This window comes from Schistocerca piceifrons, chromosome 3 (genome assembly GCF_021461385.2).
Source record: "Schistocerca piceifrons isolate TAMUIC-IGC-003096 chromosome 3, iqSchPice1.1, whole genome shotgun sequence".
NCBI classification, from domain to species: domain Eukaryota; kingdom Metazoa; phylum Arthropoda; class Insecta; order Orthoptera; family Acrididae; genus Schistocerca; species Schistocerca piceifrons.
Genome location: NC_060140.1, coordinates 548,493,299 through 548,637,477, shown reverse-complemented (window position 1 = coordinate 548,637,477; position 144,179 = coordinate 548,493,299).

The following is a 144,179-nucleotide window of genomic DNA, read 5'->3' as shown; positions in this document are numbered from 1 at the left end:
CCTACTTTTAGTCTGTTAATGTCACTAAGCAATGTTCCATATAAAAAGTGTATTTTTTAACAAACAATAAACTTTCTAAGCGTTATTAGACTCTGTCATTTCATCACCATTGACACGCAAGTCGCCGAAGTGGCGTAAACTAAAAAAAGACTTGCAATGCGGCGGCCGAACCCCGAGGGGGATATTCCGGCCAATAAATGCCATACGATCATTTCATTTCACGAGCTCCTGACTACCAATCTATTCTGTGAAAGCCGCACATCAATAGCACTTTCCATTTCCGCAATATTGTCGAGGCACGTTTTACGCGATTCACCCTGTATTGTCATTTATCACGTATTTTTCTACTACGACTTGGTGTGGATTTTCTTTGTGCTCGGGATTGTATAATAATTTTTGGATAGATTATCTGATGATACAATAAATAAGTTCTCGGCGACCTATCAGCATTGTTCATTATCTTTATAGATATACAGGGCCAAATTAAGACATGCAATTAAATATTCCAATTAAAGTTCTCCCCCAAACGAGAGGCAAACGCAACCTTGCAACATACTCGAGGTGCGTTACGCCCGGGACGCGTTTGTAAGGTTATTCTGTTATTGTCGTTCTTCGAAGAACACATTATTACGTACCCTGTGAGCTGCGTTTTCCTGTTGTACTCTGCGGAGGCTGATGGATTCACCGCTGAAGCAAGACACGGTACTTGGCTGTCGTCATGCGCAGATACACTCACCAGTTGTTCAAACTGTATGTATAAAAATTGCATACAAAAGAGCAGAAGTGGAAGAAAACAGAAGAGGAACAACAATATATTACCCAGACGGGCAATAAATACAGGAATTCCGATTCCACCTGTGGAATCTTCACGGTTTAGTGTGTACGGCCAACCGTGATTCATTAATTACGAGCACACGCTACAGATGTAAACTGCAAGAGCGCGGATGCCGCATTCCAGCCTGTGAGAAGGTCTCTCACGTGTGCGCCTTTGAGGATGTGAAGTGTTTAATATCGCGCCAGCCGCGAGCGTACAGCAGTACACAGACTTAAGTGCTTGTTGCAAATACTGCGAAACCGACGCACCACGTGTTTATAGCTGGCTGACGGCGTGGCATGCTCAACGCCGTTGAGGTACCACCTCCATCGCAGTGCCCGAATGTTTGCCTTCCTTGCAAATATAAAGATTGCATTACCGAGATGCTGAAAATGGGTATTTATTTAAGTAATTACGTCACTGACTGTTCCTGAAAAATATAGCTGCTTTATAGAGTGCAGGAAGAAGTGCTGACCACGATGAATACTCAGTATTTTTGTTTCATCTTCTAATGTGAAGTAAAAGTAAATACTACTATAGTTTCTCTTCTATTCCAGCAGCTCTGCCATACTGTCAAAACACTGCTGAGAGTGCTTTATGGTGTACTGGAAACTACGAAGAGATTGATTCCGGTTTTATCTGGGAATTGAGAGTTTTCTCTTTTTGGCAAATTTTAATCAAGGTTTAATGCTATTGATTCCGTTGTAGTGATATAGCGTACAGGAATTGGAAGTTAACATGAGGAACTGTGGAGTCTTTCCGACATTAGCTGCATTAGGTGTGAAGATTGGTGACATGTGAAAACTTGTGTCTGACCGGGACGCGAACCCTGATTTCCCGCTAGTCACCTTAACGACTTCGTATATCCGAGTACGCTTCCAGCACCGACTCAAACTTTCAGATGTCATAGTGTCTACGACCCCATGTCAGAAATATTCAGCAACTGTGAAAAAATTTCATAAATTAGTACACCTGCAAGATCGTCACTAGCGTCTGTTTCTTGTGTTTAAAAAATGGGAGTTGGTTAAAAAAAATTGTACTGGAAATTTTACGGTATTCCGCATCACGAGCCCTAGTAAAGGCACCAAGGAAGAGGAGATAAGGGGGAGAGGGTGGATGAACCAGGCTATTCATTTAAGTAATCAAAGTTGCCCAAAATGGCTTTATGCCTTAAATTAGTAGCCTGGTTCATCCGCCGATTCCCCCTTACTTTCTCATCCTTGGTGCCTTTACAAATGCCATTCGCTCTTTTAAATGTTTTTAAAATTTTTCTGAAATTTTTTGAAAGAATTTAAAGAAATTTTAACTATTTTTAAGACTTTTCAATTCTAAATGCTGTGTCTACAAATGGACCACAACAGGTTCTAGGTTTTTATCCTTATTTCTGTCAATTATTCACTTGACAGTTGCAACTTTTATTAGTACGTTTATTTTGTACACCAGCGCCCAACCATTTCCTTGAAGTTTATCGAACGCTACCCGTGCTTCCGCGCTTACGCCGCTCCCATTCCGCTTTTGACATTCACCCATGTTAATATACAGTCAGTCCCTGTATGGCAGGCGCAGGGTTCAGGCCCGACGCGGTTCCGAGATACTGTTTACATTTTGTTTCTTCCCCTCCTTCTTCTCCTACCTCCTCCCCCTCCCCCTCTTCCCCGTGCGTTTTATAATCTATTCTCTCTTCCCATTTATTCAAATGTTCCAGTTTCATGTCATGCTTTTCTATTTTTTTTTTGTCTGTAACTATCCCTTTCTGCGAAATTTCCCAAGTTTAAAGAAAGCGTTAGGAACGGAAACTAAAAGTAGCCTGCCTACTTAATCTAAGTATTCGGTCTTCTGGACGCTTTTTGTCAGTGTCATATCGTCTCTGAGTAAAACTGTTTGCGGTATCCTTCTTTTTATTATTGTTTGCACCTGATGCTGGACATTAAAATCGCGAAACCGGTCGTGCCCCTAATAAAGGATTTACGAGCATGCAAAAGTTTGGCTGCGGATACTCATCCAGTAATCTTTCGATTCTATAAACTTTCTCAGGAGTGTTCGCGGTAAGAACGTCGCCTTCTTTCCAGGTATTGCCATTTGTATTCACTGGTGATGTCCGTAATACTCGTTAATTGAACCTGGTGGCGATAAATGTAACAGACTCTGAATTCCTTCTATGTCCTTTAATTCGACCTATTGGAGATCCCAAACACCCTAGCAATACTTAAGTGTGCCTCGCTAAAATATTCACGTACGATCTCTTTTATACAGAGTGGACATTAATGAAATCGATAAATTGCAAGGACGGACCCCTGACTGCAAATGGAAGAATAAAAGTCCTATAAACATGTACTCATAAATATACAGGATGCGTACAACGACAAGAAGTCGTCACGGAACACGGTCACAGCAGATGTTGAAAGCGGCGTCCATGGGATGCAACACTCGCGTGGAAACGACGCATCATGAATTTCCGCACTCTTTCGTACGTTACGACGTCTCTCCGAACAGCGTCACAGGCGTCGTGAACACACTGTTGAAGGGCCTGCACATCAGGAATTGGTGCAGCACACACAATGCTTTCCTGAAGCCCCCATAAGCAAATATTTAGGGGGTTTAAGTCCGATGATCTACCAGTCCATGCTACAGAGCCTGCGCGTCTTGTCCAGCGTCCGGAAAAGATGTTGTTTAGGTGTCGGCGAACTGTAATACGGAAGTGGGGTGGTGCTCCGTAATGCAGAAATACATAACCATCTCAAGCAACCCAGAGAATTCCGCAGGAAGTCCACGTACGTTCCTCCGTCGAGGCGTTGTGGAATAATAACCGGTGCAAGTGTTTTCAACGCAACAAATGTTCAGGAGAGTGAGTTCTTTCCCTCTTTAGATTGTTTTCATGTTACATGACGAGCGATAGTTTTCACGCTATTACTAATTTCATTAGTTGACGTAGGTGATTATTCAGGTTGCTCACCTGCACATATGTTGACGTCGTAATGCCATACACAGTGTTCCTGTATATTCCTTGATATCCAAGTTCTCAATTAACCATCTAATCACAAAGGTTCTAACTGACATTTTACACATTAGGTCGTATACCCCGACACATGTGCTCTGGTGGTTTTTCTGTCGTATGTCATACTATCTTTCTCTTCCCTTGTTTAAGGCCTACATGAAATGTAGAGGCAAACGCCCTTCGTTTTTCTGAGTGTAATTAGCGTATAAATCGCGGTACTTTTCTTTTATGCTTATTCCATAACTTATGATTTAATATATCACCTAGCCATACGATGTTAATGGCAGACTTATCGCTTTCGTGATAATGTGGTTTTATCTTTTCCACATTTAATACTTGCCGCTTAGTGGGAATTCGTTACGGTAGATTACATTAGAAAGGTTTTATTAAATTGGTTACATCTTACGAGTTGTAATCGATAAATTGCACTGATGTAGTTATTTTCCTTTTATTAGTTATTAGTAATAAATTTTGATACAGCTAGTTAAGGGGTTGACCTCCTGTACGTGATGTAAGTCTTACTAGTATATGACAGTATGTAATAAAACGTTTTATGTTCAGTCTGAATTCCTCAGTATACAACTACATTATTTTACCCCAGTTGTTTTACGGGCATTGGATTAGCATTACAACGTGACATGAAAAACTGACTTACGATTAGCAGATTTCTTTTTTTATGTTCATGTGACGTATATACTTTTCTCACTAGTTTAAGTTAATATGGTCTGCACTGTTCTCTTATTTTATTCCTTAATTTGTCTGTAACTTCCCTTACTGGTTGATATTGCTCTTTTCATGTTATTACATATTGTCGTGTAGATGAAGCTGTAATTAGATGAATGACGAACGCTAGCTTCACTTTAACGAAGGTTTATTCTGCACTTACACATACAAGAGCGCGGAGCGAACTCGCTCCGGCCAGAACGCATACAGAATACACTCCTGGAAATTGAAATAAGAACACCGTGAATTCATTGTCCCAGGAAGGGGAAACTTTATTGACACATTCCTGGGGTCAGATACATCACATGATCACACTGACAGAACCACAGGCACATAGACACAGGCAACAGAGCATGCACAATGTCGGCACTAGTACAGTGTATATCCACCTTTCGCAGCAATGCAGGCTGCTATTCTCCCATGGAGACGATCGTAGAGATGCTGGATGTAGTCCTGTGGAACGGCTTGCCATGCCATTTCCACCTGGCGTCTCAGTTGGACCAGCGTTCGTGCTGGACGTGCAGACCGCGTGAGACGACGCTTCATCCAGTCCCAAACATGCTCAATGGGGGACAGATCCGGAGATCTTGCTGGCCAGGGTAGTTGACTTACACCTTCTAGAGGACGTTGGGTGGCACGGGATACATGCGGACGTGCATTGTCCTGTTGGAACAGCAAGTTCCCTTGCCGGTCTAGGAATGGTAGAACGATGGGTTCGATGACGGTTTGGATGTACCGTGCACTATTCAGTGTCCCCTCGACGATCACCAGTGGTGTACGGCCAGTGTAGGAGATCGCTCCCCACACCATGATGCCGGGTCTTGGCCCTGTGTGCCTCGGTCGTATGCAGTCCTGATTGTGGCGCTCACCTGCACGGCGCCAAACACGCATACGACCATCATTGGCACCAAGGCAGAAGCGACTCTCATCGCTGAAGACGACACGTCTCCATTCGTCCCTCCATTCACGCCTGTCGCGACACCACTGGAGGCGGGCTGCACGATGTTGGGGCGTGAGCGGAAGACGGCCTAACGGTGTGTGGGACCGTAGCCCAGCTTCATGGAGACGGTTGCGAATGGTCCTCGCCGATACCCCAGGTGCAACAGTGTCCTTAATTTGCTGGGAAGTGGCGGTGCGGTCCCCTACGGCACTGCGTAGGATCCTACGGTCTTGGCGTGCGTCCGTGCGTCGCTGCGGTCCGGTCCCAGGTCGACGGGCACGTGCACCTTCCGCCGACCACTGGCGACAACATCGATGTACTGTGGAGACCTCACGCCCCACGTGTTGAGCAATTCGGCGGTACGTCCACCCGGCCTCCCGCATGCCCACTATACGCCCTCGCTCAAAGTCCGTCAACTGCACATACGGTTCACGTCCACGCTGTCGCGGCATGCTACCAGTGTGAAAGACTGCGATGGAGCTCCGTATGCCACGGCAAACTGGCTGACACTGACGGCGGCGGTGCACAAATGCTGCGCAGCTAGCGCCATTCGACGGCCAACACCGCGGTTCCTGGTGTGTCCGCTGTGCCGTGCGTGTGATCATTGCTTGTACAGCCCTCTCGCAGTGTCCGGAGCAAGTATGGTGGGTCTGACACACCGGTGTCAATGTGTTCTTTTTTCCATTTCCAGGAGTGTATATACAGCTACAGAACATTCCAGTACAATGATGCTTGACATTTGTGGATACTTCTATAATGTACTCGAACCGAATATACAAATTAAAATTGTACAGTGCAGGTGAGTGTTGAACTCGCGACCCTCATGCAATAGTTTAGTATCATAACCACTAATAACCACTACACCACGGGACTATTCACCTTCTGCTGCGACAATAATACCACTGTATATAGGACTTGCACCACCCCCCCCCCCCCTCCCCCATTTTTTGTGGTTATCCATCTGATATTGGTACTATTGTTGTCTGTACACAGGGCCTGGAGACGGCGTAGTAAAACGCTGAAACTCGTTGCCCAATAAAATAAGGTTGAAAACTGACGGCTGAAAGGTGTTTAATTTGACACTCCCACTTATGGTGGCACGTAAATTGTCTGTGTCGGCCACTACAGGTACTGACTTCATCTGTAAGGCTGTGCTACTTCCTCAGTGGAGTCAGAAAAAACTTTATTTTGAGTTTGCACGCCAGAAAGTCTTTACGTTTTGTGATCGTGCAGTGAATGGTAGGCCAGGACATCGAAACCATGTTACCATTTCGTTTTGTACCAATATCCAGACTTACGATCTTGAACATTTACCACCTGAACAGAGGTAACACATTGTGGATGTATGTGAAGAATTTTGGGATGTGGTCACTGACGTATTAGGCGAAATTAAAGGAGTAGATTGTAAAATTGAATTAACAGATAATATTCCTGTAAGTCATCCCACTTACAGCTTTGCCCCATTTAGGTTGAGATGGTTAAAGGCCGCTATAAGTCAAGTGTTACGTGAAGCTGTTATTAGACCATGGGAATCCCTGTACTCCTGTGATTTATTGGTAGTGCCTAGGCGGCAGGGCTGGGGGACACAGGTTGTTGACTATTGGACTCTAGCTCTTTTGTCTCGTTCAGAGGAATATAGATTGTCGTTTTTCCCTCGCGAGTGGAACTGGAAAGGAAATGACCGTACGGTGGCCTGCAAAATATCTATGTACATTACTGGCCATTAAAATTGCTACACCAAGGAGAAATGCAGATGATAAACGGGTATTCATTGGACAAATATATTATACTAGAACTGACATGTGATTACATTTTCACGCAATTTGAGTGCACAGATCCTGAGAAATCGGTACCCAGAACAACCACCTCTGGCCGTAATAACGGCCTTGATAAGCCTGGGCATTGAGTCAAACAGAGCTTGGATGGCGTGCCCATGCAGCTTCAACACGATACCACAGTTCATTAAGAGTAGTGACTGGCGTATTGTGACGAGCCAGTTGCTCGGCCACCATTGACCAGACGTTTTCAGTTGGTGAGAGATCTGGAGAATGTGCTGGCCTGGGCAGCAGTCGAACATTTTCTGTATCCAGAAAGGCCCGTACAGGACCTGCAACATGCGGCGCGCATTATCCTGCTGAAATGTAGGGTTTCACAGGGATCGAATGAAGGGTAGAGCCACGGGTCGTAACACATCTGAAATGTAACTTCCACTGTTCAAAGTGCCGTCAAGGCGAACAAGAGGTGACCGAGACGTGTAACCAATGGCACCCCACACCATCACGCCGGGTGATACGCCAGTATGGCGATGACGAACACACGATTCCAATGTGCGTTCACCGCGATGTCGCCAAACACGGATGCGACCATCATGATGCTGTAAACAGAACGTGGATTCATCTGAAAAAATGACGTTTTGCCATTCGTGCACCCAAGTGCGTCGTTGAGTACACCATCGATGGCGCTCCTGTCTGTGATGCAGCGTCAAGAGTAACCGCACCATGGTCTCCGAGCTGATAGTCCATGCTGCTGCAAACGTCGTCGAACTATTCGTGCAGATGGTTGTTGTCTTACAAACGTCCCTATCTGTTGACTCAGGGATCGAGACGTGGCTGCACGATCCGTTATAGCCATGCGGATAAGATGCCTGTCATCTCGACTGCTAGTGATACGAGGCCGTTGGGATCCAGCATAGCGTTCTGTATTACCCTCCTGAACCCACCGGTTCCATATTCTGTTAACAGTCATTGGATCTCGACCAACGCGACCAGCAGTGTCGCGATACGATAAACCGCAATCGCGATAGGTTACAATCCGACCTTTATCAAAGTCGGAAACGTGATGGTACCCATTTCTCCTCCTTACACGAGGCATCACAACAACGTTTCACCAGGCAACGCCGGTCAACTGCTGTTTGTGTATGAGAAATCGGTTGGAAACTTTCCTCATGTCTGCACTTTGTAGGTGTCGCCACCGGCGCCAACCTTCTGTGAATGCTCTGAAAAGCTAATCATTTGCATATCACAGCATCTTCTTCCTGTCGGTTAAGTTTCGCGTCTGTTGCACGTCATCTTCGTGGTGTAGTAATTTTAATGGCAAGTAGTGTAATAGAGCGCCATTTGGGTTGTCTACACGGGCAGACGTGCTGTTTGCTCTATTGGATAGCGTGTTTTCTGACCAAACTTTGAGTGTTTATATAGTTACCAGACTCTGCTCTGCAGAATCGATGGATAAGTTTTGTCACTGATAGGAGATAATCGATAGTGCAGTTTTATCTCTGATAAAGATTGTCTCTGCTGATGATGAGTAAATTCCACGGCGCCCACTTTACACAGTATTTATGTCGCTCTCCGAGGTCCGAATCGTCAGTCGCCAGGAGAACCTCCGAAGATGTCCAGCGCAGCTCCGGATGAAACGCCAGGAATCAAAAAGTTTCTTCGACCACAACCATACATCCCTGAAGACTCATCAGCAACTCTGACATCTGGTTGTGAAAGTCCTGACCACTGTATTGTGCAACTGTCAGCAACCCTCAGACTGAAATAACTTTTTTTTTTTCTTTTTGCAAATAAGACTCAAAGATGACTCCTTATTGGCATCTATTTCAAACTTTGATAAATCAGCTCAGAAAATTAAAATATATATCTGGTCAGAGACATTCACAGGTCCGAGGCTAGAGACTAACCTAGCCGAGCCTTTCGTAGCTATCTTTCCTGAGTCGTTTGCATGGTTTCCACAGTCGTGTCGTTTCATTGGAGACGGTTGATTACCTTCCCCATTCTTGTTCAGCCCGATCTCGTTCTCCACGTCGGCGTTGACGGGAAGTAAATCCCTATCGTTCCTTGCTTGCTCACTTCTTTACACGTCACTACACCACTCTCCAGAGCAGAGACACCTGTCCTGGCGTGGGCGACATTCCCGCCCGCCGATGCCGCAGCCCGCGCCGTCTGCTCTCAGTCCGCCAGATTTATGCAGATCGTGGGCGAGTCCAGCGGGCTCATAAACATGCAGATGTGCCGTTATTAAGTCTGCGAGCAACGACCTCCCGATTGGTGGGGGAAAAGGAGGAAGGAGGGAGGAAATTTTCGCGGAGGGTATTTTCGGTATGGAAAAAAAGTTAAACGACGTTAAATGTGTGTAAAGAATAAGCAAGAAAAGTGGTCGTCATTAACTGGAGCCAGATGCGAGCGCAGTCGACGGCATAAGAAGGACGACTTACAAGTCCTGACTAAATCAGTGGCATTCCAGAAAGCTTCGCCATTAAACGCGGGTACAGAAAGCGCTGTTGTTTTGATTTCGGCATGTTTTCAGAATGAATGTCAGTTCTCAACGTTACTAACGAACTGCCAGCAATTATATATAAGCCGGCCGAAGTGGCCGTGTGGTTAAAGGCGCTGCAGTCTGGAACCGCAAGACCGCTACGGTCGCAGGTTCGAATCCTGCCTCGGGCATGGATGTTTGTAATGTCCTTAGGTTAGTTAGGTTTAACTAGTTCTAAGTTCTAGGGGACTAATGACCTCAGCAGTTGAGTCCCATAGTGCTCAGAGCCATTTGAACCAACCAATTATATATAAAGCGGACTTGATTTTATTACTTTGAGGAGTGCTGATCCAGAACAAAAGGTGTGATACTACCACAAGTCGTCCTCTAATTGATCACAGTCATATAGGCTCGAACGTTTAATATGTCTAAGAGCACTGATTGCATCTGAGAACGAAATCCCAACAGATTGTTATTACGCAGATATTAATTTGAAGGAAAATTTTGCGTGTCTTCCAGTTGCTATAAGTATTTATATTTGGGATGCTCTACACTCATAAATTACTAATTTATACTTTCGTTCGAATGAAATTCATTGAAAAGTTATTCGCGAAATATTCATCAGTTTAATATTCATTCTATCACTTTCTCCCTGCAAACACTGTCCATACTTACTCCAAATCCGGCCAATGTGGCCGAGCGGTTCTAGGCGCTTCAGTCTGGAACCGCGCGACCGCTCCGGTCGCCGGTTCGAATCCTGCCTCGGTCATGGATGTGTGTGCTGTCCTTAGGTTAGTTAGGTTCACGTAGTTCTAAGTTCTAGGGGACTGGTCACCTCAGATGTTAAGTCCCATAGTGCTCAGAGCCATTTGAACCTTACTCCAAAACATAAGATAACAGCGAGAAGATCGAAATACTAAATCGATTTTCGAAACTTTTTCACTGCGTGTGATCGTACTACGGTTCATCATTTTGAGAAGTCGCACTAACACCAAAACGACAGATATCGAGATCGTGGCGTAGAAAATCAACTAAAAATCGCTCAAAGGAGAGAAAGCAAATTTACCTGAGTGGATACCCATAATATTATACAGAGAGTATGCAAAAGCAATTGCTGTTTTTCTTGCAGCAGTGTACTGCATGAAGCTGGAAGAATGAAGATTGTGTGTGATTGGAATAATGCACAGGTCATTCGCATTTTCAAGACTGGTAGTCAAACAGTTGCATCCAACTGCAAGCCTATATCACTTACGTCAGTATCGTGAGGAATTTCGGAATTAGAAGAACAAGAAATTCTGACATCCAGATCTTTCACTTCGTGTATGAGACGCAGAATGCACTAGCCAGAAGCGCCCTGTTGGGTGCCGGATTCCTTGACTTTCGGAGTCCGACACCGTGCCGCATTGTCACATAATAGGCAAAATACGAGCGTATGGTACATTAGACTATCTTTGTGATCGGAATGGAAGTGTACCTAGCAATAAGAACACAGCCTGTAGTTCTTACTGGTGAGAAATATTAAAAAAAATGGTTCAAATGGTTCTGAGCACGATGGGACTTAACATCTGAGGTCCTCAGTCCCCTAGAACTTAGAACTACTTGAACCTAACTAACCTAAGGACATCACACAAATCCATGCCCGAGACAGGATTCGAACCTGCGACCGTATCAGTCGCACGGTTCCGGACTGAAGAGCCTAGAGACGGTCGGCCACCGCGGCCGGCTGAGAAATATTGTTACGGGGAAGTACCTTTGTGCGTACCCTAAAGGAGGGGACTGGCAGCTGACCTTAAACATAAACAAATGAAACGAACTGCCCATAGCAGGAAAGTCCCGTGACTGTCTACTACACAACTGACGAACAGTCACTGGAAATTATGTACGACTACATGAACTGCATTCGCAATTGGAGACGTGGACAAACATCAACTGAATAATGGAATGACGAATGAAAATGTGTGGTGTCGCCTTACCATTAGGCCATCCGAGCACGTGTTACGGCCAGACCAAAATTTGTAAAAATGGTAAATTTCTATTGGACCAAACTGCTGAGGTCATCGGTCCCTAGGCTTACACACTACTTAATCTAACTTAAACTAACTTACGCTAAGGACAGCACATACACTCGTGCCCGAGGGTTGAGTCGAACCTCCGACGGGGGAAGCCGCACGAACCGTGGCAAGGCGCCTTAGACAGCACAGACCAAAATTTCTACAAGTATTCAACCATTATGGCGTAGTCGCCGCAGTACCTGCATCGTATTTCTGAATACCACAGGCACTGTGGTATCGTGTACGTATTTTAGGAGTATGTCGACGGGGCGATCATTAGCCCGTAGACTCCAAGAAGCTGGTGATAGGAAATGCAGACGTCACACTGAGATTCTTTGGAAGAACCCTCAAGAAGTCCACCCATGAAGGAGCTGTCGCACAAAACTCTCATTAGACAATTAATGGAGTATTCTTCCTCAGCGCGGGATTGTTACCAGCTACGACTGATGAAGGCGAAGATCCAATTAATAGCAACACATTTCCTCGCGGGTATGCTTAGGAAGTACGAAATCCTTACACAGGGTATGGTATACACCACTTCTAACAAACAACGAACAACGCGCTCCAGTACGCGGCCGCCAAATACATCGCTGGCCGCACTTCTCTGGGCGGCCCGCTGCTTCCATCGCTGGCCGTCTTCACACGCACGCTCCCCTACGTGGCCGAGAAATACTTCGCTGGCCGCACTTCTCCGGGCGGCTCGCGGCTACCATCGCTGGCCGCCTTCGCGCGCGCGCGTTTGTCAGCACACAGCAATTGGCTACGCCAGGAAATATTGCGATTGTTTTTCCCTGGAAAACAGCGACCCCAGCCGACGGCTCCATTAACTAGCAAGCCTTATATAAACCCGGCCGCCGCCGCAAACGACAAATGGCTCTGAGCACTATGGGACTTAACATCTGTGTTCATCAGTCCCCTAGAACTTAGAACTAATTAAACCTAACTAACCTAAGGACATCACACACATCCATGCCCGAGGCAGGATTCGAGCCTGCGACCGTAGCAATCGCGCGGTTCCGGAGTGAGCGCCTAGAACCACTAGACCACCACGGCCGGCAATTCGCAAACGACAGTTCTCATCGGGAAGTGCAGTACACCGTGTGCCAGCTGCTTGTGGATGACTCGCCGCACCACTCGAGGTTACCTGGCTGCTCGGCGGAAATCTAGCGACTTCACTTGGAGAGACTGAACTTCACTGGACTTGGGAATAATTACGGAAAGTGCACCCCACTATGCACATTTGGACATTGGTATAACCAAACTTTAATTATGCATTACTTCTGAGTGTGAGCCTGGTTAGACGTTTGGCTAACGTAATTGTTAAAAAGTGATTTGTGATTTAATAAACCAGACTGACGAGGTTTTGTGTTATTCCTGGTTATAACACAGATGTTCATCCAAATCCAGTGGCGAGTGGGGGAGGGAGAGGGGGGGTTGTCGGGGGCACTACAAGAGAGGTGTTGAGCATGACAGTATGGTTTACTGTTAGCATTTCGAGAGCGTACTTTCGTAGAAAAATTAATCAATATTTGTATCTCGCAAGATATCGTAAAGTTAAAATTAGAGATTCAATCTCACACTTGTTCTTACCAACTATATTTGTCCTCGCGCACCTTTTGGCTCCGGAACAAGAAATGGGGAAGTAACAATGGTATGCGTGTACTGAAGCGGGGACCTAGAAACGACGGAGAGGCTTCGTCCCCGCCGCAGCCCTCAGTGGTTTACAACCCCACAACAAGCTACAGCAATCCACTCACCCCACCGTCGCCCCACATCAAACCCAGGGTTATTGTGCGGCTCGGCCCCTACTGCACCCCCCTGGGAACTTCTCATACCAGACGAGTGTAACCCCAAATGCTTGCTTGGTAATTATGGTTTACGTGAATGTGGAGACAGTAAGTGACAATGGTACATGAGGTACTCTCTGCCACATAACGTATGTGGTTTGCCGAGTGCAGATCCAGATGAAGATGTAGACAGTTCTCGAGTTCACGGCTACAAAATTCTGTTCACAATATCGTTTGAACATGTCCTGAAACCATCTTTGTTGCGAATACAATCACTTAAATAAGAGGGAAAAGTAAATTTCTGAGCCACAAGAACTGCAGAGCACGAAGAATGTGGCATCTTCTATCGATGAAGTACGCCAACAGCTATTTTCGCTATCCGGGTGTGAACATAAGATACAGTGTTCTACGACTGGTATCTTCAGTAGTGTCTGAGTTGCTCGCGATATGTAGCTGCAGCCATGTACTATTCCTGAGAGGCAAACCAGTATACGCAGCGCGTCCTTTATCATACCAGACACATAATATTTTTAAGATGGAGAGTATTTTTTGCTACTGCTCTGGTATTTCTTTCCTTTTTTATATTGTCATAAAGGGCACCACATTTCGTCACCGCTCTGGAAGAGGACAGGGTGTCGCTGACGAAGTAATTGACAACGAGCGAGTGAAGATACTGAAATGGCTACTCGAGGCAAAGCTAAAGGGGGCACAGACTGAGAATCGAATATGGACACTAGGTTCACGTGCCCAGGGCTATATCATCAGGTCTACTTGGACCACGCCTAAGACGCTGACTCAGAACTTTAACTCATCACGCTCTTCCTTCCTTTCAGATTACGTGAAATACTTAAAAGGTCATCTACACTGTCCAGTCACATTAATGTGACCATCTGTCAAAAGCCTGATTTATCACCTTTTGCAGTACGGGGATGAAAAGCCATGCCGGATCCAATGCCATGGACAGCTGCGTTAGCTTTCTCGGTGGAGGATCCAACGCGCCGACATCCGGCTAGAGGTTGTCCCACAGATTCTCGACTGGGTTTGCGGCCAGGGAGTTTAGTGGCCAGCGGACTACGATAAACTGATCCTGGTGCTCTTCGATCCACGCACGTACACTGCAAGTTGGGTCTCGTCGCATTGTCCTGGTAGTAAATGCCATCGTGCGGAGTAAAAATAAATTATGTTGACTCTGTCCATATGCATATATGAATGCTTGTGTTGATCCACTGTGCTTTCAGAATGGCGAGATCACACAGGGAGTAAATAGCTGGTCTGATACCAGGGACGTTGGACAGTGACAGAGGGCAGATATCTGCTTTTCTGAGCAACAGATGACCAGTTGGTAACGGAACTAACCTATCCCCCCTCCAAACGTGTGGTGAACGCGCCTTCCAACAAGCGGGCGCTATTCTAGTGTCAGGGACAAAGTATTCGGGCAGAGTAGTTTGAGTTCAGTTTGCAATCAATTATCTTAGTTCTTTGGAGAGATTATGCGAAGTTTTTATGAACCATGTACTTCCTAAATTTTTCTTGGGGAAATTAATGAGTTAAACGTAATTTTTGAGTATTGCTTTGTGTAGTTAGAATAAGCAAAAAAACATGCTATCTTGTGGTTATAATATGATGCACAACTCTGTTTGCAATTTATTTCCATGTGTTTGCTATTCGCGCGCTGCACTCTAGCAGCGGTATTTTCCTGGTTCTTGGGGCGAGTTTTTATGATAGATAGCTTTAATTCTGGCTATCAATCGACCACGTGCCTCTCACTTTAAGCTTATTGATCCGTGTCTATGCGTGAATGACGGATCTCTAACCATTAAGTGCAACGAAAACTCACATGCATGTACAATTTTTATTTGTTTCGCGGATTCTGAATTTATAAAAGGTAGTTTCAATTGACAGAAATGGGGGAAAGAAATACAGTAGAAGAAGAATGGGTAGCTTTGAGGGACGAAGTAGTGAAGGCAGCAGAGGATCAAGTAGGTAAAAAGACGAGAGCTACTAGAAATCCTTGGGTAACAGAAGATATATTGAATTTAATTGATGAAAGGAGAAAATATAAAAATGCAGTACATGAAGCAGGCAAAAAGGAATATAAACGTCTCAAAAATGAGATCGACAGGAAGTGCAAAATGGCTAAGCAGGGATGGCTAGAGGACAAATGTAAGGATGTAGAGGCTTATCTCACTAGGGGTAAGATAGATACTGCCTACAGGAAAATTAAAGAGACCTTTGGAGAAAGGAGAACCACTTGCATGAACATCAAGAGCTCAGATGGAAACCCAGTTCTAAGCAAAGAAGGGAAAGCAGAAAGGTGGAAGGAGGTGGTAGGAGTATATAGAAGGTCTACACAGGGGCGATGTACTTGAGGACAATATTATGGAAATGGAAGAGGATATAGATGAATATGAAATGAGAGATACGATACTGCGTGAAGAGTTTGACAGAGCACTGAAAGACCTGAGTCAAATCATGGCCCCCGGAGTAGACAACATTCCATTGGAACTACTGACGTCCTTGGGAGAGCCATTCCTGACAAAACTCTACCATCTGGTGAGCACGATGTATGAAACAGGAGAAATACCCTCAGACTTCAAGAAGAATATAATAATTCCAGTCCCAAAGAAAGTAGGTGTTGACAGATGTGAAAATTACCGAACTATCAATTTAATAAGTCACAGATGCAAAATACTAACGCGAATTCTTTACAGAAGAATGGAAAAACTAGTAGAAGCCGACCTCGGGGAAGATCAGTTTGGATTCCGTAGAAATGTTGGAACACGTGAGGCAATACTGACCCTACGACTCATCTTAGAAGCTAGATTAAGGAAAGGCAAACCCACGTTTCTAGCATTTGTAGACTTAGAGAAAGCTTTTGACAATGTTGACTGGAATACTCTCTTTCAAATTCTGAAGGTGACAGGGGTAAAACACAGGGAGCGAAAGGCTATTTACAATTTGTACAGAAACCAGAAGGCAGTTACAAGAATCGAGGGGCATGAAAGGGAAGCACTGGTTGGGAAGGGAGTGAGACAGGGCTGTAACCTATCACCGATGTTATTCAATCTGTATATTGAGCAAGCAGTAAAGGAAACAAAAGAAAAGTTCGGAGTAGGTATTAAAAATCCATGGAGAAGAAATAAAAACTTTGAGGTTCGCCGATGACGTTGTAATTCTATCAGAGACAGCAAAGGAATGGGAAGAACAGTTGAACGGAATGGATAGTGTCTTGAAAGGAGGATATAAGATGAACATCAACAAAAGCAAAACGAGGATAATGGAATATAGTCGAATTAAGTCGGGTGATGCTGCGGGAATTAGATTAGGAAATGAGACACTTAAAGTAGTAAAGGAGTTTTGCTCTTTGGGGAGCAAAATAACTGATGATGGTCGAAGTAGAGAGGATATAAAATGTAGACTGGCAATGGCAAGGAAAGCGTTTTTGAAGAAGAGAAATTTGTTAACATCGAGTATAGATTTAAGTGTCAGGAAGTCGTTTCTGAAAGTATTTGTATGGAGTGTAGCCATGTATGGAAGTGAAACATGGACGATAAATAGTTTGGACAAGAAGAGAATAGAAGCTTTTGAAATGTGGTGCTACAGAAGAATGCTGAAGATTAGATGGGTAGATCACATAACTAATGAGGAAGTATTGAATAGGATTGGGGAGAAAAGAAGTTTGTGGCTCAACTTGACTAGAAGAAGGGATCTGTTGGTAGGACATGTTCTGAGGCATAAGGGGTCACCAATTCAGTATTGGAGGGCAGCGTGGAGGGTAAAAATCATAGACTAAGAGATGAATACACTAAGCAGATTCAGAAGAATGTAGGTTGCGGTAGGTGCTGGGAGATGAAGAGGCTTGCACAGGATAGAGTAGCATGGAGAGCTGCATCAAACCAGTTTCAATTCTGACTATCAGCCGACCACACGTCGTGAACTCAGCCACTACTCTGGTTTATCGGCAGATGTTTGCAATTTCGTTTTTGTGATGTGTAACTGGAATCAGCCCAGACGAAGTCCATCAGGTCTCTAATACGACGCCCAGTGTCCACGGATAGCGTTGGTTTTTTTCCTGCTACAAACAAATAGCCATTGTTCACTTGAAGATGTGGCTTTTGGTGCCACGAAACCGGTATTGATCCAATAACGAAGAACTAAATATAGCTGAAGCGCTTATTAATACTCAAGATGACTCCTCATAGCTGTGGTTGCCCCGCCTACAAGGTCGTCTACAAATAAATAGATTTTAAAAACTGGGTCGGCCGCAGTGGCCGAGCGGTTCTAGGCACTTCAGTCCTGAGTCGCTCGACTGCTACAGTCGCAGGTTCGAATCCTGCCTCGGGCATGGGTGTGTGTGTGATGTCCTTAGGCTAGTTAGGTTTAAGTAGTTCTAAGTTCTAGGGGACTGATGACCTCAGATGTTAAGTCCCATAGCGCTCAGAGCCATTTGAACCAATTTTTAAAGCTGAACTTTAGGTGCCCATTCGGTACAGAGGTCCAAAATTAGTCTAGCGCGACATTCATTTTATCAGTATGTGTTAAAATGCACAGTAAAAGAGGAAGGATAGCCAGTACTCCAGCACCGACTGAGCAGCACTGCTGCCTGCCGGTAGCAGTCAGTACGTGCCAGGGCACTGCTGTCGCTGTTGATGTGCTCTTTATTCTTCGTACTTCTATGTCCCTGTTTAACACGTATAGACTAGACTAATTTGGGACCGTTTTATAGAATGGGCAACTAAAATTCTGCTTTAAAAATAGTTTTGTTTGTGTTAGAAAACCGGACGATACTCACCATCAACCCTCTGCGTTGTGTGGAAACGTGATAAGCAGTGGTTGTTTGGGATGACACCCAAGGCACACTGCAATAACGAAACGGCAAATATGCGCCTGATAGCTCTTAGTCTCTGTATATACAGTGTGTACCAGAAATGCTGGGAGAAACTTCGAGGAGCTAGAGAGGATGTCTTCAGGATCAAATCCAGGATAGGAACCCGTGTCCGGAAACGTCATCCAACGACGCTACAGACCGTCAAGACTCCTGCGTCTAGGTCACACTTTCAGCAGAAAATGTAACTTTGTACGCTGATGGACCATAGGTGGAACGCCTCAAATTGTTGAATTGTTGTTTTTTATTCAGTGATCGCGACTGGTTGCTAGTGCAGAAGATGGAGCTAGCTGCTTCATGAAAAGGCCTTGTTTCCTATGAATGCAATGCTCTGTTGCCTCAGTAGATGATGGTTTCGGATGTGGATTTCCATCTGCAATTTATTTTTCTCCTGGACCCCTGTAAATTATCTAATGCTTTTCAGTACACCGCTCGAAGTTTGTCGACACATTTCAGGAACCCATATATATATATATATATATATATATATATATATATATATATAGGTATATATATATATATATATATATATGGGTGACTCATTTATCTTGACCTCCCTAAATAACTGTTTGTCCAGATGAAAATTACAAAATATTTCAAGCAAATGTTCTTTAGCTGTCAGGGGGACATCAATCAGCATGATTGCCTTCGATGTAGCTTTGTTTCTTACAAAGATATGAACAGCCGTATGACTTTTTTAAATGGCACCCTATATTTTTAATTCGGTAATTCATTTCCTCCCCTAAATACCTATTCAAATAAGTATCACAGTGTAACATTCACTGAAACACAACGTTATTAATTACATAAAACAACATTGACTTTGAGCCGTGGATCACATACTCGTCCACTTGCTGGAGTTGTCAGAAAACGAATAAAAAGCAAGTAAGAAAATAACACAAAATTGACTTTGACTCTCGTATAACAATTCCCAGGAGTAGAACATTCAATGGTGCTCAAAGTGGTGCACTCGTTGTACGAAAGAATTATTTACTGGTTCCAGTGTTGCCTTCTGAAGAGAATTATAAGGAAGCACTATACGTTCCTGCATGTCCTCTGGAGTTGTTGGAATATCGCGATAGACAACGTCTTTAATGCATCGCCAAAGAAAAAAGTCCAGAGGATTTAAATCTGGAGACCTAGCAGGCTAGGTAACAGCTCCTCCTCGATCATTCCACCTGGCAGGATACCTTCGGTTCAGAACACGACGTGCACGCAAGGTATTGTGTTGGACATCCACCGTGTTGATACCACATAAGCATTCTGGTTCTCAGCGGAACTTCAGTCAGAAGAGGAGGAAGAATTTGGCTGAGGAAGTTGGCATACGCTGTGCTGTTTAGCCTACCACTGATGAAATAAGGGCCAATAATTGTAGTACCGAGCATCCCGCACCAGACGTTAACTCTCCATTGACGCTGATGGTCCACCTGTCTAAGCCATCGTGGGTTGTCGCTGGACCAATAATGCATGTTCATTGTATTTACCTGTCCTTTGTTTGAGAAGGAACATTCATCGGTAAAGGGCAAATTGGAGAAGATGTTCTGGTTGGCGAGGGTTTGCTGCGGTGCCCACTGACAGAAGTGTACACGATTCTGGAAATCATTCCCATGCAATTCTTGATGTAAGTGTACATGGTAAGGATGGAACCGATGACATGTAAGAATATGATGTACACTGGTTTCAGGAATGCCAGTCTCGTGTTCAAGCTGTAGTCTGCTCACATGTGGATTCAGAGCATCGGAAGATAGAACAGTAACTTGGGCAGCTTCGTCTGTGCGAGTGCTACGACGATTGTTTCCTGAAGCGTCGCAACAAGACGAGAAAACATCCGTCGGGAAGGTGGGTTCTGGCCAGGATATCGCTATCTGTACAGTTCCGCTGCCTGTGTAGCATTTCGCCTACCTTAAACAACAACAACAATAAAAGAAACGTTATGTGGATGCAGTTTGTAGGATGGACAGCCTTTACTATAAGCCTACTATGCACAACGGTATTTAAAATGCATGACTACTGTACTAAATGTACCCGTACATAAGAATACAGTACTGCAGTTACTGCTCTGCTAACTTCCATTCCCCATAGATGGCTCAAATGGCTCTGAGGACTTAACGTCTCTGGGACTTAACATTTGAGGTCATCAATCCTCTAGAACTTAGAACTACTTACACCTAAACCTAAGGACATCATACACATCCATGCCCGAGGCAGGATTCGAACCTGCGACCGTAGCGGTCGCGCTTTTCCAGACTGAAGCGCCTAGAACCGCTCGGCCATACCCCCCATAGATGAGTAGCATTTCTACCTTCTCTTCGTTGGTGTACATCAACTGACGACGGTTGACGCAATGACGGGTGTGCATTCTACTTATGTTTACATTTGTCCTCTGTCAACGTCAGCACGTGGATGTGTTCCACTACCACGAGTACCTGCATTAAGCGCTGGGAGCGTCAACGTCAATGTCGTGTTATGTAATTAATAACATTGTGTTTCAGTGAATTGTACACTGTGAAACATTTTTGAATAGGTCTTTAGGAGAGGAAATGAATTACCGAATAAATAATACAGGGTGCCATTTAAATAACTCACACCGCTGTTCATATCTTTGTAAAAAACAAAGCTACAACTATGGCAGTCATGCTGATTGATGTCCCCCTGACGGCTAAAGAACATTTGCTTGAAACATTTTGTAGTTTGCATCTGGACAAACGGTTATTGAGGGTGGTCAAGATAAATGGGACGTGTGTGTGTGTGTGTGTGTGTGTGTAATATTTCTTTTACTTACTGATTTTAAATTTCCGTCCCACCTTATAAGATGGTCGTGGGCACCGCTCACACGCTTAAGCGTACCCACCGCCCTCCCCCACACTCTCATTCTACCCAGTAATTCTGAATTGCTTGGTACCCTGTATGTGTCAGTGAAGGAATGATTCAAACGTACACCCCATCTGTCACCTAATTTGGTTTCCAGATCTCTGTACATCAGAATGTGTTCGATTCTTTTGCTGAAGGGCTTACAGGGCAGAAAATATGGCGCATATGAGTGAAATATGAATAATTTCACGTGACTCTGAATTGCAAAATAAAAGGAGTAAGAAGGAGAGTGGAAGTCATAAAACGCGATAGTCATCTGTCAAGCTGATAGGATGTGAACCACAAACGGCGCCATTCACAGAGGAACAGTGTGATACTGACCTTCAGCGACAAAATTTCGGAGTTTTTTCAGATGTATTTCCTGAGTATTTTGGTACAAGGGACCCCTGGTCTCTGCTGGCACGTGAAATAGCAAACGTTTAGCTGCGATTTATTCGTTTTGTACCCCAAGTACCTTTATTCCTGTGAATATACACTGAAGAGCCAAAGAAACTGGCACACATGCTTAATACCGTGTGTGGCCTCCACGAGCATGCAGGAATGATTCAACACGATGTGATAGGGACTCGACTAATATCTAAAGTAGAATGGAGGGAACTGAAACAATGAATCCTGAAGGGCTGTCCATAAATCCGTAAGAGTGGAAAGGGTGGAGATCTCTCCTGAATAGCACGTTGCAAGGCATCCCAGATATGTTCAGTAATGTTCACGTGTGGAAGGTCTGGTGACCAGCGGAAGTGTTTAAACTCAGAAGAGTGTTGCTGGATCCAGTCTGTAGTAATTGTGGACGTTTGGGGTGTCGCATAGTCATGTTGGAATTGCTAAAATCCATCGGAATGCATAATGGACATGAATGGATTCAGGCGATCAGACAGGATGCTTACGTACGTGTCACCAGTCAGAGTCGTATCTAGAGGTATCAGGGATCCCAAATCACTCCAACAGCACACGTCCCACACCAATACAGGGCCTCTACCAGCTTGAACAGTCCTCTGCTGACATACAGAGTTCATGGATTCATGAGGTTGTCTTCATACCCGTAAATGTCCGCTCGATACAGTTTAAAACGAGACTCGTCCGACCAGGCAACATGTTTCCAGTCTTTAACAGTCCAGTGTCGGTGTTGTGGGCCCAGGTGAGGAGTGTAGCTTTATGTCGTGCAGTCATGAAGGGTATACGAGTGGGTCTGCGGCACCGAAAGCCCTATATCGATGATGTTTGATTGAATGGTTCAGACGCTGGAAGTTGTTGATGGGCCAGCACTGAAATTTGTAGCAATCTGCGTGAGGGTTGCACTTCTTTGACGTTGAACGATTCTCTTCAGTCGTCGTTGGTCTCGTTCTTGCAGGATCTTTTTCCGGCGGCAGCGATGTCGGAGATTTGATGATTTACCCGAGTCCTGCAATTCACGGTGCACTCGTGAAATGGTCGTTCAAGAGAATCCCCACTTCATCGCTACCTCGGAGATGCTGTGTCCCATCGTTCGTGCGCCGACTGTAACATAACGTTCAAACTCACATAAATCTTGATAAATTGCTATTGTAGCAGCTGAAACTGATCTAACAACTACGCCAGACACTTGTTGTCTTATATAAGCATTGCCGACCGTAGCGACGAATTCTGCCTGTTTACGTATCCCTGTATTTGAATACACATGTCTGCACCAGTTTCTTTAACGCTTCAGAGTAGTTTCACAACAGTGAAGAAGCCTGTATGACGCAATCACAAAAACGTACCAGAAAAATCAGAAGATAATGTAAAAACGTGATGACTGCCGTCGTTTCGGTAACAGCTCAGTATGTGTCGTCGCTTTGCCCTTCAGTTCCATTCAGTGAACCGATACACGAGGCGCACATCGGCAAACTCTTGAGCAGTAGAGCTAACCGTGCTGCTTTGTATCGCTGCCAATGTGCAGCTACCACTTCTGGAAAAACAAATCTCATACACAATTGAGCAATACAGAATTAAGGCTAGAGGGCGAAGTGTAAAGTGGGAATTACTGTTGTCAACAAAATGTATCGTGAATAAATGGAACAAGTTAATTTCCAAAGAAGACATACTGCACGTACCACCAACATTTGCACTATTGTACAGATATTTTAAGTCAGTACCGATAAAGAGATAGAGGGAGGAGGGTGGGAGGCGTAGAAATAAAATGAAATGAAATGAAATTCAATTTATAACGAGTCATCGGAGACACGGATCCCTCTGTAACAAAGTATCACCGAACAAACTCCCAAATTTCGTCGGCATTATTCGCGTTCACCCTACGTGATAGAACAAAGTGCTTTGCACCGACACAAGTGACGCAAGTAGAGTGCAGTGAAGAGCGAACTTGCACCCATTATCCGACACCGGGGCAGACACGAACACTGCGCAGCTGGGTGCAGCGGCGGTTGTTCGCAGACCTGCCCCACTACTCGCGAGTCGCTGTACAGGCGGGTTGCAGGGAGCCGTGACTGGTGCGGGGCACTGTCTCCGCCGCCTGCCGTGACTGGAGAGCTCGTGGCCTGCATCCCAAGCACCTCTTTAACCCGCTCCTCCAAATTACACTCGCGTGGGTCCGCAGATTCGTCAGGACCTGCTCGAGGTTGACGTCCTCGGTTGCCCTCATATCTGCGTCAATCGCCTTCCACTTACCGTTCGCTTCGTAGCCATACTATATAACGTTGCCGAATTTGTCGCAGACAAAGCTCACCAAGGAGATTCACCATCTTTCCCGCATCTTCGCAACTAAAACAGCACAGTCCTACTATATGCTGTTCTCTGCCTCATTCATTAAGCAAAGTGAATTTTAAAATTGAAATAAATCGTTGTAACTCCGTCATAAGTTGCTTTGAGAAGTATCTTCTCTTATTCCTTCATGATGACTGGTTTCGGACATCTGTCTCTGTTTTCAAACCATTAGTATCGCAAGTGTGACAATAAAGTCGATGGCCTTTGTACAAAAAGTGCTTCTGCAGTGGCACTATGGCCGACTCAACAACATTAAATACACCTCATAGAACGGTCATTACAGAACGACATTACTGTACGTCCTATGTGGTCTATGTAACGTTCTACCCGTAAAACAAGCTGCTGATCTATTTTTATTCTGCAACATTCTGGCAGTTGGTAAAGTTTAGAAATGTCAGTCTTCTGAATTGTTTGATGCGGCTCGCCACGAATTCCTCTCTTGTGGCAAACTTTTCATCTCTGAGTAGCACTTGCAATCTACATCCTTAATTGTTGCACGTTTTCCAATCTTTGTCTTCCTCTACAGTTCCTAACCTCTACAGTTCTCTCTTGTTCCATGGAGGTTATTCCCTGATGTCTTAACAGAAGTCCTACCACCTTGTCCCTTCTTTTCATCAGTGTTTTTCATATATTCTTTTCATCACCAACGATTCTGCGGAGAAACTCTTCATTAATTACCTTACCAGTCCACCTTGTTTTCAACATTGTTCTGTAGCACCAATTATCATGTGTTTCTGTTCTCTTATGTTCCAATTTTCCCACAATCCATGTCTCACTACCATACAATGCAATGCTAGAAACGGACGTTACCAGTAATTTCTTCCACGGGTTAAGGCTTCTCTTGGCCAGGAATGCCCTATTTTTCAGTGCTAGTCTGCTTTTATTGCCCTCCTTGCTCTGTCCGTCATGGGTTATTTAGCTATCTAGGTAGCAGAATTCAATAACTTCGTCTACTTCGCGATCCCCAGTCCCGATGTTTCTCGCTGTTCTCATTCCCGATACTTCTCGTTATTTTCATATTTCTTCGATTTACTCTCAGTCCATATTCTGTACTCGTTAGCTGTTCATTCCATTCAGCAGATCCTGTAATTCTTCTTCATTTTCGCTAAAAATACACTATGTGATCAAAAGTATTCGGGCACCTGGCTGAAAATGACTTACAAGTTCGTGGAGCCCTCCATAGGTAATGCTGGAATTCAATACGGTGTTAGCCTAGCCTTGATGACAGCTTCCACTCTCGCAGGCATACGTTCAATCAAGTGTTGGAAGGTTCTTGGGGAATGGCAGCCCATTCTTCACGGAGTGCTGCACTGAGGAAAGGTATCGGTGGGGCCTGTGACGAAGTCGGCGTTTCAAAACATCCCATAGGTGTTCTATAGGATTCATGTCAGGACACTGTGCAGGCCAGTCCATTACAGGGATGTTATTGTCTCGTAACCACTCCGCCACAGGCCTTGAATTATGAACAGGTGCTCGATCGTGTTGAAAGATTCAGTCGCCATTTCCGAATAGCTCTTCGACAGTGGGAAGCAAGGAGGTACTTAAAACATTAATGTAGGCCTGTGCTGTGATAGTGCCACGCAAAACAACAAGGGGTGCATGTCTCCTCTACGAAAAACACGGCCACAATATAACATCACAGCCTCCGAATTTTACTGTTGGCACTACACACGCTGGCAGATGACGTTCACCGGCCATTCGCCATACCTCTGCCATCGGATAGCCACATTGTATGCCGTAATCCGCCACTCCACACAACGTTTTTCCACTGTTCAGTCGTCCAACGTTTACTCTCCTTACACCAAGCGAGGCGTCGTTTGGCATTTACCGGCGTGATGTGTGGCTTATTAGCAGCCGCTAGACCATGAAATCCAAGTTTTCTCACCTCCCGTCAAACGGTAATAGTACTTGCAGTGGATCCTAATGCAGTTTCGAATTCCTGTGTGATGGTCTGGATAGACGTCTGCCTATTACACAATACGACCCTCTTCAACTGTCGGCGGTCTCTGTCAATCAACAGACGAGGTCGGCCTGTACGATTTTGTGCTGTAGGTGTCCCTTCACGTTTCCACCTAACTATCACATCGGAGAAAGTGCACCTAGGGATGTTTAGGAGTGTGTAAATCTCAATTACGGATGTAGGGCACAAGTGAAACCAGTCACCTGACCACATTCGTAGTCCGTGAGATCCGCGGAGCGCCCTATTCTGCTCTCTCACGATGTCTAATGACTACTGAGGTTGCTGATGTGGAGTACCTGGCAGTAGGTGGCAGCACAATGCACCTAATATGAAAGAAGTATGTCTTTTGGGATGTCCGGATACTTTTGATCACATAATGTAGCAATGGTTCAAATGGTTCTAAGCATTATGGGACTCAACATCTGAGGTCATCAGTCCCCTAGACTTAGAATTACTTAAACCTAACTAACCTAAGGACATCACAAACATCCATGCCCGAGACAGGATTCGAACCTGCGCCCGTAACAGTCGCGCGGTTCCGGACTGAAGAGCCTAGAATCGTTCGATCACATCGGCCGGCAGTGTAGCAATGTGATCAGTGGATCTCATAAATGATAACCTTTCGCCCCGAATTTTAATCCAATTCCTGAACCTTTCTTTCATTTCCGTAATTGCTTCTTCTGTGCATAGATTGGACAGTAGGGATGAAAGACTACATCCCTGTGTTACACCCTTTTTAAACCGACCACTTCGTTCTTGATCTTCTAATCTTATTGTTCTCCCTTAGTTTTTACACATATTATAAGTGTTTCCGTATACCTTATCACTATTTTATTCAGAATTTTGAGTATCTTGTAGCATTTTACATTGTCAAATCTTTTTCCACGTCGACGAATCCTGTGAACATATCTTTATCTCTATTTAGTATTGCTTCCATTATCAACGCAACGTCGGAACAGCATCTCTGGTGCCTTTACCTTTCCTAAAACCACATTGAGGGTCATCTAAGAGGTTTTCGATTCTTTCCATTCTTTCGTACATTAATCTTGTCTGCACCTTGGTTGCATGAGCTGTTAAGCTGAGAAGTGATAACAATCGACTTGGCGGCTCTTGCTATGTTCGGACTTGTGTGAATGATGATTTCCGAATGTCTGATGTTATATCGGCGATCTCATACATTCTACTCACAAAAGTGAATATTCGTTTTGTTGCCGCTTCCCGCAATGATTTTAGAAATTCCGGTGGAATATTGTCTATGCCTTCTGCTTTATCTGATCTTAAGTCGTCCAAAGCTATTTTGAACTCTAGTTGTAAATCTGGCTCCCCTATCTCTTCCATGTCGACTTCTGTTTCTTCATCTATCAGGACATCATCAGACAAGTCCACCCCCTCATGGAGGCCTTCAATGTTCTCTCTCCCTCTGTCCGCTCTCTTCTGTGTATTTGACAGCGGAATTCTCATTATGTTCTTAATGTTATCTCCCTTGCTCTTAATTTCACCGAAAGTGATTTTGACTTTTCTATATGCTGAATCGGTCCTTCTGACAATCATTTCTTTTTCGATATCTTTATATTTTTCATATAGCCGTTTCGACTTTAGCTTCCCTCCACTTTCTATTTATTTCATTCCTACGTGACTTCTATTTCCGCACTCCTGATGTTTCTTGAACGAATTTTTACTTCCTTCTTTCGCCGATCAACTGAAGTATTTCTTCTGTTATCCATGGTTCCTTCCTTCCTTCCTTGCTTCTAAATTTTTTATGTAGGCGAATTTGGCGGCTAATAAATCTTAAGGTTGTGGATTTTACTGCAATAGGCTCTGGCTCTGAGCACTATGGGACTTAATATCTGAGGTCATCAGTCCCCTAGAACTTAGAACTACTTAAACCTAACTAACCTAAGGACATCACACACATCCATGCCCGAGGCAGGATTCGAACCTGCGACCGTAGCGGTCACACGGTTCCAAACTGAAGCGCTTAGAACCGCACGGCCACACCGGCCGGCTACTGCAATAGGGGAAAGCATCTAGAAGCTGCACTCCTTTCACTCTGTTAATGGGTCAACATATCGTAACGAGGTTTTCTGCAAATCACAATAGGCAGAGAATTAAATAAGTTTGTTGTATAGCGTGATATTAAAAAACTCTTTTAAATGGAACCATGTACTTTTTTTAAGGGCGTTCGAAACCACTTGAGAACACGAGTGCATTGTTATGTAGGGATTTACGAAAAAGAGGTACATATGTCGTCATATGCTAAGAGCACTGGACAACATGAGTGGCGCGTTTCCTGGAGAGACAGTTCTGCTGCAGTAGGCATAACAGGTGCGTCACAGTGTGCGTTTGAAGTGGTGGGACAATTGGAATGGTATTCTCAAGCTGAAAGTGCGCTGGACAAATATTGATGCCAAAACGTCTAAAGAGCACACAGATTCACCGTGAAATTCGGGAGGTATATGGACCACAGGAAATTACGCTTCCAACATTAGTCAAACGGTGCCAACGTTTTGACCGAGACCGCACAGGTGTGAGCGATGATGACTGGGAAGTCTACATCCACCACTATATGACGTCCATCTTTTCAGCAAGCTGAAAGAGCATCTTAAGGGAAAGAGAGTATCCAGCAATGATGACTTTCGCACAGCGGTTCTCGATTGCCTCCGTGACCAAGGATGGGATTTCTATTGTTACGGAAACTGAACGATTGAAAGAATATTCTGAATGTTATATGCGGAGACTTGGTGACTATGTTGAGACTTTATCATGTATCTGTGTAGTTTTGAAGTGTAGTGCAGCATCAGTAAAATTCAGATGGCCTGCCATAATAATATGTAATTTATTTGTTGAAGTATGACCGTATAACGTTTGTTAATTTTGGTCTAGAAACGAGATAAAATTGATCAACAAGGCTGCACATGAAAGGCATCCGACCACCCTGTGCCAATGAACATTGCCAAATCCAGTAGCTAACATTCCGACTCCGTGAAGATACGGGAAAAAGACGAAAGATATTCGATATTCTGTTTCACTTATCCTCATTTCTTTCCTTCCCTGCAGTATTCTTCTCTCTACCGTTTCATTCTGCGACTGTTTAACTATTCTCACGCGTCGTAAGAGATGCCTATTAATCTGTTTGTTCTTTTGGTAAAGATTCTCCTGTGGCAGCTTTGCTTAATACTTGCTCATTTCGTGTATCCTTGCGCTTAATTTTCAACATTTTTCTGTACAAAGCGTTCCAAACAACCCCATCTGCTTGATACTGGGGTTTTCTAATTTTTCAGTTCAATGCATGTCCCTAATCCAGACGAAGATCTGAAAATGTTAATTTCTAAAACAAAACTCGATCTCAGTAAACCACGGAAGTTAAAAAATGTTTCTTAGACGGTCAACTGTAACTTACTACCCAGGAAATAATCTGAGTAACGGAATTCTTGTTAGGAATTTCCAAACATTCCGAAACACATCAGCAATCATTCCTTGCAGAGAGACTATGGAGAAACCGATACTTTAAACAAAGCCTGGAGAATGATAAAACACAAGTAAAGTACACCGTACTTTTGCATAACAAAACAAACGTATAGGGATAACTCTTTCTATGGAAGCTCACCTATGTTTCTACGATGGAGGCCCCATAATTTTTACGTCAATTTTTTTTACTACATGTCCATTTTACCTATTAAACGTTCCTGTTTGGTTTATTAGCGTGCGGTATATTAATAGATAGAGTCTGATAAAAGCTATTTCAAAGGAAAGTTGAGTTGACAACAGTTAAGAGTGCAGTCATAAAAAACAGCAGGTACGTTACATCAAAGCTCACTCAAAACTAATTTCTAAATATAAATGCCAAGGTAAGTCCCTTTCCCGAATATGTAAAACCGCTGAACAGGGCTCAGTCCGATGGTGTAAACGTTGAGTTACTTAAAGTGCGTGCTCGGCGAGGGCTGGATGAGATTAATTAAGGACAGAAACTTTGTTCACAGTGACGTCAGATAGTAACACCGCCATAATTTTTTACTAAATAGAGAGTTACCTACTTAGGAATGCAGACCGTAAGACAGATCGGACACTCACTGTCGTGTTACCAACATATAATATACGAGTGCTGTAAAGTAATAACGCATAAACGTTCAAAATAATTACTGTTCGGTTGGTTGACGCGGATGAGAAAGACTAATTACTTTATACCATGTGAGCGATATCCCAGGAACAAATAGAAAGCATGACCATTGTCTACTCGAACAACACGGTGTATAGAATATCTAAATACCGAAAAATATAGTATTCAGGAAGACAAGCGAACGTATTACATGATGTTAATTCACTGCTTGAGCCAGTGCGCACTAAAAAGTATTTACTGTACGGGTAGCCAATTTTATAGGAATGATGTTCAGGCTGTGCGCAGCAAAATTTGCGTTGTCAGTAGTGTCAGTGCGTTGACTTGATGTTTGGCCCCGGTACTGGTATCGCGACGTGGGAGTTGAAAAAAAAGCATCAATGTGATATGCAGTTGCAGATACTCAACATGAGTCTGGGCGAGGTGAGCAGAGTTTTACTCGTAAAGCTGTTTTATCAAAACAACAGCAACAGTGCTGCTGCTCTTCACATTAAAGAAATACGGAGTGGTTCTCCTTCCGCACCGGGGTTGAAGAGCACGATTCGGAAGTTGGAATTAAATGGCTATTTGGGAATTGCTCCACGGAGAGACCGACGGCCAATTGTGGCACGAATTGCTGTAGAAGTTACTCTTTGCCATGGGTGAGAATGCTGGACGCTATGTGCGATCTTCAAGCAGTGCACGAGCCTTATCACGACAGCTGAATATTCTGCGGTCCACCATTCGAAAAGCGGCGCGAATGATTGTGAAATGTTATCTCCAGTGCGGTTCCAGGCTGTCGTGGATGCAGATTTTCATCACAATGAACGTTGTGTCTAGCATGAAACGTAAATAGGTACGCAGTTAACAAGTGTTACCTTCAAATGTGGAAAAAAATATCTTTCAACGTCTTATTCGTCAGTCTCTTGTCCATCTTCTTACAAATATTTCCACAAAGTTTCATTGTCCTACGATCACTCGTTTTTCATGTGGCTTTCTCAACTAGAGAAAGTTTGATTATAGCTAAAACAGACATGATATAACGCCATATACAATCCTACAACCATCAGAATAACACAACCCATTAAAAACCCAAAAATTTAGTATCGCACTTACGAGTTGTATCTGTCGCCCTTGATAAACGTTCACTTGATAGGTCAACATTATGATTTCATTAACTATAGTGAACATATTAACTGCGCATAAACAGTGTTTAGCACTGACTTAGGTTTTGTACATACGTTGCTGGACATTTGTAAGCGTGGGCTAGAGTGCCGCAGCTCACGGATATGGAACCGTTCCCACCAAACAGATTGCTTCTAGCAGCTGTTGTACCACTCCAGCCGTCCACATCCAGCGCTCTGCCAACTCCATCGCCTACGCAGGATCACACTAGGCCATCAGGGTTGGCCATTCCAGAAAAGTTCAGCCTACTCATTCCCTCATCTACACTTCCCGTCTCCCACACCAGCGCCGGAATTAGCCCGTTCATTATCGGCGCCGACTGGAAGGGGGGAGGGGGCTGTAGTATCCCCGCCTATAGCAGCGGCGGCGCCGCTAATGCAATATAAGCAGGCGGCAGCGGCACTTGTTCAGCGCTATATGAAAGGTTTTGCCTACCATCATATCGCTATGCCAGAACGACCCTGTTTTGTTTTTGGACTGTCTGGATTTCGCTGTTAGTTAACGTGGTGTCTTGCTCTGGTTACAGTTCAAGCTTTCGTATCTGGAGTGGACAGCAAACGTCTCCTCTTTACTTCGTTCATGAGCACACTGCCCAAGGTCGCAGTGAGACAACAGTTTTGAATCAGATTCCTTCCGTACCATCATTAAAAATGCCTGTGACCGCAAGGGATGTTGTATCAAGATTTGAAGGAAGTCGGGTGCATTGCCAGGCAATTCCAACAACTTTGGGATGAAATTGGGAGTCAGATACATTTCACCTTGAGATCCCTTCACAACACTCAGCAACAAGGAAAAGAAATTCCGCCTTCAGTTCATCAGAACATCTATTCATGTGCCCTAGACATGCACGTTAATTACGTGGCTGCCGCGAAGAGCTATTCTGCTCTTCTTTTGTGTTCTACAAGTTGGAGAAACCGCTGAGCCAAGATTAAGTAAGCAAGAACAATTTCATGAAAATTCGTGAACCAAAACTAGTGAAAATGAACGTAAGGATTCACTTGTCTGAGGTTAAACCCTAACACTCTATCATCTCCGAAAAACTGTACCTTTCCGAAAGTATTGGTCTTGGTTGACACGGCAAATGCATTAATTAAATACTAAATTAGTACACTATAACGCGAACTGATTTTTTGTAGACTCACCGACCATTTTCGGAAGTACACTCCTGGAAATTGAAATAAGAACACCGTGAATTCATTGTCCCAGGAAGGGGAAACTTTATTGACACATTCCTGGGGTCAGATACATCACATGATCACACTGACAGAACCACAGGCACATAGACACAGGCAACAGAGCATGCACAATGTCGGCACTAGTACAGTGTATATCCACCTTTCGCAGCAATGCAGGCTGCTATTCTCCCATGGAGACGATCGTAGAGATGCTGGATGTAGTCCTGTGGAACGGCTTGCCATGCCATTTCCACCTGGCGCCTCAGTTGGACCAGCGTTCGTGCTGGACGTGCAGACCGCGTGAGACGACGCTTCATCCAGTCCCAAACATGCTCAATGGGGGACAGATCCGGAGATCTTGCTGGCCAGGGTAGTTGACTTACACCTTCTAGAGCACGATGGGTGGCACGGGATACATGCGGACGTGCATTGTCCTGTTAGAACAGCAAGTTCCCTTGCCGGTCTAGGAATGGTAGAACGATGGGTTCGATGACGGTTTGGATGTACCGTGCACTATTCAGTGTCCCCTCGACAATCACGGCCAGTGTAGGAGATCGCTCCCCACACCATGATGCCGGGTGTTGGCCCTGTGTGCCTCGGTCGTATGCAGTCCTGATTGTGGCGCTCACCTGCACGGCGCCAAACACGCATACGACCATCATTGGCACCAAGGCAGAAGCGACTCTCATCGCTGAAGACGACACGTCTCCATTCGTCCCTCCATCACGCCTGTCGCGACACCACTGGAGGCGGGCTGCACGATGTTGGGGCGTGAGCGGAAGACGGCGTAACGGTGTGCGGGACCGTAGCCCAGCTTCATGGAGACGGTTGCGAATGGTCCTCGCCGATACCCCAGGAGCAACAGTGTCCCTAATTTGCTGGGAAGTGGCGGTGCGGTCCCCTACGGCACTGCGTAGGATCCTACGGTCTTGGCGTGCATCCGTGCGTCGCTGCGGTCCGGTCCCAGGTCGACGGGCACGTGCACCTTCCGCCGACCACTGGCGACAACATCGATGTACTCTGGAGACCTCACGCCCCACGTGTTGAGCAATTCGGCGGTACGTCCACCCGGCCTCCCGCATGCCCACTATACGCCCTCGCTCGAAGTCCGTCAACTGCACATACGGTTCACGTCCACGCTGTCGCGGCATGCTACCAGTGTTAAAGACTGCGATGGAGCTCCGTATGCCACGGCAAACTGGCTGACACTGACGGCGGCGGTGCACAAATGCTGCGCAGCTAGCGCCATTCGACGGCCAACACCGCGGTTCCTGGTGTGTCCGCTGTGCCGTGCGTGTGATCATTGCTTGTACAGCCCTCTCGCAGTGTCCGGAGCAAGTATGGTGGATCTGACACACCGGTGTCAATGTGTTCTTTTTTCCATTTCCAGGAGTGTATGTTGATATCAATTTTCTTGTTCCTTTTCCAGTTAGGAATTACCCGAAGTTTGTCTCATGTTATATTCACCTTGAATACGCCCATATGCATAGCCTGATATCACACAGAGTGCCTTCAGTGTGGTCTCTAGAGATATTGCTAAACGTAGAGTATATCTTTTTCGCGAGGACAAGTGTGTCAATTTAAACTTCTATCCGGAAACATCTGACTCAAATATTACAAAGTCAAACATGTTGTGGATTACCTCTGCAAGTGGAATGCAGGAATCTGCTAACAGTTGTTCGCACGATGTAGTGAATTAAATCTTTAAGCACGAAATTGTTGACACTGTAGAGAAATATCAGGTCGCAAATAATGATGGGGCCTGTTTCACGACCAGCCCGTTCATCTTCAGCTGCATTACGTACATACTCTGCAAACCACTTCGGAGTGCATGGCGGAAGGTACTCAGCAGGATTTTCCCGTTCCAGTCGCACATATAAGAATAAACGCTTAAATGCTTCTGTACTAGCTGTAATTAGCCTAATTTTTTCTTCGCTGTCCCTATCGGAGTGATGCAAGGGGGTGCGAGAAAATCTCTGTAGTCTTCACTTTATTACACTCCTGGAAATTGAAATAAGAACACCGTGAATTCATTGTCCCAGGAAGGGGAAACTTTATTGACACATTCCTGGGGTCAGATACATCACATGATCACACTGACAGAACCACAGGCACATAGACACAGGCAACAGAGCATGCACAATGTCGGCACTAGTACAGTGTATATCCACCTTTCGCAGCAATGCAGGCTGCTATTCTCCCATGGAGACGATCGTAGAGATGCTGGATGTAGTCCTGTGGAACGGCTTGCCATGCCATTTCCACCTGGCGCCTCAGTTGGACCAGCGTTCGTGCTGGACGTGCAGACCGCATGAGACGACGCTTCATCCAGTCCCAAACATGCTCAATGGGGGACAGATCCGGAGATCTTGCTGGCCGGGGTAGTAGACTTACACCTTCTAGAGCACGTTGGGTGGCACGGGATACATGCGGACGTGCATTGTCCTGTTGGAACAGCAAGTTCCCTTGCCGGTCTAGGAATGGTAGAACGATGGGTTCGATGACGGTTTGGATGTACCGTGCACTATTCAGTGTCCCCTCGACGATCACCAGTGGTGTACAGCCAGTGTAGGAGATCGCTCCCCACACCATGATGCCGGGTGTTGGCCCTGTGTGCCTCGGTCGTATGCAGTCCTGATTGTGGCGCTCACCTGCACGGCACCAAACACGCATACGACCATCATTGGCACCAAGGCAGAAGCACTCTCATCGCTGAAGACGACACGTCTCCATTCGTCCCTCCATTCACGCCTGTCGCGACACCACTGGAGGCGGGCTGCACGATGTTGGGGCGTGAGCGGAAGACGGCCTAACGGTGTGCGGGACCGTAGCCCAGCTTCATGGAGACGGTTGCGAATGGTCCTCGCCGATACCCCAGGAGCAACAGTGTCCCTAATTTGCTGGGAAGTGGCGGTGCGGTCCCCTACGGCACTGCGTAGGATCCTACGGTCTTGGCGTGCATCCGTGCGTCGCTGCGGTCCGGTCCCAGGTCGACGGGCACGTGCACCTTCTGCCGACCACTGGCGACAACATCGATGTACTGTGGAGACCTCACGCCACACGTGTTGACCAATTCGGGGGTACGTCCACCCGGCCTCCTGCATGCCCACTATACGCCCTCGCTCAAAGTCCGTCAACTGCACATACGGTTCACGTCCACGCTGTCGCGGCATGCTACCAGTGTTAAAGACTGCGATGGAGCTCCGTATGCCACGGAAAACTGGCTGACACTGACGGCGGCGGTGCACAAATGCTGCGCAGCTAGCGCCATTCGACGGCCAACACCGCGGTTCCTGGTGCGTCCGCTGTGCCGTGCCTGTGATCATTGCTTGTACAGCCCTCTCGCAATGTCCGGAGCAAGTATGGTGGGTCTGACACACCGGTGTCAATGTGTTCTTTTTTCCATTTCCAGGAGTGTATATGTATCAAGGGTCCGCTAGTTCTGGTTCCCCCCTTGAGTGAGACAAATCTGTGATCATAATTGCCGCCATTCTTTATATTCACCGAATGACCCCTGTTCATCCTATATGGTATGGGTTCCCCACAGCTGAGTAATATGCTACGATTGGACGCAAAAGTGATGTGTAAGCAGTCTCCTTTGTAGCCTGCCCATGAATGGAAGTTTTAGCTACGACAGAGATCTGCGAATATCCCATTTCATGCATAAAAAGTTCTCGGTTTACTTGCCGCGTCAAATTTGGATAAAACCTCGAGCTTTCGATGACTACCTCCGTTATCTTCGTCAGCGGTAAAACTGACTGTCGTGGACCGGTGAGGCTTCCGCTTTTATAAGCAGTGGACAGCTTCTCATAAAGCGCGCAAACAAAATCTATGGACATAAAGGCCGCCAACACCGTACGCGCCGTTTTCACCGTGACGTCATCCAGCGAATGAGAAGCCATCTACGGCTTATAAAAGCGGAAGCCTCACCGGTCCACGACAGTCAGGTTTACCCCTGACGAAGATGACGGAGGCAGTCATCGAAAGCTTGGGATTTTATTCAAATTTGAAGCGGCAAGTAAACCAAGAACGTTTTATGCAAGGACTCCGTCGCGACAGACTTCGTAGTCATCCCATTTCATATCCCTACAATCCGTTACACCAGGTGTTGTATGAGAGGACTGATTCCAGTTGTGATTCACTGATGTTGTACTCGAGAGACACTACTTTCTTGCATTTTGTGAAGTGCACAGTTCTAGATTTTTGTAGATGTTTTACTGTTCCCGTCTGCGGAGGGTACTGAGAGTGTGTCAGAGATGCTGCATCTTGCTACTACGATGGCCGCCGCCGCCGACCGCAAGAGGCGGAACTGGGGTGAGAAGTGAGCTGTGCCACTCACACGGGTACAGGTCAACCAGTAATAACTTGTTCCGTTTTGTATGAAGCGCTCAGCATCTTATCATATTGCTACACATACAACGACCATGGTTTTGTTCGGACTGTCTGAATTTTCGGTCTTGGGATACATTTAGTGTGCTGATTAGGACAATTTTTGTTCTGTTTACGATTTATACTTTCGTACCCGAAGTAGACAGGAAAAAAGGAAAACAAGTTGCCAATCTTTATATCACTTTGAATTATCATTAAGATCTGACTGAATCTCAATGACTGGAGTAGTCCTGCATCGAACTGAGCTCGATGACCAGCGGAGCCGTGTCTGAAGAGGCCCGAGGGAACGGTGAGATACCAAGCTGACTGTCGTCTGCCATATGGCTCCACAGCCTGGAGTGATGGTCTGGGACGGCATTTCCTTTTACAGCAAGATGCCTTTACAGCACTACGGTATGCTGACAATACTCTGCGCCCCGTTTTATTGTCCTTCTTGGAAAGCCATCCTGGACTTACGCACGGCCACCCGCAACCGGGAGAGTTTCTACTGTTTGCATTCGCGTTTGTCAACTACCTTGGCCAGTTACGTCGCCGGATCTTCCCCAGTTCAGAACGTTTGGAGCATTGTGGGCAGCACCATATCCCTCAGAAGGATATTCGACATCTGTGGCAGTCAACGCCAAGAAGAATAAGTACTTCTATAAGTGCCATAGAGGAACCAACGCGTTACTGACTTGCTCAGTTTGTGAAACTCTTTCTCTTGAATAAATCATGCAATTGTTCCAAAATTATAATAATTTGTTTGTCTGTACCTGTACGTCACGTCTACCGATTTTCGTTCCATTCTGATTATTCCTTCATGATGCCTCGTTTTTTGCCTTAGAGTGAACCACAGATTTATTTAAACAGTTCTATAGATAACTGAAGCACCTGTGGAAAATTGATATGATCCAGTTTGATTTTTTTCTTGCGGGGATGTGGGAAAAGTCTCGTGATACCAATTGAGACGAGGCTCCTGGCATGAATTCTCATTGCCTGTGACATTGTATGAAAACCACAAGGGTTTTCAGATCAGGTAAGACGTAAATAGGCGCGACAATGTCACAACTACATCAATGCTGTGGCATCACTTACAACAGTTGCATCCATGACAGCTTCGGCAAACTATGCAGATAAATAAAAATATTTTAAAAATTGCCTACCTGATTTTATCACATATATCAAAAAATCTCTCTCTCTCTGTGTTTAAAGCATTCCATTCAGTTGTTATCGGACTAGCGGCCGCCATCTCCTATTGATACATTTGTCGCTATCGATCATCCCTGGTGTTTGTATCGCCATGACGGAAACACCCTCCATAATAACTCCTCGTTTTCTTTCAGATTTGGTATTTACTTGTAGATTTTCAGAGTGTAAAAGTCGTTTGTAAGAATGTCGATTGTCAAGTTCCTCAGTCTTACTGATTTCTGAGCCGCAAGTGTGCAGCAAACACGTTTTGAACCAGGTTATCTGTTGCTTAATGTATTATAGTATTGCTTAATGTATTACAGTCTATGACTAGTCGAGTGAAGGCAGCGTGCACTGCCGAATCAGAGGCCTGCGTCTGTCATGTCGTATTTTACTGACATCTGTTGCTGTTTCTGACGCTGTTCTTGCCTGTTGGTTAGTTTCACCGCTTCAGCGTCTTGCTATGTACGACTGGTGTAGCTGATTCCTTATGGGTGTTGGATATTTGCGTTAAGGTTTCTTTCTAATGGCCATTGTCAAGGAACGAGCTACGAGAACTACGGTGAGGCGGCAGTTCCTACTTGTAGCTGAGCCTGATACACGGCCCAGTCACATTAATGTGACCACCGCCAATGTTCGACGTCAACGTGTAATAAAGAAGTAACATTGGGTCATTAGAGACGGAGCACATGCTCGCGTTATGTCAAGGATGGGGAAGGAAATCGGCCGTGCCCTTTCAAAGGAACCATCCTGGCATTTACCTGGAGCTATTTAGAAAATCTAAATCTGGATGGCCGGACGTGAGTTTGGACCGTCTTCCTCCCGAATGAAAGTGCGATAACCACTCACAGAAGTCATGTGTCATCACTAGCTATGGATGGTATACAAAGTTAGTCAGGGATAGGGGGAATCTCAAGACAATGCGTCTCATTGTCATAATGCGGAAAAGGAGTGATTCTTATGACGTACAAAAGTGCATCATTACTGACTTCGGACCAAGAATCGAAGCATGCCCGAAAAAAAAAAAAATGGTTCAAATGGCTCTGAGCACTATGGGACTTAACATCTGAGATTATCAGTCCCCTAGAACTTAGAACTACTTAAACCTAACTAACCTAAGGACATCACACACATCCATGGCCGAGGCAGGATTCGAACCTGCGACCGTAGCGGTCGCGCGGTTCCAGACTGAAGCGCCTAGAACCGCTCGGCCACTCCGGTCGGCCATCCCCGAACCAACTAAGTTTGTAAACCGTTCGCGTGCCGCCGTGGTTAAGGTATACACCACGTGCTGACGCCGAGGGAACTGTGGTGCACTGCGGGCCACAGATGACAGGGCTGAACAACGGCTGCCGAGATGTGTACGGGCGAATAGACGTGCAACTACTGAGCAGCTCACCACCCAAATGAACCAAGGGACTACCAGTAGTGTCTTCTCAACGACCTACCAGTAAACGTTGCTGCGTATGACTTCCGCAGCAGGTGCCCCGTTCATGCAGACTTCTGACTGCTGTTCGGTGGCGAAGGTTGGAACTTGCACACCAGTACCGCAGCCGGACATCTGCTGTGTCGCGGCAGGTGACCTTTCCAAATTAATCACGGTTTGTGCTGCATCGGACATATGGCCATATACGTGTAAGACACGAAACGTCTAAAAACAAATACCGTGCGACAATCGAGGGAGCGTTATGGTCTGGGGAACGCTTCAGTGGCATTTTCTGGGTGATGTCGTAGTCCGGGAAGGCGCAGTGGATCAGCAGAAGCCTGCCTCTATCCTTGGGACACATGTCCACCCCCCACATGCAGTTTGTTTTTCCTCGGCACGATAGCGCCTACCAACAGGACGGTGAAACTTGTCACACAACTCGCAGTGCCTGTGAGTGGTCCTAAGAGCACCAGAATGAGTTTACTGTAATCTCTGGCCACTAAACTCGACGGATTTAAACCCAGTCCAGAATCTGAGACCACCTCGATCAGGCTATTCGCCTCATGGGTTGTTAATCGAGAAACCTAGCACACCTGGCCACAGCACTGGAGTTGGCATTGCTCTACGTTCCTCTCGGTACCTTCCAGCACCGCACTGGCTCTCTTCCTGCACGTCTCGCACAGGTCCGCGCTGCAAAAGATGGTTATTGTGACTGGACAGTGTGTTTCCCTTCCCCAGTCACTTAATGAAATCCACGCTAAAACTTCCGTTGCGCACGTACTTTTCCGTTGACACTCGAACCTGTACTTAATTTGAGCAAGACCTTTATTGCAAACACTGCTTTCAGCAGAATTTTAATAAATGCGAAGTCAAATGGAAATCAACAGAAGCCTTTTTCAACTCTTTGCATGTCTTTACGTCTCAGACGTTAAGTAGCGCTGCTGAGACTTCGAGACTACTTGCTCCTTACCGGATTATGTTCGATGTGATTATTATATTTAATGTTCTTGCGTAGTCAGGTGTTAGGCTATCACAATAAGGCTCACACAAAACACTTTTTCTCCCCTACGAGGAGGATCAATTATACCTCCATCAAAATTGGCTATGAATAACTGTGATCTCAAATTCAATCGGATATCCATTCAGGCCGCCCGCTTCTCCCTACATCTACATCTACATCTACATTTATACACAGCTAGCCACCCAACGGTGTGTGGCGGAGGACACTTTACGTGCCACTTCATTACCTATCTTTCCTGTTCCAGTCGCGTATGGTTCGCGGGAAGAACGACTGTCTGAAAGCCTTCGTGCGCGCTCTAATCTCTCTAATTTTACATTCGTGATCTCCTCGGGAGGTATAAGTAGGGGGAAGCAATATATTCGATACCTCATCCAGAAACGCACCCTCTCGAAACCTGGCGAGCAAGCTACACCGCGATGCAGAGCGCCTCTCTTGCAGAGTCTGCCACTTGAGTTTGCTAAACGTCTCCGTAACGCTATCACGGTTACCAAATAACCCTGTGACGAAACGCGCCGCTCTTCTTTGGATCTTCTCTATCTCCTCCGTCAACCAGATCTGGTACGGATCCCACATTGATGAGCAATACTCAAGTATAGGTGGAACGAGTGTTTTGTAAGCCACCTCCTTTGTTGATGGACTACATTTTCTAAGGACTCTCCCAATGTATCTCAACCTGGTACCCGCCTTACCAACAATAAACTTTATATGATCATTCCACTTCAAATCGTTCCGCACGCATACTCCCAGATATTTTACAGAAGTAACTGCTACCAGTGTTTGTTCCGCTATCATATAATCATACAATAAAGGATCCTTCTTTCTATGTATTCGCAATACATTACATTTGTCTATGTTAAGGGTCAGTTGCCACTCCCTGCACCAAGTGCCTATCTGCTGCAGATCTTCTTCCATTTCGCTACAATTTTCTAATGCAGCAACTTCTCTGTATACTACAGCATCATCCGCGAAAAGCCGCATGGAACTTCCGACACTATCTACTAGGTCACTTATATATATTGCGCAATGTAAGCAACCTCTAATTCTAACTGTTTATGAAACCGTGATGAGACGGTGTTATAGATTATTTCCTGCGTCAAAATATATAAAAGGGGCACATAGTCGGGACATTTTACTGAAGTCACAAACTATTACGTACTCACCTCTGTTACAAAAATAATAAGTTAGTATGCTTACAGCTGGATGTTACGTCTCTGCCTGTTTCGTCTGGAGCGAACTATACCTAAAGAACAAAACTTAAAGTTGAATTCGAGGGAGAGGAAGCGTAGGTTGGGGTGGTGGGGTGGGGGTGGAGGAGGGTTTAACCTCAAGCAAGTGTCTCCCCATGCTCGTTTTCTCTAGTTTTCCTTTCACGAAATTTCGTGAAATAGTTCTTACTCGCTTAATTTCAGCTCAGCAGAGTCTCCAATATGCAGAGCGCAAAAGAAAAGCAGAACAACTCTTCGCGGCGGCCATGCAAATTAACAGTGGGTGTAATTACTGCAACTGACACAGACTGCTAAACTGGTCCTGTAAGTTCTTAACTGCTCCGCGCTGGAGTAACAATTACTGTCCAACTTTTTCGGGCCATTATCTTACATAGTTGTGTGAAATTCAAGGTAAAAAGAGATTGTAATATGCAAAACACTGCAAGTGAAATTTCTTGTAATTAAACTAACCACTACCTTGAAACTTAAGCGTCAGTTAATGGTAAATCTCTCTCGTTCTTAAGTAATTTCATTATGATACATTAATTACTGTCAAACTGTACTTGTCTACTTTATAATTTGACGTAAGGAATTTACACATCTTCTTTCTGTCTAACGTCCACTTCTTTACAGATTACTGTAATTTGGAGAATGGGTACGTGTTCCGTCACTGACCTATACATATGGCTTAGTACCTTCTCAATATCGACTGGAACTACCCTCTTTTATTTACATGGTTTATGGTCCCGTTTCCGATTTCTTGTAAATGGACTCTAACACAAGGGGGGAAAAAAATCAAGGATCATTTCATGCGCGGTGGAACTTGTCTTGGTTATTTTGATTAAAGCCGAATGCACGCACGAAACTGATGTGATGCCACAGTTCGCGCATTTCTGTAGTGGCACCGTGAGCTTCCGTTAATACAGGACGCCACATATTCTAAGTAGTTGCACAGCTTTCAACATGGCGTCAACTTAAATCATACGGGCGGGTATGAATATAATAGTGCAGGTTATGGTATTACAGCTGTGACAAGAATTTAGTACAAGTAAGACGAAACCCAGATTTTGCATACAAAAATAGGTATCGTGCAGAAATAAATCAGGAGCCACAAACACATTTACAAGACAAGTAACACTCGAAGACAAAAATACTGTCGGCTGTGGCAAACTAACCAACAGCTGGCAACAATACGTCACTCTTCCAAGATTTTTGAATCTTCTTGTATTCGTTGATTTTGAATAACTAATTTTTAGTTTAACAGATCCTACGTTACACCGGGGGTTATTTCCTGCATATAATCCAAAATTTATGCGGTGCTTGGTCTTACAAGTCACGAACTTTATACGACTCGCATTTTTGACTATATGTTAAGTATATGTAATTATTCATACAAAAATCTTTCAAGACTATGGGGTAGGCCTACATCATTTACGTACACACACACACACACACACACACACACACACACACACACACACACACACACACTACTAAAGAAAATCAAACATAGGTTGTTGCAGTTCGAGAAGCTCCGTAAGCGTACCTGCCGACAACTGTTTCGAATTTTCCATAACAAAACGAAAATACACTGAAATGGAATGCGATTATTCCAAGATAACCGCGACTGAATGCTCGTGTTTCGAAATACTGCCACCAGGAAGCGGCGGAGGAATGAATGTGGCGTAACGAACTAGAATCGAGTTTAAGTTTTTGTGGCATGACAGAGGTTGCGTCTGTGAAGCTGGGCCACTGAAAACTGAGAGTTCACACATGCAACTGGTTTACAATTGCAGTGTAACTGCAGTATGCCATTATCTGTGCCGACACTTTTGTTGCGTGAGAGACTCAGGCTATAGCGTTAACCATATACGTAAATATTGTATAATAAGTTTTATACTGTAAAATTATTATGCTTTCAAGAGATCTGTCTGTGATAATACCTTTCTGTTTGTTATCTTTGAAGCGTATCTTATTCATGAGGTAAATGGCTGCAAGGTTGATTTTATGCTTTGCTTGTAAAGAACAGTGCACGCACATGTGAATATAGGCTTTTTCTGCGTATGCTTCCGACGAAATTGGCCGGGCGTCGCACGTGTGTAAAAATTACCAGAGCGGCGGCAGTCTCACGCCGCCCCTTCCCGCTGATGTTGGTGTAGGCGACCGCCGTTCGATTTTTGGTGCATTCCCGAAGCGTCAAATGTTCGGCGCCGACTCGGCGCATAGCTGCTAGTGCAGGGTTCCATGCCGAACATATCTGGTAATCCTCGTCCCTGTTTACGGGAGTGTCATGGAGCATTACCTCAGCCGATCGTTCCTAAAAGCCACCAGTTCGACGCAACATTTTTGTTTTTCCTCAAATCGAACGTGCGTCCCTCGTTGCGACTGTGTTAGGCCACTGCTGACTTATCTTTATGCCCCAGACGTGCGTGTGTAATCAACCCAGTCCTACCACTCCGTCACGACTACTATCGTGTCATCATCAGGTGTAACTGTCATTCTTAATAGCTACGATGACATACCAATCTCCGTGGTTTTGGAGAAAAACCTTGGTCACTAAAAACAAAATTTACACGAAAAACAATTATTCCGAAATTTTCTGAGTGTCTGTGCCAAACAAGAGGTGCCGTACTACAGAACCTTGAGCGAATTTTGAGCGGTTATTTTAGTCGAGACTTCAAAGGACAATAACGCCCGTACGAAGGAGGAGGAACAGGGTTTGACGTTGCGTCACCACTGAGGTCGTAAGAGACGGTGAACAAGCTAGTACTGAATAAGAGTGCAGAACGAAATTGACTACTTTCTTTCCAAATAAACTATCCTGATGTTAATGAAATAATCTTATTTTGTTGAGCACCACGGCTGACACTATTCTTCTATATCAAACCACTTCAGTTGTATTATTACACACTTATTGAGTTACTACCGGTTTCGTTCTTTGAACATCTTCAGGTTGCCTGCAGTTAAGCAGTATAGGGAACTAGGCTAAGCCTACAGCATAAAATAGACAGCCCACACTGATAACAGCCTTGCACTAAACCCTCACAGAGTTTTGTTAAAGTCATTACATAAATGGTCTGGTTGCCGTGTGTAATGTTCAAGAGGAAATCCAAGAACAGTGATAGTAAAAATTCTGCCAATCGCTTGGCGGAAGTATAGTGAACCGATACTGCGTGCTGCGTACAGCAGACTGCCGCTCCACTTCAGAGATAAACATGTAAATATATCATTTTATCTCTGTCCAGTGCGATAATCAATTGTACGATCACAATCGTTACAATCAAGTACAGAACTGATGGTAATGTGCACAGTTAATCCAAACAACCGAAAAGTAAAACCGAACAAAAGTTAGCAATACAATTATGCAAATAGCAAACCAAAGAGGTGACAGTGCTTACACCAAACTACATCGTCACTTAACAGCTAGGACAGTAAGTGAATACATACGAAGCACATTTGCAAAATAACTATGTAAAATGTGTCACGAACGGTAATTGTGATCTCACAGAACGATCATAATTTATTAATGACGTAGTTACAAAAGACGCATTGTCTATGAAAATGTAAAAGAGCTAACTGTTAATAAAATTACAATCGAGATGTGTTAACTACAGTTATTTCCAAAGGAAGAGAACATACACCAGTAGTTACAAAAAGCTGTATCATTGTTAGGTTGATGACGCCATTCGATTTACTATACAACCGTTTGCGTAATAACATCATGAAATACAATGGAACCCGTAATTGTGACCATACGAAGTGGTCATGACTACAGTATAAAAACCGTTACAACAAACAACGTCTTGTCATTGACAGTATAAAAGAAGTGAAAATAACTTAACTGCGTACTTCTCGTGCGTTGGTAACAAACTAAAAGCGAGTCTTACTGAATTTTATACACGTCTCTGCAATAAAGAAACAGATACCAAAGCTTACGCAACGCAGATGGATAAAACAGTGAGTAATTAGGTATATAAATGATGAAGTAACTGCACACATCATAGTAAAAAACAATAAATATGTAGACACAAAGTGACTGTAAGTAATGATTAAAAGTGATTGTTGTCACTGAAAAGGGGAAATGCTAAAATAATTATACTGGGTAGTTTCAGTCGTGTACTAACAATTAAAATGTAGCTATACAAGTATACAAAACAGATAAAGAATGAAAACCACCACACAATTAATCCAAGCAATTTGAAGTCAAATACGAACAAAGGTTTACAATGCAACTACCCACAATAACAAGAGAACGGGTGACAGTACTTACACCAAACTGCATCGTTATTTGACGCATATAACAGTAAGTAAATAACTGCAAAATACAGTCACAAAGTAATTATGCAAAATAATCAGGAACGGCAATTACGACTTCACAGAACAATCATTAAAAATGTAATAGAGGTAAAGCAACCAACATTGTCGTTATCTCGTACCATTAATGAAATTACAAGTGAGCTTTGTTAAACTACCAACAATTATTTACAATGGAAGAGAACAAATGCCAGTGGTTACACAGACGTGTGTTGACACTAGGCTGACAGAGCCATTAGACTTATTGTATAGTCGACGATGGAATAATTACGTACAATATAACAGAAGCAGTAATTTAGATATGTAAAATGATGATGACTACATAATAAAAGCCGTTACTACAAATAACGTGTTGTCATTGAGCATGTAAAAGAGTTGTACTGAATTTTCTACGTATCTGTGCAGTAAAACAACAAATGACAAAGTTTACACAAAGATGCATCAACGTTAGACGAAAGAGTGATTAAGTAATTACACAAATAAGTACGAAGTAAAGACAGTAAATGTCCTCGCATAAAGTGATCCTGAACAAATAATAAAAGCGATTAAAAAAAATTGTGGTCACTGAAAGTGTGGAAAGTTAAAGTAACTGTGAGTGGACAGGTGGCCGTTCCTTCATCAGTGTCCGAGTAGGCGCACGTGACCAGAAGTTTACTGATTATCGGAAGCTCCAACCTTTGGCAAATTATGAGACCCCTTAGGAAGATAGCGTTCAGGGCTGGAAAGAAAGCCAATGCGCACTCGGTATGTCCATGTCCGCCCGGTGGAGTGGCGGGGCGGGGCGGGGGTAAGGGGGGGTGGTCTCATCCGAGATGTGGAGGCGGCCTTGCCTGCGGCTATCGAGCGTGCAGGTGCAGTCAAGCAGTGGCTCACGTTGTCACCAGCGACGACTTTCAAATGGTTTCTGACGCCGTCCTCAGTTCATACAGGCGGATGGCGGAGGTGGTGAAGACTGCTGGCCTCGCGCGCGGGTTGCAATTATAGCTCGCAATTGCATCATTGTTCACCAGAGTTCATCAGAGTTCTTTGGTTTGGATCCTAGTGAAGTGTGTCAACCAAAGGCTTCGTCAACTCTGTGACAGTCTTGGGTCCAGATTTCTGTTCACGTGTTTTCGGGTGGGGCATTATAGGACACCCCTTGATAGGTCAGAGACGCACAACACAAAGGAAGCAGCTACTCGGGTAGCAGAGTACTTGTGGAGTGCACATTTTTTTTTTTTTTAAACAGCCGGGCGTTAGTTTGAGGTACTCTACCGAACATTCGCCAGTTGATATGCAGATAGGGAAATCAGACCGCTTTCAGAAGGGAGACACTTCAACTGTCAAAATTTTATCAGTAAACTGTAGCAGTATTCGTAACAAAATTCCCTAATTTACTGCCCTCCAGGAAATTTCTCGCGCTCAGATCACTCTCGTGACCAAGATCTGGCTGAAACCCCGAAGATATTTAGCGAGTCAAGGAAAATATATCGGAAAAACAGATAAGACGCCATAGTAAGGGACGTGTTCGTTGCAGTTGACAAATGTATTATCTGTACTGAGGTGGGAACTGTGTAAGACAATGAAATTATCTAGTCGCGTACAAAGGTCTATGTGAAACCAAGTTAATTGTTGGACATTTTTACCGGCCACTAGATTTCGCTGTGACAGTTCTAGAGCCATTCAAAGGAAGTCTACGATCAGTAGCGCATAAATACTCAGATCATAGAATTCTAGTTGGAGGCGACTTTAACCTCCCGAGTGCAGTCTTGGACGTCTATGGATTCAATGCAGTGGGTACAGGCAGACAGGCTTGCGAAGTATGTTTGAGCACGGCTCCAGAAAATTGTCTTGGGCAGCTATTCAGCAGCCCACATACAGTGGAAGTATCCTACACTTTGTAGATAATTCAGCGTCGGTTTAACCACGGGATTAGCGAGCACATCATCATAGCGACTACAATACGAAAGTTAATAAATCAGTCAAGATGACTAGCAGACTGTTTCTGCTAGAAGAGTTGTGAGCATCCTACTTAGACAATGAAATAATTTAATTCCAGTATGGAGGACTTAGAGGAATTATGGGAAAAGCTTGAACAGATTGTAAATTGTACTGTGGAAAAATACACTCCTGGAAATGGAAAACAGAACACATTGACACCGGTGTGTCAGACCCACCATACTTGCTCCGGACACTGCGAGAGGGCTGTACAAGCAATGATCACACGCACGGCACAGCGGACACACCAGGAACCGCGGTGTTGGCCGTCGAATGGCGCTAGCTGCGCAGCATTTGTGCACCGCCGCCGTCAGTGTCAGCCAGTTTGCCGTGGCATACGGAGCTCCATCGCAGTCTTTAACACTGGTAGCATGCCGCGACAGCGTGGACGTGAACCGTATGTGCAGTTGACGGACTTTGAGCGAGGGCGTATAGTGGGCATGCGGGAGGCCGGGTGGACGTACCGCCGAATTGCTCAACACGTGGGTCGTGAGGTCTCCACAGTATATCTATGTTGTCGCCAGTGGTCGGCGGAAGGTGCACGTGCCCGTCGACCTGGGACCGGACCGCAGCGACGCACGTATGCACGCCAAGACCGTAGGATCCTACGCAGTGCCGTAGGGGACCGCACCGCCACTTCCCAGCAAATTAGGGACACTGTTGCTCCTGGGGTATCGGCGAGGACCATTCGCAACCGTCTACATGAAGCTGGGCTACGGTCCCGCACACCGTTAGGCCGTCTTCCGCTCACGCCCCAACATCGTGCAGCCCGCCTCCAGTGGTGTCGCGACAGGCGTGAATGGAGGGACGAATGGAGACGTGTCGTCTTCAGCGATGAGAGTCGCTTCTGCCTTGGTGCCAATGATGGTCGTATGCGTGTTTGGCGCCGTGCAGGTGAGCGCCACAATCAGGACTGCATACGACCGAGGCACACAGGGCCAACACCCGGCATCATGGTGTGGGGAGCGATCTCCTACACTGGCCGTACACCACTGGTGATCGTCGAGGGGACACTGAATAGTGCACGGTACATCCAAACCGTCATCGAACCCATCGTTCGACCATTCCTAGACCGGCAAGGGAACTTGCTGTTCCAACAGGACAATGCACGTCCGCATGTATCCCGTGCCACCCAACGTGCTCTAGAAGGTGTAAGTCAACTACCCTGGCCAGCAAGATCTCCGGATGTGTCCCCCATTGAGCATGTTTGGGACTGGATGAAGCGTCGTCTCACGCGGTCTGCACGTCCAGCACGAACGCTGGTCCAACTGAGGCGCCAGGTGGAAATGGCATGGCAAGCCGTTCCACAGGACTACATCCAGCATCTCTACGATCGTCTCCATGGGAGAATAGCAGCCTGCATTGCTGCGAAAGGTGGATATACACTGTACTAGTGCCGACATTGTGCATGCTCTGTTGCCTGTGTCTATGTGCCTGTGGTTCTGTCAGTGTGATCATGTGATGTATCTGACTCCAGGAATGTGTCAATAAAGTTTCCCCTTCCTGGGACAATAAATTCACGGTGTTCTTATTTCAATTTCCAGGAGTGTATGTGTCTAGTAAGTGGATTAAAGACGGGAAGGACCCATCATGGTATAACAACCAAGTTCGATAAGTGCTGAAGAAACAAACGCTCTAGCACTCTCGGTTCAAGAGAGAACGCGCAAAGGGCGACAGGCAAAGGTTGGCAGAGATTAGTGCATCTGTGAAAAGATCTGTGCACGAAGAACCAAGAAAATTCTGTTCCTATGAGAAATCGCTAACTGGGTCTAAGCCTTCCATCCAGTCACTCGTTGTCCAGTCTGGTGTGGCAGCAGAAGACAGCAAACCGAAAGCCGAAGTATTAAATTTCACCTTTAAGAAATCGTTCACGGAGGAGAATCGTACAAATATACCGTCGTTTGGCCATCGCACATAGTCCCGTTATGGACGACACAGTAATAAGCATCCGCGGCGTAGAGAAACAGCTGAAAGATTTCAAAGCAAATAAATAAGCAAGTCCGGGTGGAATCCCAATTCGATTTTATAGAGTAGGGCATGGGCCCCTTACTTAGCTTCCATTTACAGCGGACCTCTCGCCCTGGTTCAAATGGCTCTGAGCACTATGGGACTCAACTTCTGAAGTCATTAGTCCGAACTTAGAACTAGTTAAACCTAACTAACCTAAGGACATCACAAACATCCATGCCCGAGGCAGGATTCGAACCTGCGGCCGCAGCGCCTGTAACCGCACGGCCACTTCGGCCGGCTCCTCTCGCCCTGCACTAAGTCCCAAGGGACTGGAAAAAACCACACATGACTCCTGTTTATAAAAAGGGTGGAAGAACGGACACGCAAAGTCACAGACCAATATCCTTAACATCGGTTTGCTGCATAATTGCCGGCCGGAGTGGCCGAGCGGTTAAAGGCGCTACAGTCTGGAATCGCACGACCGCTACGGTCGCAAGTTCGAATCCTGCCTCGGGCATGGATGTGTGTGATGTCCTTAGGTTCGTTAGGTTTAAGTAGTTCTAAGTTCTAGGGGACTTATGACCACAGCAGTTGAGTCCCATAGTGCTCAGAGCCATTTGAACCATTTTGCTGCATAATTCTTAAACCTGTTTTGCGTGTGAATATAATAAATTTCCTAGAGACTGAAAAGTTTATGTTCACGAATCAGCATGGTTTTAGAAAGCATCGCTCGTGCGAAAATCAGTTTGCCCTTTCCTCACATGGTACACTGAGTACTGTGGATGGAGAGCAAGAAGCAGATTCCACATTTCTAGATTTCCGGAAAGCGTTTGATACGATGCCCCATTCCAGCCTGTTAAAGAAGGTACGAGCATATGGAATAGGTTCACAGTTGTGAGATTACTTAACTTATAGAACTCAGTATGTTGTCCTCGACGGCGAGTGTTCATCAGAGGCAAGCGTATTGTCAGGAGTGCCCCAGATAATTGCGATAGGACCGTTGTTGTTCTTACATACATAAATGAATTGGCGGACAGGGTGGGCAGCAGTCTACGGTTATTTGGTTCAAATGACTCTAAGCACTATGGGACTTAACATTTGAGGTCATCAGTCCCATAGTCTTAGAACTAAGTAAACCTAACTAGCCCAAGGACATCACATACATCCAAGCCCGAGGCAGGACTCGAACTTACGACACTAGCAGCCGCGTGGTTCCGGACTCAAACGCCTAGAACCGCTCGGCCTCCGCGGCCGGCTACGGTTGTTTGCTGATGATGCTGTGGTGTACGGTAAGGTGTCGAACTTGAGTAAATGTAGAAGGATACAAGATGACTAAAACAAAATTTCTAGTTGGTGCGATGAATGGCAGCTAGTTCTAAATGTAGAAAAATGTAAGTTAACGCGGACGAGAAGGAAAAAAAAACACCCGCAATGTTACAGCATTATTAGTGTCCTGCTTGATACAGTCACGTCTTGGAAATATCTGGGCGCAACGTTGCAAAGTGATATGAAATGGAACGAGCGTGTGAGAACTGTGATAGGGAAGGCGAGCGGTTGACTTCGGTTTTTTAGGAGAGTTTAAAGAATGTAAACGAGACCGCATATGGGACGCTAGTGCTACCTATTCCTGAGTAATGGTCGAGTGTTTGGAATTCACACCAGGCCTGATTAAGAGAAGACATCGAAACAGCTCTCAGGTGGCCTGATAGGTAGATTCGAACAACACACTAGTATTACGGAGGCACTTCCAGAGCTTGAATGGGAATCCCTGGAGGGAAGGCGAAGTTGTTTTTGAGGAACACTATTGAGAAAATTTAGAGAATATATATATATCGCAACAGTCTCAATCTCTTGGATATATTGGCAGCGTCTTCTGGTGGGGAGTGACTGCCAGTCAGTCACACGCAAGATGCATGTCGTACCAGTGAGCGTGCTCTCCGTGTGTAGAATGGGGAAGACGCGCGTTCTATCTGAGTTTCACCGAGGGCAGATTATGATGGCCCGAAGGCCTGGCGCGAGCATTTTGGAAACTTCTCGACTTTTAGGATTCTGGAGGAGTGCTGTGGTGAGTGTCTTCAACACGTCGCCAATCCAAGGTGAAACATAGATGTCTTGGGACTGGGTGGCCACCAATCGTTACACATGTCTGACATCGTAGGCTGGTCAGGCTGGTAAAAGAGGACAGGCTACGAACTGTGGCGGAACTAGCGTCAGACGGTAATGCTGGGCGAAGTGGCGAGATCCAGTTGATGTGTTGGCCCCCCAACTCGCCAGATCTGAACCCGATCGAACACATCTGGGATGTGGTTGAATGTGGCGTCAGAGCTCATCGCCGCCTTTCCCGGAATTTACGGGAATTACGTGACTTGTGTGTGCAGATGTGGTGCCATCTCCCTCCAGCAACCTACCAAGACCTCATTGCTTCTGTGTCACTGCGCGTCGCCGCCGTTATCCGTGAAGAAGGTGGACGTACCGGCTATTAGGTGGCTGGTCATCATATTCTGACTGAATATATATAATGGGTTATGCCAGATATCCAAAATGTACATCTAAAAGAGCGTTGCGCCCTTAATGTTATGCGAGTGAAAGCACAAATGAAAAAAAAGATATATAAATGTACGTAAAACCTCATTATAAACAGTGCAACTAAACTATCTACTAAAAACCACCTGAACATCAGCTGCAGGGTTTCTGCATTTTAGTGGACGTCAATATGCAGTTCATAACGCAGAAGCCTACATGAAAATGGAGATGGACAAGAGAACTTCAATCGAAATGACTTAAGTTACTCGTGTTCAGAAAACTACTACTCTTCAAGGACTCAGAAAATCTTAAGTAAAGAAACTTACAACTACTCCAGCAGCTGCATCGTTACACACGTAGGAAAACTAATGTAGTCACAAGATACAATCATTACTGCCATAAGTAGGAATAAAAAAGTAACTGAGATATAAAATTGACACTATCCTGACAATCACCTTAAGAGGTTTATGGAAATAACGGGAAACATTGTACTGAAACTCGGCAGTTTCTCAAGCTCATTTGATAGTTAACGCGATGTACTACTTTAGTAAATAATACGACATATTATCATTACACATACGAGTGATTGTGTCAGTCTTTCATTCCTTAATAATTTGCAAATAAACAGATGTATCGATATGAAACGCTTTTGTGAACTGTCCAAAATAATGTCCAGTCGACAATATTTCCTGCAGATGATCATTTCTTTACATGTTTCGTTATTTTCGAAAATTTCTTTATTGTAATTAGTATTATTAATGACTGAAAGCTCTGAAAAAGATATTGCAAAGTATGTAACGTAAGTGAAGTTCTTTTGTTCTGTAAAAATATTGTTATTGAGACAAATGGAGAAACTTTAATGTAAGCCTTTATGGCGGAATGAGTCGCTGGATTTTGTACTGCTTAGATGTGTTAATGAAGTGCTGTGATAACGTGAAAAGAATTAAAATGTGGTAGATTCAGACTAATGAGTTTCTTTTCATTTAATAATTTGTATGAAATTAATTAGAGCCCTGACATACTTTTCGGAAGCAGGAATCATCAAATAGAATGTTGCGCAACAACTAACATGACCGCAGAGGAACAATAAACACGAGATTGGCGAAAAAAATGTTTATTTACTATAACGTCGATTTCAGTGTGTAGATGACCTAACTTCCCTCCATTTCTCCCTTTTTTTGAGTCATCAGTCTTCTGAATGGTTTGAAGCGGACAGCCAAGGATTACTTTCCTATACCAACTTTTTTTTTTATCTCAGAGTAACAGTTGCAACCTAGGTTCTCAATTATTTGCTGGATGTGTTCCAGCCTCTGACTTCCTCTACAGCTTTTACTCTCTATAGCTCCCTCTAGCACCATGGAATTGAGTCCTTGATGTCTTAACACCCTGTCATCGTATCCCTTCTTCTTGCCAATATTTTCTGTATACTGCTTTCCTCGCCGATTCTGCGGAGAATCTCCTCATTCGTTATCAGTCCATCTAATTTTCTCCATTCTTCTGCAGCTCCATATCTCAAATGCTTCGATTCCCTGGTGTTCCGCGTTTGCTTTTGTTTCATCTCAAAGTGGTACAAAATGTACTGTATACGAAGTCACAGCAGATATCTGTGAGGTTCTCGAAGTAAATTTTTAAATCGCTTTTCAAGTGATAATATAAGAGGAAGATTAGAATCTAAATCTGGAACGTCGAAATTTGATCCGCTCCTCGATGATGCGTGACCAGTGTCCTAACAGTTCGCCATCTCTTTCCTTCTCTAGCTCGAACATTTCACGATGTGAGTAAGCTCGGTTTACGAAAATTTTTGGCACATTCTCTGCTGCTGAGGCTGCGACCACTGTCCGACCTACGTCGTCGTACCACTGTGATTTAAACTTCAACAAGAGGCTGCACTTTTTTCGTAACGTAAGAGCGAAAACGAGAGAGGTATCAGTTCATTGCTTTTAGTTATTTTGACCAAGGGTGGTAGAGCACTGGTTAGCACACTGGACTCGCATTCGAGAGGACGATGGTTCAATTCCGGCGTCCGAACATCCCGAATTAGGTTTCCCGCTATTTCCCTAAATTGTTCGAGGCAAATGCCGTGACGATTCCTTTGAAAGGGCACAGCCGATTTTCTACCCCATCCTTGAATTATTTCGAGTTCATTCTCCGTCTCTAATGACCTCGACGTCGACGGGACGTTAAACCCTACTCTTCCTTCCTTCTGTTTTAGTTACTTTGAATATAGCTCCATGGGTGACCTTGACGACCATTTTAAATGATTACATTTTGCCTTTCTGGAAGTATTTTGCCCTTTCCCCCAATATGCCTAACTTTTGGACACTAATGTAGGAGTAACACAAGTCACTCAAACTTGTGTCAGTGGTGTTTTTTCACCCATTTTTCTGCGGACTGACAGTACGGTAATAGAACGGTATGGTAGGAAAACAAATACTTAAGAGAACTAACTACATAGTACATGCCTACTCACCTTTTGGTAGACACATTGTATCTGTCTTAGATAATACAGGAGCGAGTGCAAGACTTCGTGGAGTAGTCTCTGTAGATACTACTGCGATAAGATAGATATAACTGAACGAATTTTGAGAAACAGAAATATCACTAAAAGGAGACTGTAGAGGAAAGCAAAACTGTGGATGTTCAGCACTATTCATTTACTTAGGTAATCAGTTTTCGTCCTACAAGACGATCATTGGACATGAGTGCTTATCGCTATCAAAAAGAATACAGTAGTGGTGAACTACACTGAAAAAGATATTACATCTGGAGAATCAGGACCACACAAAGAGTGTATGAACAGCCTTATGAGATAGATAAATATGATGTCTCTGGTCGAGCAGCTTATGGCCTATAATGCTAAGAAAACTATAAAGCTAAGAAATCTATTGTATAAAGCTAAGAAAACTATGAAGCTACGAAAAATATAAAGCCAAGAAAACTGCAAAGGTAAGGAAACTGTCGAATCTACAGAAAATTAAAATTCATTAATTTAATCATAGGAAGGTTCTTATCTGCAGTGTGCGAAATGTTTTCGCAATTACTCGTTTGTTAACCGAGTATGAAGGTTCAAAAAATGGGTATGGTTGTGGGTGGAGGGGGTTGGGCGATTTCTCCTGCGGTGCAGCAATGCAATCTTAGGACGGCATAAGTTAAATACGTTGTCGTGTAATTACTGCGTTGCATAAATAAATGAGATCCCTACTGCCTTTTATGGAGGTATATTCGTGGGAACATATTATCAATATTTAGTCATGTACGCTGCCGGTGGAATGGTCCGCTGGGTAACGCGTTAGATTAGTAATCAATAGGAACAGCGTTCAAATTCAGACACCGAGTCTCAGTTTGTATTAGCAGTTGTTTCCATCAATAAATCCAGACGGATATCGGAATAGCTTTTTCCGGCGTTCTTTGAACCAAATATATCAACCAGACTTCAAACGAAAAGCATCCATCACTTGTCGCTCACTGTTGGCGGCGACTCCATGTTCTTCTACTGATTCCCTTAATCTTCTCGTTGCTTGCCAATGGTTATCAACAAGTTGAGATCCTTCTGTTCGTCCATGAGATTCTGAGGGCATAAAGGGAACAAAGGTTTATGCTATGTTCTTTGATTTCCGGAAGGCATTCAGTATAGTTTCGCACTAGCACCTACGAACAAAATAGGAGTGAACAGAATGTGGCACTAGCTTCGTCACTGGATTGAGACTTCCTATGGTAGAGATAGCTTGTCATTCTTAAAGGTGTGAAATAGCCAGACCATAAATTAGCTTTGGGAATACCCCAATGCAGTGCTACAGGAAGTTGCTGTGCACAATGTATACAAATGAGCTGTTATGCTGTTTTGCGTAGGAAGTTGCAATGCCAGAAAACTGTAGCTAAGGAGCTGTGGCGGAATGGCTTTTCTTACAGGGACTGGCTGTTGGCTCTCAACGCATACAAAAGTAACACACAGGGTAATTAAGCTGCCACTATCGCTGGGTTTTATGAAGCCAATAACGCCTTCAAACATCATGCACAAGATTTTCATTTTCTCTCGTCCTTATGCGCAGACTACAGAAGAAAATGAACAGGATCTTTTTATAGGAAATTTAATGTAGGCAAATTTCGTTCTGGGACACGTTTTCATTAAAGGCCTTAGTTTTAGAATTATTCAAGAAAAATGTACAGAAGTCCCTTTCAAATACGCTTTTCTTTAATACCTCGAAAACCGTGGCCTCTGGCGAAAATGTATTCCAGCACAAAATTTAACTTTACATTAAATATCCCACGAAAGGGTACTGTTCATTTTTCTGTAGGACTAATAGTTTATGTGTAGAGAGTGGACATGACCATGTGCAAAAGGGGCTTTCTAACTGCGAATGTTTTATTTCTGACAAACCTTTGCATGAAGTGCTCTATTTTATCCACCATAATGACAACATGGGTTGAGGCTGTAACATTCAGAAACAAAAGTATTTAAAGACCAGCAGATGACAGTCGAAGCCAGTTGTCAAAAATAAATACGAATTTATGCGATGTTGGCTATTGAAATTTTTTCCAAGTAAAACAGACCGCTCCTTCGAATTTATTTACATGAAAAAATTCGAAGGAAATGAAAATATTGCAGATGGTATTTGAAGGCATTGCGGGGTGCATAAAATCCAGTGGTACGGTCAGCTGAATGACCCTGTACCGAGCATAAATAGATGGAAAGCCACTTTATCATTCAATTGCATGATTGCCAAACAGTCAGTAATAAAGTACGTAGAAGTATGCGTCCAGAGTGACTTAACCTGGAAGGACCACATAGAACTAGATGTAGGAAGCGCATATGCAAGAATGATATTCACTGGAAGAATCCAGAGGAATGTCATTCCACTAAGGAAAAGGCAGCTTCTAAAAACCCTCGTTCTCGTGGTACGTAAGTGCCGCTCGCCAGTCTGGAACCCTTACCAAGCAATTTCGGCATATCCATCCTTGCTGAGTAGGAAGTGAGGACCACAGTCGATAGGAATATTACAGTTTTCAACACCATTCGCGTATATGTCTGCAAGAGTGTTTTGATTCCACCATATGGCCGTTGAGCATGGTTAATGTTTTAACTACCGTAGCGGTTGCTCGGTTCCAGACTGCAGCGCCTAGAACCGCACGGCCACTCCGGCCGGCTGACATGCCCTTATTTCTTGACACATTCTGATGGGCCTTACGATGTTTGTGCCTTGTTAACGCTTTATGTTTCACGTAACTACATTTATGTTTTTATTTTTTACTGTTTACCTGATCTAGTCCCACCCCATTTTACGATTTGTGTATTTCGTATTCTCATACGTGTTTTCATTAATGCATATTAAAGTGGATTTTCGCATTGTAGAAGTTATACGTTACTGCTTTCCAATAGCGGTGACGTTTTAGTAATATGGTCACGCATATGTATTCCCCTTATATCTCATGACAATAGTTTTGAGGAATGTTTTTTTTTTTACATTAGTTGGTTCTCTTCTTCCCACTCTGTCTTCTTACGAGCTTCTGTAGGCTTACGACAGGATTTGTCGACTATATTTGCTTAGTTTTTAGGTGTTTCATTTTCGCTTCTATGCTGTATATGTACATGCATTCGCATATTTATTGGCGGTTAGGACTGAGACCAGTTGCACAGGTGTATGCACCTCATACTACTAGATTGTGTTCGTAATTCTGCACGATCGTGACAAAGATTAGTGGATACTTATTTTCGTGATGCCATATATTTTTAATTATGTCGTTTATTGTGATATATATTGATTTCCATTGTTTTAGCTTTGCAAGTACATACATTATTGGTTCTGTAATGGGTGTTAATTGTGTATAAACACTAATTCTGTTTCAACGTTACATTGCTTGTACAGTGATTGAGTTTTACTGTAGGTGACCGCGCTCACAGCACTGCTGGCAAAGTGCAACATGATTATTACACCCTCGACCGTAAGGGAAATGTGGGAGTTAGAAATCCTCGCCCAAGTCTCCCCACTTCGTTCTTCTACCAGGTCACCTGGTACCGGCTGAAAAGTTTTCAGATCTACCGAGAGAACGATAATTGATAGAAAACCTATACATCGGATAACACACAAAAATACACACTCATAAAATTTACTTTTTGTTTTAGGAATCAATTAAAACAGTATCAATGACCCAGTGCCAATGATTTATTTCTGACCAAGGTTTTTAGGGATTTCCGTTGGTTATCAGGGGAATGCAGGAAGTAGAAATTCGCTCCCTGACATTCTTCATTGGGATTCTCTCTGTTCTATTGAAAGGCAACTGGGACGGTTGACTGAAAAGACCGTGCTTCTCAAACAACCCCCTCTATGTCTTAGAGTAAAAAAAAAAATATTTCTCTCGTTATAAAAGAGACTATAAACTTCAGCCCTAATCCGACTCAATGCTAGCATGAAAGAGTGTGATTCACCACGGGGCCTGCCATATTCGGTTCAGTAGTTGTAGATACATATCGCTGAATTGTAGACAAATATTCAACACAAATGACATCACTATATTTGTTACTGTGCCCGCCGCGCTTTCCCTTTCTCACCTGTTTTGTGTAATCTTACTGTCAACATAACAAAATTCCTTCACGTACCCTATTATTGTCACTGATTTTTGGTGTTTGTCATTGCCATTTGCTTGTTTATTACTACCGTCGTTTATTCATGATCCTAACACTATGGTGGAAGATTGTCAGTTTCGTTCACGCATTTCACTATGTGTTCATTACATCACGTTCTTACAAATGTTATGAACTGGTCATCGTCAACCAGTAGCTATTTCACGTTTCCTCATGCATTTTACTACCTCAATAGCTGTTGCTTGCCCGTTGATTAACGACCCTAATGTTGACGAGGTAAGGCGCAAGAAGCTACTCTTTTCCCAGCGTGCTATACTACATGCGAGTACGTGCAGGCACGGGCCTTCACGTCAGAACCTCCTTAACTAATGGCGAAACAGCTGCCTCCCTCGGATTTAAGGACTTAGGATCGAAATTTTTCAAGTAGCCCAGTGATTAATACGACTTCGTTCGGAGTACTTACAAAACAGCCTTCCGGAATATCTCATGAAATGTCGTCTTTATTATTGTTTAAGTAGCTGAAACAAAATGGTTTTATGGTGATATATCTAAGAAGTCATCATGTTTCCTTGCTTTACAAAGCGTAGTCAAACAACTTAAGTTACCACCACGAAATAAATGAACTTTAGTAATCATTTTTTTGTTTTTTTTGTTTTTGTTTTTTTGCAGTGATCGTACACACAGAAAACGCTGCACCTCACTACCGAAACACACTGCTAGAGGAATCTAAACAAAATGGAAAATGGCCCGGTCCATTGATATTGGTTCACAGGAAGAAGGACTCTTTGTAGGCCTTCGTGAGTCTTTCGGCAACAGGGAGCAATATACACTGATGGAAAAAAAATCAACATCGAAAAAAAAATAACGTTAAGTAAGGAAATTTCGGAAGTACGATTGGCTAGGTAGCATATTCAAATGATAAACGTTGCAAGATCACATGTTAATGTTAACGATTGATATGCCATTGCAAACGTGAAATGTTGGTACATTAATAACCGGTGTAACGTCCAAATGTTGCATGCAAGCATGTAAACGTGCATGCACTGTGCTGCATTGGCACCGAATGTCAGTTAGGATGGGGTTTCAGGCCTGTTGTAATTGGTCTGTCAATACAGGGAAGGTTAATGCTTTTTGTGGATGATGCTGCCGTTTCGTCCAACTATGACCCATATGTGCTCCACTGGAGACAGATCTGGTAACATGTTGACACTCTGTAGAGTTTGTTTCTTTTTTAAGTCGTCAGTCCTCTGACTGGTTTGAAGCGGCATGCTACGAATTCCTCTCCCGTGTCAACCTCTTCATCTCAGAGTAACAATTCCAACCTACGTCCTCAATTGTTTGCTGGATATAGTCCAACCTCTCTCTTCCTCTACAGTTTTTGCCCTCCACAGCTCCCTCTACTATCACGGAAGTCATTTCATGACGTCTCAACAGCTGTCCTATTTCTTGTCCCTTCTCCTTGTCAGTGTTTTGCACATACTCCTTTCCTTTCCGACGCTGCGCAGAACCTGCTCATTCTTTACCTCATCAGTCCACCTAATTTTCAACATTTGTCTGTAGCACCACATCTCAAATGCTTAGTTTATCTTCTGTTCCGGTTTTCCCACAGTCCGTGTTTCACTACCATACAATGCTCTGCTCCAAACATACATTCTCAGAAATTTCTTCTCAGTTTAAGGCCTATGTTTGATACTAGTAGAATTCTTTTGGATAGGAATGTCCTTTTTGCCATAGCTAGTCTGCTTTTGATGTCCTCCTTGCTCCGTCCGTCATTAGTCAAAACCAATGCTGTAGCTTACAATTAAGGTAGTTATTTAGTTTCACGTTCTGTGGGTAATTTGTACGATAAATGATAACGATGTGGAATGAGTCACTTTACAATCACTTTGCAAATTAAATTGTAAATATGACCACATGCTTTTTAATAGACAGATGTGAGTTAGTAATTCCTACCCACCCCCTTTCACACATTGTACACGTTACACTAACAGATATTCTTCCGCGAAGTAGGAGTGCTCAAGGAGAAACTTCTTCAATTTGTTTTCAAATTTTACTTTGCTTTTTGTCAGATATTTTTTATCACTGGGTAAGTTATCAAAAATTTTGTTCAGCATTGGGTACTCCTCTTTGTGCTAAAATAGAAGTCATTTTTCCATTAGAACTGCAATGGACTACATGGACTACTTACTACAAACTTCTGGGGGAAAAAAATCTATTGTGAAGCAGTAGTTAAAATGCTTAAATCCTTGAACTGATGTCTACAAGATGATCGTGGGTGAGCACCACATATTATCCTTACTGTAAGTTTTCGAGCAATGACGATTGTTTTTCTTGAAGATGAGTTACCCCAGAACGCTATTCCATATGACATTATTGAATGAAAACATGCGAAATATATCCACGTACTGATTTGTCTCTCGCCAAGATTTACAATGATTATAAGTGCAAATGTAGCAGGACTATGTTGCTTTAAGAGTTCCAAAATGCGCTTTTTCCAGTTTATGTTCTCATCAACATGGACGCACTAGAATTTTCAAGTCCCGCCCTATTTACTATTTCCTCGCCATATTTTACACTTTTCATTGGTGTAGAACATCTAGATGTGCAGAACTGAATGTTTTATGTCTTTTTAAAACTGAGGGTGAGGCCTTTTACGGAAACCTGTCAATGACACTGTTGTGAACATTGCTTTCCATTTATTCTGTTCCTGTATGTAGCTTGGGTTGATTACAACACTAGAAGAACTAATGCAAAAATAGAGACTTACATGAAATCATTATTCACATAAACGCGTATTTATTCATAAGTAGAGTTGAGGCATTGTTAGTTTTTTGAACAGACGAGTGCGTAGGACGCAATCGAAAGTAAGAGTGGACTGGATCTTGGTGTTAAGCTCCTTGTGACAATGAGATCGTTCAGAGGGTTCAAATGGCTCTGAGCTCTATGGGACTTAACGTCTGAGGTCATCAGCCCCTAGAACTTAGAACTACTTAAACCTAACTAACCTAAGGACATCACACACATCCATGCCCGAGGCAGGATTCGAAGCTGCGACCGTAGCGGTCGCGCGGTTCCGGACTGAAGCGCCTAGTACCGCTCGGTCACCGCGGTTTTTGCATTTACCACATGTTTTGTGGATATCACAAGAAACATACATTACGATAGCCGAAGCGCAGATACGAGTACACAAGGGTGCATGAAAGCAATTCGAGATGCAGAATGCACTGGACGGCAGTCGTAGCTATGTCACAGGACCATAAAAATAGAGTATTAGGATCCTTGCTTCGACGCATTCCTCCTTTCCAGAGGCACTGAAATATTCCGAGAATATTGCGAGAGTTGCGTGTACTGTACGTAGGGGCACATATGAGAAATATGAAGGAACTCATGGGACTGCGACTGTACTTGGCCAATACCGCACCGAAATTATCACGAAACTCACTACTTCATTAGGTCCATGAAAAGCTGTATTAGGGAGGACAAAATAAGAAATCAAGTAACAGACGAAGAATTACTGAGTAACCAGTAACCCAAAAAGCAATCTCATAAACAAAAAAGTAGTAGAGAACGTGTACTTCGTATGCCATCATGAAGACTTCCTGAACTGGCAATGGATTATAAACCATGGGGTAAGAGAAGTGTGGGAAGATCGATGGAGAGATAATGAGACCGGAATCCAGGATTTGTAGAAGCAGAAGAAGAAGAAAAAGAAGGCTTCAATAGCTGCCCGATCTATGAGTGTTATCTTCAGTATTTTTCTGTAGCACAACATTTAAAAATTTTCTGTACTCTTCTTGTCCGAACAGATATTGTACACGGTTCACTTCCGTAAACAGACAAACGCCTACTCAACAGACTGGCTAATATTTAAATTTATATTTGATGTGAACAAATTTATTTTCACTTCTGCCTGTTATCGGACTGCATTTTAATTCCTCTCTCCATCGGCTTTCAACAGTTACTTTGATACCCAGATAACACAACTGTTCTACTAATTTTAGTGTCTAATTTACAAATTTAACTCCCTGAGTATCTGCTGATTTAATTCGAATATATTGAAACACGTCTTGCTGTAGCCAGTCTGTTGTTTAATTTCGTTTATTACTATTGTTCATTCCTGAATCATGCTACAGTTAGATTATTTTTTTTCTTTTCTTTTATCCTGTTTGAATTACGCAACGTTTTATATTCCAATGGACACTGATGATTGTAGAGCTCAAAAATTCTCTCTAATAACCTACATCCGACTAATTGGGTATTTGGTTTGCACGTTATATGAGGCGGTAAAGTTAGCAAATTCGCGGCGGGCCATCTCCGCAACGGGCCACCTTCATTACGGAAAGTTCCGCCTTGGCGTTCGATTCTTCAAGCGGTGGTTGCAGTCTGCCTTCTCGTGACGAAGAATTATGGGAAGTTCACGTTGCCGAGGTGAATGTGAGATGAGGGTGACGAGACTGTGGTAACCGAGGGAACATCGTCAGGAATTAAGCTAATGTTCGATGTCTCACTCATGATTCACGCTCTTCCCTACCATACAGTAGATTGATGGAATAGTTTCGTCTGTTACGGAACCGTGTGTTTGATTTACTTCGACGGAACACAAATTAAGTGCGAGATTCTTTCCACAAACCCTTCCCTGTAGGCTTTTCCGTTCAGTAGATGTATTTAACTGAAATTATTGTAAGGGTTTTGTGTACCAATATTCCCATATGTCGCTTATTTTGGAGAATTTATTGTATCTTTCCTTAACCATCTTTGTGTTTTCTTGAGCGTTTTAACAATAAACAAGTAGACGCATCTAGAACCCATCTAGAACAAGTAGACCCATCTGGAACAATAAACACAGCAGACCCGTCTTTGGCCTGTTGCTGGGATGTTGTGGGGCTGCGGGTGGAATTATTGTTGTTATATTTAAATGTAGAATGTAATGCAATGTAGATGCATTTCCCGGCCGATTAACCATATGTGGGGCGGCAGTTGGAATTAATTGTTATATAAATGTTCCTATTATTTATGCTGTCTTTTGCCGTTCTCAACACTAGCTCTGTAACTACAATATTGGCAACCAGAAAGTGATTAGCAATACGTGAAGCCTTTAATTAGAATTCCTAGTGCCCACTTCATCTGAGAAATACACTTATAGCTACAGCTTATAGCTCTGAGGAATTAGGAGATTGTCTGGAATTCATAATCAAAAACGATTCTCTAAAAATGTTCACTATATTCTGAAAGTCACAGACCAAAAAGAATCCACACAATCCAACTAACAGAGCAGTTCAAAGTCTAATACGCTGATGCAACTATAACTGTTCAAATTAAATGTTTAAGTGAATGCTCGCCATAATTTGATGATAATGTTCATCAAACGCCACGCTAAATAATGGTAGAATGTCTGTCCCGCGACGGCACGTGAAAATACGACATACGCAAACTGAAGATAGATCATTAAAGTCATCCCAGAATTAACACTTCACTCGAAAACGATTTCATGGTTACGCGTATCCCGAGTAACTTATTACGGCATCCGAGGCTGTTCATAGCAATGATACCGACGCGACGCGACTCCCAGCACAGGTGGTGTGCTAATGAGCGTCTGGAGAGAACTGGGGCCTTACTTCCTCGCGCAGCGTTCTTATATACAGGGTGATTCAAAAAGAATACCACAACTTTAGGAATTTAAAACTCTGCAACGACAAAAGGCAGAGCTAAGCACTATCTGTCGGCGAATTAAGGGAGCTATAAAGTTTCATTTAGTTGTACATTTGTTCGCTTGAGGCGCTGTTGACTAGGCGTCAGAGTCAGTTGATGCTAAGATGGCGACCGCTCAACAGAAAGCTTTTTGTGTTATTGAGTATGGCAGAAGTGAGTCAACGACAGTTGTTCAGCGTGCATTTCGAACGAAGTATGGTGTTAAACCTCCTGATAGGTGGTGTATTAAACGTTGGTATAAACAGTTTACAGAGAATGGGTGTTTGTGCAAAGGGAAAAGTTCTGGACGGCCGAGAACGAGTGATGAAAATGTAGCACGCATCCAGCAAGCATTTGTTCGCAGCCCAGGAAAATCGACTCGCAGAGTTAGCAGAGAGCTGCAAATTCCACAGTCAACTGTATGGAGAGTCCTACGAAAAAGGTTAGTTATAAAACCTTATCCCGAGGCGATGGATCGGCCGCCAGGCAGCCCGTGACAGAGCACTTCATCACTGGCCTCCAAGAAGCCCTGATCTTACCCCCTGCGATTTTTTCGTATGTTAAGGATATGGTGTTTCAGCCACCTCTCCCAGCCACCATTGATGATTTGAAACGAGAAATAACAGCAGCTATCCAAACTGTTACGCCTGATATGCTACAGAGAGTGTGGAACGAGTTGGAGTATCGGGTTGATATTGCTCGAGTGTCTGGAGGGGGCCATATTGAACATCTCTGAACTTGATTTTGAGTGAAAAAAAAACCTTTTTAAATACTCTTTGTAATGATGTATAACAGAAGGTTATATTATGTTTCTTTCATTAAATACACAGTTTTAAAGTTGTGGTATTCTTTTTGAATCACCCTGTATAAAGCCGCGGTGCGGATGGCTAAGGCAACGCCTGATCAAATCGGTTCTTCCGACTAGCTGCTGGGCTAGTAATGCACCACTTTAAGTTATTGAATAAATCATTGCTTCCTTTGCTGACGGCCGATGAAGCTCTCAATTTAAATGTGCAATCAGCACACAGGTAAGTAATCATAATAACAGTCTGACGTGGCTAAGTAAATATTTTGGGCGAGAGAATTAATTTAATTACACTACACGCAGTAGACGAGCTCTGAACTTGCCCTTTGGAGATACGCTATCGCTATAGTTTTATAGTTATTCAATTGAAACTTCTCACATCTTTATTATTATAGCGGATCTCCCTTCTACTTAAATTTAAACATCCTAGCCTTATTTATTCGCCTACTTAATCTATCTTGCTTCCTTAATTTCTAAGACAAAAACCAGAAAATCATGAATTTCAACAAAAATTTTAATTTGTGAGATCCTGAATACTTTTTCTACTAAATTATTATGAAAAAGGAATCTAAATATAAATTTTTAAGTTTCTAGCTCTTTTCTGTTGCGCCAATGATTTTTACAGAAAAACGTCCAAATTTCTAAAATGGTTAAAGTTATTGAACTCACATACAACACATATTGATTTAGTATTACTCCTGACATGCTAGAACCGTTTCAGGTAATTTACTTGATTTTTAAAGTATTGCGCAACATTTATGACGTCAGAGTTAGTTACAGCAGACTGACTGGCACACAATGGAAAGACTGATGTGAATTTTATACGGCGTGAGTAGGCTGCTTCCCTACAATGTGAACCACTGAGGGCTGCGGCTTGACGAAGCCTCTCCGTCGTTTCTAGGTCACCGGTTTAATACATACATACATACAGACCTATAATTGCTTTTAGTAGGTAGATGATCCCCACAACTCTATCTAGTACTACTGATTTTGGCAACGTCCACACCCTTGACTCATTTTTTAGGACCACCAATACCTAAATCGTTTCCATTGTGCACATTTATCACATTCACAAGTGAGTCGGAGGTGGGAGGGGGGGGGGGGGAAGGAGGCGGGGTTTCATTCGATACAGGTGGAGACGCTGTCTACAAGTAGCGTTAGACGAGTGGTGTCGTACATTGAATTACGTGACACGGTTGGAATCTTGCAACATTCCTTTACTCTTATTTATATTAACTGTTCAACTTATTTTCAAGACACCGTCCTTTCCTGTCAGCTGCTCCACACCCTTGCTGTCACCGACGAATTGCAATGTCGTCGGTAAACCACAATGTTTTTGTTTTTGCCCCTTTAATTACCTTTCCGAACTTCTCCTTTGTTTCCTTTGCAGCTTGCTCAATGTACAGGCTGAATAACATCAGGGGTAGGCTAAGTTATTCCCAGAATAAGACAAATCGTTGACAAATAAATTAAAAATGGAAAGATATCAATATATTACATCAACTACGTAGTTTGTATCACTGCTGTTACAAATGGATCTGCTCTCGTTTGAATGAGCATCTGTCTTACTTTAAGAAAGGACGCATTCAGCTACAGGTTGCGAATAGAAGCTGTCCACATTTCCGGGAGGCCTGATGGGTTTTACTGACATCAGCTGTTTGTTTAACACAGCTGGCACGGACATTTATGTGGATAAATGATATTGGGGGTGGACCAAGTTCAATAGGAAGAGGGAGGATGGGAGTAGTGCGTACTTCCGTAAGACTTAAGAACGCCATACGCAGAAATAGCAGTGAAACAGATAATTTTTATAATTTTGTTCTTGTGGGGGTTCACAGCCTCAGTATGTTTTAAGAAAGACGAAAATGGTACAAATAGGCTATAGTATATTTGTTGTCCATACTAACAGATAATTTCGACTGCCAGTTATTTTCAAGCAGCTCTCACAAGCTTCAAGCTTCACGTCACATTTGACTAAACAGCCAGTACATTTGTAAAGGCACACATCGCTTTTATGCTTGTGTAGCACAAAGACAATCCAAAGTAAATAGATGTAATCTAGTGACTTATTGGACTGTATTTGTGCCACATGCATACATGAAAGCGATGTGTGACTTTGCATATGTGCTGGCTACTGAGTCAATTCTGATGCGAAGCTTGACGCTTGTGATAAGTGCTCGAAAATGACTAACATTAACAATTAGCTAATAGCTAGGACAATGAATATATTGCAGATAGTTTGGACTATGTTTTCTTTCTTGAAACAGATAATTATTTCTCGGGCAGAAGTGTGTCAACCGTATCACGACGCTAGTGATGCTCATTCTGACCAACAACAATTGCTAATGATCTGGAAGAAAATAGTTATTCACTTTCTTGTTATAGGACTGGGGATAAAAAGTACGTAAACTGATAAGGAAGGAACTCATCATTAACACACGAAGCTCTACTCACCAACAAATGAGATGCCCAACGCACAGGAAAAAAAAACAATAACAGCTACTACACATAGGTCTCAATAGAACGTAAATGCACCCCCAGATGAAAGTTGCATTTACAGGAGTAATAGATCCAATAATATCTTTTCACCAAACGCAGATCTCTTGTTATTTGGCTGAGAACTACGTCACTCTTCAATGTGTAATAAAACAAGCAATATACGATCTAAACAGGGAGTTACGTTAGCGCGCAGTAAACATGACACACGTACTGACAAATTTATCAAATCAGGCTTTTATGAGAGGCAGTCATAATACTTCAATGTTAACCTAAAAGAAACGTAGTTAATATTTTGTTCATTTGCAGGAGTGCAGCGCCCGTTTGTAGTCCTGGTACACGTTGGAACCAGTGCACCACAGTTCAGTAGGACGACAGTAGAAGACCGGAAGAAAATGGCACAGCCCATTGGTAATCTGGAGTATATTGCACTAATTCGTCTTCCTCATTTTGAGGGAGCAACACTGCGATAATCCATGCTGAGGTGGTGGAAGTGGCGCCGGCCGCTGTGGCCGGGTGGTTCCAGGCGCTTCAGTCCGGAACCGCGCTGCTGCTGCGGTCGCAGGTTCGAATCCTGCCTCGGGCATGGATGTGTGTGATGTCCTTAGGTTAGTTAGGTTTAAGTAGTTCTAAGTTCTAGGGGACTGATGACCTCAGATGTTAAGTGCCATAGTGCTTAGAGCCATTTGAACCATTTTTGATGTTTAATGTACATCAACAATGCACGATTACATGACACAGTGGTCAGGTGACGCAGACGCTTCCAGTGAAGTCCAACAAGGCAGCTTGACGAAGTACAAAGACGTAGACCTTTCTGTGAAGAACTGGGATGTAGAGACGTGGAAGCCCCTGTGTGCAGTGAAAATCAGTCATCGACCAGTTTTTGATATCTTTCACGAAATTTGAATAACGGGAAGGTCCCCACACGCTACAACACCGCCACGGCTCATTCTCCACAGGGTACGGTTACATGTGATTTATTCGTCCTTTAGCAGATCAAATTTCGCTGAACCTGCCTCTCCCCCCCCCCTCCCCCCTGTCCCCTCCGAGGCCCCCACACACATCCCAGTATTCTCCCGACACGGCATCCTGTGACCTCTTATAATTTCCTCGTTTCAAGAGGCCATTGCGTTGCACGCATTTCTGGAATGATGACAACGTAATTTGCGAAGTCGAACGTTTCTTAAACTGCCAGAATGCACAAGGGTCTCCGTGAAGTGATTCATCGTTGGGAAAAATGTATCACATTGAAGAGAGAAGTTGTAGTGATGGACTAAGACCATCAGCAAGTATCAAGGTCGCAGCTTGATTATTTCGAGGCGCTAAACTAGCCCTCTTATCAGCTAACATTTCCTTTATAACTGTGGGACAAGGTGGAAGTTTAAACGGAGGTATTCTGTACACTTCAGATCTCTAAAAAGCAATAGTGAGAATTAGACATTTCCTGACTGCTTAATTGCTCACGACAGAGATAGATAGATAGATAGATAGAGAGAGAGAGAGAGAGAAAGAAATAGCCCATTTCCCTGTAACTGAATACACGCCACAAGGAATTATACAGAAATGCCGACATAGAGAGATCAAAAGGTGGGAAGATAGAGAAACATGCATCCCTAGATACGCAAACGACACATTGATGTTTCGAAAACACTGAGATTTCGTGCATAAATATCGAGGTTAGCATCAATGTTTGAAATAGTGATTCATGGCCGATGTATCGACGAAAAAAGTGTGAAAACATATCATCCAACAATCGACCATTCATAACATCCGTGGATGCTCAGCCTTCGGCGCGTCGGGTCTCGTAATTCGTGCAGTACTAAACTTATTGTTGTGCTCCTGATTTTTGTACTTTTGAAATAGTAGGTAATGAAAATATGAAGTTTGCTAGATTACCATTTAGTTCAAATGCTCGACATTGAATTATACACCTACATTATACACCTACAGAGATTAAACCGAAACCAGTTTCAACTTTTTGTAGTCCTGTCTTCCTCAGTTGCATGTAATATTACGGTATATTGATAATTTTTACTTATGGACCGTCTGTCAGCAACTGAATAAAACACAATTTTAGTGCCATACGCGTTTCGCCTTTATTTTCTGCAAGGCATCATCAGTGGCAGGTTGCGTGGACAATGTTACGCTCCTGTTGCATTTTATGTGTTCTTCTTCTTCTTATGAACGCCAATTTGCGTTTTTTTTCACATTCGACAGTACTGTGAACTGAACGCCTGTTTTAATGCCATTAAATGGCATTAAAACAAAAATTGTGTTTTATTCAGTTGCTGTCAGACGGTCCATAAGTATAAATTATCAATATACCGAAACCAGTTTGCTCGTATGCCATGAAATGTAATTGCTAAGTATCTACATGTATTAATTATATCATTGTGCCTAGACTGTGACAAGTCAATTTCTTTCACCAAAAGATTGTACATCCATGATAGCGTAGTTGTGTGAAACACCTTGGCATAACATACCAAACATCGTATTCAGTGAATCGTCTGTACCCACAAGCTTTGGCGGATAGTACAACATATTAGACGAGCTTTCTCACTGTGCCCAGTCTTGCAAGTTATGTACGACGATTCGGTGCAGTTAGCTTCACAGTTACCACTTTAACTGCTATGATACAACGGTCGATTCGACATTTGGTTGCTAAATGGCAGTATTTATTTTTTGAGTAACCCGCTTACCGAAGATAAAAGGTGATTAAAAGTAGTTGGATACGATCTTAGTGCATCCTTTAATAGGCCTGAGAAAGACCATATGATATTTGAAGTCAGCGGAAAAGTCTACCCTGTACCAAATATGTACAGCAGCATTTGTACAACTGGTACAATTGCATTACGATATAATTGCCATTGATGACACACAGTTCGAGAACTGCCATTGCATTAGAAAGTCATGGACAATACATAACCACTCATTGGTTGTTGGTTCATGTAAGAATTGATGTCTTACAAAAAATGCGACAAACTGCAAAGGGGCAACACAATAATTCAACATTATCATTTGCGGACAGCCGCCATAACATAAATGCATTACAAGCTGTATCTTTTTCCAAATGTGAGGGTGTTTGCAGTGAGTAATAGATGCGTATAGACAATACAAGTGGCATTTGCTAGAGGCTGTATTAAAAAAAGTTGTTGTTGTTGTTGTGGTCTTCAGTCCAGAGACTGGTTTGATGCAGCTCTCTAAACTACTGTCCTGTGAAAGCTTCTTCATCTCCGAGTACCTACTGCACCCCACATCCTTCTGACTCTGCATAGTGTATTCATCTCTTGGTCTCCCTCTACGATTTTTACCCTACACGCTACCCTCCGATACTAAATTGGTGATCCCTTGATGCCTCAGAACATGTCCTACCAACCGATCCCTTCTTCTAGTCAAGTTGTGCCACAGATTCCTCTTCTCCACAATTCTATTCAATACCTCCTCATTAGTTATGTGATCTACCCATCTAATTTTCAGCATTCTTCTGTAGTACCACATTTCGAAAGCTTCTATTCGCTTCTTGTGTAAACTATTTATCGTCAACGTTTCACTTCCATACATGGCTACACTCCATACAAATACTTTCAGAAAAGACTTCCTGACACTTAAATCTATACTCGATGTTAACAAATTTCTCTTCTTCACAAACGCTTTGCTTGCCATTGCCATTCTACTTTTTATATCCTCTCTATTTCGACCATCATCAGTTATTTTGCTCCCCAAATAGCAAAACTCTTTTACTACTTTAGCAAAACTCTTAATCTCAGAGTAGTACTTGCAATCTATGTCCTCAACTATTTGCGGGATTTATTCTAATCTCTGTCTTCCTCTACAGTTTTTGGCCTCTACAGCTCCCTCTAGTGCTATGGAAGTTATTCCCTGATGTCTTAACAGACGTCCTAGTATACTGTCCCTTCACCTTGTCAGTGTTCTGCACATATTTGTTACCTCTCCAATTCTGCGCGGAAACTCATCATTCCTCATCAGCCGACCTAATTTTCAACATTCGTCTGTAGCACCACAACTCAAATGCTTCCATGCTCTCGTGTTCCGGTTTTCCCACAGTCCATGTTTCACTAGCACACAACGCCGTGTTCCAGACGTACATTCTCAGAAATTTCTTCCTCAAATTAAGGTCTATATTTGATGCTAGTAGACTTCTTTTTGGCTAGGAATGTTCTTTTTCTCAGTGAAAGCCTGCTCTTGATGTCCTCCTTGCTGCGTACATCATTGGTTATTTTGCTGCTAGGCAGCAGAATTGCTTAACTACATCTACTTCGTGACCATCAATCCTGATGTTAAGTTTCTGGCTGTTCTCATTTGTACTACTTCTCATTAATTTCGTCTTTCTTCAATTTACTCTCAGTCCATATTCTGTACTCAATAGAATGTTCATTCCATTCAGCAGATCATGCAATTCTTCTTCATTTTCACTCAGGATAGCAATGTCGTCACCGAATCGTGTCACTGATATCCTTTCACCTGGAATTTTAATTCCACTATTGAACCTTTCTTTTATTTCCATCATTGCTTCTTCAATGTACAGATTGGACAGTAGGGGGGAAAAGACTGCATTCCTGTCTCACACCTTTTTAATCCGAGTACCTCGTTCTTGGTCGTCCACTCTTATTATTCTCTCTTGGTTTTTGTACATATTGTATGTGACTCGTCTCTCCCTATAGCTTACCCCTATTTTTCTCAAAATTTCGAATATGTTGCACCATTTTACATTGTCGAACGCATTTTCCAGGTCGACAAATACTATGAACGTGTCTCGATATTTCTTTAGTCTTGATTCCATTATCAACTGCAACGTCAGAATTGCATCCTTGTTCCTTTACCTTTCTTAAAGCCAAACTGATCGGCATCCAACAAATAAAAAAAATAAATCGAGTGGCTCTGAGCACTATGGGACTTAACTTCTGAGGTTATCAGTCTCCTAGAACTTAGAACTACTTAAACCTAACTAACCTAAGGACATCACACACATTCATGCCCGAGGCAGGATTCGAACCTGCGACCGTAGGGATCGCGCTGTTCCCGACTGAAGCGGCTTGAACCGCTCGGCCACCCAGGCCGGCTCTAACACATCCTCAGTTTTCTTTTCGATTCTTCTGTATGTTATTCTTGTCAGAAACTTGAAGGCATGAGCTGTTATGCTTATTGTGCGGTAATTCTCGCACTTGTCAGCTCTTGCCGTCTTCGGAATTGTGTGGATGATATTTTTCCGAAAGTCAGCTGGTGTGTCGCCAGACTCACACATTTTACATACCAACGTGATTAGTCGATTTGTTGCTGCCAGTGAGCTTAGAAATTCTGATGTCTTACAATTTGAAAACTGCTTTCGAAACCTCTGTTCCACATACGCATCATTTTTTCAAGATTCTCGAACAAAGTGTTGGTAATGATGAAATTATAGTCTGTGCAAAATGCTACCAGGTGGCTTCCCGTTTCACTCCTTTACCCGAGTCCACATTCTCCCACTATTTTCTCTTCCTCTGTCTGCTACCGAATTCCACTCTCTCTTCAAATTTTGAATCTTTTTCTGCCTTAACTATCTGAATAATTTCTTTTATCATATTTCACATTCTTTCAATCTATTCATCATCTGTTTTGTTGGCAGGCTTGAAAACTTGTACCAATGTGGTGGGTGGGTGTCGGCTTTGTATCTTGGTCATGATAACGGCAGTTTAGAGATGGAATTGAGTAATTTGGGAATTTGTGGTAAGGTCTTATGGGACCAAACTACAGAGGTCATCAATCCCTAAGCCTAAACACTAATTAATCTAGAACTAACTTACGCTATGGGCAACACACACTGTCATGCCCGAGGGAGGGCTCGAACTTCCGACGGGGGGGAGCCGCACGGACCGTGATAAGGAGCTTCGGACCGTGCGGCTACCACGCGTCGCAGGAGTCGAGTATTGTGCTACTACTTCGGTGACTGTTTCAATAACTAACACTTGTAGAGTCGTTAAAATACGTGATCTTAATGTAGGAAATTCTGAGGATTAACTGTCAGATATTTTCAATTATAAATAAATGCCTGCTGTATAAAAGGTATTGTATTATCATGTAGTAAACAGCTTTTAGGCACCGCAAATTGCAATACTAAAAGCTGTTATGCGGCCGCAGCAAGATTTTTTCTCTGGGCGATCAAGTTTCTAAATGTTGTCGAATACATAATGAAATAGAGAACAATCATGAATGGCAATTCACTAAATATGTTTACGGTGAAATATGAAAACTGGAATAATGAAACATGTGGAAGAATATGTTGTAAAGAAACTGAAGAAATCGCATGTTTTCACCTAACATCGTATTCTTTTACTGAGCGACGTGGCTCAGTGGTTAGCATACTGGACTCGGGAGGACGACGGTTAAAACCCGCGTCCGGTCATCCAGATTTAGGTTTTCCTTGATATCTGTAAATCGTTCCTTTGAAAAGGGCACGGCCGATTTCCTTGCCCGACCTTTTCACAATCCGAGCTTGTGCTATCTAATGACCACGATGTCGATGGAATGTTAAACCCAAACTTGCTTCCCTCCCATCCATTTCTTTTGTGAGCAGCAGACTCGTGGTACAGCTAATCAAATGCACTGCGTCCCCATCCGTACCGCATTAGCAGTCGGTCTTCATGTACGGCTAGCGTCCGGCACTTCCAGGTGGGACGGCCAAATTCGCGAGCCGCCGCATCTCTAAGGAAATGACTTGCCGCCCGCCGAAGCATACCTTGCCGCACTCGTGTGAGCCGCAGCCGGCGGCGGCGTCTGGCCGGCCAGGCAGCGCCGGCGCTGCTCCGCTGGGCGCACTGCCAGCCGCCAGCCGCCAGCCGCCAGATGCACGGCCTCGATAGGCCACCCAACGGTCCCCCCAAACGGGATGGCCCGCTCGCCGCTAAGCCGCGAAAACTGCTTGCCGTCCGCCACACTGACCCACGTGCCTCGCCGCCTGGTCCGCTATCGTATCAGCGCATCCAGACCTGTGACTCAGAGGCCACAGTTAAAACACTGGAAATTTGTCGTCGTCAACATCTGCATCTATATTCCGCAGTTAATCTTAAGGTCTGCGGCAGAGGATACTTTGTGTGACATTTGTAAACTTGAATAAGTCCTTCACGGAGCTTTTCGACAACTGCCTCAACAGTCATCACTACGAGATACCTGTAGACCGCGTGGTATTTTATTTAACTGAACGAATTACATTATTCAGACGTCACGAACTGACAGAACGCCGATGTACTAGTGACATTTTATGTCACATATCGCTCTGAGATTATGCTCATTTTGAGACACTATATCGTGGTTATTATACACTGAAGAGCCCAAGAAACTAGTACACCTACCTGATATCGTGCAGGACCGCGGCGAGCACGCACAAGTGCCGCAACACGATGTGGCATGAACTCGACTAATGTCTGAAGTAGCGCTGGACGGAACTGACACAATGAATCCTGCAGGGCTGTCCATAAATCTGTAAGAGTACGAGGGGGTGGAGATCTCTGAACAGCACGTTGCAAGACATCACAGATAAGCTCAATAATGTTCATGTCTAGGAAGATTGCTGTCCAGTGGAAGTGTTTAAACTCAGAAGAATGTTCCTGGACCACTCTATAGCAATTCTGGACGTGTGGGATGTCGCATTGTCCACATGGAATTTTCCAAGTCCGTCGGAATGCACAATGGACACGAATGAATGCAGGTGATCAGACTGGATGCTTGCGTGTCACCTGCCAGAGCCGTATCTAGACTTGTCAGGGGTTCCATATCACTCCAACTGCACATGCACACGCCCCACACCATTACAGAACCTTCACCAGCTTGAATAGTCCCCTGCTGATACGCAGGGTCCATGGATTCATAAGATTGTCTCCATACCCATACACGTTTATCCGATTGATATAAACTGACACAAGACACGTCCGGCCAGGCACCGTGTTTCCGGTCATCAACAGTCTAAAGTCGGTAGTGACTGGTCCAGGTCAGCCGTAAGGCTTTATGTCGTGCCATTATCAAGGGTACACAAGTGGGCCTAAGGCTCCGAAAGCCCGTATCAATGATGTTTCGTTCAATGGTTCGCGCGCTGACACTTGTTGATGGCCCAGCACTGAAATCTGCAGCAATTTTCGGAAGGGCTGCACTTCTGTTACGTTTAAGGATTCTCTTCAGTCGTCGTTGGTCCCGTTCTTCCAGGATATTTTTCCGGCCGCATGGTGAGGGAGATCTGATGTTTACCGGATTTCTGATTTTCACGGTACACTAGTGAAATGGTCGTACGGGAAAGTCCTCACTTAATCGCTACTTCGGAGATGCTGTGTCCCATCGCTCGGTCGCCGACTAGAACACGTTCAGACTCACTTAAAATCTTTATAACCTGCCATTGTAGCAGCAGTAACCGAGCTAACAAATGCCCCAGACACTTGTTCTCTTATAAAGGCGTTGTCGACCGTAGCACCGTATTCTGCCTGTCTACATACACTCCTGGAAATGGAAAAAAGAACACATTGACACCGGTGTGTCAGACCCACCATACTTGCTCCGGACACTGCGAGAGGGCTGTACAAGCAATGATCACACGCACAGCACAGCGGACACACCAGGAACCGCGGTGTTGGCCGTCGAATGGCGCTAGCTGCGCAGCATTTGTGCACCGCCGCCGTCAGTGTCAGCCAGTTTGCCGTGGCATACGGAGCTCCATCGCAGTCTTTAACACTGGTAGCATGCCGCGACAGCGTGGACGTGAACCGTATGTGCAGTTGATGGACTTTGAGCGAGGGCGTATAATGGGCATGCGGGAGGCCGGGTGGACGTACCGCCGAATTGCTCAACACGCGAGGCGTGAGGTCTCCACAGTACATCGATGTTGTCGCCAGTGGTCGGCGGAAGGTGCACGTGCCCGTCGACCTGGGACCGGACCGCAGCGACGCACGGATGCACGCCAAGACCGTAGGATCCTACGCAGTGCCGTAGGGGACCGCACCGCCACTTCCCAGCAAATTAGGGACACTGTTGCTCCTGGGGTATCGGCGAGGACCATTCGCAACCGTCTCCATGAAGCTGGGCTACGGTCCCGCACACCGTTAGGCCGTCTTCCGCTCACGCCCCAACATCGTGCAGCCCGCCTCCAGTGGTGTCGCGACAGGCGTGAATGGAGGGACGAATGGAGACGTGTCGTCTTCAGCGATGTGAGTCGCTTCTGCCTTGGTGCCAATGATGGTCGTATGCGTGTTTGGCGCCGTCCAGGTGAGCGCCACAATCAGGACTGCATACGACCGAGGCACACAGGGCCAACACCCGGCATCATGGTGTGGGGAGCGATCTCCTACACTGGCCGTACACCACTGGTGATCGTCGAGGGGACACTGGATAGTGCACGGTACATCCAAACCGTCATCGAACCCATCGTTCTACCATTCCTAGACCGGCAAGGGAACTTGCTGTTCCTACAGGACAATGCACGTCCGCATGTATCCGTTGCACCCAACATGCTCTAGAAGGTGTAAGTCAACTACCCTGGCCAGCAAGATCTCCGGATCTGTCCCCCATTGAGCATGTTTGGGACTGGATGAAGCGTCGTCTCACGCGGTCTGCACGTCCAGCACGAACGCTGGTCCAACTGAGGCGCCAGGTGGAAATGGCATGGCAAGCCGTTCCACAGGACTACATCCAGCATCTCTACGATCGTCTCCATGGGAGAATAGCAGCCTGCATTGCTGCGAAAGGTGGATATACACTTTACTAGTGCCGACATTGTGCATGCTCTGTTGCCTGTGTCTATGTGCCTGTGGTTCTGTCAGTGTGATCATGTGATGTATCTGACCCCAGGAATGTGTCAATAAAGTTTCCCCTTCCTGGGACAATGAATTCACGGTGTTCTTATTTCAATTTCCAGGAGTGTATCTCTTTCTTCTTCTTCCTTTTTTTTTTTTTTTTTTTTTGACTGGTTTGATGCGGCCCGCCACGAATTCCTCTCCTGTGCTAACCTCTTCATCTCAGAGTAGCACTTGCAACCTACGTCCTCAATTATTTTCTGGATGTATTCCAATCTCTGTCTTCCTCTACAGTTGTTGCCCTCTACAGCTTCCTCTAGTACCATGGATGTCATTCCCTCATGTCTTAACAGATGTCCTATCATCCTGTCCCATCTCCTTCTCAGTGTTTTCCATATATTCCTTTCCTATCCGATTCTGCGCAGAACATCCTCATTCCTTACCTTATCAGTCCACATAATTTTCAACATTCGTCTGTACCACCACATCTAAAATGCCTCGAGTCTCTTCTGTCCGATTTCCCCCCGTTGCTAGTCGGCTTTTATGTCCTCTTTGCTCTGTCAGTCATTGGTTATTTTACTGCCTAGGTAGCAGAATTTCTTAACTTAATCTACTTTGTGACCACCAATCCTGATGTCAAGTTTCTCGCTGTTCTCATTCCTACTAACTCTTATTACCTTTGTCTTCCTTCGATTTGCTCTCAATCCATATTGTGTACTCATTAGACTGTTCATACCGTTCAGCAGATCACCGCGCGGGATTAGCCGAGCAGTCATGTACTATGCGACTGGTCCCGGCAGAGGTTCGAGTCCTCCCTCGGCCATGGGTGTGTGTGTTTGTCCTTAAGATATTTTAGGGTAAGTAGAGTGTAAGCTTAGGGACTGATGACCTTAGCAGTTAAGTCCCATAAGATTTCACACACATTTGAACTTTTTTTTTCAGCAGATCTGTAAGTAGGCTGTTTATGTTTGCTTATTGGCAACGTTACGTAGCGCTCTGTATGAAAATCACTGGCTGTGCTGTGTGCAGTCTGTGGCTAGTTTGCATTGTTGTCTGCCATTGTAGTGTTGGGCAGCGGCAGCTGGATGTGAACAGCGCGTAGCGTTGCACAGTTGGAGGTGAGCTGCCAGCAGTAGTAGATGTGAGGAGAGAGATGGCGGAGTTTTGAAATTTGTAATACTGGATATCATGAACTGCTATATACATTATGACTTTTGAACACTATTGAGGTAAATACATTGTTTGTTCTCTATTAAAATCTTTCATTTGCTAACTATGCCTATCAGTAGTTAGTGCCTTCCATAGTTTGAATCTGTTATTTAGCTGGCAGTAGTGGCGCTCGCTGTATTTCTGTAGCTTGAGTAACGAAGATTTTTGTGTGGTAAGTGATTTGTGAAAGGTATAGTTTAATGTTAGTCAGGGCCATTCTTTTGTAGGGATTTTTGAAAGTCAGACTGTGTTGCTCTAAAGATATTGTGTGTCAGTTTAAGCACAGTATTTCATAATTGTTCAAAGGGGACGTTTCATATGGCGACCCTGCCAGGATACCTCACTGGAATCTTCTGATTTTTTTCTTGTAGTTTGTGTAATTAGTGTAGCTATTGTTTATTGCTAGCACATAATTATAGAGAGAATTTTCTTTGTAGTTGTAGTTTTTCATTGTTGTACAGTAAAACAGTTGTGGCATGCATGTAGATTTGTAGCAAGTATTTCACAGCTGCGCTTGCAATTAACGAGATATTATTTTCAGTGCTACGTTAATGTGTTCTCTTATTTTTGCTCTTCAAATTGTACTTTTCTGTGTTATCGTGTGAAATATTGTCACAATAATGGCGTGTGAAAAACTTAATACTAGGCTCCAAAGTAAACTGAGAAATGACAGTGAAGACGAAAGCAGTGTGTGAGCGCCACCGAGTAATGAATTAACTAATGTTCAAAGTAGTAATTTGGTAATTGTACATAGGGAAATGGAGCGAGTTGCAAACAATGGTGTAGACAGTGAAACAATTTGTGAACAGGGAAGCATTATCGATTGATCGGTCGGCAACAGCTTGCCTCAGGAATCCGAAATGACAAGACACAATCTTGCAAATACTGTAGATTCAGGTTTTGCGTCCTCATCATTTTCTCAAATAAGTCAAGACACATTTTCTGCTTTTCAAACTGCGAATATTGCCAATTCAAATGCATTGCCGAATAGCACTGAAGAACATGTTTCAGACACCAGTGCATTGTTATTACAATTAATGCAACAAATGGGACAAAAGCTTCAAAAGTTAGACACAGTGGAACAAGATCAGAGACAAACACAGCAAAAGCTTCAAAAGTTAGACACAATGGAACAAAATCTTCAAAAGTTAGACACAATGGAACAAAATCAGAGACAAACACAGCAAAAGTTAGACACAATGGAACAAAATCAGAGACAAACACAGCAAAAGCTTCAAAAGTTAGACACCACACTTGAACGAACACGTGAAGATTTAACTACTGAGTTATATAACATTGAATCGAAATGTCAAAAAGTCTGTAATGACGTAAAAACACAAATTTGTGAGCATTATCAACCTATTTTTTCGTGGCATGAAAATGCATTACAGAATCACGAAGCAGCCATAAAAGAACTGCAAACTATTGTTCATCAAAATCATGAGACCCTGCAAGCTAAAATTGACTCAGTTGCATCTACCGATTCGGTTACACAACTTGCAAAAACTCAAGAAAACTTAAAGGACACAGTAGATACTCTGAAAATTGGTTCAGAAAGACACATGGAGGAAATTAGTTCATTATCAGAGAAAGTAGTTGAACTTTCGGATCAGCTAAATAATTTATCTACGAAGGTAGATGATAATCTGAATGACACAAAACCGGTAGTCATTAATGACACAGAAGAGTGTGAACAAATTAGGAAATTGAAACAAAATCTGAATCAAATTAATACGCAACACCAAAGAGAAATCCGGGAAGTACAAGATCAGCTGACACAAGTAATACAAGAATTACGTATTTCAGAGGTCACTCATGCTCCAATACGGGAAGAGGGACATAGAAATACAGAACAGCCACAAAATAATAACACAGGGCACTTCGGAAATTATGAAAGAAATTGGCAAGGTACACCGAATTTTGAGATGGAACCGCCGAAACGACGTAACAATGACCGACATGCGACTCGCCGACATGATGAGTTTGACTATAAGCTGTTCATTACTACAAGTAAATTCAAAACATTTAAGAATTCTGGCAACGACATTCATCCACAAGCGTGGCTTCATCAATTCTCTCATTGTTTTCCTCCCAACTGGTCATTAGAATACAGATTAGAATTTATGTGTGGCTACTTAGAGAATGAACCAGCTGTAAGAATGCGATCGGTCATTCACGATTGCCACAGTGAAGGAGAATTTTGCCATGCCTTCCTCTCAGCATATTGGTCTCAAGTCACACAAGACCAAGTAAAACATGGCATCATAATGATGAAACATTTCGAACAATCTGAATTTTCCAGTCTTGTGAAATATTTTGAAGACATGTTGCACAAGAATCAGTACCTGTCAAACCCATACAGCCCCTCAGAACTCATCCGCATTTGCTTAATCAAACTGCCTGAACATTTACGACATATTATTTTAGCAGGACGTTGCAAAGAAGACATTGAAGCTTTTCAGGGACTGTTACAAGAACTGGAAATTGACACTGACAACCGGGGAACGCGAAAACAGGAGCGCAACAATTACAGATCACATCTGTCACAATTCCGCGATGACAGAAATAATATACGACAAGGCTATTCTTTCAACGTAAATCGTGACCGAAACAGACACCACTCGTATGACAACCGTTGGCAGAGTAGTAATAATTACAGGGAAAGATCACCTCTCCGCGTAATGACTATCACAGAGACAATCAGAGAAACAGGCAATATGGGAACCAAAATAATTATTATCAAGGGAGACAGAATAACTTCAGATGCAACGGTCCAGCGCGCAGTTACGATTCAGGGAGAAATTCTCCACCACATGACCGACAAGAAAGAAACTATGGAATCTACCGACATAACGACAGACGATATGATCGTAACGACAGACCTGAATTGCATCAGAACTGGCGGGATTCAAACAGAGCAGAGCCCTCTCGACAAGGTGAATTTGTAGAAGTTAGGTCTCCAAATCCCAATAACGACGCGTGCCAACAAAGATACAATAGGCAATGACTCATACCGCTGGCAGCCACAAAACGTACTTATGAAACTGACGACGCAGCTGCCGTAGCTAGTAATTACGTAAAAATGGAAGACATTAGAGACATCTTACTCCAGGAACACGACGTAAAACATAACAACATTGCATATCCTGTGATTACAATTACTGTAAATGACGCAAAATTTACTGCAGTACTTGACCCTGGCAGTCCCATTTCAGTAATTAGTGCAACAGCCTTTAGCAAATGCAACAAATCGAACGATTGCCCCACACTTCCGTTACGTAAGATTAAATTACAAGGTGCAATCGTTGGAAAAAGTGTGGATGTACGCCAACAAACCAACTTAGAATTCTTTTGTCAAAGCACAGCTTCTCTATGAACTTTCTCAGTGTTCCATTATTGTTGACGGAAATTATATTGGGAGTAGACTTTTTGAATGAATACAAAGCAATCTTAAACTTTCACGATGCTGAAATAAGTTTAGACAAAGAAGGTAAGTCAATAGTTTTGAAATTTGAAGATTGGCTCTCAAACCATGACGAGGAAATTAATCGGCTTTACCTTCTGTTAGACAACAGTTCGGAATTTTCTACGGAACTAGACACTAACAATCACTCTGCAAGTACTGACAGGGATGATATCGACGACATATTTGATACTAATGAGTTAATTCAGAATAAAATTCAAACAATTTAGAATTGTAATGACACTGATAGGCAACACCTTTCTGAGATTTTACAAGCACAGTCCACAGTTTTTACTCACAAAACAGGAACACTGAAGGGATTTCAATACCAATTTCGTGTTCGTGAGCATACTAAATATTGTGTTAGACCATACGTAATTCCGGCGCATTATAGGGACCGTGTTAGAACAGAAATACAATCTATGCTTAACGAGGGCATTATTGAGCCTGCAGTAAGCTCATACAACAATCCATTACATGTTGTTGAGAAGAAAAATGGATCGATCAGGCTTGTCTTAGATTCGAGACAAATCAATACTATCATCATTCCTGAAACAGACAGGCCGCAGACGATGGAAGAACTTCTTCAAAATTTTAATGGTGTAAAAGTGTTGTCTTCCATTGATCTCAGATCCAGCTTTTATCAGATCGACCTTCATCCAGAATGTAGAAAATACACAGCTTTCCTTTGTTTCGGCGTTTGCTATCAATTTCGGAAACTTCCTTTTGGTTTGAACATTTCTTCGGCAGCATTCATTCGCGGGCTAAATTCCATATTACTTGAGTTCTTAAAACGTCACATCACCTTATATGATATTCTAATAGCAGAAGCCTCATGGGAACAACATAATCGCATCCTCGACAGTTTGTTACGTATTTTTGCAGAATCTGGAATTACAGTTAACTTGGAAAAGTCTGAATTCGGTAGGTCAAAGGAGAGGTTTTTGGGGCATATTATCTCTTCTGAAGGCATTCAGCCGGATCCTGAAAAGTTAGAAGCAATCAGAGCCATTCCAGTTCCATCCACAAAAAGACAACTCCACAGTTTTCTAGGTCTCGTAAATTTTTACCGTCGTTTTCTGAATGATCAATTTCTAGTTACACCAAAACTTTGTTCTCTCACTGGAAAAAATACTATTTGGAACTGGGACGAACGAGCACAGTTGGAATTCAATTCTTTGAAAGACTCGCTACTTAACGCGCGAATACTAGCTCATCCAGATCTCTCACAAGATTTTTGCCTTAGCACGGATTCTTCTAAAGTCGGTCTTGGTGCCCACTTATTTCAAGAAGCCATAGAAAATGACACTACTGTTCAGAAAACCATTGTTTTTGCTAGCCGAGTGCTAACAAAATCTGAAAAAAATTATTCCGTTACTGAATTAGAAGCTTTAGCTATCGTTTGGGCATTTAACAAATTCCGTTTCTTTCGTTCTGGTAAGCACGTAAAAGTATACAGTGATCATTGTGCATTACAATTTCTTATGTCTTCAAAATTAAATCATGACAGATTAAAACGTTGGGCATTGTTTCTGCAAGAATTCCACTTCACAATAGTCTACATTCCCGGCAAGGAGAACATTGTTGCGGACGCACTGTCTCGCGCACCGGCTGGGCTTGAGAAAAGTAACACAGAAGGCAACCTCGAGAAAAATTTCAGTATTCTTTACATTCAGTAAGTCGCCTTTGAAAACTTCATCACCACGTCTTTAAAGGACATTGCTCATGAACAAGATAAAGATCCGATTTGGAAAGACATCAAGAGCAAATGGCATGAAAAGACACACACACAGATTCGGTATTATTATCTGGTTAGAAACAACATACTGTTCAAACGCTACACTGTTGATGACAAGCTATGGGTACTTTGCATTCCTGACGATTTTGTTAATAAGCTCATTTGGTACATTCATTTCAGCTATGCACATTTTGGCCCACGAAAATGTTACCATATTCTTCGGACGACTTGTTATTTTAACAATATGGAAAAGAGAATTCGAAGAGTCTTGTCTATTTCTAAACTTTGTCAAAAGGCGAAACCATCTACTATCTCCCATCGTGCTCCACTGTTTCCTATCATTCCTTCTAAATTAAAAGAATTTGCTGCTGTTGATCTCTTGGGACCGCTTGTCAGAACATCTAATGGATTTTCGTACGTTCTAGTCGCTGTTGAACTTACTTCAAAATTTGTTTCTTTTACACCGTTATGTAAAGCCACTGGACGGTCTGTATCCAACGCCTTTGTTAAAAATTTCTTACGTGAAGTTGGACACGTTAGTAAAGTCATTTCAGATAACGGACCGCAATTCAGATCTGCTGTTTGGTCACGCATGCTTCGGAATCATAAAATCAAACCTGTTTTTATTTCATTGTACTCACCACATTGTAACCCCTCCGAACGGATTATGAAAGAAATCAATAAGCTTTGCAGACTTTATTGTCACAGAAAGCATCAGCATTGGGACAGATATTTACACTTATTTCAAAACGTGCTGAATGAAATGCCTTATGACTCCACTGCTTTACCACCTACTCTTGTACTGAAGAATGAAGAACCACGGAACAGAATCAGAGAGCTTGTACCTTTCCCGAATACACGTAAACTTCGACACAAAGACATAATTGACTTGGCTCTTAAAAATATAAAATCTGCAGCAGACAAAAGGAGAAAACTACACGGTAAAGCAAATGCAAAGAAATTATATATTGGTCAGAAAGTTCTCATTAAAGGTCATTCATTGTGACATAAGAAGAAACACTTGAGTCACAAATTCTTTCTAGTTTACAATGGACCTTACAGAATCCGACGTATACCACATGATAATTGCGTTGAAGTTGAAACGCTGCGTACTAGGAAGTGTAAAGGTTTACACCACATTTCATATGTAAAACGGTTTATTGAAAGATAATCTGCTTTTTAAATTTGTCTTTGCCATAAAACTTTTTACTTTACACTGCTAGTAGGCTTTGTCAGACTTAGAATCTGTTAATATGCAACAATGTTTGAAGTTAAATATCCAGTCAAGAACCAAGAGAACTTATTTCAACAAAAAATATGAATGCATTGTTATAGTGAACAGACGACACAATGTTGTTATTTGTACATTCTTGCTTGTTAGTTGCACGATTACGTAACGACTATAAGGCTCACATACTTAGAACATTTACCAGTACTGCTAATGAGATTTTAATGCAACATTTTGGTTTACTTGAAATTTGGTGTATCATGAGGTAAGTACATTGGCTTCTGCAGAACTTAGCTTTCGGAGGACGATAACTACGACACTTCCACAGAGATTATCTTACAGCAAGAAGCACATTTAGCGCTACATGACACGTATTTGAGTGATTATTTTTGTTCTTAAATCATTTATTTTTAAAGATATTTGAAGTACAATGATACAAAGGTTTTCCGCGATACATTTCATTCCATTGCTGTAATCTGTAACACCTGAGGGTGTAATTACATTAATCCTCATGGGGGTACACCCTTACTTTGTGTACCATATGTTTGGCAAGCACAAGGAGCCCTAGCTAATATGGTATTTGCTTATACAACTTTACACATCGGTACCATATTTCTCTAAGACAGAATTACACAGCTATCTGATCATTTAACTGAGAGAGACAAACATTTTTTTTACTATGTCAGTGACAAATGTTGACGTAATTACACAGTTGGATAACTTCACACTTACGAAATTGTATTTTGTCTGTACTTTGTGAACTGTTCATATTTTTTCGGAACCATTGTGATACTACGAGAGCTTTGAATGATGTATTTGGTATGAGATCATGATTTTTAAGGTACGTTTGAGGTAGATAACACTATTGAAATGAGCAGAGAATATTTTTTAGGGTTTGAAATTATTGCAGAAAGCTACGACGTTTTTGAGATTTGACTGAGGTGTTATGATGTTATTATTACGATGACGATGTGTACTATGTTGTTGAGGAATGTTTAATATGCTATATATTTCTCATCATGAAATATTGAAGAAGTGTCGATGAATATGTATATGTATAATGAGGTAAGGAATAATGAGTAGTGGTTAGGGACTCTGATTTGTGGAAAAGGATGTTGGAAACTAAGAATCGTACTTTAAGAGTTGTGAAATGTGTGTAAATGCGTGAATGTACCACAATTTCAGGGGAACGTGCTTTATAAAGTGACTTACGACGGACAAATAAGCTGTAAAGTGTCACAATTATCATAAGAAGAATTCTGGAAACACCATGTTATAGCACTGAAGCACATGCAAAATTTTTGTACACGTAAAATCCAGTCTGAGGTGTAAAATTAGTTTTGCGTCTTTTCGATTTCAAGTTAGGACACTGTCAAAATTTTACTGTCCCATAAAGTTCTTTTCATATGAGTGACATGCCCTGCTGTGGCATGCAAAAGAAGGCAACCATCGCAAAAATGCTGCGTTGGAACACAAATAAGGCAAATATGCTCATGTTTATTAAGAGACTGACTGAAAAGTGGGGTACCAGCTGCCTCGTTCTATCTTTCTCAGCACCTTTTAAAATTTTCTCATAAATTTTGGCATGCGAACATATTCGCACTTTTTTGTGCTGAGAGAGGAGACGGTGGAAGTAGGAAACAGACGACAAAGTAATAAATACTGGAAAGCAGTAGAAATTTGCTTATTCGAGGCTTGCTGCCACAGGATGGCAGGTCCGTAACTGTTCAGTACTGAGGAGATCGGATAATTTTTTATTTCGTCAGTGTTATTTGCAGTGGCACAAAATTTTTACTGCAGTTTTTGCTAACACACCCACTCTCAAACCACACACCTTGGTATTAACCGTAACTGATCATGCAGTGTGGTACCAAAGAGCATTAATACTTTCTGTACAGAAAGGTATACTTTGGGCAGCAAGTGTCCTCATTGATATTAGCCTATATGTCTACTGTACCTGACACAACAAATAGTTTGGCTGTGTCAGTCAAGTGCAACAGACACATAGGTTAACATCAACGAGGGTACTTCTTGCCAAAAGTATACCTTTTGCCATAGAAGTTATTAACGCCTTTTGGCCCCATATTGTATGATTAGTTGCGGATAATAAGTTGTTTGGTTTGAGAATGGTCGTGTCAGCCCAGAACCAGTTAGTACTGCAGCAAATATTTTATAATAATGCAACTGAGACTGACGAAGTAAAAAATTATCCCTTCTTCTCAGTAGAAAGCTGTTGTGATGTAGAAAGAACGAAGGAGGCAATAGCAATTCGAGGGAAAGAGAAGGGTACAGTGGCAGAGTTGACGGTAACAGGACAGAGAGAAATAGGAAAAGAGTGAAGGGGGCAGTGCACATGGGAGAGGAATAAAAAGCAGGAGAAAGTGGAAGTGGATGAAAGCGAGTTATAACGAGAGATAGTCTATGACAATGACAACGAGGAAGAGTGAGATAGTGACAGTGAGAAGTGACAGGAGTAGTGGGGACGAATGAATTAGTAGCAGTGAGAGAGAGGGAGAGCGAGGCAGTGGCAGTGGGAGGAGACAGCAGTAGTAGGGCAGAACGAGGAGACTATGGCGGTGAGACAGGAGGCAGTGACACGGACACACAAGCAGAAAATGACAATGAGTTGGGATGAATGAGTGAGTGAGAGCGGGCAAGTGAGCAAGTGAGAGTGAGCGGGTACGAGTGACTTACAGCGATGGACTAGTGGTCGTGAGCGAGTTATCTTGGGGGGGGGGGGGGGAGCTTGGAGTGGGAGGTGAGTTGCACATTAAAAAGAGCGCGAATGTATTCGCATGCGTAAATTTTTGAAAAAAATTTAAGAGGTGTTGAAGAAAGTAGAATGAGGCAGCCAGTTCCCCACCTTCCAATTCGAATCTTTAAACAGGAGCAGATACGCTCTTTTTGTGCTTCGATAGGAGCTCTTTCCGCTGGTTGCCTTCTTTTCTCTGCTACAGCAGCTTGGTTTTACACGATCGCTGGTTTGGAAATGTATGTCGATTTCTCTGGAGGAGTTTTTAAAAAATAATCTTCGTGTCTTAGGACAAGAACATCAAAATCTGACTTTATTCTTAAAACCATTTTGAATGGTAAGAACTACACAAGAGAACGTCGTTGCCATATGTATATCCTCGTTCATATCCAACGGTTGAGAAGTGATCAAACAACCAGAGAAATTTTAGTGAAATTGCCTACGGTCACAAGAACTCGCACAAAGGATGTAATCGTTGGTATAGAGCAGACAAGTCCCGCAGTGTGCACGCACTTCCTCCGTCAAGTGGGTCGGCGCACAGATTCCGGGGATGGGCAAAAATATCGAAACACCAAAAACACAACGCAATACCCTGAACAGTACGGTGTAGGAATCCCGTTGGCATTCAAAACAGCTTACAGTCGTCTCGGAATGTATAAATACAGGTTCTGTATGATCTTAAACCATTCTTCCTGCAAAATAGTGGCAAGTCCAGGGAACGATGATAGAGGCGGATAGCGATCACCCACCCTTCTCTCCAGAGCAGACCACAGAGGCTGAATAATGCTGGAGCTGGTGACTTTGGTGGGCAGAGGAAATGCGACGTTTGCACTCCTGTTCACAAAATGAGTTCTGGACGATGCAAGGGGCCCTCTCGGCTTGGCACACAGCATCACCAGTGGGAACAAACATTTTACCATGAGATGAATCTGATCAGCAAAAATGGTAACAAATGCAGTAATGTGGTCTTACAGAGGAACCATGGGGCGCATGGAATACCACAATATGACTGCCCAAACCATTACCGAACCTCCACCGTGTTTAACTTCTGGCACGTAAACTCTGCCAGAAGTGGGAAACAGTATGCAATAACACTCATCCGACCAAATGACAATTTCCCATTGTTCCACAGCCCAGATTTTATGGCTTCGGCACTACGTTTATCCTTTACGGGCGTTTGCATCGCTGATGAGTGGTTCTGGAAAATCCAGCTCGCCCTGCACTTCCCTCTTTATAGAGCTCCCATCGTATTGTTTTGGTGCTGACAGTGTTCACGAGTGCGACTTTCTGTTCAACAGTGACTTTTGCAGCTCGTCCCCTTGTTTTTCGTCGTAATACTTTTCAAAGACCATCCGTTCCGATCGCTCGACACACAGTTACGTCTGCGTTGTGACATAAGCGGATCATGTTTTGCCGCTTTTCCTGTATGATTTATAAATCTTGGATACGGCACATCTTGAAACACCAATCACTTCGGTTGCCTTGTTTATGGGTGCACCCACCACAGGACCACCAACAATTTGCCGACTTCGAATTCATTTATCTCCGACAAACGCAATCGCAACTACACAGAACTCTGTTCTGATCGCGACATCAACATACTGCGGACATTCCACAAGTGTCGGTCGTGGTGAAACATACCAACGCAACCCGCAGGCTTGGCAAGCATCTGCATCAACGTTCAAGCATGAATTTGTCGCGATGTTTCCACAGTTTCCTTCAATCAGTGTATGTCGAAGCACCTCACCTATTTTACCATTATTCCTATTGTCACAAGTAGACACTGTCCATTAGCAAATTAATTATTCATAAGAAAAGTGAATTCTAGCTTCTGAAACGATAAACTTTTCAGTAAGGAGACGATTCAAAACAAACGTAACTAAGCTCCTAGGAAAACTTTTCTACTACCCGGAAATCTGCGAACGTGTACGAACTTAGGTACAAGGGAGCACGGAATGGAAGTACACTGAGTCGACAGCAGTCATGGAATAGCGATATCCACTTATACAGACGACGGTTTTATCGCGCACACAAGGCATAAAATGGGAGTGCACTGGGGTTGTCATTTGTACTCATGAGATGTTTGTGAAAAATTTTCCGACAACAGACTTTGAACGCGGAATGTAGTTTGAGCTAGACGCTTAGGACATTCTACTTCGGAATTCGTTAGGGAATTCGATATTCCGAGATCTACAGTGTCATGAGTGTGCCGAGAATGCCGCGTTTCAGACGTTACCTCTCTCCACTGACAACGCAGTGGCCAAAGGCCTTCAGTTAACGACCGAGAGCAGCGGCGTCTGTGTATACTTGACAGCGCCAAGAGACAAGCAACACTGCATGAAATAACCGCACAAATCGATGTGGGACGTACGACGAACGTTTCCATTAGAACAGGGTGGCGAAATTTGGTGTTAATGGGCTATGGCAGCAGACCACCGACACGGGTGCCTTTGCTAACAGGGCGACACCGCTTGCAGCGCCTCTCCTGCGCTCGTGACCATATAGATTGGCAGCGAGATGACTAACCCTGGACTAATCAGATCAAACCCGATTTCAGTTGGTAAGAGCTGATGCCTGGGTTCGAGTCAATGGACTGGAAATGGTTATGTTGAGCTACTTGGAGACCATTTTCAGCCTTTCATGGTCTTCATGTTCCGAAACAACGATGGCATAGAATGGAAGGCAATGCGTCATATCACCGGCTCACAATTGTTCGCGTTTGGTTTGTGGAACATTCTGGACAATTCGAGCGAATCATTTGATGACCTAAATAGCCCCTCACGAATCCCGTCGATCATTTATGATACGTACTCGAGAGGTCAGTTCGAACTTTCGCAAATATCGACAGAACGACTCAATATTTCTGCCGGGGAATTGCAGAGTCTTGTTAAATCCATGTCACGTCGAGCTACTGCACTACGCCGTGCTAAAGGAGGTATCCCATGAATTTTGTCACCTCATTGTAGACTGTAGAACGATTCTCTATGTTGTCGTATACAAGGCAGGTCATAACGTACAAACATACTGGCGTGGAATAAACGCGACAAACATATCCAAGGAGTACGTTGAAATGGAATGCTGAGCGAATGCCAATGAAACAGCCATGTATTATTCCGTGACATATCTTGATTGAAGATCTCCGTCAGCCATTACGTTCTTTCGTGTTGACTTCGGGAAACAAGTGTTTTGATAAGGAAGCAGTAATAGATGAAGAAGAAGTGAGGATATGGACGTCTTTGCTCTAGCTACAATACACCACGCTCCTTATCTTAGCCAAAGAGAATATAATGTAGTTGCTGGCATCAGCCATACATTTGTCTCACCCGTACGACAAATGCAATGCAAGAAATTTGTTTCACTAGCAGAATTGCATTCTGCGAATGGGCCTTGAATAATTTCACTATTGACGCCGTACAAAGTTTTATGTTTTCTGGAATCCACGTTCAGAAATTAAGATGTAGTGAGCTGTCGTAATATACCGAACATCCACCATAATATAACCAGTTATACACAAGTAGCATACACTCTGAAAGTTTCTGACTCGCTAACTAGAAGTGATAGAAATTTACTCCGGACAGGACCAGCAACTTGGATATTAAATTTTATTCCATCCAGTGGCATTTTATTATACTGGCGACTAGTTTCGAATTGCTAAGTTCATTTTCGAGTCAGGCGTATTAAAGGTGCATTATTAGCGCTACACACAGTGGCTACACACAGTGGCATGCAATTTCAGACCAATTTCACAGTGTAGGTTAGTGCAGCTTTAGTAGGCTTGCCTTGAAAATGAACTTGGTAGTTCGAAAATAGTCACCAGCGTAATAAAACGCAACTGTGACGGAATTACAATGAAGGACTTATGATAGTAATTTGATTTAAACTGATCTTTACACAGCTGGTTTAAAATACATCAGCAGACTGATAGAAAAAAATGTTGTTCTGTTTAAAAACAGATAGCTCTTTGCTGTAACTCTTTGGAAAATAACTAAATAAACTATTTTCATAACCCCATAGTTATGTAAACACTTTATCTGAAATACATTGTATCCTGAAAGATTGCATTTTACTCATACATCGTGTTTGTGCACTTGGATGTATCCAGGACAAAGATTCTCACGATTTATCGATGCAGTTGTAGGGATGATGAATTAAAACATCTTCTCTCGGATGAAACAAATTACCTATATTGGTCTTGTACAGCGGCTGTGATACTTCACCTACTTCAGAATGCTTCTCAAAGGAAGTGTCGAAAAGTAGGTTGAGAATTGCTCTCATATCAGGTTTTGCGGGATTAGTTCGTGGAAGGCATCCCACACAAAACTTATTATTTCACCGCGAATAAGGAGCGTGTCCGCCTTCCAATAGAGGTTAATAGTGCTTCGGATAATTTTCAAAGGGCAACCGAATACGAAAACTACAACCACACGACGAAAGCTGATGAAGTAAATAAAGAAAGGGGCTGATAATTTCAAGTCGTATAACATATACTATTACTTGCTAATTTTGCAACACACAGAAGTAATGGTATGAATCACTCAGAGATCGGAGGATGCATAGGGCACTGGAAACATAATAAGAGAGTAAGACTGCAAGGAGGTGGTGTGCACGTAGGCCCAGCAGCTCCTGTTGTGTGTGGCCGGATAGGTCACTGTTACTCCACGCTAAGTCGTAGCAGAGTTGTCAAACGAAGTGCAAAAGTGCAAGTAAGTGATCGTCAAGTAGCGCATTACCAGCATCTGAGTTCGAACGAGGCAGAATGCTTATGTCTCCGGAAAACGGGTTTATTGTACAGTGACAGTACGGCTCGGGCAGGGCACACTGCCACGACAATGGTGCGAATGGACGGAAGAGGGTCGCACACAGCGTCGAGCGAGTACTGGACCACGTAATGTGATCTCAGTATGTGATGGTTCAGGGCGTCATTCGTTTTCTAAGTACTGAGGACACCCTGAAGAGCACCCCTACATCACGGACATCTTAGAACCCCAAGCAATGCAACTCCTGCAGGCAACTCCACGTGCCATATTTCAGCACGACAATTCCCGGCTGCACGTGATGGGGGATGTGCAAGCCTCCTCTGGCCTGGACGTTGGTCTGATATGTCACCCAATGGATATGGCCGGCGTATGAATACGATATTGCTGGGCATGTGTTGTATAAGAACGATGCAATGTTCCTTGAGAAGAACATGCATGACCGAAGGAACAGGCACTGCGGTGAAACAGCTGTTGTGAAATATGAGAAATGTATAAGCAGTTGCGAATAAAAATAACTGTCAGCTGTATAACGGAACGACGACAGTGCCGGACCGGGACTCGAACCCAGATATCCCGCTTTATACGAGCGGTCGTCTTAAGGGGATACGGAATCGGATTTTGGGTTAAAAAATCGAATATTTTTTTATTGGCGTATTATATTCTGCCATGTTTCCTCTTTAAAATGACGTATCATACATAGCTCTACTACAATTATAACTATTTTATTTTTATATATTTGTGAGATCGGGTATTGCGCTTTAGTTATACACGTCTCTCGTGGCTGACCATGAACTTTTTGGCAGTACCTTTAAAGTGACATGAATTCAAATATCCCGGTTTCCAGCGACTATTTATACACTAGTTGCCCGAAAATGTTTCTCTCTGGTTTCCTCAAGTTACTCTTTGACTTTGTGGCGGGACTGTTTTGTAAACAGTGTGATATAAGAAAGTAGTTGTTGTTGAGTTATTTCGTATTTAGTGCTTCATTTTTCGCAGTGAAAATGCCTAGAGCTAAAGCAAAAGTATTTAAAAAGCGTGTGAACTGGCAAAAGAAAAGAAATAATGATTCATTAGCAAAGCAAAGCAGTTCATCATCATCACTGTTGGAAAATGTGAATCCACTTATTACTGATTTGCCGAACGAACTTACACCAAATGAAAACAGTGCTTCTCATAAAAAACTAAGAGATTTGGAAGAGAAATATAATTTACTTGATAGAGGGAATGAAGTTTTTGAACTAATTGATACGAATATATTGTGTGAAGCTCTTGAAAACAGTTTGTGCTGCAAAAAATGTCATGGAAACGTTTCTCTGAAAGTAGAATCCCATGTTGGCCTGGCTGCCCAGTTTAATTTAATATGCAGTGTTTGTAAATACAGCTGTAAGTTTCCAAGTTCGGTTTCAGTAACTGTAAATAATGGATACAAGAAAACTGAACTTTATAGTGTAAATATTAGGTTAGTTTATGGATTGCGAGCAATTGGTAAGGGCAAAGCAGCTGGTGATATGCTATGTGGTGTTCTAAATCTTCCAAGTGCACCTTCAAAGTTTGAAGCTTACAATTATGTACTAGGATCTGCAGTTGAAGATGTAGCACAGAAGTCAATGCAGGTTGCTGTGGAAGAAGCAGTGGAAGAAAATGACGGCAGTCGTGACCTCACAGTGGCGTTTGATGGCACGTGGCAGAAAAGGGGCCACACCTCCAACAATGGTGTTGTAACAGCAACTAGTGTTGATACTGGCAAGGTTATTGATGTTGCAATAATGTCTAAATACTGTAGGTGCACAGGCAGGCTGAAAAATGAACACAGTGATGACTGTATTGCTAATTATTATGGTAGTAGTGGTGGCATGGAGGTTGCTGGGGTGAAGAAAATTTTTCATCGCTCTTCACAGTGGTATAATGTTCGCTATGTCAAATATCTGGGAGATGGTGACTCTAAAGCATTCAAAGAAGTTTTGGAAAGCAAAATATATGGGAACAGTGTAAATATAAGCAAACTTGAATGTATAGGACATGTGCAGAAGAGAATGGGTGCCAGGCTGAGAAGGTTAAAATCAGTTATGAAAGGGAAAAAACTAGATGATGGGAAAACCTTGGATGGCAGAGGAAGATTGACTGATTCCATAATAGACCACATTCAGAACTGCTATGGCCTTGCAATCAGGCAAAATACAGGCAATCTTGAAGAAATGAGGAGAGCTATATGGGCTTTATATTTCCACACCGCATCCACGGATGAGCATCCACAACATGGTTTGTGCCCCAAAGGTGAAAACAGCTGGTGTAAATACAATAGGGGACTAACAACAGGAGAGAAATACATTCACCACCACAGTCTACCATCAGCCATCATGGCAGAAATAAAGCCCATTTTCAGAGATCTGGCTGACAGAAGTCTTCTGATGAAATGTCTTCACGGAAAAACGCAGAACCCCAACGAGTGCTTGAATAGTGTGATATGGCATCGTCTCCCAAAAACAGTGTTTGTCGGAATTAATACACTACATTTTGGTGTGTATGATGCTGTGGCAACCTTCAATCTTGGAAATATAACTAAATGCCAGGTCCTTCAAAAGTTGGGTATGTGTGTTGGTTCCCGTACGGTACGTGCTATGTTCTTTTTAGATCAGCACAGACTAAGGCATGCTGATAATATAATCAAGACATTAGTGAAAAAAGCAAGACAGGTGCAGAGGGGTGCCAAAAGAAGACTTGAAGATGATTATGAAGACTGTGAAGGGGGTATTAGCTACGGATCAGGAATGTTTTAATCTTCTTTCTCCGTTTCCCGTAAGTTTACTTTTTACTTCATCTAGGAACATTATCTCAGGTACTGGTCAACCTAGAAGTCTGAAATTTTTATGACGAAGTGACATAGGTCCCTATTACATACTGAAACAACGATTTTTTAATTACTTGATTTACAAAAGACTTAGGGGTGATAGTCTAGTAAAAAGCGATGGAAAAAATTTACTTAAAAATAAATGTACAATATCTCTGTAAGAAAATACTTTGACAATAAACTGTTGTTTCAGTATTGTTGTAACATATGAATGCACATACAGTAAAATTTTTACCTCTCTGTCTCCAGTAGTTTGTGAGAAAATGTTCCCTATAGTAGGCATATATTAACATTGCGGGGATAGGTGATTCCGTATCCCCTTAACTGCTTTGGCTATCCGTGCACGACTCACCGCCAGCCCCAAACTTCCGTATGTCATCGTTCCTGCATCACAACCTGCACTCGTACACACATTAAGTAATTGTCGGCGTTCCCTTATACGAATATATTCCATGTACTTTTGGGATATGGTTGGTCCGCAACTTAATCGTTCTGGTTCGCTTTCACCTGCAAGCACTGTCGATGCTTTGTGGACGCATCTACAAATAGCGTGGCAGTGTGTTTCCCAACAGCATACAAGGCCATTCAGATTCAAGGGAAATCGACCGGTCGCCGTGTTATCCCGTGACATTCGACGTCATGTGAATGCTGTATGGAGGAGCACGTAATCAGCATACAGCTTTGCCGATTTTCCGAACCTTGGAGCTGCTACTTCTGATTCAAGTAGCTCCTCAATTGGCATCACGAGGTTGAGTGCACCATGTACCAGTCCTTATATCAAGTAAAAATCCTTCACAGTACCGGGAATCGAACCCGGATCCTCCAGCCATTTAGCCTGACCACTCACCTACGGAGGCCCAGCAGCATATACAGGTACAACTCATATTTGATTCCGTGCCATCACATCTAGAGGCTCTGAGTGCTGCAAGTGGTAGCTTCACACTGTACTGGATTCTTGTGGTCGAAGTGCATAAACAGTTATGTAATTCTAATCATTTGTGCATTGTCATGTCTGTAATCTGTGGAATAAATTTCGTTATCCGCAATCTGTGGAATAAATTTCGTTGTAATCACTTGACTCCTTCTTTGTGTTGCAGTTTTCACGAACAGACATGTAGTAGTTGGAAGTGCCTGTTATACTACATTAGATCCAACTTTTATTTTACCTCTGTTTATTACAATGTGTGTGTTTATATCAAAAACTTTTTTCTATCTCTACTAGGTGATAAGGATATTCATAGTGAGATATAATCTTTTACAAGATCGATAAAGGCCATAATGGTGTTTCTAGATTAAGTTCTCTGTAATTATAAACACACTCTATGTGCATGAACGAACTGTCGTGAATCGAATTTCTCCCTCGAGAATAGCATCTTCTGTGATATTCTTTATGCAGTTATTGACTATCTGTGGGTATAGTTTGTAGCCAATGTTTAGAAGACTGATGCCACAATAATTGCTTTAGCCACTGTATTGCACTTTCTTGAAAGAAATTACTTCTGCTTTATACAAAGACTCTAGGGTCTTGCAATTACTTTAGTATTCATTTATTAGTCGTAAAAGTCTTTTGCCTCCATACTTAATTAGCTCGGTATTTATTCCATCTAATCCGGTAGCTTTTGTTCTACAATATTACTTTTATTGTTAACCGGTTTTCGGCTTGCAAGGCCATCTTCAGACATCTTCAGACATTTATTATAATGTTGTTCTACTAAGAATCGACGGAAGATTCTATTAACATAATCTGGTAGCTTTACTTTTGTTCATACCTTTCAAAGCCTCTTGTAGCTCCTCCATACTAATCCGATCTGCTGTGTTGATGCACAAATTCTCTCAAATGTAATCTTCGTGTAATGATAGTTCATTAGAAAAGATGTTCTGTGAGGCAGTGGTTTTCTTTCTTGTTCACAGCTTTTATGACTTCGTATGCCCGTTGCTGTCTGTTGTGTATGTCTTCACACCAATGAAGTCTTCCATGACTGTAGGTGTGCCTTGCACACTATTTGTTTCTCAGCTTTCTCTTTTATTTTGTGTTTTTCCCAGCCATCTGTTGTTTTTATTTGTAGAAACATCGAATAAGCTACCTGTTTTTCTTCAATTGTCTCTTTAAGTTCTGTGTTCCAAATTCCGTGTTGTCTTTTCCCAACTGTTTTCCGCCCTTTGTCAACTGTTTCTGAGGCTGCTTCTATTATGCATGTCTTAATATTATTCCATTCTATATCGGTGACTTTATACAATTAAAAGAAATAATTATTAACCACGGAGTAAGACAAGGGTGTTTGCTGTCGCCTGCTATTTTTAATATTTTTAATGACTTCATTTTTCGTAAATGAAACTGTAAAGTAAGCAAAAGAATTAAGATAGCGAATGATGATTACCTGAATGTGGTTCTGTTTGCAAATGTCATTGTTATTATTCAAAAGAATGAAGACAATACCTAAAATCGGTATACCAGGTGAACGAAATATAAATGAAATAAAGTCTAAAAGTTTCTTGCAATAAAACGAAAATTATGGCCTTCCGAGGAAAATATCCAATCAGATGGAAAACTTTATTACAAAATTCCGTTTCACACCAAATCATTCGACTATCTTACCGTACTTAGACTGTGATATAAATTTTGATTTTGACCCCGATATTGAAAATAACTCAAATTCCCAGCTGTCTGTTTGGGCCATGAAGTACAAAATGAGATCACCGTAAAATTCTATACAGTGATGCGTTTCCTTACTTAAACTATGGAAGTGAAAACTAGGTTACCGTCGCGCTCTGAGGATCCCGTACGAACTTAATTAAGTACGTAGATGGTAATAATAATAATAACAATAATAATAATAATTTCGTGTGGTCTAATGACTTGCTGCATGTCTTTCTATTGGACACCACTTCGGCGACTTGCCTGTGCCTAGCCTACTTCAGTTATTCAACCGGAAAAAGAGGACCTGCAGTCTAACGTAGTATCCGAACCAGATGTTGTTTCTGACGACTGCTGACATCAGTGAGAGATTAAAACGAATACCGAAAATCTGTCTTTCGAAAAAAATTCAATACCATGACCTCTCGGTTTCAGGCATCCGTTTTACCGCTACACCACCTGTCCCAACCATTATATACACTGAAGCGCCAAAGACACAAGTATAGGCACGCGTATTCAAATACAGAAATATGTAAGGAGGCAAAATACGGCGCTGCGGTAGGCAGTGCCTACATAAGGCGACAAGTGACTGGCGCAGTTGTTAGATCAGTCACTGCTGTTACAATGGCAGGTTATCAACATTTAAGCGAGTTTGAACGTGGTGTTACAGTAGGCGCAAGAGCTACGGGACACAGCATCTCAGAGATAGAGATGAAGTAGGGATTTTCCCGTACGACAATTTCGCGAGTGTAACTTGAATATCATGAATCCGGTAAAACATGAAATCTCCGAAATAGCCGCGGCCGGAAAGAGATCCTGCATGAACGGGACCAACGGCGACTGTGGAGAATCGTTTAGCACGACAGAAATGCAATTCTTCCGCAAACTGGTGCAGATTTCAATGCGGGACCATCAGCAAGTGTCAGCTTGCAAACCATTCAACGAAACATCATCGATGAGGGCTTTTGGAGCACAATGCTCTCTCGTGTACCCCTGATGGCTGCACGACACAAAGCCATAAGCCTCGCCAGGGCCCGTAAACACTGACCTGGACTGTTGATATTTGATAACACGATGCCCGGTCGGACAAGTTTCGTTCCAAATTGTATCGAACGAATGGACGTGTACGGGTATGGAGACAACCACATGAGTCCATGGACCCTGCATTTCAGCATGGGACTGTTGAAGGTGGTGGAGGCTCTGTAATGTTACGGGGCGTGTACAGTTAGGCTGATATGAGACCCCTGATACGTCTAGGTACGACTCTGACAGGTGACACGTGCGTAGGCGTCCTGTCTGACCACCTGCATCCTTTGTGCATTCCGATGGACTTGGACAATTCTAGCAGGACAGTGCGACACCCCACACATCCAGAACTGCTACAGAGTGGCTCCAGGAACACTCTTCTGAGTCTATACATTTCCGCTGGCCACCAATCTCTCTAAACATGAACATTATTGAGCGTTTCTGGGATGCCTCGCAACTTGCTGTTCAGAAGAGATCTCCACGTCCTTGAACTCTTACGGATTTATGGACAGCATTGCACGATTTTTGGTGTCAGTTCCCTCCAGCACTACTTCAGACGTTAGTCGAGTCCGTGCCACGTCGTGTTGCGGCACTTCTGCGTGCTCGCGGGGATCCTACACGATATTAGTCAGGTGTACCAGTTTCTTTGGCTCTTCAGTGTATTTTACACCGCCAAGGGTAATTGTAATAGTAGTAGTCGTAGTAAAATTGTTATTTTCTAAGGTATCTATGATGCAATATATACGGCACGTAGACACCCTAGTTCGATGTAAGAGAAGGCCTGTTGGTCCTCATCAGATCAGTTAAATAAATAAATAAAAAATAAATGATGTACGTGTCGGAAAGTGTAAGAAGACCCTGAACGAGAGAGATTGGGAGAGAGAGACAGAGGGGGGTAGGGGTGGAGGGGGAGAGAGGGAGGAAAGGGGCAGGAGGGAGAACAGAGTTTTTAAAACGAGAATGTCAGCTGGCATCGATCTATGGCGTAGTGGGACGTCAGCACTTGACAGACAGGTCCCGTGGCACTCAGGTGTGGGCGCGAATGGGCCAGAGTGGGAGCGCGAGGGGGGCACGGAAGGGAGAGACGGTGTGGCTGGCCTCGCCAGGCGCGGCGTTCTGGTCGTAAAGCGGGCACGAACCCCGGACCCTGGCAGCCTGCGGCCAGATAACGCGAGGGGCTACCCGGCGGGGCCGCTGCCTTAAACTGTTCTTCCGAGGTAACTAACCTAGCGAGCGGGGCAAATTGCTCCGCCTCGCCAGCCGTCTCTGCGTTCCCTCTTTCCATGTCGCTATACTCCCTATTGTTGCCGAACGACGAATCCCGATGATATCGAACATTATGCACAATGGTATCAAGTACAATGTGCAGTAATACCAAACTCAGTACTAACAGAAATAGTCGTGTAATTATGTTGCAAACAGTTTAAATCACACCTCTTTGGCAGCCAAGAGATGATAGCAATATGTCACTGAAATAGAATAGCTCTTGAATATAGAAGAAAGTTAGTTAAGTAATACCTCAAGTGTCTGTGTTAAATCCTCTGTCATTCATGATACTTATAAATCGTATAAACTGCTAAGAAAAAACGAGAACATGAGTTTTTGTCGACTGGGTACATTAGAAATTATAACTTTATAACTTTAACTGAATTTTCCGTCGGCGCTTGGCAGAACATGAAAAGTAGTTACTTGGAGATACACATAAAAATTATAAGAAATGAAATGAATTTATAGTTTCAATCTAGTATTTGCAACTTAATGTAATAAGGGGCAAAATGGAAATTAAGTCTAATCATTTAATATTAGGTTGTTACTCTGTGTCATTTCCATTATTTCCAGTAGGACCAACTTTCCTTTTTCTTTGACAGAATGTAAAAATTCACATTCTGTATCATATGGATGTAACGTTCAGGCTTCGTTGCAAATACTAGATTCAAATTATAAATTAATTTTATTTCTCGTCATTTGTAATATGTGTCTCCACATTAAACTTTGCTTACCCGTGTTTTGTTAATGTGAATATTGTAATAGTTCCCTATGTAAGCCCTGTGTCTTTTTTTGTACCTTCAGTAGAAATATTATCTGTTTAAGTCGAACGTTGCTTTTATCTGTGTTCGTAACAGCTGTTAACTGAAGATGGCCTGAGAAGCCGAAAACCGCTTCGTGACTAAATAAATGTAATTTTGCCGAACATTAGGAAGTTTTACCTTTTAAAATTTTATTTTCATCTTCCAAAAATTAAGTATATAACAAAATATCATTAAATACTCGATCGTTTCCATAAAAAAGAACTGAAATGTGCAACAGGTTTCGAAACAAAACTGGAAATAATCTTTCATTCCGTCACGCTGGGAACTTTTCATTGAACTTTGAGTGTTTCAATGACATTTACGCCCTCCGTGAGCGTCTATCACTGCCTGACAACATCGTGGGTCGCTCTGTATAAGTCTATGGAGGTCAACCCTATGGTATCCGTTCCCATTCTCCAATGATAGCTCATGAGAGCTTTTGGAGATTCTGTGGTGCAACAGGGCGACCACGAACACGATCGTCAAGCATGTCCTGTGGGACGTACGATGGGTTCAAGTCGGGATTCACCGCCACTCCATTACTTCAATGTCTAGGCTTCACAAGTCATCCTCGCTGCCGCCCCACACATAAAGCCAGGCATATATAAGGAGTTCGGGCTACTACCGTATGCAGCAGCCACCACATGGCCCAACAGGATCTATTCGATGTACTGCCTGGCGGTAAGGCGACCGTGGGTAACGACAAGATCCTTATGGTTGTCAACACTGAAGCCTCCACACAACATCACAGAGCCTTGGGTGAATCTCGATTTCTTGGACAACATCTGGCATGCATTGCTCACCACGTGTCTCGGGACACGAATATGGCCATCACCTTGAGCCAGAGGGTGTCTGGACTTGTCTGTGAATAACACGTTTCGTCAGTAACGAAGGTACCAGTTGACGCCGGAAACGCAGAACTGAAGACTAGCTATAAGATTCTTCGCCAAGTGTCAAGCGGAGTACTAGAATAGGACGTCTGGGTCGTAAGGTCCTTTCCCGTGACCGGTTTATAACTATCTGATTGGACACAGCGGCTCCAATGGCTCTTCTGTGAGCGTCTTGCAGTGCTGTGGAGGCATTCGTAAGATGCCGCAACGCAGAGATTACTACATATCGGTCTTCACGTGGGGTTGTAATGCGACGGCGACCCTGTCTACGGCGCCTTGTGTACTGATCTGTCTCTATCTGTAACGTGTCCATAATCTATAGATGACACATGGAGAGGCATTGAAATCTGCTGCAGACGACCGAAAGTCCTTCCGTTTTGGACCAAACAGACAGGCCTTGCAATTTGTAGGGCATTAAGAAATCGCATTTTGTGTGGTTTGTTGAATCCAGCATTCAAAAGGGACAACTTACATGTGTGTACCTCACTAGATAAGACTGGAACACCGGCACTCACTTCATTTTGAGGGGTCACCTGACAACGTAATGCGTAACACAGCCAGTAGATGGCGAATGATTTTAAATGTTGCCTACATTGAAAGCGGGGACCTCAAGCCATGGAAGGAGACCACAGATACCCTGTATCAAAATAGGTTTAACATACCGGACGCAGATACACGTGTTCACTAATTCTTTTGAACAGTGTTCTTTAGCATCCACAACTGAGCCAGTGTTGGTCGCAGATCTACAGCTACATATGTAGTTCGCAAGGCACCATACGGTGCATGGCCGAGGCTATTTTGTGCCGCTACGAGCCATTATTCCCTTTCCTGTTGTTCTTGCAAGTGTAGTGAAGATACAACGACTTTCTACATGTATCCGTACGAGTCGCTATTTCTCTTATCTTGGGTTCGCGGTTCGTACAAGAAACTTAACGCTGGTGATATTAGAATAGGTCTGTAGTCAGCCGCAGATGCTAGTTTTGTAAATTTTCTCAATTAGTATTTCGGGTAAAGTACGTCGTCTCCCCCCCCCCCCCCCCCGCCCCCCCCCCCCCCTCTGGCACTACCAGTTGAGTTCACGGAACATTTCCGTAATACTCACGTACTGACCGAACCTGCCGGTAACCACTCTAGTACCGTGTCTCTGAATTGCTTCGATGTCTTTCTTTAATCCGACCTGTTGGAGATTTCAAATAGTCGAGCAGTACTCACGAATCAGTCTTCTTTATAGTCGAGTTACACTTTCCTAGAATTCTGTCTATAAACCGAAGTCGTCGATTCGTCTTCCCTGCTACAGCCCTTAGCCGCTCGTTCTATCTGATATCACTATGCGACGTTAAGCTTGTATATTTAAGCGAAGTAACTGTGTAAAGCAAAGTACCCTAACATAGGACTATTTCTTTCACTCATTTGCATTAACTTAAATTTTTATATCTTTAGAGTGAGGTACCATGCGTCACACCAAATATAAATGGTCCAAGTCCGTCTCCTCCTACAATTACTCGGTATACTGCAGCACCATGAGCAAAGAGTCGCGTATTGTTGCTCACTCTGTCTGCCAGATATTTCGTGTCTACAGGGAACAAGAGTGGTCCTGTGACACTTCCCTGCGGCATACTGGCCTCTTTATTAAAGAACACAGCGAAACTGCTTTACAGCAAAACACGTGCATGGCTGAGTGACAGGCAATTTTATGATTAACAGTGAAAAAACAATATAGTGACTGAGTTTGAGAAATGAAAGAACAAAAACCAGATGCAGTGCAATACTAGTATTAGAATCTGCAGCATCGTATAAACACTTTACATAAAATTTCTAGGGCCATGACAATGTGATCATTAAAAAAATCGAGCTAATGAGCAAAAGGTTTTGAGTGCTGCTTTAAAACTGAACCAGCACCATACCCCTCCAGACAAATACGCATAACCAGATACGACATGGTGTATGCTGTTCTGGGCATCTGTATGTTTTATAAAACAATAATAAACTTGAAAAACGAACAATAAGGCAAATGGAACGTTTTCTCAACAAAAAGCATGAAAAACCTTTTTAAATGAAAGTACGTTATGTAGTTCCGGATTGTACAAAGTTATTAAAACGACTTAAGCGATTTCATAAATTTACTGTAGCTACATTAATTGAAACATTGTCACAAAACTCAGCAGTCATATCGAAAAACTCAAGAGGGTTTGTGTTGTTGCTGGCGGCCGTTGTGTTTTCTTGACCGGAGACGCTACTCTCAGTCAGGTAGCTCGTCAATTGGCGTCATAAAGGCTGGGTGCACCCCACTTGCCAACAGAGCTCGGCAGACCTGAATGGTCACCCACCCAAGTGGTAGCCAAGCCCGACAGCGCTTAACTTCAGTAATCTGTCTGTAACCGGTCGTTGGCCCGTGTATAAGGAGCAGTCAAGTGAAAACGAGAGAGATGGAAAAAAGTAAACAGTTTACTATTTAAAAAGTAATCAGCGTAATAACCTCCGTAATTGTTAATACCGTGAGACAAGACTGTCAATATATTGCTTACGGAACCATGATAGGATCCAGGCGGCACCTCTTCGTCCGACACAAATCGACGGCTACGAATGTCATTCTTCAACACCGAAAACACAGAAATCGCTTCTATAAAGCCAACTTCATAACTATTAAATTAGAAGTTGGCCTGATTTTGATAGAGATCGTACACAGCAAGCCCTTCACTGGAAAAGTATGGCGTACTAACTTAATATAAAATTCAGTGCACTACTTCCAGGAATACAAAATATAAAAGCATTGGTTTAAGGTTAAGAAAGAACTGAGAAGGATAATTACACTTAGGACCTTCTACATCTTCGAGGAGAAATAAATAATTTATATTGATTCAGAGAATATGCACCGCGTTAACTGCGCCTTACAAAGAATATTTCTGATGATGCGCCTCCGTTTCGATTGTTTTAGTGCAGTAGGGACCCAGCAAACTGCTGTAGAGATTCTGGCAAAATACGGTAATGGCTGCATGACTGAAGGTGAGGAAGTTGGATGATACAAGTGGAGTGGTGACAGTGTATTGTATAATAGACGTAGCACTCATAAGATTACTGGAAGGATTACAACTTAAGATCTTAATTGATTTTATACATATTTACAACATAAACATTTGCTTGTACTGTAATATTAGTAATTTTCGCCTCACAAACATTAATATACGCTCAATAGTAAACGCCTGATGGCCTAAAGTTATCGAACAATTGTAAAGTAAAAGAAATGAATCATCGCATAGCAGCGTTCTTGCGCGGTGCCAGTAAATCTCTATGTACATGTATCGATTAATGGTATAAAAAAGAATTCTGTTGTTTCAAGACAAATGAGGCTTTTGGCGCCTCATCTTTTACTGTTTGTATTCCATGAGAGGCGGACGCGGACTTGCTGCGTTCCACAACTGTATTTTATATTTGATGTGAAAATACTGAGTGAATATGCTAATTGTTATTTTTTCCAATGAGAAAAGATGTAGTTTCTTGTAACTGATATCGAACAGACAGCATCAAGAGGACATTTTGACTGTTATGTATAAAGTATTTAACCACAATGGTCATCTATTGTAATTTAATATGAAAAGGTACGTAGCATTAAAAAAAAAGTGTGTTAAAGATAAGTGTGCTTATTTTCGTAAATTAACCTTGATGAGTCCATCTCCTTATTTACTTAACTGTTAATTATTTTGTGTTACTTCATCATCAGAAATTACGATCACGCTGATGGGCCGAACGCAGCATGAGGTAGAAGGAACATTATCGTTTTCCTATTATTTCTGAACCAACTTTTTTTTAATTGTGTAGTGTTGCATTTCTTTTAAAGTCTATAAATCTTCTGGTCCCTTAGTGTTGATCCGGGTATGACTACATCGCGACTATAAAAATGCACAGAAATGATAATGTTTCTTCCGAGCGATCTCAAATATATATATATATATCAATATGCTGCTCTTTTTCAGGTATTTAATGGTCAACGTATGTTATTATAATAGCGTAACAAATCCCTGATTCTGTTGCCAAGTGGCCCACCAAAATATTCACTTTTTCGACATTAAAAAACAAAGTAATAGTTCTTTTTATTTTCGTCCCCCAAGAACAGCGCTACACTTGGCGCCCGAACAGGGACTTGATCAAAAATCATTTCATGTATGTGTTTATTAATTTTTCAGTGCTTGTTCTAGTAATAGTTTCATTTTTTCATGTGGATGCAATTCAACCGAGAAAGAGAAGTGGGAAAACCTTTTAATTAATTCAGAAGAACGATTGATGAAATTACCAAAAAACGCGAGTAACCAGCTGTATCATTATCAAGACAGCCATAGTAAGTCAAATTTTTATACGCAGTAGCCAAGCTTTCGTAGTGACGTAGCGTCTTTCGAGTTGATCAGAACGTAAACCTGTCTTTCCTTGCCTTGAAACAGATTTATTTCAATTTGTCTATAGTCCATTCTTATGTAGTTAAATTCAGTGAAAGTGTACCATTGTTGTCAGTGCATAAAAAAATTACGATATGGCGGATAACTGCGCTCAAAACTGGTAAAACGTGTGATATTTCATTTGTTTGTAATTAGTAGGAACCATCTTGTCTTCTTGGCACAAATGAACGTCAGTTGTTACCCAGAGTTAAAATTTTATCTTAGGTCCCAGTAAGCCATAGCACTACGTCACAGACAAACGACTGACGCCAGTGACAAACAATATCTGTAGCATTTTGACGTTTGACAAATAATTCATGAACATGGCTGACGGTAAACAGCGGACACAAACAAAACCAGACGACAGCGGTGATGTGAATGGACCTCACTATCCATTACGATCACGCGCGATAGGTACACCAGCGGAGGCAGAAGCAGCTTCGACCGAAGTTTTAGAAGCTGGTCCTAGTGTGCAAACTATTCCCGCTTTTGAAAAAAATGACTTGGCTGCAATGATCGAAGCAATAATGGAACGCAAGTTAGAAAGCCAAAAACAGGAAAGATTAGATGAAAAGGCCCGCTAAGAAAAAGAGAAGGCCGAAAGACGGTATAATAAAAATCGGGTCCTTACAAATCTGTGCAACTCAGTAAAAGAAGACATAAATTCAGTAAAAACAGAAATAAATTCGGTAAAAACAAACATAAATTCAGTAAAAACAGACATAAATTCAGTAAAAACAGATCTGCAAACGGAGATAAATGACCTAAATACACGGTTAAATTCGGTAAAGGCCGAACTAAAGGCAGACATAACAGCTGATTTAAATACCCTGTTGGGTAATGTCCAAAGCCAAATCAGTAGTCAGATCACGATCATGAGGCTAGAAATTGACACACAAGTAGAGTCAAAAATAGAGGATATTTCAAAACGGTTAGATGAAAAAATCGAAGCAGCCAAGGGAGAGATAAATTCAAAAGTGATAGAATATCAAAAACAAGCTGCGACCTTAAAAGAAGATTATACTGCAATCTCTGATGAGGTCAAAGGAGTTAAAACCGCAGTAGACACGATCGAGAATGTTGTTGATGATCTTTCCAAACAGATTGAGACTCTTAATGTAGAGGATCAAATAAAGAATACTGTTAAGGCACATGCTGAAGCATTGTCCGACCACTACCAAGAGTGGATTAAAAACAAAAACGGATTCATAGAAAACAAGGTCAAGAACGAACTCAGGGAAACGGTCAAAAACGTGGCTTTTGAAATATTGGCAGCCCCTGGAAAAACAGGAGACACGGTGATGTCAGAATTACGCCAGATAAGACGAACATTAGCTCAAGATTTACCTGAATGGCGTCAACAGATAGTTGATGAAGTTCGTACACTAAAATGTCAAGTTGAAAATTCCCCACCTCCCGTGTCAGGAAACTGGAATAATTCACCACGAAGTAATGAACAACAGCAGGTACATTACCGTTCACCATTTGATAACGCTCAAACTCATAGTTCTATAGAAACACAAGTTAACCAGACTACCAGCCCACCCACTTTTGTCAGTTTGATGCAGGAGGAAAGCGTGATCAAGCATCGTATTTTTCCGACCTTTCACCCGCAGAAAAGAGAAATTCATCCTATAGTGTTCCTCTGAAATTTTTCAGGAATTTTCCCGAGTAGCTGGAGTGACCGCCAGCGAATTCAATTCGTTAGTGGATTTATCGTAGGCGATGCTGCCTTATGGGGAACCGAAATGGTCGACTCTTGTAAAAGTTACAAAGAGTTTGAACAGATGTTTTTCGCTAAATTCTGGAGTTCTGGTGTGCAGCAGCGCCTGAGAAAAGAGGTTTACAACGCCGAAGTGTTTAACAGTAAGCGCGGTAGTTTGAGAAGATATTTTGAAAAGTATTTAGCGAAAATCAAGTTCTGGGATTCGCCGATCACCGCCAAAGACGTTATTATGATTCTAAAAACTAAGCTACCGATTGCGATCAGAGAAAAGTTAGTAAACGTGTCTGAGGACGATACGGACACTTTCCTATCTGTGTTAGACTCGTTAGATCTGATTTACGAGGACGCTAGAGTTGATGTTGGCAACGCCCACTTCAGTGCAGGCGGCCAGCACAATACAGAATACGTAGGCAACAATGGTGACCGAGCGAAAGCGCATCACAGCGACAACCAGTACCAACCCCACAACGGTTTCAAAAATAAACACACTACGTACTCCAACAGCAAATACAAAAATAAGTACAATAACGGCCAGAGATACAATCCAATATATAATTCGTCACCACCTCAGTACGAAGATGCACATTATTACACACAGCCCCAGCAATATGGAAACACGCAACCGATCAACGGGAATTATCAAAACGATCAGTCTTACGATTCAAATCGACAGTGGAAAAGAAATAAATGGCATAATCAAGGTGGAGACCAATGTACACCTTTCACTAACGGTTACAATCAACACAAGCCACAGCAAAATACTTTTCAGCCACAAGCGAACGGACCTTCGGGAACTCTGAAGCCTAAACGCCCGCATAATACGCAAATTTATTATGCGCAAGCGAATACGCTAGGACAACAAGATCCGCTTCCAACCGAGTTCGTACCACAAAACCAACACCAGTTCCAGACGGAAGAAACATTAAGAAATATAAATCAGCAGGAAAGTAAGCGTCGAGCGGAAAATTAAAAGCAGCACCTTTGAGCCTCCTAGAGGATGCTGCAAGTTTGAATGGGGGCACCCTGTCCCTTAGTCCACACGAAATTAAAGCAATTAGGTATGACAAAGAGACAAACTTACGGGATGATCTAGTAGCAGACACTGAGACGAAAGACAATGATGACGTATGGGACGAACAAGTTCAAGCTTCCATAAGAGTATCAATTGCCAACATACCAGTAACAGCTATTGTAGATACAGGAGCTAATATAAATGTCTTATCTTTATGTTTATTTAAGCAAATATCCTCTGTATGCAAAGTTTTATCACTTCCAATTCAAGGTTGCACCGTATCGGGAGCAATTGGTCCACTAACACAACGTGTAAATCTTCAGACTCAGCTTGAAATCCAGAGAGAGTCTATTTCAGTAACGTGCATTTTTCTTATTGTTAAAAACCTATCAGTGCCATGTATCCTGAGTATGGAATTCTTGAGGCAGACGAAAGCTAAAATTGACATCGAGTGTGGAATCTGTACTCTAGTAGCGAGCCAGCAACAAGTAGCTGTAAATTTGTTAAGAAGTAAGGTGAAGACAAACTTTGGGGTGCTTCAAATAGCAGTACGGCCATGGACTAAAAGACAACAGTACAGTCAGACAGAAGACATGACAGATCTTGAAAGTGTTAATGACGATGAGTATAAAGACCTAATTCCCGGTCAGAATGAATTATACGGTAAAGCTAGTGAGTCTATTGAATTATCCAAACAACAAAAGAATGAGCTTTACAATTTGTTAACAGATTACTTTCAAGTATTTTCTAAAAAACCTGGACTAATAAAAGGCTTTGAATATCGAATGGATGTCCTGCCCCATTCAATCTACTGCAGAACAAGCTATTCCATTCCATATGCGAGACGCGAAGCTGTCAAGTGCGAGATCAGGAAAATGTTACGCTGGAATGTGATAGAAGTATCTCATTCACCTTATTCGAGTCCTTTATTGTCTGTGCTAAAATCAGATGGTAGCGTAAGGCTAGTCCTAGATGCAAGATTAATCAATAAAATTATAGTACCCATAAGAACGAGACCAGAGGCTCTTGAAGAGCATCTGCAGAAGTTTCATGGAGTTAAGTATTTGAGTACCCTTGATTTGAAAAGCAGTTACTGGCAAGTAAAACTTGCGCAGGAGTCAAGGAATTACACTGCGTTTATATTTGCAGATAGATCTTACCATTTCAAAGTTGTACCGTTTGGACTAAATGTGAGTTCCGGAATTTTTATTTCTGCCCTTGACTATGTACTAGGTCCTGAACTTTTAGATGAGGTAACAGTCTATGTGGATGACGTTCTTGTAGCATCGAAAAATTGGGAAGATCATGTGGCCCTTCTGCAAAAGATATTTCAACGATTCAGAGAGTATGGTGTTACAGCAAATCTTAAGAAATCCAAGTTTGGAAAAAGTGAAATTAAATTTTTAGGGCACATCATCACCCCTGAAGGAATTAAACCCGACCCGGAAAAATTGTCTGCTATAAAAAACTTTCCAACCCCTGTTACAAAAAGGCAACTGAGAGGATTTATTGGTCTTACGTCATTATTCAGACGTTTTGTTCCCAATCAGGTATTGAACAATCCCGCTCTTCATAACCTTTTAAAAAAGAATTCACATTGGAATTGGACGCCGGAATGCCAAGACGGATTTAAGAAAATTAAAGACAGTCTGGTTAACAGTAACATTCTCCATCATCCTCAGATGGATAAGGAATTTTGTATTACTGCAGACGCTTCCTTTGTGGGTATCGGCGCTTGTCTTTTCCAGATTCAATTAGTAAATGGACACGAGCAAATCCAAGTGATTAGCTTTGCGAGTCGAGTGTTATCAGAGTGTGAGAAGTCTTATTCGGTTACGGAGTTGGAGGCACTTGCCGTAATATGGGCTTTTAGGCGATTTAACTATTATATCTATGGAAGAAAAATTAAAGTCTATTCAGACCATCAAGCCTTATCATTCCTCCTTACATGCAATTTGCAACACCCTCGTCTTACTCGATGGTGCTTATTCCTGCAGGAATATGACATTGACATTGTATATATAAAAGGTAAAGATAATGTTATAGCAGACGCACTTTCTCGCTCACCTGAGGGCTTACTAGAAACCAGCGAACTGGTGGAACAAATGTCTAATTATAAAGTTTTGTTAATGAAAGATCCAATTCACAGAAAGTATTTTCTTCAGTTATATAGGCAGATTCAGATTCTTCAAAATACAGATCCAAAATGGAAAAAGGTTAGACAAATTCTTCACGAAAATCCAGCCCACAAGTTGTCCAAGTTTTATAAAGTTCATAACCAAGTGCTATTTCATAAGACGTCTGAGTCATCTGAAAGGTGGTGTGTTTGCATCCCTCGAAATTTCATTGAACATCTTCTGTGGTACACTCACATTTCATGGGGTCACTACGGACCAGAAAAATGTAAAAGGAAAATCTCGACTTACTGTTATGTTCCGAATCTACACCAGAGAATTCATAAATTATTGAGAAACTGTGTCATCTGTCAAAAGGCAAAATCCTTAAACATTTCCACTTCAATTCCACTAAATCCAATAGTTGCTGAAAGGCCAAACCAGCTTCTTAGTATTGATTTAGCAGGTCCACTACCCACCGGTAGGGGAGGCGCTAAATACTTAGTAGCAATCCTGGACAATTTTTCTAAGCACATAAGACTGTACGCAGTAAAATCTTCTTGTGCAAATCCAATAATTCGTCGCATTGAAAATGATTTTTTCCCACGATTCGGGGTTCCAGAATCAATCTTGTCTGATAATGCTTCAAATTTCACATCACGCCCGTGGCGTGCATTTCTTGCTCGCCGTGGAATCAAACAAATTTCGATATCCCTGTTTCGACCGCAATCGAATCCGACGGAAAGAATCTTCAAAGAATTTAACAGATTTATAAGGACGTACATTCCGAATAAGCAATCTAAGTGGGTAGACTTCGTAAAACCATTCGAACAGATTGTAAACCACCTTCCTCATCTGTCGACCGGATTCACGCCACATGAGTTAATGTCAAGATCAAAAGAGAGGAATGAATGGATAGACCTCCTTCCAAAGTTACAAGACAACGAATTGGACCTAGCCGCAAAAATCAGGCAAGCTCTCATATCATTGACAACGTATGCTAACCTTCGAAAAAAGGCATTTGATAAGAAGGTAAACAGAGTTATAGATTTCAAAGAAGGAGAAAAGGTATTAGTCAGGACTCACTTTAAACCATCCCTGTTGTTAAAGAAGAATCGTAAGTGGCAACACATTTATGAAGGTCCCTTTGTGATAATGAGGAAACCACACATTGGTAGCTATTTGTTATCTGACCCTGCCACGAATAAAATCAAAGGATTGTTCCACCATCAAGATTTAAGAAAATTTTATAACGCCAGGAATTAAGTTAATTTAAGCTGTAAGAAAATTCTAAGGTATTGGAGATCAGGATTAACCAATGAGTAACAAGAACGGAACTGAACTGACTACGGACGTTAACCGGTGCTGAAAGGAAACCTTATGTATTAAAACAACGCGTCTGGAAAATAAAATACAGAATAAGTTGTAGACAAGTATTTACATGAATATTCTTTATGCAAACAGGAGGACATGTCCTAGAGGCGATTTTCAATTTTAGTTATAAGTTAGTATGTAAGGAAAATGATGTACTCGAGAGGTATTAATTAGCCCCAAGGTACTAAAATGAGGAAAGAGGAAGGAGCGAATAATGCACTTCTCTCGCTAAATAGTAATTTGGGAATGAGCAGGAAGGAGCGAATAATGCACTTCTCTCACTAAATAGTAATATGAAAATGATGATTATATGTGCTTAGTATTAGTAAGTGAAATTTAATCGAGGACAAATTAATGACCTGTTTTAAAAGGAAATACTTAAACGTCCAGACAAAAGAGGAAAGTTGTGAGAAAGATTCGATTCCATGAGGTTATTCCCTATCTTCAAAGGTGACGTAAATAAGGCACCACCTGTTAGCGTAAAACAGTCGGTAGATTTAACTTGTAAATTCCAGCACAGTGCTGTGCCAGTGATAAAATAACATCTCTTTGAAGTGAACAGATACCTAGGATTAAGCATGAACAGATTGATAACGCAGTGCAATTGTTCTAAAAAGGCCTGACGTTAACCTTAAGTAAAAGCGTGATGGAATAAAAAGGAAGTTTATTATATAACGCAAAGTAAGATGAGTCCAGACTATAAACAAGCTGAGTAAACGAACATATGAGTAACATGGTTTATTATGCCAACTTCACGGTACTATTGAGCATTAGCGATACTGCAAATTCACAAGCTAGCACCACATAGAATAAGGATCTGGCCCAAGCTTCACAGGTAGCAACAGCAGCAAACAACAACACTCTAGTGAGAGGCTTATATATACAAATGATAATTAATACCCAAATGCGTAATGCATAAACTTGACTTAGTCTAAGAAATGAACAAAGAGTAGTAAGCAAGCTGCAGCAAGATACATATTAGATATACATGCTTGAAGTGATAGATTTTATTTTAAGTGTGCACTGCAATATTTATTGTTTTCTCTGTGATTATGTGATTATTGAATGCCTTTCCTAAGTGCAAATCCTTTAAGATCCTTGATCCTATCCACTCCTCAGGATCAACTTGTAAAGATGCACGTGTGCTTAGGAAGTGAGGCACTACATATAAAAATGCGTAGGTTCGCGACGCGCATATTGCTTTGTAATGCGCAAGGTAAATTAAATTTTCGACCTGGTTGAGGAGTAATTTAAATTCTGTCGACGATCAGCGAGTAGACCCGCTTTTCCCACCTTTTTTTTCGACTGTTTGTATTTCTACACGAAACTCAGAGGCGGAATTGCTATTTTCAAATCTGTCCTCGAACTTTCTTTAAAGACAAGCACATACGAGAAAAACTTTTGACATAAATGAAGCTCCCCTCACAAGTCACTAAATAAGACGAGCACTAAAAGAAAAAAAAAAAAGAAAAAGTATTGGTCCTACAAAATGAATAAGCAACCGTGATAAAGATTACTATGAATGAAATTAATTTGTAAAGGAGATTGGAATGGATTTGGTCAAAGAAAAAGTACTTATAATAGCCTACCTGTGACCTAGGCATAAATAAAAAAAAGGACTAATTAAGAAACAATTGTTTTGATTCAAAGTGGTCAATTAGATTATTTCTCAATTTAAATGAACTCTTGTAAATATTAGTATGTAAATCAACTTGTAAACACCATGTGATGTTATGACGCGAGAATTTCTGTTAATACACCGTTCACGCAGACGCTCACCACAGTGCAAGTGAAGTTTTAAAGTTCGACGGTTTTCAGTGGCAGTATTCTACTGCACCATATGTGTGAAAATTTCGTTGATGTGTGCAGTGTGTAATAATCAGTGTCATTCCACACATGCAGTTGCAGCGGTAGCTACCACTTACCTGTGAATCCGTAACTGGATAGTGGACAGGAAGTGATGTGAGGCAGTTTCGGTGGCAGAAGCTCCCTCCAGCAATCTAAAAAGCACAAAGCCACGATCCGCCGAACAAAAGCGACGCACGGCACCTCAAGCGCGAAATCAACGCTCTGCAAGAAGCTGCGGTCACGTGCGCGCGCACAGACTGAATTTCAAGATTGCTCGCAACAGTGGAGGCGGACAGTCACCATGTGACGAAATAATGTAAACGTTCAACCGCCAACGCAGTTGCTGTGCGCTACATTCTGTAGCAAAAACATTCACATTCAGTACTGAAAACAATTTTGTATGTATCATAAACCTTCCGAGAGACTCTAAGATAGAGAAGTTAACGTAATTATTATAGTGACTGGTTGTACACGGAGACAAGTCACAAGGTCACCTCTGAACACTGTTGAAATGTAAACTTTGACGAGAGGTCACGATACGAATGAAAATAAGCACTCGAAAATACGTCAAAGGATCCGATCCTTCCTATATCCCATCCCACATGTATATAAAATTAGTTTTGTAAGCTATTCTAATATAAGATATTTTACCTGTTTCATATGTGAAATAATTCGGAGAGCCACACTCGAGCCCTGAAAGTGAAAGATATGGACTTCCTTGTCGAAGCCATCACCAGTGGCCGCTCTACAATCCAAGTCTATCATAAATAGTGTATGTGCGACGAAAATAAATGTATAATTAAGTGCGACGACGGACAAGGCAATCAATCGACAAGACGATGACAATATAATGAATACTGTCAAAACAGAAAGTTGTGTACCAGTTGTGATAGTCAAATTACTTTTGCAACGATGAAAAATGAAGTGTGACTCTATTTCCTTATAAATTTTGTAAATATGTGTACTTATAGCCTTAATTTTAAGAATCATCAAGATAGACTGAATCCATACAAACACTGATAGAAACACAGAACAAATTCACAATGATCCACCGTCAGTAATTACAAATTGAAACGTTAATTCTTTTATTATGGAATGAATATGAAATGAAACTTTTAATAACCTGTATGTTACATCCGAAAATTACAAATATTCCAATGGGCATGAGGATGAAAGTAATACCTTCGGTATTCCTTCCCTCCTCATGGGAGGCAGTGTAATATTAGTAATTTTCGCCTCACAAACATTAATACACGCTCAATAGTAAACGCCTGATGGCCTAAAGTTATCGAACAATTGTAAAGTAAAAGAAATGAATCATCGCATAGCAGCAACAGAATCTATTATTCTTTATCTTTGCCGTTCTTGCGCGGTGCCAGTAAATCTCTATGTACGTGTATCGATTAATGGTATAAATAGAATTCTGTTGTTTCAAGACAAATGAGGCTTTTGGCGCCTCATCTTTTACTGTTTGTATTCCATGAGAGGCGGACGCGGACTTGCTGCGTTCCATAACTGTATTTTATATTTGATGTGAAAATACTGAGTGAATATGCTAATTGTTACTTTTTCCAATCAGAAAAGATGTAGTTTCTTGTAACTGATATCGAACAGACAGCATCAAGAGGACATTTTGACTGTTATGTATAAAGTATTTAACCACAATGGTCACCTATTGTAATTTAATATGAAAAGGTACGTAGCATTAAAAAAAACGTGTGTTAAAGATAAGTGTGCTTATTTTCGTAAATTAACCTTGATGAGTCCATCTCCTTATTTACTTAACTGTTAATTATTTTGTGTTACTTCATCATCAGAAATTACGATCACGCTGATGGGCCGAACGCAGCATGAGGCAGAAGGAACATTATCGTTTTCCTGTTATTTCTGAACCAACTTTTTTTTAATTGTGTAGTGTTGCATTTCTTTTAAAGTCTATAAATCTTCTGGTCCCTTAGTGTTGATCCGGGTATGACTACATCGCGACTATAAAAATGCACAGAAATGATAATGTTTCTTCCGAGCGATCTCAAATATATATATATATATATATATCAATATGCTGCTCTTATTCAGGTATTTAATGGTCAACGTATGTTATTATAATAGCGTAATAAATCCCTGATTCTGTTGCCAAGTGGCCCACCAAAATATTCACTTTTTCGACATTAAAAAACAAAGTAACAGTTCTTTTTATTTTCGTCCCCCAAGAACAACGCTACAGTACTTTATATTATCTCCATTGTGAGGACCAGATGGTATGCCTATTTAGAAACTAAATTATTCATACGTATGCACGAAATGATGAAAACAGGAATAAATAGTACAATTATATTTACTGTTATTGGCTTGGACACAACAAGACGTTCTTCATCGTAATTAGATAGGAAATTTTCTCATAGACTGTGAATGTTTTCAGCGTAACTGGCAACTTTTTAAATTCCCTTCCATGAATTTATTAGCACTTGTATATGATGCTGCCGGCCGATGTGGCCGAGCGGTTCTAGGCGCTTCAGTCCGGAACCGCGCGACTGCTACGGTCGCAGGTTCGAATCCTGCCTCGGGCATGGACCTGTGTGATGTCCTTAGGTTAGTTAGGTTTAAGTAGTTCTAAGTTCTAGGGGACTGATAACCTCAGATGTTAAGTCCCATAGTGCTCAGAGCCATTTGAACCATTTGTACGTGACGCTCAGAATGTGACTTGCTATAATAAGCACTTCGCAGATTGATTGTTCATGAACCATTAGTACATCTGTTTCACCAGAGGGAAAGTGAAACACCAAAAAAATACGACTGTAACGTTGAACAGAATGATGTGCCTGGCACAGGAAGCGGAGAATTCACAGGAGTGCGTTACTGAGTGATGACACAGATATGCCTCACCGTATTAACCTTACCTGCCATTACGTATTATACAGTCGTTCACACGCTGCACTCCCGTTTGTGTGACCTGACTAAGCTTTGCAGCAAGACTACTCCGTAAGAGGTTGGAATATCGTCGAATCAATAACAAGCTAATCTGGTAAAATCGTAACACCATGTGGTTATAATTGGAGCGCAGCTATTCACAGAGATCCATGTGACTGTAATTATCATACGGCAGCGAAACTTGTAGATCTTCTAATGCGTTAATGAGGAACCGATTTACCCTGGAAGAAATTGTTGGCCATAATGTGCAAATCTGGTGCTGTGAATGCAAGAAACCTATAGAAATGTTTCTATATGTAATGGATTAGGAACGGGACGCGAGCAGAAAAGGTCAAACAGGTGAGAAAGACATAATGTTGATTTTATTACTAACTGCCGCTTACACAACTTGTTCAACATGAACATCGGAGACGTCGACGAGATGCTGTACAGCGCCAGACATGCACCCGGTGGCCAAAATTGGAACAAATTCTGTTCCAGGGTAAATAGGTTGTGCATTAACGCATTAGCATATCTACCAAGCGTCGCTGCCAAATGATATTTACAGCCCCTACTGGACCTCCTTGAGTAGCTGCACCTTAATTATAACCAGTCAGTATATTGTTGAGGCTCTATGTCCTCCAGTTAGTGTAGTGTACATCAGTTACCCACAAATACGTAAAGCGGCAAGTGACACTCATCAAAATTCACGGAGCCTGTCCGACCGACGTTAATTCCGGTAGACAGGACACGTTTACCTCTACCGAAATAGTGCCTCCTATACATAGTTGCAGTAACAATGCCGCTACCACGAGAGATTTGAAAACGAAACCGAAACCCCCCGGATAGTTCTCGATTAACATAAGAATGGAATCGCAAAAAAAAAAAAAAAAAAAAAAAAAAAAAAAAAAAAAAAAAAAAAAAAAAAAAAAAAAACACCTCTCGGGATCGGCACCAGAAGGTCATCAGCACCGATCTAATCACAGCACTGACAAAGTGCAAAATTACTGATATATAAAAGCATCATCCAGCTTAGTGACAACGGGGTGTGAGACGACACAATGATGTCACGTGAGCTTTGTTCATTTATACTAGCACCGTCTGGGGCAGTAGGTACTGTCATCATCAATATGTCGCTTCAAAACCCCAATTAAAAGCACTGACTACCCAAGTGTTCGTATTCAGACTCTGTCAACGTAAAATGAACAATCACAAAGCTTGTTGAACAGCTGAGATGTGAAAACCCTTTGACACAGGTCCTGCCTCAGCCCAAGCCCCACACGTTTTCCTCTACATAATAGTCTGTCACTCCCGTTTATAAGTTTCTGACCTGCTATGTCGTTAGACAAGCCACTTTACTAATATTTAAACTTCTGATGACATTTTGTCTTACGCTGATTCCTCCGGTGGAATTTTTTTGGAACAGTTTTCGAAATAATTTTACCATTATGGTAAATCTATAAATACGTATTTTTATAGTGTCCTATTTTACTTTTCCTTGGCTTCACGGCTTGGGACAGGTCCACTTGCTTATTGCTAAGGTGTGCCTTCCCCAGGAAACTGCGTCTAACTTTCACTTCTTTGCTGTCGTATCCTCGACACGGTTCCAAAAACTGTCCGACGTCGTACTACAGATCCACGCCACGGCGACTTGCAAGCTGCCCACCGCGGGACAATAGCCCCATTTGGCCGTCGCGTGCTACAGCGAATTATTATTCTGGTACATAATTAAAAGTAAAAATCCCGTTATCCGAAGGTCGAATCACGATACGATCAGCACCAATCAGCCTTACATAAAAGACACACCCTTACGGTTTATATCTTATTTTTATCGACTGTCTTGATGTCAGAAGTTAAGAAATCAGAAACGAGCACGGTCAGTGAGTTAGGTGTAGGTTAGTGTAAAGTGCAATGTAATGTTTGCAGTGTTGGAGAGAAGCGATGGGGTGGAACGGTATTGTGGTCCATAACATGTTCCTCTAGAACAGCGCCAGGGAGACATTTATTCCTATTCTTCGAAGGGATGACCAATAAAAGTACAGCACGCCTTCATTCATTGAGCCACTTGCTTAATAGTTTGTGATGGAATTTCCGTATTCAATTCTGTCTATTGTAGAGACTAGAGAAGAAATGTTATTCCTGTGCCTTGCTCATCCACTCGTATATCTACAACGTGCGCAGCCTGATGGCTGAAGACCTAGGTGGTTTCTCATGTATCATGTATATACTGATGGAAAAAAGTTGCAACATCAAGAAGCAGCTGAGCGAAATAAATAAATATTGGTAGGCGTGTTTCTACATCTGAAAGATGATGTCTGTTCATATTTCGCACCAGTCACATAGGAGTGGCGCTAGTAGCACCACTATGAGGTTTGCCTTAAATGCACATTGTAACGGTCGTGAGCGTTAGCTACCTTTCATATTGGATGTGGTGAATTGATGTTAGTCAAGAATGCCTTTAAGGTGACAAAGACGCCATTATCAACACCTCACTGAGTTTCAACGAGATCGTGTTATAGGGCTACGTGACTGATGGCACCGGTAGTCACGGGAAGGTGTGGTCGCAATGAGACCGGGCTCCGGACGGCCACGTGGCACTACCGAGTGGGAAGACCATCGTGTTCAGCGTATTTCTCTGGTGCACCGTATTCCATCTGAGCAGTAGTTGGCACCATGCCCTTTAGCGTGCATTCCACTGACTGCAAACCACCGGCATTTGTGATTTCAGTGATGTCAAGTGAGAGCTCGTTGGAGGGCAGGGTAGAGGTCTGTTACGTTTTCTGATGGCAGCTGGTTCTGCAGTGATGGCCGTGTGTTGGTTAGGAGGAGGCCAGTTGGCGGCCTGCAACCAGCCTGTCGTCATGCTGGACGCCCTGGACCTGCACCTTGAGTTATGGACTGGGGTACGATTTCGTATGACAGGAGGAGCACTCTCGTGGGTATTTCAAGTATCCTGACTGCAAAGCTGTACGTCAATCTGGTGTTCCGACCTGTCGTGCTGCCAGCTATGAAAAGCGTTCCGAACGATAAAGCTCGCCCAGATAACGTTATTGGAAAACAACATGCTCCGAAGAGTGCCGACATGTTGCCTTGACCTGCTCCATCACCTGATCTGTCTCCAATCGAGCACTTATGGAGCATCATCGGACGACAACTCCAGCGTTATCCGCTGACCGACCAAGTGCAACATGCTTGAAACCCCATCACAAAAATTGCCATCCGGCACCTGTAGAACACAATACATACACGTTTTTATACTTGCATTAAATACTCTGGTGGTTACACCGGTTATTAAAGTACCAACACTTCACATTTGCAATGACTTATCTCGCGCTTACACTGCAATGTTGCAATGTTAATCACTTGAATATGTTATCTAGACAAATGTATTCGCGAAATTTCCTTACTCTACATTTATTATTTTCTAATGTTGTGATTTTTTTCCGGCATGATATTATTTCTCAAGCCAACATTCCCTCAACGCATACTAATCGTACAGATATTGTTAGAAAGGTTTTTCAAGCGGATTCTGTCATGGCATATCGATTTTCCACTATAACTTACTATTTTGGAAGATGTTAACATAAAAGGCTAAAGAGCATCATGGTTGCCAAGCTTTGTGCCTATATTTTACGAAGGTTATTAATCATGACTAAGAAAATTCATATTATCCTATTACATATACCATTTCATTTGTTTAAAAGTACTTATTTACTGGATACTTTGTATATAACATTGTCATAGATAATAACTGTGATCACTGCGCTAGTACATTATCTCTTCCTCTATCCCTTAAAGAAAATGAAAAACAAAAAAGTCGCGAAGACAATCTTACGTCAAATTTCGTTTCCGCCGAGGTTCTGTAATGCTCTGTGAAGAATTTTGTTCAAAATTAAGTACAGGGAAATGTATATACAAGGACGTATCGTAAATTCATTATTTTTATTTCAAGATGTTCTCTTCATTCCCAGAACTACCCTTATCGCAGAGAGTACACTCACTCCAAATACTCTCATTGTTTATAACTAGGGGAGGGAGTGTCGCTGAAATGATACAGGATTTGGGGTGGACATAATTAAAACAAAGGCGTTTTTCGTTGCGGCGAAATCTTCTCATGAAATTTAAATCACCAACTTTCTCCTCCGAATGCGAAAATCTTTTGCTGTCGCCGACCTACTCAGCGGTTAACGATCACAATAATTAACCAGGGAAATCAGAGCTCGCACCGAAAGGACCAGGTATTCGCTTTTTCCGCGCGCTGTACGAGATTGGAATACTAGAGAATTATAGTGAAGGTGGTTGGATGAACCCTCTGCCAGGCACTTAAATGTAATTTGTTGAGTATCCATGTAGATGCAGATGAAGACGAACGACAAAAGTGCAAAAGTTTCTCATCGGTCCCCTGGTTAACAATTGTTTTTCCTTTTACTGTATCATAGGACTCAACAAAAATTACAGTATGACTTCCCAACAAATTAAATCTTCCTTAAGTTAAACACTTAGAAGAAGATGCGCAAGCAATGTTGAGTAAGTGGATCGAAAAACATGTTTTCACTGTACTTCCATGCAAGCCAGATCACGATTGCTATTCAACAGTTGAAGAAAAAATGAAGTCACATTAAAATTCGCACATTTCGCAATTACAAGCTCGCTATTCGTCTGCAGATGTGGGTGCAAAGCTTATCACACTTTGCGATAACAATGGAGATAGTGCCCAATCAGAAAGACTGCCGAATTAAGTACAACAAGACAAATTACAACAGGACCCAATCCAACATTACCGGTTTCGTTCAGTTTTTACCCGTATATCCATGCTTCTTATGGAAATGGAAGAGGATATAGATGAAGATGAAATGGGAGATACGATACTGCCCGAAGAGTTTGACAGAGCACTGAAAGACCTGAGTCGAAACAAGGCCCCCGGAGTAGACAACATTCCATTGGAACTACTGACGGCCTTGGGAGAACCAGTCCTGACAAAACTCTACCATCTGGTGAGCAAGATGTATGAAACAGGCGAAATACCCTCATACTTCAAGAAGAATATAATAATTCCAATCCCAAAGAAAGCGGGTGTTGACAGATGTGAACATTACCGAACAGTCACTTTAATAAGCCACAGCTGCAAAATACTAACACGAATTCTTTACAGACGAATGGAAAAACTAGTAGAAGCCGACCTCGGGGAAAATCAGTTTGGATTCCGTAGAAATACTGGAACACGTGAGGCAATACTGACCTTACGACTTATCTTAGAAGAAAGATTAAGAAAAGGCAAACCTACGTTTCTAGCATTCGTAGACTTAGAGAAAGCTTTTGACAATGTTGACTGGAATACTCTCTTTCAGATTCTGAAGGTGGCAGGGGTAAAATACAGGGAGCGAAAGGATATTTACGATTTGTACAGAAACCAAATGGCAGTTATAAGAGTCGAGGGACATGAAAGGGAAGCAGTTGTTGGGAAGGGAGTAAGACAGGGTTGTCGCCTCCCCCCGATGTTATTCAATCTGTATATTGAGCAAGCAGTAAAGGAAACAAAAGAAAAATTCGGAGTAGGTATTAAAATCCATGGAGAAGAAATAAAAACTTTGAGGTTCGCCGATGACATTGTAATTCCATCAGAGACGGCAAAGGACTTGGAACAGCAGTTGAACGCAATGGATAGCGTCTTGAAAGGAAGATATAAGATGAACATCAACAAAAGCAAAACGAGGATAATGGAATGTAGTCGAATTAAGTCGGGTGATGCTGAGGGAATTAGATTAGGAAATGAGACACTTAAAGTAGTAAAGGATTTTTGCTATTTGGGGAGCAAAATAACTGATGATGGTCGAAGTAGAGACGATATAAAATGTAGACTGGCAATGGCAAGGAAAGCGTTTCTGAAGAAGAGAAATTTGTTAACATCGAGTATAGATTTAAGTGTCAGGAAGTCATTTCTGAAAGTATTTGTTTGGAGTGTAGCCATGTATGGAAGTGAAACATGGACGATAAATAGTTTGGACAAGAAGTAAATAGAAGCTTTCGAAATGTGGTGCTACAGAAGAATGCTGAAGATTAGATGGGTAGATCACATAACTAATGAGGAAGTATTGAATAGGATTGGGGAGAAGAGAAGTTTGTGGCACAACTTGACCAGAAGAAGGGATCGGTTGGTAGGACATGTTCTGAGGCATCAAGGGATCACCAATTTAGCATTGGAGGGCAGCGTGGAGGGTAAAAATCGTAGAGGGAGACCAAGAGATGAATACACTAAGCAGATTCAGAAGGATGTAGGTTGCAGTAGCTACTGGGAGATGAAGAAGCTTGCACAGGATAGAGTAGCATGGAGAGCTGCATCAAACCAGTCTCAGGACTGAAGACCACAACAACAACAACATCCATACTTGACCAGAAATAAAAGTGACTGGAGTTGAAGCTCAAGAAGGCTAAGCGTTTAGAAATAAACAGCATTTTTGGTGTGGACTGGGCGTGTACTCAGCCATTTATGTCAGCGTAGTTTCCAAAGAAGTAGTTGGCGCAGCGGAAAGTGTACAGAACGGTAATATGAGGGTACTGGGGTTGAGTCCCTATGTGGAAACTAGTTTTATTCATTTTAATTTTAATTTTTATGGTACTTACAAATCCAAATAAACCAAAATAATACTCAGTATTTACTAATATTTTCAAAAAAAGCATGAAAAGGAAAGGCAAAGGAAAATTTGCGATTGCAAATAAAGTTTCAAGACAGTATTCCCATCAAATGAAGACTGATAGTGCAACCCTACGACGTCTCTTTTTATCTTCAGGTTACGAATTTTCTGCAAAAGGTTCAAAACTGCTCTTTTGTTTGAAACAGAAAAAAGAATGGCATCACGAAAACAGTGGATCAAAATACGTTCCTTTGTACTTCACCATCTATATTCGCCAACACTCGTATTTGACGAATGATGTGTCATTCGTAATTTTCTTCTAAAGTGTAGTGAGAGAGAACGTATTACGAATGGAAACCATTTTGTTTCTCTATAGAGATTAAAACAACCATGTACACTCCAATGAAACAGAAAAGAACTGGCGCACCACGGATGTGAGGTACATGTTCAGACAAACACATTATTACAACTTCCGAAAAAATTGGATGATTTATTCAAGAGAAAGAACTTCACAAATAGCGAAGTCTCCATATATGTCTTTGCTGGTCATTTAGGCTCAGTTCAAAGCGGAATTAATCACTAAAGGGAATTCTATTCCTGTCAGTGAGAGTCCAGGCCGAAGACGTGTCAACGGCCCGGACGGCAATGGAATACCAACCTGAACGTCGCCCGCCATATTGCCCGAAAGCCAGGAGTGATGGTCTCCGCTGCCGTTTCTTTGTTTCTTTCCATAGCAGTTTGCCTTTGGTTGCCATCCGCGGCACCCGTTATATCACAGCGCTACATCGATTATATTCTACCCCCCCCCCCCCCCCCCCGCCACCGTTTTGTTGTCCTTCATGGCAAACTATCCTGGGCTTACATTTCAGCAGGATAATGCCTGCCCACAAGCGGCGAGAGTTTCTACTGTTTGTCTTCGTGATTGCCAAACCCTACCCTGCCCAGCAGAATCGCTGGATTAATAATCCGTTGAAGCTACTCTTGACAGTGTGAGAAAATAATTCTAGAACTAAGGTGGCTATGAGCTGTCTGGCTGTAGTATATACCTCTATAGAACATGCTGTACACTCAGAGTAGAGAAAGGTCAACCCAGTTATCAGAACACATTACGTTTTTGTCCTTTCTAATGTAACTGAACCTTGTGCATCCTGTGATGCGCTAAGTTTTACGCAAAAGAGAGTCGTAGCTGGGGTCACCAGCTCTCCTGTCTTTCCTGGGATAATAGATACTTTTGTCGCTATAGTCTTTTTCCCACTCTAGTTTCTATGGAAATAAGACGGTTTGGCTCAAGGCAATGTGGGGAGCGGAGAGAGAATGACACAGCCTACGCGTCTAGACGGGCCGTCAGAAGGGGGGATGTTTATCTGTTACCCGGCCAGTCCTGCAACCCACGGATGCGCTCGCCTCGTACAAAACAGCAGCTATGAATAAGCAACACAAGGAACTAACAAGAACTCGTGATACCGGATTACAGAGAGTTTGCTGTCTGAACACACTCTTTAAGTTACTTATTTCACCGTTGGCACACACATCACAACCATATTTCTGTACGTTTAGAAAGTACTGACTTATGGCTTAAGTTGGCAGGAATCGGAAGCGGGGGACGGACAACACGAAACGTTCTAGTTTGTGTAGTCTTCTTTGCGTAATCGTACCTTCTATGCTGTCATCAACATGTGACTAATGCTGGTGGACTACAACATCAATTACCATACCTAAGTTTTGTCACTGCCAAGATAATTTCAGTCTGAGTCAAAATTATATATATGATAATCAGTAGGCCTAACACTTAAGGACTCAGGCGACTTGATACAATAAATTAAACATACTTCACATCGCAAAAAATGTAAAATTTATTTTCTTAGATGTAACCAACCTATACACTAACGTACTACTTATTTAAACTATTGAAATTTACATATACACAGTAATACGTGCGCAATCGAAATAGAAGGATTTATTACTTTACTAAAACTGACACATTCCTTTAACTATTATAATATCAACAGCCAACTATATATACAAGAAAAATGTTTACCAATTCGAAATTGCCTTGCTGGTATACTAGCTAACATTTTTCTTCACCACACCGAGAGTTATTAAAAAAACATACAAAATGGACTAATAAAATTCAGTACCATCGCAGATATTTAGTTGGTACATTGATTTGATTTGAAGGAACAAAAAGCGAAATAAATATCTTCTACTCAGAATGGAATAGACATCATAGAAATATCATGTTTACAGTCGAAACCGAACAAAGTAATAAAATAAATTATCTAGATCTAGAAATTACAAGAAATTTATCAATGGCCAAACTCAACATCTACCGGAAATAGACAACCGCAGACTGTGTTATATTCAATAGCTCTTCTAATCCAAAAGCACATTTTCGAACATACATAGAGAACTAATAAAGTATCCATCGGCTAAAGAAAACGTAACGTCTGAGTTAGTGATACTAAGAAGATTAGCAAAAAATAACGGTTGCAGCTCTCCACAGCTGATTAAAATCATACCAGAGATCTACACCCAATGAAAGGAAAATAAAATCAACATTACCTTAACAAGGACAGATTGCAGCAAAAACTATGCAGTTCCTTGTCATACCACATTTAAGATAAAATCAGACTTGCGCTTCAGAAAACCAATCTAAAAGTGGGCATAAGAACACACAACATTTACAAATTTGTCGTAACATACAATAGTCCTGTTATCTCGCATGTTTAGGTGTTTATAAATTAAAATATGATAACTGTGAGAAAATCTACTCACGAAAAACTGGGCGACATTTCAAAATAAGATCTAAAGAACGTCTGAATATGACTGGCACAATCTATCTTCGTGTAGTACACACTTAAAAGAACAAAACCACACAGCCAGTGACATGACACAATGCCTGTCAATCCTACATATTGAGGTAAAAGGCAACATACTAAACCGATCTAAAAGAAAGACAAATTCAAATAACTCCTATACACTATGATATGTAAGGAACAGGTAATCATTGCATGTACAGTAACATGGAGGTATAATCATAATTGTATAGATATAATATGGGAGATGGCGCTACCGACTTAAACGCTGTACGTTGCTTTTGAGGCGGCGCCGCCATGTCAGATACCACAAAATATTAGCAGACTGCTGTTTATGATTGCTTCGTGTTTTTAATTTCTGCCATGCACGCGGAACAGTCGTTTTAAATAGTAAACGTTACTGTCCTTTCGTGAATAAGTCAGAGTTCTGTATTTCCAGATGTTCTTCTGGTCTTAAAAGCGTGTTTGATCCCGTAAAACGACGTATTTTGCTTCGTTAATGTAACTTTCGTTTTATTATACGTTTAGAGTAACCGAGAAGGTTACGAAAACGTTAACAATGTATTTTGATATCTTTGGTCGGTTTCCAATCTTATCTCACGGCCATCACCCAGAGAGCTCTTCGGGTTGGATTAATTGAAATGGTAGAAATATAACTACTACGGTAAAAGTAAACGTCGCAACCGAAATTCATGTATATAATAGAAAATATTGCTTTAACGAGTAGACTTACGAAATAAATATGATACCTTTAGACTATAATCAGAATGATTAGTAAATCCCGTAAATGACGCAAGCTGAATTTTTGATCCAAAAAATTGCTCCAGAAACTAATGTTTTTGGCGAATGACATGGAGGACGTCGGTTTTAAGTTAGTGACGTCATGACTATAGCCTTTATCATACCTCCATGTACAGCAATTACCAATGACAATTGAGTATAATTTCACAAAAAATACCATATGCTGACAGCATTTATATACGTCTATAAATCATATAATCTTATTCTCAAATGACTGTTACGAAATACCAACACTGGTACGCGCTAGAAAGAAACATATTTTGTAAGTCACATTACAGCCATACGAAAAATCCCATGGTATGCATAAAACACTACTCTACAAGCTGTAAGTAACATGTTATGAGAAAAAGTGTGTATTTTGTAATGATGCATGAAACTAGTTCGCTAATTTAAAGTACTACCATGAAACAGCTTCTGTCAAACATTTATTAATATGAGGATTTTACAGTTTCTACAAGCTGCAGAGCACCGCATGTAGAAGACATTTTTATCCAGCAGTAGCTCCGCAACTGAGTGGTAAGCGTCTCAGAAAGCCATAAGCTCGTAGCTGATTTCGAACCCCAGTACTCTAAGGAAAAGACTGGAACGGATTCTGTTCATCCTCCAAAGAATAACTGAGGAGGAACTTAAAGGAAAATGAACGACATTATTTTGGAAGTCAGTCGTTAGTTTTCATATACAGGAATTACCTACGTGTGGCTATTTGATTGTAAGTAATGTATTTAACTATTTCATTTTTCTGATCTCACATTTTGCTCCTGCTATTGGAGAAAAGAAGGAATAGCTTCATTTGTTTGGCAACGTCGTAAGGCAGATAAGTTATCTGCCACTGGATTTTTGCTGTCTAGTGAACACCTCCACAAACGCAACGTCCACATACAAGCGTCTGATTTCCCCAGAGTCGGCGCTCGGAGGATTTTTTATTGTTTTATAGTACTCCTTCGTGGCTTGTCGGTTACGGAACGTTTGAAAACACACGCAGCATGTGAGTGGCTACTGCCAGACAAACACGCAAGTAACGGTCTAGGGCTGGATTAACGCCCAGAAGATTTTTCGCTCCAAGCTCCATTAAGTAAATTTGATTTATGGCAGTACAAACTGACTAAAAACTGCCCTCTGTCAGCTTATGTTCTTGTTTCATGTGGCGTCGCATAACCGGCTTTGCACTTGCCTGGCTAACCTTCATATGGGAATGCTGTCGCAGCGGACTACACACGACCTGTTAGAAAGCACAAAGTATTTTGGCGTCAATATCAAGTGTCTTCGGTTATTGCCAAAGAGCAGTAGTAAAACAACTGCACGTATCTCAAGTGTTAAAGTTATTTAAATTCACCGTAAAATTATAGTGCTAGTTAATTAAGTCTATGATCATCTAGCTGGAATCTAGGATACAGTATAAATTTATCACATGGTTTGCCTGGAAGAACATGATAACAGATCTCCGATGTTACACACCGCATGGATGTAAGGAACTAAGTTACAGTGACAACCGAAGGCTGTACTGGAAAGTTTTTACATAGTGTGACTCAAAAGAATGGGAAATCCTGGAACGTATTGTGAAACGTTGCGAAGTAGGTGACACCGAATGACGTACAGAGAGCTACTCGAACTGTTCTGTCATTTAACAAACAGTGAACATGGAGCAAAGTAATGGTGTGCAGCGCGCCTTTGCAGTAAAAAGAATGGAAGCGCGGAGGCCGCGAGTCGAGAATTCAAAATTATTTCAACATAGGATGGCACTGTCGTGTTCACTCAGCGCATGTAATCCACACCTGGGTCCGCAGTTTTGACGCAACGAGTTCTGGATTGTAGAAACAATCTACAAGTAGATCCCGAACCTCTCGTATTGCAGACAATTTTGAGGCTGTGAGAACTGCTTTCGTAAGAAGCCCATAGCTCCCTGTTGGACGTCACGCAGAGTATCCACAGTTGCATCGTTCAGGAATTCATTGAGTGATGAAAAAGGATTTAAAGTTCCATCGAGTGCCGCTATACGCCTGTACTGTTTGGGAATAATAATGGGTGTACAACCATTGTAACGTCTGTTCGGTACGTTGCCATGATGAGACTTTTATTGTGCATGAACTGTCCCATCTTCCTGCAAACACCTGGTTTCAACATGACGGAGGAACGGCACGTGCGGAACGGATATCTACGGGAGCTGTGCGACAATTGTTTGGTAACAGTGTGATTTCAAGGCCTCCAAGATCACCTGATCTGTCAGCGTGTGATTTTTCTTTCTTGTGGGGCCACCTTAAGAGCGCTGTTTACCGTGTTCTGCGTGCTACGCCCGAAGAATTTAAAGCAAGAGTACGAGAGGAAACCTCCAGGATTCCTACTGAAAAGTTAGTTCGAGCCAAGCATAACGTTTCTATCAGACTGCAGCAATGTGTGCGCCGAGGTATGTGTAAAGTAATTGTGCTCATACATTAATCTCCGTTCCAAAATTTCCCTTTATTTTGAGTCACCCTGTTACAAGTGAAAAACTTTCCTTCTGAACAAGGTATTGGTGGGCTTATCATCGATTGCTACAATTTATCTTCCTGATGTATTTGTGTAGCTTGTTTGCAACAGTGTTCTTCTTACCGAAATTACTACCATTGAATAGTCAAGAAGTAACAACCTGGGAGCTGTTGCAGAAATTATCCTATTCGGAACCGCTCTTGTCTAATAATTCTTACCTGATTTTACATATCGTCCTGTTTGTTCCTGTATTTTCTGATATACCAGGTGTAGAAGTATGAAACTGGAACTTCCATATAGGATATGCCAGCCGTCAGTATAGGGCCCGTGAGACCGCGTCTGGAGCGCCATCTACTTCCTGTCACGGCAGACAACGAATGTCAACACAAGTTCCGTTCTTTGATACCTATTTCAAACCCGTAAATATGTCGAGTTTTGTGCCTGCGAACTACGATTTTCGGACAGCATTGGTTTTCTTTTGTCATTTGAAGAAAACTGCTGCAGAATTGCATCGAATGCTTGGCAAAGATTTTGGCGAACATGCTCTTGAGAAAACACAATGTTTCGAGTGGTTCAAAAATTCAAAAGTGGTGATTTTGACGTGAGAAACGGCGAGCACGGGAAACCACTGAAAAAGTTCGAAGACACGAATTGCAGGCCTTATTGGATGAAGATGATACTCAAACTCAACAGGAACTCGCGTAAGAATTGAATGTGACGCAGAAAGCCGTTTCTCTTCGGTTGAAAGCTATGGAAAAGGTGCAAAAAGTGGGAAAATGGGTTCCGCATGAACTGACTGAAAGACAGAAAGCAATTCGAAAGACCACTTGTGAAACGCTGCTCGTCAGATAGAAAAGAAAGTCGTTTTTACATTGAGTAGTGACAGATGCTGGAAAATGGATATATTTTGAGAATACTAAGCGTCGTAAGTCATGAGTGAATCCAGGAAAATCATCGACATCCACTGCAAGACCAAATCGCTTTGGAAAGAAACCTGCTCTGTGTTTGGTGGGATCAGAAGGGTGTCATCGATTATGAGGTGCTAAAACCTGGTGAAACAGTGAGCACCGATCGCTACCAACAGCAAATGATCGATTTAAATCGACCACTACGTGAAAAACTACCGGAATAGGGGAAAAGACAGCTCAAAACCATATTGCTCTATAATAACGGCCCATTACACACAGCAAAACGGGTCAGGGAAACGATCGAGACGTTCAGGTGGTAAATAGTAGGGCATGCGGCTTATTCTCCAGACTTGGCTCCTTCTGATGATCATCTGTTTGCATCACTGGAACATGGTCTCGCTGAACAACGCTTCAATTCGTATAAAAATCTGCGAAAATGGCTCGCTGACTGCTTCACTTCAAAATAACTGTTGTATTGACGTGGCATTCATAGCCTGCCGGGGAAGTGGGAGAAATGTATAAACAGCAATAGAGATTATTTTGAATAATATATTGTTTATCAGTTTCAAACAACAGACATGTAATTATTGCAACCAAATTCTGGATTCGTACTTCTAGTAAGGACTTAATATTTCTCGCTACATCGTTTCACATTCAGTTTTTCTGAGACTAAAAGCTTCTCTTCAGTCATAGACACTCAGGACGACTAGTTTCTATATTTGTAGCACGTTGTGTGACAATTTCTTCAGCAGAATTTCGACCCGCATCTAAAACTGATTGATGAATTTCAATGTTAACGGTAACTAACCTGACGGCTCCTGTACGTCTTACGTCTTTTCTTCTGTTGTCGGCTCGAAAGCATCAGAGTCATCATCAGTTCACTGCACATCGTGAAGTACATCGCAGACTTTTCACTTTACGACGCAAACTTCAAACGGAATTTCAAGAAACCCACTATCAGTAATTAGTGTGACATTCAGTGATTGCTTTTCTTTCACGTATGAAAATCCTTCCTTGGGCGATTTTAAGTAGTCACGGCTAATATTTTACACACCTTGTGGAGATTATGGCTAGTTTCTGTTGAGTTAAAATGAAACTCAGCAACATTCAAGGATTACATCGGGTTGGAGAACAAATGAAATAACTGAACTTTCAACTACGGCATCAAAAGTGAGTCCTGTTTATCGTGTGGTAATATCTCTCTCTCTCTCTCTCTCTCTCTCTTTCTCTGCCTCCCTCTCTCTCTCCATACTTCGTAAACGCACCGTTCTCGCTAATTAGTGATAAGCAGTGCAGTTTTTGACACCCACTTCATTAAATACCCCTTATTGCTAGTTCCATTGAAACAGTAGCTAATTAATGACCCTGTACACGTTAGAACACGTTACGTGAAAATTTCTCTTTTACTTTGTGCAATACGACATTACTGCTGAAAACTCTCAGAAGCAATTCGGGAAAACTGATCCCAGCCTATTTTGTTATTCTCCAATAAATATCTTCAAAGCGACAGCGTTAAATATGGCAGCTGACATGTGGAGTCATTCATAGTATAATGTTAAATAATTGTTCTGTAATTACATATGATAACCCGAATTGACTGGAAAAAGGAATTTTGTGTCGCTAGAACAACAAAATGATTAAGTGAAACATGTATTTCTCCAGTATTACAGTTTATTCCGATTTCAGCATTTGTTCCGTTGGTTGGAATGGATGAAGAAAAGGGAGTTTCCTGGCAGGTGTTTCTTGCTGTTGCTATTATTAATTTTGTAAATAAAGTGAAGTGTTGAAACACCGCAGGTAGATGCACTGCACATGTCGGGCAAGCCATCAATTCGACTTCGTAGACTCATAAAGAAGTAGGCTTTCACTAATAACTGGCTTTCACTTTTGTCTGCTCTCAGAGTCAAAAATTCATCCGATCTCTCAATTATGGCCCAGGCTTTCTGGGAGATTTGCCTTGACTATAAGGGAAACGTCGGAAGTAGAAAGCCCCGCTCAAGTATTCCCACTTGGAACTCCCTTTGCCCCTCTACTAGGTCGCCTGTTACCTCGCTGAAAAGTTTGTAACTCTCCCCAGAGTATGAACATTGTTAGAATGTTTCAGAAATCAATTAAAATAGTGCCAATGAACCATTCTGACCAAGATTTTTAGGAATTTCCGTTGGTTATTAGGCGAAAGTCGGAAGTGGAAATTCGCTCCCTAATATTCCCTGTTGGGATTCTCTCTTTGGGATAGTCGACTGAAACGGGCCGTGCTTCCCAAATAGCCCGTCCTACTTCTCAGAGCAGAGAAAGAAAAAATATTCTCCCATTATAAAAAACACAATGAACTTCAGCCCTACTGAGACACCATGCTATCATAAAAGATTCAGACTCACCGTGGTGCCTACCATATTCGGCTCATTACTTCATTTCCAATCTGTACCCGTGAATTTAATTTTCAATATCGTTTTGTAACAATATATTTCAAAGTCCACGTTATATGTATTGTTTCAACATCCCCTTGTCTATTTTGTCAGTGGTGTGCTTCAGATGTGTAGTTGTAGATTCATCTTGTTGAATTGCAGATAAATATTTGACACAAATTACATTACTGCAATTCTTACTAGTCTGCCGCACTTTCCTTTCTCAGCTGTTTTGTGTAATCTTGCTGTCAACATAACAAAATTCCTACACATACTCTACTATTATCGTCAACCTTTTGTGTTTGTCGTTGCTATTTGCTTCTTTATTCGTGTCATCGTTTATACATGATCCTAACACTGTGATGGTATATTGCTAATTTCGTTTACGCGTTTCACTGTGTGTTCATCACATCAAGTACTTACTAATGTTATGAGCTGTACACTGTCAGCTACTTACAATTTCCCGTTTCCTCACGCATTTTACTACCTCTACAGCTGTTTATTACTTGTTGATTAACGACCCTATGTCGACGAGGTGAGGTGTAAGAGGCTACTTTGTTTTCAGCCTGCTATACTACGTACGAGTACGTGCAGGTTCGGCTCTTCACGCCAAATCCTCTTTAACTAATGGAGGAACTCCTCCCGTCCTGGGATTTAAGGACTTAGGATCGAAATGTTTCACGTAGCCCAATGATTAATGCGATTTCGTTCGGCGTACTTACGAAGCAGCCTGTCGGACTATTTCATGAATTACTGTTTTTTGTTTTGTTAAACAGCTGAAACAAAATGGTTTTATGGTGATGTATCTAAAAAGTCATAATGTATCCTTGCATTATAAAGGGTAGTCATAAAACATAAAGTTATGTAATAAATTTTTTTCTGCAGGCACATGCCTGCAGTGCTAGTAAACACTGGAATCCCTGCACCTAAGTACCGTAACACACAGCTAGCGGAGTCTAAACAAAATGACAAAATGGCGTAGCCCATTGATAGAGAAAAGTGAATATTTCGCGGGAAGAACGACTGTTGGTAGGCCTCAGTGTGGCCTTCGAACCTCTCTAATTCTTTTTCGTGATCTTCCCACGAGTTATACGTAAGAGGGAGCAATATAACTGACGATAAAAATAGTAACACCAAAAAATAATTAATGTAAAGTAATGAAATTTCAGGAGTACTTTTAGCTAGGTAGCATATTCAAATGATTAACGTTGCAAGATCACAGGTTAATGTAAATGCCTGCTATGCCATTGCAGACGTGAAATACTGGTACATTAATAACTGGTGTAACCGCCTTAATGTTGAATGCAAGCATGTAAACGTGCATGCAATGTGCTGTACAGGTGCCGGATGGCAGTTTGTGGGATGGAGTTTCATGCCCGCTGCATTTGGTCGGTCAGTACAGGAATTGTTAATGCTGTTTGTGGATGATGCTGGAATGTCGTCTGAATTGTCCCATATGTTTTCCATTGGAACCAGATCTGGTGATCGAGCAGACCAAGATAACATGTTGACATTCCGTAGAGCTTGTTCGGTTACAATAGCGGTTGTGGGCAAGCGTTATTTTGTTGGAAAACACGCCGTGGAATGCTCTACATGAATGGCAGCACAACATGTCGAATAACTGACGTACAAATTTGCAGTCAGGTTGCGTGGAATAACCACGAGAGTGCTCCTGCTGTCTTACGAAATCCAAAATTCCTGTAAATACATACTGTAACAGTCGTGGTGAGTTGATGTTAGTGAAGAATGCCTTTAAGGCGACAAAGAAGTCAGTAGCAATACCTCACTGAGTATGAACATGTCATGTAATAGGGCTACGTAAAGTTAGATGTTCCTTCTGCGATACTGCGGAAAGACTTCGCAGGAATGTAGGCAATGTCCATCACTGCAGGAAGTGGTGGTCACGGGAATGTACGGCCCCATGGAAATCTGGTTGCGGACGGCCACGTGGTAGTACCAAGAGGGACTACCATCGTATTCGGCTTATCGCTCTGGCGTATCATACTACATCTGCAGCAGCAATATGAGCCAGTAGTTGGCACCGCAGTAACAAAATGAAACGTTACAAATTGGTTACTTCAAGGACAGCTCCGAGCCGGACGCCCTGAAGCGTGCATTCCACTGACCCCAGACCATCGTCATTTGCGACTTCAGTGGAGTCAAGCGAGAACCCACTGGAGTGTTTTCTGATAAAAGCTGGTTCTGCCTTCGTGCCAGTGATAGCAGTGTGTAGCATGAGGCCAGATGAGGCCTGCAACCTGCAACCAACCGGTCTGTGTACTGGACACACTGAACCGACACGTGGAATTATGATCTTTGGTGCTATTCCGTATGACAGCAGGAGCGCTCTCGTGTTTATTCCACGCACACTGACTGCAAATTTGTATTCAGTATGGTGATTCAACCTGTTGTGCTGCCATTCATGAAGAGCATTGCAGGGGGTGTTTTCCAGCACGATAACGCTAATCCACATGCAGCTGTTGTAACCCAACATGCTCTACAGAGTGTCGATTTGATGCCTTGGCTTGCTCGATCACTAGATCTGTCTCCAGTCTAGAACATGTGGAACGTCATCGGATGACAACTCCAGCATCATCCTTTAGCTGAATTAACCTCCTTCTATTGACCGACCAAGTGCAACATGCATGGAACACCATCCCACAAACTGATATCCGGCACCTGTACAACACAACTCACGGATGTTTGTATGAGTGCACTCAACATTCGGTGGTTACACCGGTTATTAATGTACAAGCATTTCACACTTGCAATGGCTATTATTGCGCTTACATTAACCTGTAATCTTGCAATGTTGGTTACTTGAATATGTTACGCAGACTGATGTATTCCCGAAGTTTCATTTCTCCAAATTATCTATATTCTGGTGGTGCGATTTTTTTCCATCAGTGTATATGGTTCTAGAGATATTTTCAAGTCGCAAACAACTATGATGTATATATGCTGACTGACGCGACGAATGAAACAGCAGGAGACCAGGATACGAATCCCGACATTGGTGTAAATTTTCATTCGTCGATTCAGTCTGCATATATAGATCAGGAACATTTCGTTCCTCAAGAGCCCCATGGTACACTGTTGCTATAAGAGGGGAAAGTCTTTAACATACGCTATGAAGAAATGTTATGGTATCTCACAAGGTCCAGTGGCTTTCCGTCTGTTAAACAGTTTGTTTTTAGGACTACAGTAGTGAGTATGCTCGTAAGCGGAAAACCGTCACAAAAGCACAGTACCGAAATTTCCTGAAGAGGGTGTGGTGGGCTGTCAATACGAAACTCCGCTGGAAGCTGTCGAAGGTAGTGATGTGCAAAATGACCGTCCAGCACCACAAAATCTTGAACGATGAATTATCAGTTAGGCAATATGATATTGTTTATACGACAAATATAAAAATTCCGGAATTCGGACTGAGGTGATTGATGAGGCTGCTGAAGTGAACTGGTTGGGAAAGGCGAAGTCCTGCTAAAATGGCCAGAACAAGAAGATAAACTATTTTATTCTTGTGAGGGTTTGATAATAATTATCAGTCCAACACGACTAACAAAACATGGCTATTATCAAATACTGGAGCTTCAATAGTTTGTGCAATAAGGCTCATATCCACACTGTACATGATTCTTTTCATATTATGCGTTCTGTTTGCATATAGTTACGATAGTGGGACACTAACTTCAAATTCAAAAAGTCAGTTGAAATATACTAGTATGTTTACTATGTCACTTTCTGAATAAAGTTCAGTATGACCTGTCCTTGTACATTTAGTATTTTATTTGCTCCTCATGCTCCTAAATGACTATGCTAGAGATAGTCATTGAATTTACTTTCTCACAACATTATGTTACCGCATGTTCATGAAGAAATAACTGAGTGGGTCAAAGTACAGTAGCTTCGAGTGCTGGCAACAATGCCCTACTTTTTTATGGTACCACAGCAACAGATTTGATCTGTTATGTTTTATATCTTTTTAATAGATGATGCAAGTTACTGACAGTACTAGAGAAATATATTCGAAATTTTCTCCCTGCCACTATTCTTTGTTTCCTTGTCACATTTAAAAAGACAGGCAAGAATTGGGTCAAAATAACCCAGATTTACGGTGCGTTAATATGTGTCCAACCTCCGTCATTATAACGGTATGAACTCTGCTGTGGACACTTGCAGTGAGTTTTCTGAATGTCTGAGGAGGAATGGTAACCCATGTTTCCTCAACAGCCGAAACCAGGAAACTTGATCCGTTTATCCCACGATGTAAATAATTTCCGCCGCACTCAAAGGTTACTTGTTCCGTTCTTTTTTTATATCGTGGCACACGACACCCACAACACTTCAAAAATTCGTTAATGTGTACCATCTGATAATGAATCGCTAGGTAAATAAAAATTGAAGAATTACAAAAGGCGACTGCTTCTGTATACCTTAAAGGTAGTGATGTTAGATGCTGGGATCTGGAGCGAAGTCGACGTCCGAACTCATTCCAAAAGTACTCCACTGGGTTCAGTTCAGGTCAGGACTCTGAATAGGCCAGTCCATTTCAGGAATGTTATTACCCACAGACCAGTGCATCACAGATGCTGCTAAAGGACATGGCGCAGTGTCATGCAGAAAGAAATAGTGACCGTCTGCGAACTAGTCCTCTACTGTACGCAGTACACAACAGTGTAAAGTGTGTCAATTTCCTTCCACATTTAGCGTTTTGTTATGCACAAAAAGGGGGCCACATCATAAACTCGAAAAAAACTCCCATGTCGTAACACTGCCTCCTCCGTACTTTACTGATGGCACTACACGTGATGGCAGGTTTCGTTCTCGACGCATTCGCCCAACCCAAAATCTCCTACAGGCTGACTCCTCACTCCTAATCTCTCGCTTCCAGTCATCCACTGTCCAATGCCGCCACTCTTTACAGCACCTCAGGCTCCTCTTAACCCTGACAATAGAAATGCGAGGCTTGTGATGGCCTGCTCTACCACTCCTGTCCCATTATTTTTAACTCCATTGTTCTGGCGCGACTGCTGGTAGCACTTTGTAGCTCACGTGTAAAGCCTTGCACTTTTTCCATGCGACTTTCCACAACCACCTTCTGACAGTATATGAGGTCTACCTGGTTTTGGTGTAGCTGTGGTTGTCCCTACGTTTCCACTTTACAGTCACATCATCAACTTAAGAAAGACGTTTCACTCAGGTGACATCCAGTTACCAGTCCACGTTCCAAGTCACTGACCGACCATTCTGCCGTTATTTCTTCTTTACTGACTACACAGTTTCCCCCACGTCCTTTCCTACGGGCAGGTCTGCCTCTGCTGACATCTAAGGGTCAGTTCCGCATTACAGATGGGTGTTCGGATACTTTTGATCAGATAGAGTACCTGATTTCGGCTTTCCGGGATCTGCATCCTGTTTCACCACACATTAAATGCATCTTTGCACGTCCTGTAAATGTTAATGCTTCATCTTTGTTAACCAGAAAAGAACTGTAAACACTAGTAAACTCCACCGTGCAGACATCACGAAGTGTTTCAATGTAGCGTAGCCAATGCTGACGTGGAAGGCAGTTGTTCGTTTTGAAACATAAACAATTTACAAACAGGTGCCTCCCACACTTTGCTTATTCTAGACATCACACCGGTTTCCATATTCATTTCCGACCATTAGTTCCTTGTCTCTAAGGAATTAGTATAATTTTGACTGTACAGATATGGATATCCTATTTATGTATTCTGCCAACATGCACCACTTTCCATCTGACTGTATCTCGTACACAGATGCCATGTATTAGCAGAGATCATCAGTGAGCACTTTAAATTATATACCTTTTTTGAGAGAAATCCTTACGTAAAATTTAGACTGATAAGTCACTAAGTCACTTTCAGTAGGCCATAAACGCCTCTTGGCCGCTGGTTGCGTCAAAAAATGGCTCAATATTTTCTTGAGGTTAACAGGAGAGGAAATGTTCATTTCTGGCATATTCTCAAGCACCCATCGGCCAAGAAGTATTAATAGGCTGCATGTTGCACGGTTTTAGATTTAAGTGTGGGCCTACACAGCTGTGATAACTACACCCAGGAGCAGTACGGATGTGCTGAACTCTTATTAGGGACGCTATGCTGTCGTTTCCACAGTTCTGTAATCGTTCCGCATTATTTTTGTGTGTGTCACTTGATAAGGCCTAAGAAGGCGAGATTTAAGAATCGCTAATGGAACGAAGTAAAGTACTGTGGGAGTTAATCCCTCTCTAATGACTGTTTCACCTCAGTCCATGCGAGTTTCTCTTTAAGTATCTTCAGTGGTCAATTTTTGGCCTCTTACGTTATTTCTATGCGTTCTTCTATACATACGCGTTCGAGTTTTAGTACACTGCATTGATCTGACAAACAATATTTCCTCATTTGCAGGTTTTTAAACAGCCGTCGACCTCTTATACTTTGCGTAAATTATAGAGTCGTAAAAGACGGAATAACTCTCTTATTACTTGTAAAACAATAACTGCGTAAGGCCTGAAAAACAAAATTGCAATACGAAACATTGTGTTTATTTCGAATAAAAGTCTCACGATGGGTAATGACCTATTTCACGTAATATATTTTAAATGGTTGGCTATGCTTTGAAATAGAATTATTACCTGCGGCATTTACGCTTATTATCTGTGCAAATGGCAGAAAATTTGTGAATAATGTATGTAACTGTCTTAACACATCTGCATTACAATGAACGCATTTTTCCTCGCTTTTGAATTATGCCATAATTGAACACTGGTGAGGACCGAATACCGAATTACGCCGACAGTTAATTTTGTCTGTATTACGCTGATTGCAAAAACGTAACTGATAGCATATTTGTGGGTTATGTACAGAGGGTTAAACAGCGGAAAACGTAACTGAAAGCATATTTGTGGGTTGTGTACAGAGGGTTAAACAGCGGAAAACGAATTGTAGTGATGGGAACTTGTGGCTGTGTACATATCTGTCACGGTAAAGTAGATCAGTTCAAATGGTTTAAATGGCTCTGAGCACTATAGGACTTAACTTCTGAGGTCATCAGTCCCCTAGAACTTAGAACTGCTTAGACCTAACTAACCTAAGGACATCACACACATCCATGCCCGAGACAGGATTCGAACCTGCGACCGTAGCGGTCGCGCGGTTCCAGACTAGCGCCTAGAACAGCTCGGCCACTCTAGCCGGCAGTAGATCAGTCTGGAAACCTCCGGTGCAATCGCAAAATCTGTAAGTGCTAATGAGATCTTAGACTACTAAAGTTTCTTCACGATTACTTCAGAAAATAAACTGGTTAGATGACAATCGGTGCAAGCATTCGTACACATTTCGCTTCATTGTCTCACGTGTGTTCTTTCTCCTTGTACGTCAGAGAACGGTGCATATTTTGCTATTGTCCTTCATAGTCCGTGTTTCTCAGCCATAGTTACTAACTTATTTTAACGATTTTTTATTTAAGAAATAAATAAAACCTTGGTTGCTTCGAGAAACAGGTAACCTGGATAGGACGAAACGGAAAGAATGTTTTGGTTTCACGTTCTGTCCTCATCGTCTGTAACCTATTAATCAACGTTCCCATTCTTCTAAACTAAGTGTTGAATATCTGGCAAGTAAAATCGTGGTTTTCGATGCACACATCGAGCATGTAATCGGCTCACTGTTTAATTCACAACGGATACTCATTCACTAGACCTTCATAATGTACCAAACTGTGAACTCGACGGAGGATTTAGCTGTACGGCAAATACTGCAACTGGATATTCCCTACCAATAATTCCCAGTTGAACCCCTCTATCCACTACCACCTAAAGTTCAGTACCGTTGCCACTAAGCTGCTATGTAGCTTTACACGTTGTCGCAATTACGGGAATGAATTATCGACTGTTTGGTCAGTGATAGAGCCCAGTTCGCTCTGCGCCTCATACCCGTCACAGGTGAACAAAATGAGCTTCGCTTTAGATGATGGGCTCCCAGGTTCGAGTTCTGATCCGTCACGCAGCTTTAATCCACCAGGACGTTTCAAAACGTGGCACACCCCCATGCGGATTGAAAATTACTGTCACCGCTTCGGTCTTTCAAAGTTCTTATTCAAGACATCAACCCAGAGCGTCACACAGTCACCACAGTGAAACACTCTCCGGTCTAGACACAGATAATGAATGTCGTCTGAGCGAAGTGGACTCGTATTCGACAGGGCGCGAACTCCAGTCATCCTACGACCACACACTTGTAGGTTTTCCGCAATGTAGTGGTTAAGACGATACTGGGATTATTCATTTCACAGTGTACATCCCGTTTCCTTCCCTGATCCGAGTTTGAGCTCCTCTGAGAAAATACGTGTTAGCACTAACTTTTTTCTTCTTTCTCAGCCTCAATAACACTACAATCACAACACTAATTTTGTGTTGTTAATGAAACAACGACAAGATCATTCAACAACGTAACCAGTTTATATCAAACAGTGGTCATCGTCATACTAACCACACACGCCGCATACAGCGTCACTAGGTACACGCAGTGCTTTGTTGTACTGTGTGGCAGGTGGATACAATCTGAAACTGGATCCTACGTGTGCATTTAGAATCAGATATAATGTTATATACCATCAATTTTGCGTCAGTGACAGAATACAACAATATAATGAGCCAATCCACTGACAATTATTCCAAAGAAAAGCAAAATTTTCCATCACCACTTGCTTTAGACTGATCCATAATAGTTTAACTCCTTTGTAGGAGTAGCCATACTGCCCCTTAGCCTCAGAACGAATATGGTTTTTATGCAGTCAACTGCCATTTTGCGTGCTGCGTTACAGAAAGACTCATTAAGCCAGACGCGTTTTATTTTTTCTGTGAAAGTACATTTCGGTGGACGTTAGTTAATTTCCGGTTCGATCTCCTGCCACCTTCCGTTGCTTCTTCTCGACGCAGTCACAGACTGAAAGTCCCACTCTCACCGAACTTCATTTTACGCACAATAACGCTGTTCTGCCGAATATCAGTGTCGCCCTCGAGATGTCAAAAGATCGCCGGCGAATCCTGAAGAATTACAATGTTATTCTAGTTCATGTTTGGTCTCATATGAAAGTTCATCTTTTTTATTATAATTTTCATTTTTATGGAAATTATTTTTTTAAGTCGCCGTTCCTCTGTTTATGTGGCACAGTTACACACTTTTATGAATTAACATTCAGGTTATATATCAAGAAACAAAACTGTATTCTGATAGTTATGACGCTAATTGTACACCATCGCAGTTTAGCTTCATATAACTTGATATAAGGCAGTGTAACGACGGGCTTGAATAACTGGTCGTATTGGCATCGACTTGATTACACGTCTACTTCCCGCACAGAGTTTACAGTGGACTGTCACTTGATAACAGCGTTCGGTAAGTTTGCCAGTCAAATGCCGCAAGGCAGGCATTTGGCAGAGGTCAGCTATAAATTAAGCCGTAAAAAATGTACATACGGCACTTAAGTTAAATAATATGATTAAATTTTTCTAAAATAACAAAAACGGGAGGTAAACCACGTCTAAATCATAAAAAAACTGAGTTATACACTATCAATACTAATAATTGAAAAAAATACAGATTTTAACCACAGCGTGATGTTCGCATCCGAAATACACGTCAAAAGAGCACCGCCTACACAGGATTTTTTTTCTTTTTCTTTTTGTAGCGGATCGAAGGAATGTTTCTGTCACTCTACTGTACTTCGCGCCCTCGAAAATAACGTGAGTAATATCAGCTGGGGATCTGCCGTTGTACCCGTAAAAGGAAAGAGTCTAAAAAGTTAATTATAATCAAGTGGAATACGCTTGTACCTTAAGCAACATTCATCAGGAAACATAAAATAGTTATAGCTGGTTATATGGCAGCACATTATAGGTGTCATTAATAATATAGGTATCAATAATAAATATAAAACTGTAACTAGCCAACCTGCGTCATGGTCGTCAAGGGTAAAATGCGTTGATACAAATGAGTGAACTTAGTACACCGTCCATCGCTACGTTTCCTGTTGCTATGTGGACTGTACCCCACATACTGACAGTATGGCCACTGTTTAGTCAGTTAATTGAGGGGTTCATTTAAAAAAAATGGTTCAAATGACTCTAAACACTATGGGACTTAACATCTGAGGTCATCAGTCCCCTAGACTTAGAACTACTCAAACCTAACTAACCTAAGGACTTCACACACACCCGTGCCCGAGGCAGGATTCGAACCTGCGACCGTAGCAGCAGCGCGGCTCCGGACTGAAGCGCCTAGAACAGCTCGGTTACCACGGCGGGCGGTTCATTTTCCTTCATGCCCGATAACTACTTCGTAAT